Source organism: Cavia porcellus, unplaced genomic scaffold (genome assembly GCF_034190915.1).
Source record: "Cavia porcellus strain 051 isolate PalLab524CR breed Dunkin Hartley unplaced genomic scaffold, mCavPor4.1 scaffold_15, whole genome shotgun sequence".
NCBI classification, from domain to species: domain Eukaryota; kingdom Metazoa; phylum Chordata; class Mammalia; order Rodentia; family Caviidae; genus Cavia; species Cavia porcellus.
Window position 1 is genome coordinate 73,430,139 of NW_026947498.1, and position 143,029 is coordinate 73,573,167.

General features: G+C 47.8%; 2 protein-coding genes and 1 long non-coding RNA gene across 5 annotated transcripts; 1 reads left to right on the top strand and 2 right to left on the bottom strand.

The window, feature by feature from the left end:
* Window positions 1–23,884: 23,884 nt before the first annotated feature.
* On the top strand, window positions 23,885–84,606 carry Lmcd1 (LIM and cysteine rich domains 1). The gene is made up of 6 exons (XM_003464097.5): window positions 23,885–24,050; window positions 54,916–55,004; window positions 59,780–60,035; window positions 66,479–66,814; window positions 82,217–82,432; window positions 83,985–84,606. Exons 1-6 carry the CDS (start codon window positions 24,009–24,011, stop codon window positions 84,141–84,143), a joined length of 1,098 nt encoding a protein of 365 aa, XP_003464145.2. The 5' UTR covers window positions 23,885–24,008; the 3' UTR covers window positions 84,144–84,606.
* LOC134470529 (uncharacterized) lies at window positions 62,564–71,263 on the bottom strand. Of its 2 annotated transcripts, XR_010039474.1 has the most exons (5): window positions 71,112–71,263; window positions 65,396–65,592; window positions 64,821–65,083; window positions 63,296–63,378; window positions 62,564–62,861 (listed from the first exon to the last, which is right to left on the bottom strand). It is a non-coding gene; the product is annotated as an uncharacterized LOC134470529 (long non-coding RNA). The 2 variants fall into 2 exon arrangements; XR_010039473.1 differs by lacking the exon at window positions 64,821–65,083.
* A 36,499-nt stretch (window positions 84,607–121,105) lies between the features above and the next one.
* Window positions 121,106–139,857, bottom strand: Ssuh2 (ssu-2 homolog). 2 transcript variants are annotated; one of them, XM_063225187.1, is made up of 12 exons: window positions 139,757–139,857; window positions 133,493–133,591; window positions 133,061–133,142; window positions 131,601–131,733; window positions 130,223–130,283; window positions 129,031–129,155; window positions 128,110–128,172; window positions 126,706–126,791; window positions 125,462–125,554; window positions 124,892–124,997; window positions 123,941–124,048; window positions 121,106–122,776 (listed from the first exon to the last, which is right to left on the bottom strand). In XM_063225187.1, the coding sequence occupies exons 1-12, from the start codon at window positions 139,782–139,784 to the stop codon at window positions 122,630–122,632; spliced, it is 1,131 nt and encodes a 376-aa protein (XP_063081257.1). In that variant the 5' UTR covers window positions 139,785–139,857; the 3' UTR covers window positions 121,106–122,629. The 2 variants fall into 2 exon arrangements, with proteins under 2 accessions (XP_063081257.1, XP_013001792.1); XM_013146338.3 differs by lacking the exon at window positions 139,757–139,857 and adding an exon at window positions 133,978–134,313.
* Between the last annotated feature and the right edge of the window lie 3,172 nt (window positions 139,858–143,029).

Below are 143,029 nucleotides of genomic sequence, written 5' to 3' on the forward strand. Positions count from 1 at the left end.
GCTTGGAGGGGATATTTAGGTTCAAATCATAGTAGGCACAGAGGGTGACCTTGGAGGCTCTCTCATTTCCCTGGCCCTGTCCTTTCTGGGCTCGTCCTCTGCTCTCTGCTTCCTTGATGCTGCTAGTTGAGGAGCTTCCTCCATCTTTCTGTCACAATATTTCTGCCTTGGAGCTTGCTGACCATCGGCTGAAACTTGAGAAGCTGTCAGCCAAAATAAACCTCTTCTCTTTCTGCACAAAGGTGCCAGTAATTTTGTTCCAGCAATGCAAAAGTGACTAATACACTTAGTTTCAGATTATAAATCATAGCTGTTCATCAGGCAGATGCTCTGACTTAGAATATTTGCAAAAAGTGGATGCAGAAGTGGAAAAAACCAAGCAATGCACACTGAACCTAGGAAATCTTGTCTACCACAAACACATTCATTGCTAGGATTATTTCCAAAAGATGAGAAGTATAAAATAAAAAGTGGCCTTTATTCTGAGAACATGGAGAGAGATGACCGGCAACCCCACCGCTGGCGTCCGGCGATCTCTCCGGCGGACACGTGGGTGGGGGCCTGTAAATAGCCTCGGTTTGGGGTGGAACCTAAGGCGGGCATTAGGGATACACAGGTAGCCCATTGGCCCTAGGTTTGGGGCCATATGTAAATTCCCAGGGGCGGGAAGATGGCGTCACAGGTAACTTCCTAGGGGCAGGGGAGATTGGGGCTTCCTGCTTCCTGGCTACAGTGTCTTATCTGGGCCAAAACCCTTTCATTCATCACTTACGTTTTTGTCTTGGGAGCTCCTACCTCTATTTAAGATTTTCTGGTTTACTGACTTATTTACATGTTTAAATCTCACAATTTCAAACTTTGAATGTAACGCAAGGATAACTCATATTTCCAGTATACAGATAAATTGGTGTAATCGTTTCGGAAAACCACAACCTGCAAAAATGTTCACTGCTATGCTGCTAACTAGACCAGAAATCTGACAACACCTGAGAGCCCACAAAACAGAAGTGAGTGGATAAACTCAGATATTTCCATCATGCAATGTTCTATAGTATACGTGTTCTAACCTAAATGCATAAATAACAGAGCCATAGGATGATATGGATGGATCTCCACAATATATTAAGTGAAAAAACTAAGTTCCTAAGTTACATAGATTGTGATGGCTTTTATTTATATTCAGGAGCAATTAAACCAAATGCTGTATGTTCGTTAATATGAATGTAACAAAATTATATTAAAAAGAAAGGCAAGACAGTAGCTACCTCTAATGGGTTGCAGAAAGGAAACGGGGAAGGGAGCCATGTGGTCAGACGTCAGGCTCTGACAAAGTCTGGCTGCTGTTGTAAACTGGAGGCCGTGAGCATCCTTCCATTATTGAAATGTGCTCTCTGCAGTGAGTGGATAAACCAAAACTCCTCATTAACTAAACTTCATGAAGCTGAGGGAGGACCAATGATTGCAACAGCTCCTTCTTGTCAGGGGTACTGTGAGCCTTACTCAGCTCTATGCACACAGTAGGCCTGCAGTCACAATCAGCTGTGTACATAGTCCAAAAACATTCTCCAGTGCTTTAAAGAAAATAAAATCCTTTTATGCATACACACACACACACACACACACACACACACACATACACACACACACCTGTTTGTGACATCACTGACTTTATGGATGACACAATCCCTCCATTCTCTTGGGGACCCGGCTTTCAGAAACGACAGAGAACAAGATCCAGCCGCCCTGCAGCCCTGGCAGGCACCGAGGTGAACACTGGTTTTTCTCTCCCCCTCAGTGTCTGCTCTAGCCCTAAGCCTTTGTAGGGCTTCGCCTGCTTTATCCTCTGCCTCTCAGTAGCCTGCGGGAAGGAGTCCAGTGAACACGTCTTCCCCCAGGCTGTAAGGAAGCTTTCTTTTTTCCTCCCATGTGACTCAAGGAACAGAGGAGCCATTTAAACCTTATAAATCCTGGCAGGCTCAAAGAGCTAGCCTCCAGCCTTAAAAACATGTCTCTGTTTCCTTTGGCAAATTGGCAGACCCAGTAATATTTCCAGATAAGAAGGTAAACAGAGGGTGGGGACTACCAAGGAGGCCTAGCTCAGGCCAGTGTCTTTGTAGATGGGAAAAGAAATGTTTCTGAGTCTTTACCTTTCAGGGAAAAGGACAGTCACCACGCCCATAGCAGCCTCCAAAGCTGGGGTTTCAGGGGTCAGAGAGGTGCAATATTTTCTCTGAATCTTCAAGAAAAAGAAGAACACAGAGAACATCATGCCAGGCCCACTTGCATGGGATCTAGGGTTAAATTCAAGAAACAGTATTGCTTCTCAGCCTTTTGGCTAAGATCAAGTGTAGGATCTACTGTTGTCAGTAAAATCAAGGAACAAGGTAGGACGAGAGCTCCAGGACACAATGAGCTGCCAGAGACCCAGCAAATCCTTTATCCTTGAAAAACAGGAAATCCATGTCATTTAGACAGGATACTGAGGGACATTCTCAGGATGACAGAGCTTTTGACCTGGGGTGTGAAGCTGGACAGAGGCCAGGGAGACGCACTCTCAGTGGGAGGAGAAACTCCTTGGAGCTCAAATGTAAGCATATCCTCACTTCTGTAACACCCCCAGATGAGTGTGGGACCCTAAGAAAGATAGAAAGTCAACAGTAGAGATTTTTCAAATTCCTTTCTGCCACCATTCTCTGGTCCTGGAATCCTATATGTTTCTGAATTTGATCTGAGATGAATAGATATTTTATAAGACTTAAAGATGTACTCTAACGAAGCTGCCCCCATGAAAGGAATTTTTGTGTCTTGTTCACAGCTCCATCACAAGGTATAGAACAGTGACACCCACTAGGTACTTTGAAAATGTCTGTGGAGTGGCTGACTGTCCCCAGCTGGAGCATGCATTTCTTCATCTCAGTGTGACCCACAGACAAATGATGCCTCATCTGACTGGGGCCAAAGGTGGCTGGATTTTAATGAATACTCATCGTTTGATTTTTATTTGCACTGAGTCAAGATGGGTCCTTAGTAATTCTATTAATAATTATGGCCAGGATCCAAGGCCAGTCCCTGATTATTTAATTGGATGAAGCAACTCTGTAATGTCCCGTAAGTTCCCACAGCAAACAAGCCTTTCCCGGTGTAGAAAGGAAGGTGTTAACTCGAGTCTGGACACCAGATTTATAAAGCCTTCCGCAGTCCCAGACTGCCAACCTTACCTTGTTGTTGATACTGAAGCTGAGTTGTGTTGATGCTGGTTTCCAAGGTAAACAAAGCTTTACAGGGGAAATGTTTGGACCTAGACATTTCTGTTTGGTCCAAGTATGGACTAATGGCCAAAATAATGAGCATTTTCATGCATTTCCTTTTAAAGTGTTTCTGATAGTGCAGTAAAGTGGACACTCCAAACCTCCCCTATTGATCAGTTTTCAAAAAAGTCTCTGGCAGACAAGCAATACTTCCTACTCTCTTGGAACTTCACTTAGAGAAAATGCCAAGGATTGTACGTCCTTGAGGTTCCCCGGGCTCCTGAGAGTGACAGCAAAACAAAAAGTGAAAAAGGAAGAGGCAGAGGAGCCAGTGACGGGTACCGGGGCTATGCTGAACGTCCAGTGTGCATCTGTGCAAAGTTAAGATTTTCAGATACATAATCTCAGCGAATCTTTCCAACAGACCTGAGAGAAAGGCTTTCCTGCTCCCATCTTAAGGGTGACAAAGCTGAGGCTCAAGGGTAGTCCGTGCCCCCAAGCTGCGGTATGACCCAGTCGGGACTGGAGGACAGGGCCTGCCTTCTTAGCCACTAGGTTGCTTTGGCTCTCCACTGTTGTTCTTCTCTGTCTTCATCATGATCTTTCTCTGGAAGACAAGAATGGCTTCTGAACTATCCAGTGTGTCGTTGGGCCTGAAGAGAAGACACTGTGGGAATCAAGGGCCTTGAGGTGGTTCCTTATGAGTAGGCTGTCAAAAGGTAAAGATGGAAATAGATCTTTGTGGATAAGCCGACGACCTTGATCTACTCTGGAGAGCCATGGGAGCCAGGACGAGTTTGACCTGGGAGCAAAGTACAGCCAGGATCCTGTGTTAGAAACAGCAGGCTGACAGGTGTGCCAGCCTTTGTGGGATGCTAAGCACAACAGACACTGCAGAGCCGAGGAGGTTGTCTTACCCATGGCTGGTACTGCTGGCCAGCCTCAGCTTCCCTGTAACCCAGGCTGGGAAGCCAGTCTTTGTTGGGTTTGGCAAGGGGATGATGGTAAGCTCAGCAGCAGGGAATGCAAAGTGTCACTGGTTTTGAGGGGAAAAGAATTGTGTGTTGCTGAGCAAAGACTACAGCTGGGCCGTTACACAAGAGGACTTGGCAATATGTCCATGACTGCCTTTGTTTCCTGACACATGTGGCATCACTGTCAAACTAGAGTCAGGCTCATCTGTGGCACATGAGGCTAGAAGCTCTAGAAAAAATCCCTGGGAATCTCACTACTACACGTGTGGTTGAGGGATCAATAGTACAGACATCACCAGGAGGTCATCAGGAGCTCTTCAGAGACACAGACTCAGCATCCACCCACTTGGCTGCATGAGAATCAGCATGTTATCCAACCCCCTCCCCCCAGCTGATTTAAGTTTGAGAAGCACTGCCCTTGACCGTGTCTGACCTACTGAATAGGAATTTCTCAAGGTACAGTTCTCAGATTTGTATGATTTCTGCTTCCAGTTGAAACAGACATGTGTTGAAGTTTTGTAACCAGCATGGAAACCTGGTTACAGGCATCTTAAGAATGTTGATAGTATAGCACGGAAACTATATTTTCCCATGCTGCCATACTCAAGAATGTTACAAAAATTCCCTTTGAGAGGACATGGTGAATATCATCTGTCTATTTGCAATTTATCTGCTTCTTGTAAAGGATTTACAGCTTACAAGCAGGACAGGTCGTCTGCTGAGGAGCAGACTAGGGTGTGTTCTAAGAAACTTCCTAGTCCCACAACCCACCAGACGCATGTGGGGTAAGACACAGCCTAAAATCTCACCAACACATTCGCATCATTCTTTGTGTTTAAAAAAACTTTTTCCCTGCATAAGAAAACACACTTACCCTTAAACTAAGTCACTGGTGACTTTTCAGAGCCTGTTTCTCTTGGTGGCAATCTCTGCCCGAAGAATATCCTGGACGCTCCATTTCTTGCCCCCTCTATCCACCTCGCATCTGGTCTAGTTGACCTGCAAAACTGCCAGGGTGGTCTCCCGGCTTCTACGCCTGTCCCTCAGGTCTCTGTTCTGCAAAGTACTCAAAGCAGGCCCTGAAATGCATAAATACATCATGCTAAATCTTAATCTAACTCTAATAACTTCTTATATGGTTTTTCCTTTGGCTACCATAGCAAATGGCTACCATCACGATGATCTAAGACAATAGCAATTTACTGTCTCCCTGTTCTGGAGGCTAGAGTCCAAAATTAATGAGGGGCTGAAGCTGGCATGCTCCTTTGGGAGGTTCTGGAGGATAGATGCTTTCTTGCCTCCTCTTGGTTCTAGAAGTTGCCAGCATTTGTTGGCTTGCGGCCGTGTGCCTCCAGACTCCACTTTCAAGGTCATGTGGCCTTCTTTTCTGTCTGGGTCAACTTTCCCTCTACTTCCCTCCTATAGGGATATAATGCGATTGCATTTAGGGCCCACATTTTAGGGTTCTTAATCACAACAGCAAAGTAAGGTTCCGCCACCCGACATTTACAATTTCTAGGGATTCAGATGTAAAATCTTTGGGGAGGTTTACTCAACTTACCATATTACGTTTTCATTGCATTTAATAAGGATCTAAAGTCTACTGTGGCTCATAGGGTTGGTATTAGTCAGCATTTATGACTGAGGCAAAATGCCTGACATAAACAACATAGAGGAGAAAAGGCTTATTTTAGCTCATGGTTTCCAAGGTTTCAGTCCGTAGCTGGCTGGCTCTCCATCGTGGCAGAGAAAAGCTGCTCATCTCATGACAGAAGGGAGGCAGAGCGGGCAAGAAAGAGACAGGAACAAGATACATCCTTTGAAGACACCCCCAGTGACCCGCTTCCTCCAGTGGGCTCCACCTCTGATAACCAGCTCATTCCGCTGTGGACTCAGTGGCAGATCTATCCATTGATGATGCACCCTGACCCAGGCATCTCCTGAAAGCTCCAGTTCTGAACACAGGATATGTCTGAGGCACAAGTGGGTAAGAGTGGGGTCCTACGTAATGCGAGACTTGCCTGCTTCTCAGGCCTCGTCGTGTTCTGCTTCCATCCGCATCCAGCCCACTCTGCTCTGCTTGTGGGTCTTCAATCAAGCGTGTTCCTACCACAGGACTTTTGCTCTAATCCTAACCCTTCTTCTTATAAAATTGCTACTGTAGCTTCACTTGCTGAAAGGACAGATGAATGAATGAATGAACGAACAAAGAGCTCAGGAAACAAGATGGTGGTAACGGTAGAAACAACTTCATGGGAGAAATTAAATTCTGCTTTTCAGCTTTGTCCCGAGAGCCATCTGGTTAAAAATGTTTTCACCCCATCTTTTTTCACTTACTAAATACCCACAAACTATCCCTGGCTCTTAGTTATCCATAAGCTTTCTGAAAAGCAGGCACGTTAGACAACTGTAGCAAAATCATGGGGATTTTTAGGACGAATTCCACATGGAACGATGCCAGGCTATTCTTGGAGAAAAAAGACAATCCAAGAAATAATTTTGATGAGGCTTCTTCTAGTGGCTGATGAATGCCCACTGTTGAATTTGGTGGTGATTTCATAGAGGCCACTGCTAATAGTTGTCATTCTGCTCTGGAAACTGGAGGCCTGCCCACACTTACATGGCCTTTAATTGCCTCCCAGCTCTGACAGCAAAACTATCATTAAATGGAATTTCTAGTATGGTGAAAAAATAAATAGAAGGTCTTCTTTTTCCCTCAAAAAGGATTCTAACTTATGTCTAGATAGACAAATCAATAGTAACCACTATATTGTAAACATTGGGCAATCTGGAGAGATGAATTGAACGCATCCTGATTTGTCCAGGCTCTCTTCGTTAGTACTTTAAATCTCCCCTTAGTCTCAGATAAATTAGGACATCTGGTTTCTCTAGCGGCAGCTAACAGGCCTGTCCTTGCCTCTTAAGGCATCTAAAGCCATATATATATATATATATATATATATATATATATATATAGAGAGAGAGAGAGAGAGAGAGAGAGACGCATATATAGTATATGTTTAAATATGTAAAAGTTATAAATCAACCTAATACACTGCTGAATAAAAACACATTCTATGTTTCTACCGTGACAAATGTTTTCAAAACAATTTGAAGGTCAGGTTTGAATTCTGCATTCTTAGGCTCCTCTTTGGTTCTTGGTTTGTCTCCATTTTCTCTTCCCCCTCCTATCTCTTCTCCTCTCAGTGGGTCTTGCTCAAACTCCATCTGTTCCCATTAAACTGCGAGCTCTTGGTTATTCCTTTGGCCTTGGGGTAGTGTTCTGAGGTCCCGCATTAGAGTGTAATGAACGCCAGACCCAAGCTCTTCTAGAAGTGAAATAAAGACCATCTGAGCAGAGAATTCTGGAATCCATGGTACTTGAAGTCTGGTTTACAAGAAGTAGATGACCACACAGTCCCTAGGATTGGAGCCATTGCCTGTGTCCACTGGTCGTTCTGCTCGTCAGCAGTCACCGGATAATCTGTGAAACTGGAAAGCAGGGAGTTTCCAACTTTGACATACATCATGAGCTCTTCCTCAGCCTGAGATGAGGGTTATTCAACCTGGAGAAGTAAAGTTTGCCACAAAACTTTACAGAGACTCTCAGATTATTCCTAGAAAAAACTCAGGTCTTTACCGGAAGAAATGACGTTACAGTAACCGTCTTAGTTACTTGCTTGTTGCTGGGGCAAACACCTGGTTTATTTTGGCTCACGTTTCAGTCCAGGATCAGCCAGCCGCACAGAAGAAAGTGAATGGCAGAGGGCATAGAAAAGGAAAGCTGCTCCTGGCATGGCAGGCAAGAAGCAGAGAACGAAGGGAGGAGTTAGGAAGGGAGACGTGCCTTTCCAGGCCACACTCACGGTAGCCTGCCTCTTCTGAGCAGACCCCACCTTCCAACAGCGAGGCAGCCTTATAATCACCTTCACAGGTCCCTGCCTTCAAACTCAGAAGGCTTTAGGGTGATATGTAGGTGTAAACCATAACATTCCACCCCTAGCCCTCAAAATACTCGTGTATAGCTCCATACGCAAAGTACATTTAGTTCACCTCTAAAAGTCACTGTAATCTTCACAGTTCCACAGTGACTGCAAAGTCCAAGTTTAAAGTCTCCGTTGAGACTGGAAGCAAACTCTTAGTTTGAAAACCAGAAGAATGTTAGCCACTACCAGTATGCAATGGTGCAGAGGAGATTCCTCGCTCCAAAAGTGTGACGCAGGGGTGGGAAGCGATAGGACCGGAGGATGAGTGAGACCTAGCAGGACAAGCATTAAATCCTTAGTGTCATGTCCAACACCAGGGACAAGTGCGGTGAGATGTGAACTCCGAAGGGCTCGGGCTGCCCTACCATTACAGCATCTCTGGCATTTAATAGCCCTCGTGGCTTCTCTCTTGCATTTGTGTTGCTTACTCCTTTTGGCTTCCTCCGATGTTCCATATCTCTGGCTTCTCCAAATTTCTGAGGTCCCCACTGTACTTCTGGTTTCATAACTTCACATACTGCCCTCTCAGGGGCACACTGCCCAGCTTCCCGGGCTTTCTTCTGAAATCTGGTTGCGATCTGATAACTCTTGTAGTTTGTACGCCTATAAAACCAGCACCACGTGGATAATGTCAAGATCTGCCGCCAACTTGGGCAGTAATTAAGTCCGGTTGAATCACGATTGCACAGGGCTCTGAGTGCCTGGATGACTGGGCACTGTGAACTGAAAACCAATTTCTTAGGCAGCCCTTTTTGAACAGAGGGTCCTGGAGCTGTGTTCTCAAGTAGTCTTTCATGTTTTCCTCCTTCATTAGGTAAAGGAAGAGTCTTGCTGATTCTCGTGATGCCCTTGGTGCATCTTTTCTATTGTTCTATTGTAAAGTTCTTGACTTCTTTGCAGCAAACCACCTTTACTCTGCTCCACTGAACCTTTTTTCTGGTAAAACTGAAAACTTTTTAAATGAGTTTTTGCTCCTGATTCTCAGTATAAACCTGGTAAGAGCAGCAAGCAGTCTCCAGGCTACAGCCTAAATGTTAGGGTCCTTTGATATTTCCTCCAGGAGATTAATTAGTCTATGGCCTTTAGTTTCGGTTTCCTGCACAATCTCAGGACGTGAGCAAAACGGAGACAAATTTTCTTGCAGAGCACAATACACATGCCAATGAAGCTCTTGTTCCCAACTGAAGCCTCTAATTCTGATCTTTTTGTGTGCTTTAAAAAGAATAAAAGCAGTCTTCTGGTCTTCTGAGCACTGACCAGACCCTACCTCCTAATAGCAAGTCAGCTGTAAGTCCCATAATCCAATCATCTTCAAAAGCCCCACCTATGAACACAGAGACTTCGGGGAGATGCTCTGTGTCAGAACTCAGATATAAGCCAGAACAACACCATGGAGAAAATAAGCCATGTTTGTGAAGAGAAAAACCTACTCAGACAAAGTTTTCATATCTAGAGAGCCCCACAAGTACCTACCAGGGTGGAGACCAGGAGCTCGGTGCTCTCACCCTTCTGAGTCCACATAAATAAGTGAGATTTCTGTTTTCCTTAATGGACTTAACTTTGGTGGATGATGAATGGGTGACAAGTAAAAGGTAAAATGTCTACATGCTCAAATATAGAGCCTGCCTTCGCAGCCTTGGCTCTGTGAGTTGGATAGTGATGGCCATTCAATATTAAGGAAATAAACACACAGCTGATACAAGGTCTAAAAAAAAAAGTCAGGAGGATAGGAAGCAATGATGTCAGGGTCAACTGCACAGGACCAGATAAGGTGAGTTTAGATGATACCATTGCAGTTCACTATCAGTGTGATCTTAGGTGGGTTATACTGTTTATTCAAGCCTCAGTCTTTTCCTAAGCAATACTGGGATCCAAATTAGCCCCTATCAAACAGAACTGGTGTGAGGGTTGAAGAAGATACAAAGAAAAGACAAAGAGCTCTAGTGCCTTTGGAAGTGTTTCAAAAAATTGCCTATCAATAGTAACAACATAGTGGTGTTGGTATCTATAGTATTACACTAATGGAGACGTAATATAAAGAGTTGTCAACAAGAGGCAGAATACTATACTATTATGAACTCTGGGGACCTTGAGGCTAACTGATTCTCGGTCTGGGTAAGGAGAGGTAGCTTTTATGATGAGGAGATGTTGGATAAAGAAATTTGCTTGGAGGAGAAGCTAATGTTTGGACTAAGTCTGCAGTAACTAAAGAACAACCAAAGAAAACTTACCAAGAGACACAGATCAGTCACGCCTTCACCAGTATGGTGTCAGTTGTCCCTGTGAGCACAGAATCGTCACACATTATGTGGAAGACACGCAGAGAAGCCTTGAGCCAGCTCTCTACATTACTCACAGGCACACAGACTGCCTGAGTCACACAGCCATTCAGGCTCATCTCAAATGATAGAAGACAGGTCATTCACTGGCAAGCCTGAATCACTGCTGCCTTTAGTAACTTTCCCCAGCCTGAACCAGCTTAGATACTACTCAGTTTGTAGATGAATCACTTCTAAATTAATCATGCAGATTTCCAAATTAGCTCAAAGTGATCTATCACCAGGGACAAAGTACACAGTACACAGTATTGACTTGGAGGAAGGGAACGTAAGGAGTGAGGGGAAAAAATAGAAGCCTATGTCCCTTGAGAAAATAATTCACTTTCTTTTGAAACAGAGGACCTATTTTTGTAAAAATGACTAACTCACTTTATTTTTCACTCATTGAAAAGGAAAGAGAGTACGTGTAATGGATTGTTTTATGACCAAATAAAGATGTCATGTGGACATTTGGCTCTCTGATTTGATTTATATTATTCTAGCTACATCCAAAATGTACATGTGAGCCTAAAATTGATTCATTTCTCCGTGAGATTGCCTAAGGCCTCTCTACAGTTACAAGTAACTTCCCGCAAAGCTTTCTCATGCTTTCTGGGAGAAAGGAGCCACGCGTACCCCACGGTGCTCTTGGACTCAGTTATGCTAAGTTCTTGCCCTTGTACTTACAGGATCTGAGCCTTTCCACAAGGGCGCTTGGCTCTTTAAGAGTAAATTTGGGGATCCAGACAATCCCTATCCTGAGTTTTTGGAGTGTTTGCTGAAAGTTTTCCTGATCCTGGGAATGGGAGAGCAAAGTATTCACGGTCATTATCATGAACTCTGGCATCAGAAATACCAGGGTTCTCCCACCTCTGCCACTTGGCTCTGCGTGACTGGAGACAAGATGCTCGTCTCTCTTAGCACCAGGTTTCTCATCTGCGAAATGGGGATACTTAGAGGCCCTCATTCATAGCATTACGGGGATGATTAAGTATGGCTATCTTTGTAAAGGGCTTGGCTCCAGGCCTGGCCACATGGCATGAATTCCACAAATGCTCTCTCTAATGGAAGAGTATTTTGAGTTATTTATTTAGATGCCCCAGAAGTTAAGCCACTAGAATCTGAAGATTTTGGTAATAGAGAAGTATAAACTCCAGTCAGACTAAACTTCTTTTGCCATAAAGTTTCCTGTCATAATTCTCTGTTCATCATTTTCATTGTAAGTGCTTGTTTAACTTTTGTGCTTCCCAGGAGAGTAGATCCTGTATGTGTGTCTTTATTTCTTAACTTCTGTCTAACATCAAGCAGAAATGAAGAACAGAAAAACCATGCAACACTCATTTGCTGAATGACTAAAAGACTGAATGGCCAGTGGACCAATGAAACAACAAGGAGAATGACTGGGCCACAGGACAAATGACAGACAGAGTGACTGAGTGACCGACCAAGTGTTTCAATGAATGAATTGATGAATGAATGAACTAAATGATTGAAATCAGTCATCTAAATTCAACTGGATAATTCAGAGTCCTATGTAATCATGACAAAACATGAGACTACTATACTAGATCTTTAGCTGGAAACAGGTCTTCCAGCAACACATGATAACTATTTTTAAATATTTGGAGAGTTGAATTCTTTTTTGTTCCCATCAATGATGGGACAGTTGTCAGCATATTACTGGAAAGCATTACTCACTCTTCACTCACATGGCCCTGAACAGCACATCCCTCTTACCTTCCATCAAAATCCAGGATCTATCTGGCAGCTTCTGGCCTCCAAATATCTATTCGTGTCATGTGACATCACTGCCAAGCCATGTGTTTGGGTTGACAATAACTGGGGTATTAAGCAGAATCCCCAGTGCTTTTCTACCTAACTTCTGATAACCAGAAACTTTTCCTGAAATTTCCACCCACACCTTTCTTCTGGATGAGCTCATCCAGTCTTCCCAGCAGGGCTGATCAGTGGCAGCCCTACCGGACTTGGTCAGGGGGATTTGGCATCCTCACACCTCATTCACCTGCCGTGGCCACACTCACCTTCAGAGGCTCTGAAACTCTACCCATGGCTCTCTGGGCACTCAGCTGCCTTTCCACAGGACTCCAACAATGTGCACGGCTAGCCATAGCCAGAAGATCTGAATTAGGTTTTTAAATAGCCTTGTATGCCAATTATACTAGCCTCTAAAATATTTATGATTGTCATGAAACAAGTGGAACAGTTATTCAATGCCACTTTCCTGTCATGAAGAAAGGACCTCTAAATCCTTAAAGGTCACTGAAAGGATTTTCTAAGAAAATCAAACATAAGCCATGCTTGGTGAGGCATGCCGATAATATGACCTATTCAGGAGGATGGCAAGCTCAAGATCACACTGGCAACCTAGTGAGATCCTATCTCAGAAATAAAATTTTAAAAGTTCAGGGATGTAGCTCAGTTTGAAGGCTCTGGGTTCAATCCTAATACTGGAAAAGAAAAAGAAGAAAATCAAACATGATCACAAATGATCACTTATCAAGCAAGATTCACACAGCTTCCACTACCAGACACTTGCCCCATGCCGGGCATTAGTCTGCATGCTTTCTGTACATCTGCTCACATGACTTGTAGGCCAGGGCTACGGGCTTGTCGGCATTGTGCCCATGTCATAGGTAGAAGAACTGTGGTGCACAGTGATGGCTTGCCGGGGATTTGAACCAGACTTGTCTGATTCCAAAGCAGGTGCTCCTGCCCCTCCACAGTTGTACCACACGTGACCACTACAGGAAGGAAACCAATGCCAATGAAATGGAATATGCTGGTGGAATAAAACAGCTGGAACACAACAGCACCTAAAACTGGAAGGAAGTGGGGGGAAGAGACCTGTTGAACGTGTGACTGTAGTTTTCTAATGAGTTAACTGTCATGTGAGAATGTGTGATCATTAATTGCGGTATGTTAACTTGAATAAGAACTGCATAGCAGATTAGGAAAGCTCTGGGTCTATCTGGGGATGAATGATATGTAAGCCACAAACTGAACAGGAAAGACCCACCGTGCGAGTGGGTGGCACCAATGAATAGCCTGGACAGAATAAAGAGGCACTCAGGTATTTGCCATTCTCTTGGAATGTCCTTTCCATTTCCTACAGGATTTGTGTGCAGACCTTTTCCAGTATGGACTCACACTGGACAATTAGTGAGTTCTAGGCCTTCAACTTTCAACTGGATCCTCTGACCATCTAACATGCAGAGAGCAATTCTGTGCTCTTCCACTCCTGATCTGCAGTTGGCCAATGTAAGCCTGTTTAGTAAACACTTTATATAAATCCTTTATGAGTAAATCCTGTTCTTTCTAGTAAATTGTAACTGATATAGATTTTTGCACTAGAGAAATGGGGTCGTTGCTGTGATACTACCTGACCATATGGTTCAGAAACCATCAGAGCTGGTTCATAAGAATAATTTGGAGAGGTTTGGAGATGCTGATTAGAGAAAACAGCCCCACAATGCTGTAAGTTGATGTGCAGTACTGGTCAGAGCTCCGAATACCATAATGGTGATAGAAATGCAGATGGTAAACACCAAGCTCAGGAGCTTTCAGTTGGGAAGAAGCACTCTATTAGCAATTTGGCTAGAGATGATCTATGTCACACTCTGACACAAAATTTATCTACATTTTGCTCGTGTCCTGAGATATGAAAGACGGAGAGTAAGGTGGTAGATCAATTAATCTGGTAAATAAAATTTTAAGGAATCACAAGATTCCATCTGCAACACGGTTACTGCTTGTTGTTTTTAGTGAGTTGTACTATGAGAAACAGTTTGTCCTGAAAGAAAACATCAGGTAAAGCTAGGGCCTACCAAATTGGAGCAGAGGAGGGCATGGTTGCTCAGAAGATCAGAGTTTTAAAAAGTGAAGTACAGCGGAACAAGGAAAATGCCTTGAGGGACTGTGAGGAGTCATCAAGGTCTCCCCCTTCCTGGTTCAGAATTATCAAAGTGAAAAAAGCTTTGCTTTAAGAGAGTTTCAGGGCACACAGTGGTCAGTCACCCAGGTACTCAAAGAGCTCTGCTTTATGGAGGCCTGGCTACTGCTTGAGCTGGGAGCAGACTTTGGTATTGACTACATGGTCTTGGTTTTACAGGCATGAAAAATCCAAGGGTTGTGGAGTCAAGGAAGCATCTTCTCAGATTTCAGAGGAAGCCCTCAAATGCAAAGCAGTGTGCCCCTGAGAAGGTAATGCATGCATCTGGGAAAGTGAGACTAAAAGTCCAGGGAGACCCCAGAAATTTGGGGAAGCCTGGAATATGGTATATCTAAAATATGGAATGTCACAAGGAGTAATCAAAGCCAGCCCATGTGAGAAGCCATGAGGGTTACGAGCACCAAGAATGTGGTAGGTGTAGGGTTGCCCGAGCCCTTTGGAGTTCACACCTCATCGTAGCTTGCACGATCTCAAAATGGAACTACATAATTTAACATTTGCCATTCTAGATTTAGGTCATGCTTTTGTTCCATTCCTTCCTGTCTCCCATTCCTTCTCTTGTAATAGAATATTTACCTGTGCCTTTGTGTGTTGGCAGCATTTAACTTCGTTTTTGACTTTTACAAGGGCTCACAGCTAACGATTTGCCTTAAGTCTCAGCGGAGACTTTGACTTGGACTTTTTAGAAATGTGGAAATTGTTAAGGCTTTGGTGGCTCATATGGAAGGCTTAAATGCACTTTACATAAAGAATTGTGCATAAGTCTTAGAGGACCAGAGGCAGAATGTTGTGCTTTATGTCTGGATGTCTTCAAAAGCCTCACAGGCACATAAGTGAAGCTTTTAAAAGCTGGTGTGTTATGTGGTGGTGTAACTAATTTGCCATTTAAAGTGGGTTTTGGTCAGAAGAGTCAGGTCATTGTGGTTATGACCAAGAGGTTATACCTCCTTTCCTGAATCCTCCCTTGACTTTCTCTGCTTCCTGTCCATACAGTGAGAGCTCTTCTCTCTCATGCTGTCCTACCTTGGTGCCAGCCAACTATGAATTAAAATGTGAGCCAACATAAATCTCTCCTCCTTTCAGGTGTAGGTATCATGTATTTTGGCCCAGCAAACAAGGAAAGTGAACAAGGCAGAAAACAGCCCTACAAATAAGTTCCAAAGGATGAAGAAGCCTAGATGATAAATATCTGTAGCAGGGAGATATTAGTCCGAATATGGTGGTGATCTCCCACCACCAAAAGCCATCTAAATACTACCTAGAACCATCTAGTGAGACAATAATGAACTCTGACACAGAAACATCTGAGTAAGGGTGGCATATCCTTTTGGGGTACTACAGAACTGGGAGATGGATGCCTCTGAAATTATGTTTAGCTCCTGGCTTTGATCAGATGCTCTCTAATTGCCTGAAAATGTTTATCCTCACGTGTTGGACTGTTCCAGGACTGCCATCAGAAGAATCTTTACAGTGCAGTGTGACAATGTCATCTCCCTGAGGAGAAAGGGAGCAACATGAAAGCAATACTCTTAATCTGTTTAAGATAACAAGGGAGAAGCGGGTGACACTAAAAGGGAAGAGAATTTTGAGAGAGTAAAGAAGCTGTAGGTGGTACCAAGTGCCATGCAACAAATGCCTTCCTGTTAGCCGGGTACCTCCTTCTGAGTTTGGGCTCATCATTCTCACTACACAGCTAGAACAGCCTGAGAATTTAACTTGCCCACGGCCACACTGCTAAGAAGCTGTATCTAGCATCTGATACTAGTATGTGTATCTAGGATCTAGGCTCTAGTTTCTAATCCAGGATTCAGACTCTGATGTGTTGGGCTTGAAAACTCTTCCTTAGCAGTGTGATGCTGAGTTCTGTGAGAAGGGGGCTGCTGAGAGCAGAGAGAGAACCGTATGCAAAGCGGGGACATCCTGGCGGACAGGAAAAGAACAAGGCTGCAGCGTGGAGTGAGATACACTGGCAGAAAATCTAACCTGAGCGGAAAGGCAAGAGCAGAGAGGACGGGTCAAGCCAAATATCTGATCCTAACTTAGGCTTTGAATTCAAACTATACAAATGCTTCCAAATCACAAACAATCCCAGTTCACAGATGTTGTCAGACACTGATCTTAACAAAGCCCACGCACATCACTTCTGCACTCACAGGTAAAATACAGAGGTCACTAGCTTTTCTCAACAAAAACAGTGATTTCAATAGCCCACGGGCAGGTGTTACTAGGTACCATAGCTTTAGAAGGCTTTGGAAAATTAAAATGCCTACGTGGCAAATTGGATGGAAAATGTGACAGTGGGAAAAGATATTAGTGGAGGTTTTAACTATACAGATTTTTATCTCCTGACTGTCTCTCACTCTTAACAGGGAATTGGGAGTATTACAATGACTCCTTCATCCTGCACTAATTAGAGATTCCCTCGATTTGCCCCAGGACTGGTGTGTAGAACATTGTTCTAAAATGGAATGTTATTCTAAATAGTCTCCATAATTAGGTTGTTGAGGGTCACATGTAATTAGCTCACAGGTATTAAGGAGTGGAGAGGAGAGAGACAAAGAAATTTTTCTTTCTATGCCAGGGATCCAGCCCTACTGTGTAATATAACTTGACATATAGTCAAAACCCAGAAAATGGTTGCTGGTGTTCTAGGTGGTACTTCGTAGTTTTTAACCAGTATTCACTTTGGAGTCTGACACATGTGAGTTCAAATTCGGGCTCTGTGACCTCAGGAACATTACTTAATGTCCCCTGGGCTGAGGCTACCTGCCTTAGAAAAGTATTGGGAAGATCCAGAGAAATTTTGCACATACAGAGCCTAGTAAAGTTTTGTTGGTGTCATCTCAGAAATGATACTTGGATCTGATTATGTTCAAGTGTCATTTGAAGCTGAGTAGTCCACTCTCTGATAGCCCCCTATAAATCCATGAGGCAGCCCCTTCCAAGCCAGCCTACCCAACCACTACCCTCCCTTCCCCCAAGGATCGAAATGACTTATAGACTAGGAATTTGGAACTGCACTACTGCCCTTTAACCCTATTCTGGACTCTTCTCCCGAGCAAGTCATACCAACGCTTTACTCCTAGTGAGCCATGCAGGACAAGACAAGATTTTGCTACATCTAGGCTGCAAATTCCATGGATGTCAGCAAATTGCAATGATTCAAGCTCAGTTACAGGGTCCACTGCAGAAATTCTCCAGGTTCCCAGTGTCTCTCACTTGAATTTAAGCCCTAAAGAATTAAGACAAAGTTAGTATAAGCCGCCCCCTTCCCTGCTCAGGAATGCTTACATGTGGAAAGTTCCTTACAATTTAAACCATATGCTATGGCTTGAATATGGTTCCTAAAGTATTATGTGTGGAAATTTAATCACTAAATTCTTGGTTGATAGAGGTGGGTCCTTTGGGAGGTCATCAGGATTAGATGAGATAGGAGGGCTCTCCATGTCATTAGTGGCCTTGTAAGAGAAAAAGACCAGAGCTAGCACACCAGATCAATCTCATCATGTGATTCCTCTCACCACAGTACACAGCAAGAAGGACCTCACCAGAGGCTGAGCAGATGCTGACACCAGGTGCTTTGACTTCCCAGTCTCCAACTGCATATCAAATAAACTCTCTTCTTTATGAGATGCCTTGTCTCAGGTATTTTGTTATAACAACAGAAAGAGGAGTTGGATACAAAGCTATCACTTACATCCCCATCCATACTCACTCTTCAAAATAGGCAGTATTTTTTTCTGATGGCCATTTTATTGACAATTATTTTAATAATATTTTTCTTACACCTTCAACCAAGTCATCATTTCCATTAAAGGCATTTCTAATTTAAGAAATCTGAAAACCCAGGATTATATTAGTTTTCAGCTGAAGGAAAAATACAAAAGACAAAGAATCACCTGCAGAAGTGTTTGCCCGCTAGTTGTCTAATCTCTCAAGGCGCTCTGCTGTGGTGCCACATACATGTCCCATGAAAATGCTGAGGGTGATGACTACCTGCGTCTATCAAGGTCTCAGTGTTCCTTAATAAGGAGGTTCTAATTTCTAGGATGGAGATACTGAAGCATAAAGAGACTAATTTCCACAGTCAGTCTCCTTCTGTCCCAAGAGCAACCAGCAGACAAGCCGAGGAGAAAGCTCTCAGTTTCCATCTTGCCTTCCGAGCACCTCTAACTGGTTTTCCTGTTTAACAGATTGCCAGCCTCAAATCTTATTAAGAATAATATTGATGAAGGGGAAAGAGAGATAAAGAAATCCCTAAGTAAGAGGAAAGCATATGGGCCAGCATCAACGGGAAGAAGTCTGAAGAGATCAAGGGACAGAAATGTCACCACACTGGCAGGAACTGTGGTCATTAGCAGGCAAATAGAGCCAGTACAAGACAGTGCCCAGCCTAACAGGAGAGAGTCGGGGAATGAATATGCTACGGCTTCCTCTGTCTGAGGCCAGAGGAAGACAGCCAAGAACCTCATCCACGTTCATGGAGCCTGTGGATCAGCTTCCACAGCAAGGCCATGTGGTCCACTCCCCGCACTGCCAGACAATAGCACAACCCCACTCAGTGCAGGAAACTTTCTGTCCCAGGCGTCCATAAGAATTGAAAGCAGTAGTATTCCATTTTAAAAGAAGTACTGGGACTTGGGGATGTAGCTCAAAGATAGAGTGTCTGGCATGTCCAAAAGCCCTAGGGTAGATCCTCAGCACAGAAGGAAGATTTATTCATCCTAAGAAATAACAGAGAATTAAGTATTTAAAACAGATCCAGCAATAATGGGAATAACACTAAACTGGGTTTCTTTCTTTCTTTTTTTTAAATCTCAGTACTGGAGACTGAACCTAGGGCCTCCACACTGTGTTATATCTACAGCCCTTTCTATAATTTTGAGGCAGGGTTGTGGTAAGATGCTAACTTTCCCACACTAGGCTGGAAACCGCAGCCCTCCTGGCTCAGCCTTGGTCAGGTGCAGCAAGAAAGCTGCTTATTAATTAACTTTTAAGGATCTGACCTCTGTAAAGCCTCTTTTCCTTTGCTCTAAGACACAACATACCTGTGGATGTGACTCCCAACACGTCTGGTGCTCTGGACAAATTTACCATGTTTTAAAGTGTAATAACTTAAGTAGCAGGTAAATTTTAGAGAGGGGTAAAAATGCAAGTTCCAGCTGGTGATCTGTTGCTGTTTGGTAACAGACAGATTCCCCTTGTTTTCTTCCCTGTCCTTGTCAAAGGCTGTAGGGTGGAACCTTGTCTGGGTCCAACAATCATGGGTTTTCTTTTAATACAGAATTTTTTGCCTTATAGGCAAAGCCTTTCTGGATCCTGGAAGCCATATAAAAACCTGGAGGAAATCAGTTATTCTAGAATTAATGTTTCTATTAAAAAGTCAGAAAAGAAACAAAAATTTTGAGTTGTGAACAATTCATACACACACATATGTGTACACACAAGCACTGGTCAGTGATGTCCAAGTTGATACAAAAATGCTACTTTGACATTCATATATATATTTCTATCAGTTAATTAAAATCTACTACCGTGCTCCTCCAAAATAAGACCTAGTGAGAAAACAGTGCCAGCCCCCATCTCTCCTCACCTTATCTGTCACCACATAGCAGCCACGGAACAAGAGAATACATTAGGAGGTATAATCTAACTGACTCTGGCCATTACCATGGTAATGATCAGCTAGAACTGGTTCCGTTCAGGTTGTGCCACTTAGGTTTTATTTCTGGGGAAACACAGTATGTAGCTCATGGATTGCTTAGTGTTAGATGTTTTTAAATGAATACAGTATAAAAATCATAATCAGACAGAAGCCACCAATCATATTGACACACTGAACAACTTAGTCCAAGGTTGCTATACTGTAGAGATAAAAATGTCATTGTGAGTTACGATGATTGGGGGTTTGTGAAAATATTTGGCAAGAAACCAAAAGACTTGAGTTCTTTATCATGCTCTGTCTCTTCCTCTCCCAGGATAGTGTTTGAAACACAGAGTTGACCAATCACGTATTGGTTCCCAGCTCCTTGATTACTCACCATCTAGGATTCTATTAGTACCTCCTGATGTTTTTGCTGCATGTGTTACACAGTGAGTCACATCCTCATTTACATCTCTCCGTAACCACTCGGTCTAGCACAGTAGCCATTAGCCACATGTGACTGTCAAACACTGCAACAGGGAGTCTGAGCCGAGATGTGCTGTGAGTCAAGACACACCCACTTTTCTTTCTTTATTTTCTTTTACATTTTTTCATTCTTTTTCAAAGTTTGAAGATGGAGAATGAAAAAAAGAATTTAAAGCATTTCAATAATTTTTATGAGCTGCAGGAGGAAATGACAACATTCTGGTTATCCTGAGTTACACAGAATACTCTACAAATATTTAATCTGCTTCTTTTTATAAATCTGGCTATAAAAAGGTTTATAATGACACACATGGCTCACTTCATGTTTCAGCTGAGTGACCACCTACCATATCCATTGTACTCAGAAGGTTTAGTTCCTTAACATGGCTTGCAGGCCCTGCCCACCTCTCCCAGGCCTCCTCAGGCATGCTGACCTGACTGCCCATTGGACACACCATGTTGTGCCCACCTTAGGGATTTTCCTCTCTTGATCCATTCTCCTAGAATCTTCTTTTAACGCTGCTGATTCCTTCGCCATCTACAAGGATCTCAGCTGGTGACCGATCCTCCATTATCTCCCACAGGCATGAATTAATACCTGGTCTAGGTATCTGGCCATCTACCTCAACACTAGAACTGACACTGGGGGAGGGCAGGGACCTCTGTAGTCTATTGACCATTGTACCCTCCCCTCAGGTACCCTAACTCACTTTCATTCCCAATTCTAGTTTATTTCATCCATGAATGGAAAAATGGACATTCTTTCAAAAATCCCATTTACAACCAACCCAGTGCCAATGATTACACTGATAATATCATCTTATGCCAAGTGTTCACTCCTTCCCTCAAGATCGATTTTCTATGGTCATTAGGGGAGGCAGTATGGTCTAGTTGAAAGGACATAATCTGGAATTAGAAACCTTGAATTTGAATTTCACCTGCCACTTAGGAGCTACATGATTGGACAAAGCCCTTGATTATTCAGAATTCCTGTTTCCTCTAAAAGAGCAAGTACATTAACAGCTTTCAATCAGAAAGTGCCAGTATCAGTTAGAGGCACAAGGCAATCTCAAAGGGAAAGTTCTTTTTATTAACTAGGGTGCCCCAAGCACAGAGCACAAGGCTTGGCTTAAGACAGAGTCCCCAAAGCTGCTAGATGAATGCTCCTGTGGCACAAAGCAGTGAACCTGAGGAAAATCAGATCTCTGTACTGCTCCAACCTGGAAAAGATCTCCATTTATTCCAAGAAGAAACTAACAGTTAGAGCAAAGCTGAGGAGCACCAATACGTTTCCCCATTTTCCTAAGGGCCCTGACCTGTGAGTTTGTTCAGGTGGCCAGGCAAGCCTGACCTTCAGGGCTTCCAGGACACATGGCTCAAATGTAGGGTCTGGAGGATCCTAATCTGCATCCTCAGCTGTGATGGGAGAAACTTTAGCAGACCAGGGATCCCATTTCCGGTTTTTCCAGAAGAACTAAAATGGGACCCAAGCAGAGGGCCCTGATGCTCACATTCTGAGAAACAACCACAACTTCTCCCTCCTTTCATTGTACCTGGAGTCAAGAATAAAATAAAGACAAGTGGAAGGAATTTTGTGGTTGCAGCCAAATGATGTTAAAGTTAATAAAATTAGCATTATTCCGTGGAACAATAGTTTCTCAAGACAGGACAAGGAGAGCAGCAGGGGAGGGAATGGGAGGTGACTTCACCCAAAATGCTTCTGCCTAGATTGGAAGGGAGAAAGCTTGCTTTGTTATACTCCTGGCTTCCGCTCCATTCAAAGACTCTCCCAGAACATCCCCCTTGAACCCTGTTGTTCCTAGGATTTGCTACTGAAAGCTCTGCTCATGTGGAAATGTTCTCTCCTGGACCAGGCTCCTGTTAGTCACACTTTACTACCTAGTGGTTTAACTCCAGCTCACCCTGGAAGTTTTCACCTGGCCTGCTCACTGCCCATTAAAAGCCAGAACTTGACTTGCATCCATTCAGAAATGTGTCCTGAACCTCTGTTGTCTGTGAGGTGCTGAAGCTGTAGCTGAGAACAAGCAAGAGAAACATTAATTACAGCAGAAATCTAGGAAGGAAGAAATCAGTCGCCCTCATCCTGGAAAAGGTGAGTCACAAATGGAAAGCCCATTCCAGGACTGTGAAAAGGAAATCACAATTTGGATCTCTGGTCAAGGTTTCAGGAGGCTGGAGAGGATGGGTTAGGACCCAAACTGGAGAAGGCTTTAAGAAACAGCCTCCAATAACAGAAGCCTCATGGATGTGACCTCCAGACCCAGACCCCCACCAGGTCCATCCCAAAGGATGTCCTTTGAGCTCACTGTCTCGCTCTCTGCTGAGAGTTTTATTTTAGCCCATGGAACTTGGGTTCCCACATGGAGCACGCCCATGTGAGCGACAAGAAAATATCTGTCAGACAGAAAGAGCAGGCTCTCTCTAGGAGAATGGGCCTTGTTTCATTCTGTGGAACTGCCTCCATCTGCAGATGTGGATCCAGAGGCAAGGGAAGCCTGGCCAGGTTTGTCTGCTAAGAGTGGCTGTAGTGGACCTTGCAGGGGTACCGTCGGGAATCTTGCTTGTCCAGGGCTGATTTATCTAAACATTACCGACTTCCTGGTCTATAGTTCCCAACTCATAACCCTGCGCCCCTTCTCCCTGGAGGAAGGCCTGGGCTCCACCTTAACCAGGACGTACGAGGGGGTCCTGGGGCTGCACCCATCCCTGAGGACGCGTCCCCCTGCAGTGTGAACAGGCTGGTTAACTCTTCACCCCAATTCCCCCCACTCTCATCTCCCTCACGGGGGGGGGGTCAGCACAGGTGACCGCAGCTGCCACCCACCTGTCTCCCGCCACCGTGAGACGCGGCGGCCAGGGCGGGAAGAGGGACACGGCTCAGCATTTATTTTTGGAGCCAGCTCACTAAAAATACCTCGGCCCTCCTGTTTGATCCCTCTACCTCCTGACCTGAATGGACCGCCGGCTGTCGCCCGCCCCCTCGGCGCGCTGTCCTTTAAAGGAGAAGGGCGTGGGGAGCGAGTCGGCGCCGCCCGGGGACAGGAGGGACAGCGGGCAGCCCCGCCAGGCGGGCGGCGCCGCGCTGGGGTCAGGGATCCGCTGGGCCTGGCGGAGACACCGGGAGGGCGGGGCGCTGCCTCGCGCTGCCATTGGCTGGCCCCCCGCGAGTGCCCGCGCCGATTGGCTGGCGCGGTTTTAGAGGGAGCCCGGCTCTCCAATTAAAGCGGCTTGGAGAGCCCTGCTGCACGCAGAGCTCCCCGCCGGGCGCGCGAACCTGGCCATTCACCCTCCGGCAGCCCTGCAGCGTGCCCTTGCGCCTCTGCTGGAAGAGCCCGGCGCCGTGTCTCCTCCGCAGAATAAGATGGCAAAGGTGGCGAAGGACCTCAACCCACGAGTGCAAAAGGTGAGCGGAGCCTGCCTTACTCACACCTTCTTCCTGCTTCTCTTCCCCATTTGTATGCAGATGCTTACCGCACCTAGAGGTGAGGAGCAATTGAATTGCAAGAATTAAAGAAAACCAAGTATTGGGAATACACGTTTGAACTGACAAACACACACCCAAATTCACTCTTGTTTACCACTGTAAGGTAAAGTTATGCGAGAAGTCTCATTTCTTGGGTGATCTTGGGTGATGTTAATTAAAGTTGAATTAAGGCAAAACTTTGTGTCCCTAGGGGAAGAGCCCAACTTTCTGGGTTCCCTGTTCCGACTGGGGTGATTCTGTGAAGATAGGGGCACAGGTAATACCGGGAGTGTCCCCCTTTTGCCATCACCGGAGTACTTTGTGGGTCCCCCCAACTCACAGCACACAGTTTCTTAGCTGGTGCTCTTGGCAGGGACAGCATTTCTAACACGGGCAACTAGTTTCTGTGTCCAAGGCCTGCGGTTTCTCTTTCAAGAAGGGCTGGCTTGGAGCCCAGAAGGTCAAGGGTGGATTACCTCAGGAGGGGCCTACAGTTGTGCCTGTAGTTCCAACACCCGCTATTTGCCTACCTGAGTTCCCTTGGAGAGCTCAGGCTGTAGGAGAACAAGGAGAGAACAAAGACAGCCTGTGCCAGGCCTGGGGAACATATGGCACGCTGGCACAGCAGGCTATCTGTATCATTGAAAGCTCTAAAAGGTCCTCCATCATTGCCTAGGTTGAGTAGATAGAGCACTGGAGGTTCTGGAGGGCCCCAGAGAGCTGGTTTCAGTAGGCAATAGAAGCCTTACGTAGTCCCATGTAAGGCAAGAAAGCCTTATGTAGTCAAGCCCTAGACCTTTTCAGTTACATAGTATTGGCGAGTCACTGTTCTGTACCTCGGTTTCCTTGACTCTAACAAGTAGGCCCCACCTCCTTCACAGCAGCCAGAACAGCAAGGTGGCGCTGTGGATTAATCTCTCAAAGCAGTAATTATTAAGCTCTGATTTCAGAGGGTTTAGTCTTGCAGGGCAGAGTCCTCCTCAGACATCAACCATTACTTGTGAAATAAATGAAGGGGGAAAAATGAGTAGTAGAATCAAAATAAGAATGCAAACCAGCTGCTTAGAGGCACAACATTCAACATCTAACTTAGAGTTGTGCCCTTTACGTGCGACCTGGCCAGAGCCCCACACAGTGCAACAGGCTCTTCTGCATGTGTATACCAAGCCGGAGTTAATCTGGGCATCTCTCTGGATTGCACCATGTCCCACTGCCTTTGCCAGACTATTTGCAGAATCAAGTCATCTTACCTTCTGTGAAATTCCCATAAGCGTTTAGGCTTTTGGAAGATACCTATTAATTTTTACCCAGTTGTGAGTTATACATGTACTGCTTTAATTTTTCTTTATGTTTTTCTGAAGTCCTTGAGGGAAACCGTTCTTGTCCATCTCAGCATTCCATACCACACACAGTAGGAGTCAAAAAACTGTGAAACAATGAAAATCTCTGGGCAGCTAAGACCTTAGTGTGTGTACACTGTGCATGTTATTTACTTTGTATTGTTACGTACCTTGTAGCGCACAATGACTTGTGTTTGAACTGCCTTCCCAAGTTCAGTTGATTAGAAGAATTCAAGGCTAAGAGAACAGGTTTTTGTTGCTGTTTGGAAAGTAAAACAATTTCTGGATGTTTTAACTATAAGCTGGCTGACAGTTACCATGCAAAGTGGGGCAAGGTATATGGAAGCCTCCTCCCCACTAAAGGCAGGGCCGTTGCTTGAAAGAAGCCTTGTTTTTATTTTCCTTTGCACAGGAGAATGTGATTATCCAGATGGGAGGTGGAACATGTTCTCCTTCTTGTCACCCTTTAGTGCCAACTTCATTGGTCTGGAAATGGTTTATTTTCCATTTAGATCTAATTACAGGCTTAACAAAAGAATATGGTAGGTAGAGATGAAAGGGTGGATATTTTTGGCCTCTTAAGATTTTGACAATCACCCCTTTGTGGATTAGCTGATGTCTGCAACCCACAAAGTCAAGGGAAAGAGTTGGAGCCCAGGACAGGCTGTCATGCTGAATGACACAGGAGTGATTTAGCACTGTGTCGTAACAGCATACTGAAAAGATTTTATTGTTTATTTACTTATAAGGCCAGCAACAGTTTTTTTTTTTTTTAAATATTTGGCTTCAGGGTATAAAATCACACTTAGATATTTTGAAACAAATTCATAGACTCTTCGAGCTTCAGGGAACCTATTTACAAAATGAGAAACAATTTTCAGTGGCACGTGCACTGTGTTCACTGCCCTGCCTCCAAAGGATTGGGGGAGCAGGAATTCCCAGCAACTGGAAAATCATGAAAAGGTTGTCTTAGTTACTTTTCTCATTGTTGAGACAAAATTCCTGACACCTAAAATTAAAGGAGGAAATTTGGTTCATGGTTTGTAGAGGTTTAAGTCCAGAATTGGCTGACTCCAAGGCAGAGTGGCACAGCAGATGAGCATCACAGAGGAGAAAGATTTATGACAGGCAGGAAATAGTGAAGCAAAAAAGGTCGACCACAACTCTTTCATACCTTATCCAGGCTACTTAGGACAGGTAACACTCACACCCTCCATCCTGGTGCCCTCAGTCCTAGCACTGCACCGTGACTCGATCCTTAGCATCGTATATTCTACATCCAGCCACATCTGAAAAAGCCTAGGACTGCATGAGGTTTTGGGGGGACATCTAGACACAAACCATAACATTTTTCCCTGGCCCCCCAAAGACTCATCACATTCCTTTATGTAAAAGGCATTTAGTCCATCTCTAAGAGTTGCCAAGAGCTTAACAATTTCAGCATTGCTGAAAAGTCCAAGTCCAAAATCTCCTCTGAAATTTAAGGCAAAGTTTAGCTGTGAGCCCCTGTAAAAATGAAAATAAAGTTAAACACTTCCAACCTTCAATGGTACAATAAACACTACCATGCCAAAGGGTTCCAAATAGGTGGATACAAAGGATGGGGCTAAAAGAAGTCCAAAATCCAGCAGGGCAAAGTTAAACCCCACAACTCTACTTTAAGCATCCCTGGTAATTTGTAACAAATTGTGAACTCTGGAGGTCTTGGGAGGCTCCAAATGGCACCTCTGGTGGTTGTGGCTCCCATGTCTTCTTTGCCTGGCTTTGCTCACCTCTTGCAGCTTTCCTTGGATTATCTGTGTCCCGAGCTTCTCCAGTCTTCTGGAGTCTCCACGGTGCCATTGGCTTCACACTCACGGCTTCATACATTGTTCTATTAGGAACACAATGCCTGACCTCCTAGGGCTTTTTCTGAAATCTGAGTGGAATCTTTTTTAACCCCACCAGTCTTGCATTCTGCACATGCCTAATTTCTTGATGTCAGGAACCATTTGTAGGAATTTGTAAAGAATTAGGAGAAAGAGACCTAAGATCACACTCACTCTCAATTATGCATGCGCCAATGAATGGGCCCTGGTTTTCACTCCTAACAATGCCCAAAGAACATTAAGTAAGGTTCTTCTGTGTGCATTGCCAAGTTCGACTAGGTGTCTCTGCATGCTTGTTCACATCACACTCTTCTTGGCTCTCCTGCTCTCCACTCTTCTGGCTCTCACTTCCACTTCCTGCAGTGTAAAAACCATTGGCTGTCACCTGAGAAAACTTACCAATGTAAACACTGAAGCTCGACAATCATCATTGGTCCCCTGGGTCTTAAAAACATATTAAGCCTTCAGTTACACTGCTTAGTAGGCGAGACATTGGAGGCCTGCCTATAGGTGTATAAACAACTTGGCCCCAAATGGGAAGGGGGCTGGTGGTGGAGATAGTGCCCAATCTATCTTAAAAGATCTCTGAAAACAGATGCTAAAGGCACTTCTCTGTAAGATTTTGTAAGTGGCAGACTGTTGTCCTAGTATGCAAGTGTGTCTTAATGGGTGAGGTCAGAGGCTGCAAGCTGACTTTCACCAATGTGTCCTGCATCTGAGGCAGGGGAATGCAGGAAGAACCTTGGACATAGGTTTTAATGGAAGTTATTGCAGCTCTGAGGCTGGAAGCTAGCCCAGAGCTCTCCAACAGTTCTGCAAGTAGGAAGCTAGAAAGACAACTGTGGGATCCTCTGTGGATCCCACAGTTTGATCTTCACATTAACTGAACAAAGGATAAAAAAAAGGAAGAATCCACAAAGTTGAGAACCAGAAAGGCAAGGAGCACCATGTGGGGTCTTGCAGGTGTCTTTCTCAGTCCTCCTCTGATTGCTTCCAGTGAGGAAATGGTAAGGCGTGAAGACGTGAAGTGGGTCTTCCTGCAACCCACTGGGCTCAGCTGGGCACCAGAAGAGGCATTTGATTTGACTTTGTGAAAGAGAACCATCTTTTCTTTCCAGCTGACATATTCAGAGCAGTTTATATGTAACAAAGTGGAGATTTGCTATAAGTAACAGAACTTGAGAGTTCTTTATCTCCAAATCTTCAGCCAACACCACTGAAATATTTATTTTAAGAGCAGATTTCTGGCAGGGTGGCCAAGTCATAAATGTAACTGTAGGCATTTCTTTGCTATGTGACAGTGTGTGGATCATTTTGCTTGGGCAGAATTTGGGCGGGGTATAGGCTTCCTTCTGCCTCCAAACCACTGGCTTTCTCTTTGTACTGGGCATCTCGTAATGACAAATGATTATGACAAAATAGGTCTAAGATTCCATTCCACTAAAAACAGAATTATGGAACAGCTTGTGAGGATGTACCAGAAGAAGAGACAGCTGCTGCTCTGGAAGTGCCTCCCTTTGGAACCAGCCCTCACTCCTTACATTTGATAACAGGAAAGGATTTGGCTGGCAGCTGCCACGACCTTACCAGGTGCAGGGCCACCCCTACTTTTACGGGAGACCCCCCAAGAACAGAGCATTTTCTTAGCTTTGTGTGGAACATTGGTGGTGTCCTGAACCATCGTGAAGTGACTGGGTCAGCAACATGACTCTGTAGCAACTCTAGAAAATGCTTTGTATGCAGCTTTTACAGAGGGAGTTAAATAGGAAGTTGGGTCTATGAATACCAAAACTCTTTTAGTGACTGAAATGTATGTTCAACTTCTAAGGCTAAATATTTAATGCAAAAATTGTAGTTTTACGGAAACATAAACAATTCAGTTACAAAACTTGGTAAAATTCCCGTTAACTGCTTGCCTCTTATCTGCTCTTTTATGTGAAAAATGAACCCTTTCACATTTTTTATTTTTGTTTTTGTTTGTTTATTATTATTTATTTATTTTTGAGGCAGGGTCTCACGACATGGTTCAAGCTAGTCTTGAAGTCACTATGTAGCCCACACTAACCTCAATCTCACAGTAATCCTCCTGCCTCAGCCTCCTGAGTGCAGGAATTACAGGCATGTGCCACCACACCTGGCTCTGAACACATTTGTTCTTTCATCAACTACTTGGATTCTTGCCTCCCAACAGATTTATGTTAGAAAAGTCAAGTTTCAAGAAAGACAAAAAAAGAAAGCTGTCTCTTGAAGACAGTGAAAACGTTTGACATTTTTTGTATATTATTTTATTTAGCCTTAATGACTACTATGCAAAAATATGATATCCTTTTTACACTTGGGTAAATTAAGATGGTAAACTGATTTGCCTGAGATCACATGATGGCAGGTTAGGAACTCAAACCCAGGTATTTCTGGTTCCAAAGCTTAGATTCACTTATTCACCAGAAACAGAAATCTGGTGCAGAGAGAGGATGATGATTTCTGTGAGCTGCACACATAGAACTGTTTTCACAGCTTGTTGAGTTCATACCTACTCTGAGGGGAACTGTCTGGCATTTACTAATGGTACCTGTACCTCCTGATATCTCTTGATCACTAGCGTGGGTACACTGTCACCCACACCAACTCAAAGCCATTTCTTAGGTGTAGAATGACGACTCTCTAGATTTCTCCTGTTTCTCTAGAAGGCTGGTGGAAGTCTCTAGAATGAGGCTGATAGAGAGACCTTTTACAGAATTGTACAATTGACCCTGATGTAAAAATAAAGTACTAATGATCCTTGATGCATAGATTACAGGAAATCCTAGTGTGGGGATAAACTTGGCTTCAGACTGTGTGTGTTGATATCCTGGTCAGTGTGACTCACGAGCTAGCCAATAATGCGTGAATCAGGACAAGCAAACCACAGCCCAGGCTGTGACCAATACATACTTTGAAAGGAAATATGATTGCCAAAAAGGGAGAAATCAGCGATTCCATTTGGCTAGTCACTCATATGAAGGACAAAGGAATGCCCGTGTCCAGGCCCAGCCAGCTGTTTCAAATCCACTTGATTTGTTTATGGATTATTTTTCTTCTCCTCTTGTTTTAAGACATTGAGTCCTTAATAAAATTTCTCGTGGCTACAAATGCAAGTGAATCATTGTGTAAAAGAGCTGACATGATCTTTACACGTTCAACCTCCCCAGTTTGCAGGGGCATATGGTAAAAAAATAGCGTATCTGAAATTTATAGGCGACACGACAGAGTGCAGCCAGGACTAAGATGCTTCAACTCACTGCTTCTTTTATGAATGAAGGAGAAAAGGCTGTCTTCTGTCTGTCACTTCCAAACCTAGAATGTCCCAATTTTGTGTCAGTTTATATCCTCACCCTTTCGAAGGTTAGGTGAACTCTTTGGCTGTGGACACAGTTCACAGACCACTTGGAGAAGTAAAATGTTCACACAACATTTGCAAGTATGGAAATCTAGATAGAGCTTCCATTGTTGCCATTTGCTGGGGTTTCAGTCTTTATCCAGTTACTTATTAGAGAAACAAAGCTAATTATAGTTTTGCATTTAATTGATAGCTTTGTAAAGTTCCTGAATCATAGTAAGCATTCCATAAATATTTCTTCCTGTTGTTGCTGGTAGCCCCTTCTCATCACCACAAAGCAAAAATCTCATAGGTTGTTAAGGGCTGGAATGTGGAAAGATCAAGTTCAGTATACCTACATCACATGTGGCCTCTAAGATATCAGATCACAAGACCTTCTCTTTGTAGCTAAATTTGATCTAGGCACAAATATACTCAGGCCACATCATATGCAAATCATGAGAATGGCAAGAATTCATCTTAGATGTCTTGCTGCTGTCCATTCAAAGGCAGCCTTTCCTCTGTCCAGTACCAGTTGTTCATCTAAGCTGTGGGATATTACGTAGGCCCTTATCTTCAGATGTTTTGCTACTAAGGTCAGATAGTAGTCACTCATTCCTCCATGTAGCAAGTGTTTATTTAGTGTCTGTGGTAGACCAGCCACTGTGGTGTCATGTGAGATAATGAATAAGAAAGCTTCAGTCCCCGACATGTACACTTGAGTCTGGTGGTAGCCATTTTGCATATGGCAGGAGAAAGCCCAAGTAATGGCGGTCTTCTTTGTCTCTCTGACTTGCCTCCCCTGCCCCATGTGCCACTGCCCCCTTTTCCACTCACTGTCAGATTTCTCAGGACCATACACCTTTCAAGCTACACCCCATTTCCAGCTATCTCTGTCACGTGGCAATGGAGTAAGGACAGTTCCTCTGCAGTTAGCACAATCTAAACCAGCCCTGGGGTGGGAACCACCAGAGTGAGAAGAAGTGTAAAGAAGGGGGACACTGTCTCCCCAGGTGGCTCTCCGGTCCCATCAGTAACCAGTCTTCTTGAGGAGGTGTGGTAGGTCAGCTGTCTGTGCTCTTATTATGTTCTCAGAGGCAGATGAATACCCTAGATTGTGTCTTTCATGCTACTGATGTCAAGGATACCAAAAAGACAGAAGTATGGGGAAAGGGCAAAGTATGCTTTGTACAGAACTGCCCCTAAGAAGAGAGCATCTATTTGAGCTGTATGACTAAGTGCCGTTTCTAGGCACTGATTCACCACCAAGGTGTCCGACCTGGGTAATATGATGACTAAGGAGATGGAGAGAGAGTGGATGCTGGGTTTGCCTTCCTCCGGGAGGAGAGCCATCCCACCTGCCAGAGCCCGCCTGTGCTCCCGCCCCTGCCCTGGATGCCCAGCCAGTCTCCTTGGGAGAGGGATTGACTCTCATGGAGGAAGAGGTCAGCATTTGGGGATTCTTTATTGTAGCGAAAGGACAGGGGGAAGTATTTTTGAAATCTTGTTAGTAGATAAAGGAGAGATTATAAGCCAGGGGTCTGTGGATACAGCTGATGGTGCTGCAGAACTTACATAGAACTTACATAGGAAGAATATTACAGCTTTATACCTCAACTTGTAACTGAATTGAGTGTTCTGCTCTGTCATGAATGATGAAAGATTTTGAAGTTTATCAGTCGCTGTTCCTTTGATACCAGTGGAACTCATACATTTTCATATGCTATTATGCATCTGAAATAGGTCCTCCTCACACTGTTGACATTCACCCCTGTCCCTACCCTGAGATGATAGTGATTAGATCCACTGCTGTCTTGATAATTAGCTTAATTGAGTCTCATATGTTACTGACTCATAAGCTTGTTTTGTATATTATTATTTCAGTAGTATTAGTTTCCTTTGTAATTTTACTTTATATGTTTAAAACAGTGTTCTGAAAACATACTAGCTTTCATACTAGCCAAAAGGGCACAAAGACCATCCCACGAAGATAGTGTTAATAGCGTTATATATAACACACATACAAATACACATATACGTGTGTATATATAAACATACACACTTGTATCTATAGTGGATTGAGAACTGAAGCTCCCGGAGTTGACAAATTGGCTCCACTGCTCATTTTCTACTACTCTGAACAAGTCATATTAATTCTGAGCTTTGATTTATTCAACAATAAAATGGACCACTGTACTCACTACAATAATCTGTTACATTCTTAGAATTTGACAGGTAAGGAATGTTGTGTTAAACAGTTATTTCCATTAAAAGAGCTAATAAGAATAAAGTGGTAAAGAAAATAAAACAGTATTTCAAACCACCTCTGATTTAGCCAACTTTAAGAATATATTCTGTTCAAAAACTATTATATAATTATTGTATGCTGATCTGGGCAATGTAAATACAAAAAGGAACCCCCAAATCTGGTGGGTCGTGATAGATTCACAGTATCTAAAGGCCTTTCGCAGAGGTCGGAAGGTAAGTGCTGGGGAGAAAGGAAACACTGAACTGAATCTTACCTGGGCGGTCAGGAAGGCTTCCCGAGGAGGCGTACATTAGAGCCAAGTATTAAAAGATGAAAATGAGTGGGGATTGGGTAACAGTACAGTTTATGCTGAACCCAATATTCATAGTTTCTGTTACAGTTGACCTCTAACCTAAGGACTGTCATCCCTTTTGGGCTATGGAGAAATACATCCATTCACAGATACACGTCTTATTTTTTTATCTGACAACTTCCTCTTCCTCAGCCTAAACATTTAGTGGTTGAGGGGAGAGTGGAGCTCACACACTGCTGTGCAAAAACCTTCTTAGGGCAGTGGCCTGAGATTCTTCAAGTGACGGAGTTCCAGCAGGTTTACTCTTGGGGAGCCTGAAATTTTGTAGAGAGACCTAGGTTTATGTTCACACCCATGAGAACTGATGATACATGCAGTGCATGGGAAAAGAAAGGAATAAATATACGCGGCCTCTGTGAGGCTCAGCACTCTGTGTGTGTGAGCAGGAGGTGATGATGCTGCCAAGTTCACCGAAGGATGCGTAGTATCATTTAAATGCTGATTAAAGTGTAGTAGGACTCCTTGGTGAACTGTGAGGATGAAAACCAGCTTTCTGAAATACGGGAACACAGCCAACCGCATCCAGAATGCAGTATCAAAACAATTTCTTTCCCACAGCTCTTACTTTAGATTTCTGAGCAGTCCACAAATGTGGGTTCCTTCTTGCCCTCTCTCAGAGCAGGTGATAAATCAAAATAAAACATGTATGTTTGGGTGCTGAAACGCTGCTAGGATGATTCTTCTTGATTTTTGTCAGTTGAGTCTGGTGCATTAAATAGAGAAAGAATCTCAGATGGTTTGCTTCTGACTTATCTAGAAATGAACTTACGGTGTTCACCCAGGTTTGCAGTGACCTGAAGACAGTGCAGAACTGGCTGAAGCAGCTCCTTGTCTGCAGCACTGTCTCCTGCACAGCCAGCAGTCCCGACATTCCAGGGGAAAACACAACCCCGAGCAAGATTCACAACTGGGTAGAGTGATTATCATCACCCACCTGTGTACCTAGGCCCAGCCCAGGTCCAATACCCTCTTGTACTTATGTAAACAATGCTTGTACTGTATATTTCATCAGCTAAAATTAATTTTAAGAGGTAAAAATGGCCCTAAAGAACCTCAACTTTATGTAGAATAAAGAAACAGACCAGCAAAACTAGATGACTTGCTCAAGGTGATAGCTATAGCATTTGGTTCAGGAAAAGCGTTAGAGCTTCCAGGATCTTAGCTGTGAGACAATGTGGGCAGCCAGCGCTGGAGGACGGCCCTGCAGCACTCACGCCTCCTGCAGAGAGTTTTTAAAACACCTGTAACTCTTACAGACTGTCTTATTTTGACCTAAGATCTCTCAGTCTCTCTGTCTGTCTCTCTGTCTGTCTCTGTCTCTGACTCTGTGTCTCTGTTTCCCCCGCCCCCCTGGATTCTCTTTGCTTCTTTAGTAGGTTTAAGGATGCAACGGCCACTATTTTTAACCTAAATTTCCAGTTGTCCTACCAAGTCCTCAGGTCAGGATTGAGGTCAGAGCCCTGTTTCTTCTTTCACTTCTACCTCTAGGAGACCTCGCGTCAGCCTTTAGCTTAGCTCACATCCCTCAGTTCTGTCTGGGGACCAGCTCTGTGATTTGCGCCAGCTCCTCCAGGATGTTTCTCTCTCCTGTCCTTATCCACTTCTGTGCCACCCAACTATCCTGATTTTTGGAACAAGACTGCATGTACAAAAGCACAGCAATGAGAAGAGATCAGACAACTTTAAAGAATTAAGAGGAAAACTCTAAATCCATATTTTAAACACTCAAAAGTCAGAGCTATTTCCAGATGCAAAGCAGCAGATTTTTAAAGAAAAGAAAGGAGTATGCCCATAATATCAGAGAAGGCTAAAAAGGGAGAGGGGGACCCTTAATTAATAGAAGAAATATCCAAGATTTTAGAAAAAACTTGCTGAGATCTCTGGAATCTAAAACAGTAAGAGGGTATTGAGTTTGAATCCTTGTGACAACTTTTTTCTAGAAGAGTACTCACTCAATAAATAAGAAAGGTGGCCATCAAAATGGACTTCCTTTAATTGAAAGACAACACTGAGAAAGTGAAATGCAGTCTATAGAATGCAAATATTCACAGTGTGTATATCTGAAAAGGAGTTGTATCTTGAGTATGTAAAGAACGTCTACAAAGCAATTTTTAAAATCCAGTTTTTGAACAATCAGTGAAGTCTTAAGCAGGCGTGTCACAAATGAAGATGTAGGTATGGCTAATAAATGTAGGAAAAGGTGTTCACCATCATTAACATCAGAGAAATACCAACAAAAAGCATGTTGATGTAGCATCACATACTCAGAAGAATGATAAAATTCATTAATGAGTGCTGGACAAGGTGTGAACAGCTGGGGCTTATATACACTGATTGCCGAGAAGAACATGAAGCTGGGTGCTAAAGCTGTTGGGTGCTTCTGACGATGTTAAGTATGCCTGCCTTATAACAACTTCACCTCTGGGTGTGTGTCGAAGAAAAAGTAATTCAGCTATCCACAGAGCAACAGACAAAAATCATGCACCAGAATGTCTGAAGCAGTTTTATTCATAATAACCCCAAAATGGAAACAATTCATTTCTCCATCAAAGAATGAATAGACAAGTTGTTCCATATTTATAAGTGGTTTTTTAAAATCTAATATATGGAGCAATATAAGTTATTGCTGACCAAAGAAGCTGATACAAAAAGTACATGCCATACAATTTCTTTCTTATAAAAGGTAAAATTTATATATAGGAAAGAGTCGAAACCAATCTGTAGGGGCAGAAGCCAGAGTAGTGACTTCCTTTATAAAAGAAGGTTTTTGACTTGAGGGACTCGGGGGCGATTTATGGAACACAGAAGTGTTGTGTGTTTTTACCGGATTGTTGGTGCCCCGGATCACATAGAAAGTATCCAAGTGAATTCCTGACATCTGTCAACACTTACTGTTTGTAAACTTTACTTCGATGTACTGGTAGGGAAAAACAAAAACAAACCAAAAATATAAGTGATGTTTGGTGATCAGGTGGAAAGAGCTATGTACCCAAGCAGCCAGAGGAGGTGGGAGTAAAGAGGTTGGAGACTGAGTTTTTGCTCCAGCCCAGATGTCTGGAGGAGGACTCTGTCCCCAGAACTGCCATAAGGACACTTCAGTTCTTCCCACTGACTTTTGTCTGGAGTTAGTTTCTAAATAATGGAACGTTTTAAGCCATGTCTTCTGTACAGTGTCCTGCTTCCCCCACACTGGCCCTTCACTCATTCTCTGAAGACACTTTTCTTCTCCACATATGAACTAAGACTCCAGGGCCTGTTTCCATCCGCCCCCTCCCCGAGGCTTTCCTGTGTGATGCCACCAATTCAGCGTGTTCCAGCTCTCTCAGTCCCCAGCACGCACTCGCCTCCTCTGAGCCTTCACACTTCATTTTCCGGATGGCCTGGGAACATCTGAAGTTGTCTTGGCTCTTGCTTGGTTAACTCTACACTACAGTGCCTATTTCTGCTGGAACCGTCCATCTGTAAGCAACCTAGACCAGGCACCATGACTTATTCCTCTGTGCGTGCTTGCATTAAGGGCTTAAAGATGTTAATTGATAGGAAATAGCAAGGAATGGAATCAGGAAACAGAGAGAGACCGGCTAAGAATGAGGACAGCTTTGTTCCCACCCCTGCCCTGCAAGTAGTCGGAGAAGGCAGAGAGAAGAGACTCCTGGGTACAAGGCAGATGTGAATGGAGTCAGGGAGCCCACTGATGTCCTTCAGGGCCCCTCAGAGGGACGCTACACATGCTACCTCCCCTAAACCCCTCTAACTGGTGGGCATGCCCAGAACTGGTGAGGTAGCCGAGGGGCAGGTTAGTGGGATGAGGAGGCTTTGGAAGTATTTAGAGGGAAATTTCAGATCCAAAGGAAACAAAACTGGGAGGACTTTTCATTTTTGATACATAGTCCCAGGTTTGCACCCTCTTCACTGTTGGCCACAGAAGGCTTCGCTGTAGGGTGGTGGGTGAGCCGAGCCTTGATTCATTTCACTTCTGCAAACAACTAACCTGAGGCTTCCTCTGGACCTTGGGACACTCTCTTTCTGGCTAGAAGTCTCCTGAAAACAATGCCAGTGGCTTCATTGTGTCAAGAAGGTACTTGGACTGCATAACCACACAGCAGCAGCGACATCTCAGAGAACCTGGCCCCCTGAGAGACAGGAGCCAGAGGTCGACTGCAAAGTGGCTAAAATTGAGTCCAAACCACTCCTCACTCAACCTGTAGGAAATTTAAGTTTCTAGTCTTTGATGAATATTTATAGCCTAAATAGGGCCAGTGGAAAAGTTCCATTTGCATGGATTTTAAGATTTTTGCCTTTTTGTCAGCCACGTTGACCAAACTCAGGAAAGTGGCAGAATCACTGCCAAGCACATGCGCTTTGAAGTGCAGGAAATTCTGAGAAGGCCCTGAACCATCGTATTTCTTCTCATCCTGAAGACTGGCACTCCCTTTCCAAAACACAACACCCACACCTCTTGGTGCTTTAGAATTTTACGGAGCCCTGAACACTGTGCTGACTGTATGCACACTCATGAAGTGGATAAATCTATTCAGAGTTTTGCTAGGTGACACTGCTTTCTTGATCAGTACTCTAAAATATTTTTAAAATCTAAATGATCTATTAATTACCTTTTTCCCTTCTTTGCTTCCAGAGAAACAACCCCCCAGTTTTCTCCTTAGTTTTTTGTGCATTATCCTCTATTTCTTAGAGCCAAAACACTAACAAGTTTACCACTGTCTGCCCTTAATGTGAGGAGTTAAATAGAAGACTCACAGTTGCACAGGCAGATAAACTATTCTTATCAAGCAGGGACTATGTCCCAGGCCTATCTTTTTTTATACCCATCTCTATAACAATCCCACTTCACAGGCAAGTAAACTAAGATTCAGAGAGGTTAAGTAAACCTACATAGTCACTGATGAACGTGAATTCAGTGTAGAAAGCTTTTCACTCTACGCCTAATGTGTCACCATTTCCAGAAGCTTGTGTCACAAGCTTTGGCGATAGTTGAGGTTAGCCAGTGTAGACAGGCAGCGAGTCACTGTCACTAGAGTCTTTCCCCTCTTGTAGGTCTTTCATCCTCCTGATTCATCAAGGAGAAAGTCTGTATGCTACTAACTTTTCAAACACTCGCTCAGCTTCACTTTAAAAAGCTGGCAGGCAGAATCAGAGCTTTTTAAAGGGCAATTGTAGCTAGCTAGAATTTAATGACGTTTCATTATTTATTTCATACAGCTACTCTCTATTTTTCAATACATTTTAGGGATAAAGTCATTTTTGAAGAAATAAACTTTAGAGCCGGGGATATAGTTCAGCAGCACAGCACCTGTCTGGCAAGTGTGAGGTCATGAGTTCGATCCCCAGTACAAAAGGAAAGAAAGAAAGTTTAAAGAGTGATTCATATGATGAAGAATAGTACGTAAATAATCCCACAAATGGTACATGGAGGACAAACTTCATTAAGAAGGAACACAGGGTTTTGTAAACACTCAGTGTTTGATTCTCCCTTATCTCCACAGCACTTTGTAGTTTGCAAAACATCTTGTGTGTGTCCTCTTATGTGATTCTCAGAGCAATCCTGTGAAGCCAGTAGGGGTTATGCTTCATTTTAAACATATAAAAAATTGAGATCAAGAAAGTAGAAGCTGAATGATGGGGTCACACTGGTTGTGCAAAATAGTAGCCAGGGCTCCAGTTCCATGCCTCAGGCTCCAACATGCGTGGGCCTCCCTGACTTTCAGTCAGCAAATCATTTCAAGGGCAGCAACGGAGAAAGGGATGTTCCACAGCAGTGAGCCAAGGCCAGAAATGCCATGGAAAGTCTGCAAAGCTTAGTGACTCTTCATGGATTGGCCTGATTCTGCAGTTTCCTGGTCCATGTATATATTCTGTTTTATGGGGATGCCTGCTAGAGTTTCTCTAGAGCAGTTAAGTTTTCCCTCTGTAATGAGTCACCTTCTGGCAGGTGAAAAAACCAGCTTTCCTTTTAGGAAGCATGTCTTCCTTTGTGGGTGCAACCATGCAGGGATGACAGGAACTAGAAACGTCCCACTCATAAGGAAATGCAAAGTTCGAAAGAGCGTTTCTTTCCAAGGCCACCAGCCTTGAGTGGGAGTCCACCATCAGGCAGGGTGTGTGGCAGAGGGGATAGCATGCCCACCGAAGGACCAGCATGCAGGTGCTACAGAGAGGAGGACAGTTCCACATATCCGTGCTGGACAAATGGCAGAAGCTAATGATGCCTGCAGAGAAAGGTGAGAGCGAAGCATTCGGGTAGATTGCAGGAGGAGCAGAGCCATCACCAGACCCTCAGGAGCAGAGTGGAGCCTTTGATAAGGGCAGACAAGCGCCTTCCAGAGTGGTTGGAATGGCCAGGGAAGCCAGGACATGTTTTTCCCTGCCAACTCCCCCTGCAGACATCAGCCTTGGAGGATGTGTTAGTTTTTCACCTGCCAAACACAGAAGACAAAAATCAAAGTGTTATCCAAAAAGCTAAAGAACTGTTTATTGAGGAGTTACTATGAGTAAGGCATTTTAGGGGCTGGTAGTGGTGAAATGACCTAGAAAGAGACGTTTCAGTCTAGCAGGAAGCAGTATCCTTAGAGTTAACTGTATTAAATCACCACCATCATGATGGGTAGTACAAAGAAGCACAAGGTTTGGTACAGGTTTTCTATGGCCATATGACAGGTGCACACAAGTGTAAATAAACATTTGTTACGTGACGGTAGAAAGAAATGTCCCAAGCAGAACTGTGCGGGGCAGGCTTGGAGCTATACAGGACTTTGGCATCTCTCCGGAGGTGAACATGTGCTTAAAGGTATCGGGAGCCCAGCCAAGAGTCCTGATTGTCTGTCTTAAGAGTACAACGAGAAAAATAAAAAACAGGCAAGTGTAGTATTCCATCAATGGCTGAAAAGTCAGTGTCTTCGGATCGTTCTCTCCACTCCCAAAGCAGCCACTATGTACTAGCTGTAAATAGTGACAGACGGGGCTAGCAGAGGTCTACAGTGGGCAGAAGAGTGGACTCACGGGCGTGGACGATCACGTGCTAAGAAGCATCTTATCTTGGAGTATAATCCTGTGATGACTCAAGAGGGCCTAGATGATCTTATATTTAGAAGAGTCAATGGGAAGCCTCAGATGATGATACCAATAATCTAAAACCTCCATTTTATCCATAGGGAAGCATGCAAAATTAGCCAAAAAGAATATACTAAATTTACTTCAGACTCCAAAATTAACTTCAACAATTTTCTGGAAAGTAACTTGGCTTTTGTATTTCTGACTTAACATTTGAATAGTATCTGATGAGTTTCAAAAGTGAGACTTGGAAAAATGAATTGTATGCAAAGTGAAGTATCATCCACTAATTTCTAACTTCTATTTTATAGAACTCAGCTTAGAAAAAATTGGTCCCCAAACTCTTTAAGGTTCTTTTAGTTCTAAGAACATATGATTTTTCTTCAACACAGAATCCAACTATCTACAGTATGCACAACTACATCATTGTGCATGGAAAATCAGGAGAAGGGTGAAATATTTGAATTAAAAGTATATTTACTGTTAGTTTTAAAAACATTGTTAGTCAAAAAGAAGAGGAAAGCCGTTTATAAGGAGGATGCCTGTTTAAAACCAGAAAAATATCTTTCTAAATGCATGACATTGAAACACATGCCACCAATGTTGGTTGAAGGAAATGTGTGTGTGTATGTGTGTGTGTGTGTGTGTGTGTGTGTGCACTTCCAATGTAAATAAGCTCACCTATAATTTAGGTCTAGAATTCCTAACAGCAAGCATTTACGTAAGTGAAGACTTCAGACTTTTAGTAACAGTGCTGTACATTTACACAGCACATTTCCTTTTAAGATGATATGATTCAGACAGGCAACATTAAAAATCCTCCTACTTGGTTTGTCCTGTCTCCCTTAATTCCATAATTAACTCCAATTGAAGTGTGTTATCCTTGGAACCATTGATAATGCTGAAAATTTAGGATTCAGACGCATACCCACCAAATCATGTTCTTACAGGATGACATTCTTAAGATACTAGGTGGCTAACATCTGGAGAGTCTTTCACAACTGGCAGGTATAATAAACATGGCCAGCCTCAAGATTAGTTACAGAAAAGGAGTGTATGAAGAGTTAAAATCTAAAGACCACAAAACCAGTGAGATTTTCATTTCCAAGCATGACCTGCAGACATTAAGCCCTGGACCCAACAGCTTGTTCTCGTTTAGGGAATGCCCATGGGGGAAGAGTAAGGAATCCCACAGAGACTTTATTTTCTCTTATCTTGACTTTGCTCAAGCTACTTAGTAAATCACTGGATAAGATTCCAGAAGGGCTCCGTACTGTTGTAGTTCTGGTAGCTTTATTTCATTTCCGCAAAGCTGCCGGGACATCCCCAAGGGAGAAGAAAGAAAGATGATTCAAAGGAAAAGACCATGCTGGAGCCTCTGGAAAGTTTGGCAAGAAATGCCAAGTCAGCTCCTATCCTAGCGAAATCCTTTATGCAGCCAGTTAAAGTAGTGCTGACCCTTTGGGAATGTGAAGGGTCTCAAGCAAAGTCCAGAGGAGGAGGGAGGAGGAGGACCCTCTTCTCATTGATTAATGTGATGAAGCAGTGAACCCCTGTAGTAATAGACTGACTTTTCTAGACCCTTGGGCAACTCTCAAAAAACACCAGAGTGGTTCACCCTCCCAGCTGGTTTCTCAGTCAGCCTCTGTACCATTCACTATTCATGAAATCCTGAGCACGGTCTGAGGCAAGTTCAAAGGCAGCCAGTGTCAAAGGAAAATATGAGTTCAGTCTTAAAATTCCAATCCCATCAGCACAGCGGGGTCTCTTAGACATAAGATTTGTAGACCTGCGTTGGCTACAGCAGCGTGTAAACAGGGGCGGCTATCAGCAGCTGGCAGGCAGCGAGCCTGGTTTCCTTTCAGCCTTGGTCATCATCTTTTGCACGCTGCCAACAGAATGTTAAACAAAGAATCTGTGTCTGGGGCCAGCACTACCAACTTCCTAGATTTTCCATGCACCATCACGGAGATCCAGTTACCCAGCAATGAATCAATTCTTCAAGGGTTTGGAGCTTTTTGTCCTGTACGTACTCCTCTTTTTCAAAGCAGTCTCGGCCTCACTACCTTTGAAAGATACAAGAGATACTTGATGACTGTGTTTAGGTTATGCGCTTCCAGGGACTCTTGCCAATACTGAGAGAAGCAACTTGGTCATGCAAATTACTCAATAGGATCACTGGAGCTGTTCTGTCCCGATGCTCCCCACATATCAAGAGTTTCTGAAATTTTTGAAAAATACTGTGATTTGAGTTTTATCACTTATTTTCCCATTTTTTTTTCATGTAGGAGCTAAATATACAAAAAAGTGAAATTATCAAAAAGACAGAGGGAAAAGGGTGCTGATAACCCCTTTTCTTGGCTAGGCCAGCATCCTCAATGTCTGCTGCATTACATGCCAAATGATAATGTGGGTAGAGACAGACATTACGAGTACAGTTAGTTAGCAGAGACCAGATAACCAAGTGAACTGTGATCACAGTGCAGTTGTCTGCCCTCATCCATGGAGGAAATGTTCCAAGATCCCTTGTGAATGCCTGAAACCACAGAAAATACCAACCCTGCATATACTGTTTTATATATACCAACCCTAGCATACATACCTACGATATAAAGTTTAACTTATAAAATAGGAATAGTAGAGCTAATAACAGTAATATTAAAATGGAACAGTTCCAAGGTCATGAGTTCAATCCCTGGTACCAAAACAAAAAAAAATCACCCAGAACAACGCACTGTAAGATGTTTCCAGCATCATTACTGTTGCACTTTGGATCTGTTATTAAGTACGAATAACCTGAGCACAGCACTGTGATAGTCTATCCATCAAGCAAGACAGCCACTAAATCACAAACAGGCAAGTAGCACATACAGTGTGGATATGCTAGATAAGGATAAATCATATCCCAGTGGACCTGAACAGGATGGTGAGAGATTTCATCATGCTGCCCAGAGCAGTGTGCAATTTAACACTTATGGATCCTTTATTTATGGAACTTTTCACTTAATATTTTTGGACCACAGTGAACCACAGATAACTGAAAGCATGGAAAGCAGAACCAGAGGTAAGGGGGGAAAACTCTAGAGTGTTTTTCATCAGGAAGAGATCTTGAGGATTCAAGAAGTGAGGTCGGTTGTGGTGGTGGAATGTGGCTTAGGAACTTATGCCACCATCAGCCTCCGTCTTAGTTACTGATTACTTGTCGCTGAGACAAGACATCTGATTCCCAAGCTGGGAAGGAAAGGTTTATTTCTTATGGATTTTGGGGGTTTCAGTCCATACTCAGTTGGCTGTAAGGCAGGCTGGCATGGCGGGGCCGCAGTTCATGGCGGCTGCAAACAGCAAGGCAGAAACTGGCAAGAGAGCGAGACACACCTTCTTCCTGCCATTACATTACATCCTGGCTCCACCCCTAGTCCAGTGTAGCATGCACACCCCCAATCCAACCGCCAGACAATGAACCAATCACAAATGCACAATGCAAATGCATGAGGCCTGGGGGCCACCGAAATAAGCTATGACAGCTCCCTGTGGCAGGTACTCATGCACTTAGCTCTTAAATGGCCTTGGCTCTAGGAATCCTTATGTTTTTGTCTGAAACCATGCTCAGGTCAGTGAGACTTGGCTGGCAGAGATGGAGAGGAAAGGGAAGGGCAGGAACTGAAACAAGCCTTCTGTTTAATATTTCCCTTTCTGTGTATGCTCTGTTTTCATAGCCCGTTAAGCCCTTTTTTGTTCACAGCTATGTGAACCTGGTAGGCTTCACGTAACCCCTTCTCTGGAGAAGGCAGAACTGTGCAGATGATTACAAGCACAGAAGTGTTCATAAAGGATCTCGTGATGGTTGGGAGACTGCCATGAGGAGGAGAGAGGATACCTGGTCTAGTGGCATCAGAGACCTTCCTGAGGAAGTGATGTAGTACTTTTTGGGAGCCTGAGAAGCACAAGAGTGGGCATGTGACTTCAGAGATGCCAGAGACATGGGGATGTGGGCTTCTCCTGCCACCCCCAAAACAGACTTGGGATGACGTACATCCCTCTAACACCCCACCTGCTGCACAGTGGCATGTGTGGCTTCTGTGTCCTTCCTGGCCACCCTGACTTTAGCTTAATCTTACCCATCAAATGTGACCTTTTGAAAGAGGGGAAAAGTAAGGAGAACATGGTATAGTTTGCCCTAAATCCAAATTATACTAAAGTTAAATGTGGACATCTTAAGAGATAAAAATCAGTAAATGAATAAAAAGATGTAAATGAAAGTATTTGTTATAAAGAGTAGAAAATCTTCTTTTGTTTAAAATATGTATCTGGGACATTAAAGGCTTCCCACAATATAAGGTACATTCACCTAACTCAACAGAGCTGTTCCATGATATAAATTTGACACACACAGACTACCTAAGAAAAATAACTGACTCCCCTGAAATCCTGCTGAATCAGGAAGGGTTGCCATCAGCTCAGCACCATCAACTGTGACTCTAGTCTGTAACTTTAAATAGGATTGGGTTAAAAACATTTTGCCTCCATAGAATCCTACACAGTAGAACACTAGAGCTAATTTTAATTTGTTTAGTCTATGCATTCTGTCCTCACTGCACAGTTCAGGAGAAGGGTATCTAAACCGAAGGGATTTCTCCACACCCGTGCTTGACCAGACGGAGAAGTCAAAATGCCCAAGGAGTGACCTGGGTAGGACACTAGGTTTGGAAATACAGCTCCCTACAGAGGGTCTGTCACATGACCTCCAGTGCAGACAAAGTCTCTGCTTCAGGCTGCGTGAGCCTCAGTGTGGCTGTAGGCAACACTTTGTCCAAAGGCATTTCCATGTTTGAGTCCCATGAGATTGCAGAAAGGTCAGATCAGATGATGGGGAAAGGTTTTTCAAGAAGGAGAGGCAGAGCTGGGAACGCAGCTCAGTGGTGCAGCGCCTGCCTGGCAAGCTCTAGGTCGTGAGCCGTTGCTGCACACTTTACCTGCTGGCTTCACAGTCTGAGCCCGTCATCTGCGGGCCTCATGGGGCAGAAGGCAGGAGGACCCTCTGGGGTTTGGGCTACGCATCTCGTTCCTTTGTCTCAGATTTGAGAAAACAGAATTCTCTTGGCCACAGCTGAAAGTCCTAGCTTGGGGTCTTCCCAAAGCTTCGGGGAGTGAATAAAGAGCCAGAAATAAGCATAATAATAATTCTGCTTCAAGACTGGGGGATACAACATGTGGAGCGTTTGTTTTATTTCAGAAACATCCTATATTATAGAACAAGATGCAGGTTGCCTGGTGTTTCAGGGCAGAGACTGGCCGTCTGTGCACCTGCACCTGCACCTGCACCTGTACCTGCACCTGCACCTGCACCTGCACCCGTCCCCAGCCTGCACCTGTGGTGCATGCAGGACCTGTCTCTGCAAGGAACCCTACACATGAAAGGGCAGCAGTTGGAGGCAGTGTGTGGGTGGGGCTTTGGTTTCATTTTCATGTTAAGACTTTGTGCTGTTGGGGCAACATGTTTTTACACTGTTGAGCATCAAAAAAGTGGAAAAATCTAGACTCTTGTCAAGACCCTTCGTTGTTTCTTTTCTTTTGTACCAGCAATTGAATCAAGGGCCTTCTTACTGAGTTACAGTCCCAGCCTCATTTTTTATTTGCTATTTTGAGACAGGATCTGGCTAAGTTGCCAAATTGTCCAGACCCAACTTGAACTTGAGATCCTCCTGCCTCAGGCTCCCAGAGTGCTGGGATTATAGGTGTGCGCCCCCCACAAACCTGGGTTCTTAAGTGAAAAACAGAAGAGTCTTCCCAAGCAGACCACTGCCCCCATATCAGGCATTGTTATGGATTAAAAACTGGTGGTCCAATTAACACCAACTGAATTAAATCAGCATGGTGCTGAGCATAGATGTTCCACATGAGGAAAGTTGCCAGCATAAATAGAGACGTGGAGAAGATGAGTGAGGCGTTGTGGGTTTCTCTAAGTGTTACTATTTTGAGCCGCTGGTTCTCCTGGAGGAGCGCATCATGACTAGCTTCCCCAGTGTGAGTTCGCCACTGTCATCAGAGGAGCTCAGGACCTTGTTGGTGAGAGTGGCTGTGGTTCACTTTGGGGGAGCTCTGGTCCTTACATCAAGCATTGCTTCCTGGCTCTGGAGAGGAAGTGTGCTGCTTGGTCTCCAGGATGAACTTGTCAGGCTGGCTTTCTGGCATGTACTCGACTGTGCTTATCGTCGGAGGAGCTCAGGGCTTCCGTGTCGCTGAGGATGGCTGTGGTGCTTTTCAGGGCAGCCCTGGTTCTTATTTTGAGCATGACTTCTAGGCTCCACTGCAAAACCCTCAGCCTACCAGCACAGCTCCTTCACCCCACTGGCATAGACTTTTTAGCTTCCACTGCTGCCACATGTCTTCCAAAGGAAAGGCCACCCATACAAGCATTAAGGTTCAGTCTCCTCCATTTATCTGGCACTGTCCAGCTCTTAGCTCTTCCCCAAAGTCACAATAACCACGAAGGATAAGCATTTTGAGTCAGTTTAGGGCATCATGCCAGCCACAGAAGCATATATTACATCTTGTTACTTACCAGTTGACACGTCTGGGTTTCTTCTGTATCTCAGCTACTATGAATTGCGGTACAGTAGTCATGGGAACATAGTATCTCTTTCAGACATTGATATATATATATATCTCCAGATGTGGGATTGTTGAGTTGTATGTCTGCCCTATTTTTAATTTGGGGAACATTGACTGTTTTCCATAATGGCTGTACCAGTCTATATTCCCAGCAATAGTGTGCCAGGGTTCAGGACAAAGTCATGAAGCCAGAGAGCCTTAAGGTCTTAATTGGAGCAGGTGAATATATACCAGTGTGCCCAAGTGGATCCAAAACTTGTTTATATGTTGGAATCTTTTGTATGAGAAGTTTCCAAAATCTGGATGCCTGTAACCTACCCCCAGAAACTGAGGCTAAATTGGCCTGGAATTCAGCTTGGGCTTTGGAATCCCCAGGGGACTGTAATATGCAGAGAAACTTGGGAACCACTAATGTAGACCCTTGCTGTTCAAAGCATGGGCCCTGGACCAGTAACATTGGCTTCTCCGAGGGGCTTGAAATGAAACTATGAAATGTCAGCTTCACTGTAGGCTTGCTGAGCCAGGATATGCACTTGGACTAGGTCCCAGGTGACTTTTATGCTGACAGAGTGTCTGCCTAACTGAGGAAGTAGTGCCCTCTGTGCGGACCCAGGCCAGGCTAAACTCCCACTAGAGTGCAGCTACAGACATCTTATGTTTCTCCTTCTAGTACTGTCTACATTGTAATCCTACATCCAGATGAGTTGTTTGGGAAAAAAAGCATGAAGTCCCCCAAATATCTGGAAAAGGCATCCTAGCGTGGAAATCTGGCATACTTGGTTAAGTTAAAATGTAGATACCAGAATTTAGGAATACCCTGTTCAAACCAAGCTCCAGCACTTCAATTTGAACTCCCTGGGAAGCTGAATTACAGAGATCAGCTCTATATTGGTTTGGCTTTTGGTTTTACTACTAAAAGACCCACATCCAAGCATTAAGTAGACACAAGCAAATCTAGACCGTCAATTAGCTTTTAATGAACTCAGATGTAAGTTGGGTGTGCCAAAAACATGGCAGTGGGTCTTGAACTTTGGTTTGTATCAAAATCAGCTAGAGGTTTTGAACATCAATGGTGAGGCTCTGGCGCAGTGCTGGATTTCATAGGTCTGGGTTGAGGCCTGAGGTCAGCAGTGCTGACAAACTCCCAGTCCTGCTGCTGCAGACACTGCTGCTGCTGGGGGCTATATCTTAAGAACCATCTGCCTCACAGGATTGAAGCACTTGCACAAACTTGGGGTTAGCACAGTGACAGGAAAACTACAAATTCTAGTATAGCTATCATTTAGTATCCAAGGGGATTGGTTCCAGGAGCACGTGGCACACCTAAGTCTGTAAATGCTTTAGTTCCTTGTATAAGATGGTGTCATATTTGTATATAACAGTGTACTTCCTCCTGTATATTTTAAATCATCTCTAGATTATTTATACCTGAGACAGTGTAAATGCTGCATAAATAGTTGTGATGCTATATTGTTTGAAGCATAATGATAAGAAAAAGTCTGTACACATTCAGTGCAGATACAACTTTTCTTTCTTTCTTTTTTAACATTTTTGATTCAGGTTGTTTGGATCCATGGATATAGAACGTGGGATATGGAGGGCATTATGACAATACTTGTGATAGTTACTATTTCTGTTACGCAAAATATGGGACTTAAGCTGGTCCCTGAAGGGATGCAGGGTTGAAGCACTCTCAGGTTTACATGAGCATGGGCAAAAGTCGAGCCTTGAGCTACCTTACTCCTTTAAAGTGGTCCAGTATAACTTCAAAATTAGAGAATGCTCCTAATTTTACTATGGATCAAATATTAAATGACTTGCTCCTTAGTCATCATGGTTTCTGTTCTTACTTTCTTGAAGTAATAACGGTTTCTAGGAAGCGGTTCCCAGCATGTACCCCTTAGCCACTGTGTCCAGCTACTTGCACAACTTGGGCCCCAATGTGAGCTCTAGCTTCCTGGTTTGGAATGAAGCCTGTGCAACCTGTGGTCTTTTCAGGCTTCCCAGAAGGGGCAAGCTCATTAAAATCCAGGCTGCACTGTTTTTCTCCCACAAACATTCCTGTGGCTCTAACTCACTTCCCCGGACCATTTTCTCGGTCTTTAAGTGAGGTCTCTTTGGTGCCTTGCACATCTACACTTTGGTTTATGGAGAAGAACAAGAGTGGATGCTAGAAACCCCGAGACCAAGGGGAGCGTGTGCAGACCCAGTATTCCTGCTGCCTGCCCCAAACCTCCCAGGACCTCTCATCCCTATAGATCTCTTCTCTTTGAAATCTGGATGCCTAGAGGATCCTAGGAAGCTGCCTGGGGTCTGGAGACTTATGGTGTGGCAGGAAGTCACTGAACATGAAATCCATAAACATAATATGAATCATGTCTTCAGTAGCAAATCATGTCAGTTTTAGGCACTTTGTCTCATGAGCAAACTGCAGTGCGCCTGCTTTCCAAGGTCATTGTGAAAACCAAGTGACATAAAGGATGTTTTATAAACTGTCAAGTGCAGGACCTGGAAAGTGCTAGACAGATAGGATAAGGGCACAGCTTCGCAGTACAACCTGCCCGAGTTCACATCTTCGGTCCAGCCCTTACAAGGTACTAGATCTTTAAAAAGATGCCTAAACTCTGGAGGCCTCAGTGTCCTCATCTGAAAGTGAGGGTTGTGGGAAATGCATCTCTCATAAGATCATCAGACACTTATGTGAAATGTCATGATAATGGGTGAGCCGTGCCTAGTGCAAGAGAAGTACTCTAACTCCTGGCTATTATCAGAAGCGTTGGGAAGGAGAAGACATTCTGGATTAAAGGCTGCTGCAGAGTAAAGGCAGGCTTCAGAGACCCCTTCCTCTGAATGGGCTCCAGTTCCTGCCCTGCTGATGGGCAGGTTCCCATTCCTCTCTCAGCTGTTGACTAGCGATAATGACTGTACCTCAGAAGATGGCCATAACTGTTACATAAGAGACGACAAAGAGGCAAAATCACCTTGGAGACTGCAAAACTCATTATTGGAGTTGTTTATGGTGGTAGGACGTTACAAGATCATGTTTTATGTATAGATCTCCAGGTCGCCTCATAATTTCTCCCCACCCAAGCCACCTCCACTCTCACTGTGCTTTCTCTCTTGGCACCCCTAGGAAAGAGATTGTCTTTAAGTAACAAAACATGTTAGCCAGTAATCTTTAATAACATCTGTGAATACAGAAATTCCTGTCAGAGACAAGTCCCCACTGAACAGAACTCTGTGTCGGTTTGGTAGACCCCACCTTACAAAGCAAACTCCTAGCCAGCTGAGGGCATGTGAGCGTATGAGGATGCGGCTTTCAAAAACATCATGATTCATGAAAGATAAAATAACACTTGTCCAGTATTTTATTCACCCTTTAATGAGAAAGCCTATTCAAAAAGTCTTCTAGGTTACTGCAGGAAACCTTTGGGGAGCTCTGTCTCTATAGGCAATTTAATACTAGGACAAGATTGATATATTCACTATAAAACTCGTTACTGTCAATGGCCTGGGGATTTAGCTCAGCAGCATAAGTGCCTGCTTTGCAAGCAGGCAGTTGTGAGTTCGATCCCCGGTACCGATAAAAAGGAAAAAGACAGGGGAAAAAAAAAAAAAACTCGGTACTGTCCTGCAGGGTAATAAACCATAACCTCAGGGTTATCTTTTTCAAAACGACAGAAGTTTTCGTATCTCTACTGGACTAAGAACTACAAGTTAATGGGGAACTCCCAGTCTGGAAGCAAAGCAAAGCAAAGTGACTTTTTCTAGCTAACCCTTGGTTAGGGGGAACCAGTGTCACTGCCACCAAAGACAGTGAAAGAATGTGCCATCTACCCGGAGAAGTTTGTCAGATGAAGTATTTAACTTTGTTTTAAAAATTATCCTTATGTTTACAGTGTACTTATAGCAGCCATATTCAGACCAAAGCATGGCAGGAATAATCCACTTTTTAGAGACAGAACCTGAGTCACAGGAAGAAGCTGAGCCGGGAGAATCTTTACTTTCTAATCCCTCACTCTGTGCTCATCTGTGAACTCCACGCTGCATTTCCCATTTAACTTTCCTCCTCCTCCCCGTGTGCCTTGCTCTTGGTGACACCCTGCCCCACCTTTTAAGATTCCCCTGGGGTCCACCTGAAGGCAAGAGCTAAGGGAAAAAGGGTCCTTCAGCTGCCCCTGCTCCTTGCATCCCCACGGCCTCCCACACTGCTTTGAGTCCTTTGAAGCCTCTGACAGCGTTCAGCTCTGCGACAGTATCAGATGAACCACATCCTTCCATCCTGAGCCAAAGAAAATTGTCAAAACATGTTTTCTCCTCCTGCCAGGAACAAGGACAGATTAGCTGCTGCATTCCAAGGAAGCTTTTCTAAATGATGGGTCCTCTAAACCGGTTCTGTTCTCAGCCACTGGCAAACAGGGGGAGAAGTGGTGCCATCTGTCAGTAGAGAACCCTGCTACTTATAAAACAGGGTCTTGTTTGGAGCTCCATTTCCGGTGAAGCTTCCCCTCCCCCGTAAACAGACCATCATTTTCTGTGAGTGGAAGGCGAGGGGACTTGTGGCTCTGGGACAAAGGGCACAGGGAGAACAAAAGGCTTTGCTGTGCTAACAGATAGCCAAGAGGGTGGCTGCCAGCGGGACGGATGGACTAATCTATTTCTGCTTTGCAAGGTTGTTTCTGTTTCTCCCCATGGGGCCACTGTGAAAACCATTCCACTAGCAGGATAAAGGCTGGGACCAATGCTTCCTGCCTCTGTGTTTGGTGTGATGTCCTGGACCAACGAGGTCACACCTCCTGCATCATTACTTGCCTGACTGTACTGGGCTTTCATGGTGTTTGGGGGATTTTTCATGTTGGTATTCTTCAATTGTGAGTAGCATACCAGTTAGGAATACGTTTACCTAATGAGTTCCTCAAGGGTAAAGGTTAGGGTTAACTTCCTTACTTATTATAAAATATGGAATATTCACAGGGTTCCCCTCCCCCTCTTTTTTCCTTTGGAGAAAAATCTAATCAGAGAGATAATATGTATACCCAAGAAGCCAAGTGAAGAATAAGAAAGCCTATGGGGTATGCAGGAAAGCAGTTCCTCTGTAGCCCTCTAGAATGCTGAAGTTGGGTTCAGATGTTTTAAGAACTTCTGCTTCAAGGTTTCTCAAACGGTCTTCCACCTGATGTACTGGCAAGTACAATAAACACTCAGTCCATGAGAAATGTGCCAGGTTTGTCGCACATAGCATCCTGTTTAATGCTCATGGTAATTTCAGGAGGCAGGTCGGGTCCCTTTATCCCTATAACACAGGAGGTGAGACTGAGACGCGGCAAGTCCAGTTGCTGGTCCAAGTGCAGCGGAAGAAAGGGGAATTGGGGCTACAATGCATCTGAGGATCGCTCCCCTTGAAACAGTTGCCTGCTCTCCCCTTTCCTGGTGCTCTGTTTTGAAATTTTGCACATCCACTACCCACCATTTTTATTGGGTCGTGTAACCTTGTAATTCTCTTTCCTGCCCACAACCATGAACCACTGTGTGCTATCTCAGAAAAACACATGTCCTGCAGACACAGTTTGGAGAACCCTGGTCCAGGCCAGCGTTCTTATTTTATAAGGGAGACACTTGGGCTGCGTGGAGAATAACTCGCTTCCATTGCACAGCCGTGGCTGCCGGTGCCAGCACCAGGAGGCCCTCCACGGCTGATGCTTTGCACTCTGTTCTGCTTTACATCACGGTGTCTCAACCAGGCCCTGTGCCAGCAGATGAAAGACAGTGCGGCTCTCCAGGCCAAGTGTCAGAACTAATTCCCTGCAGGATGACAGCTAAATCAGCCTCTCATTAGACAAACTATACCGCTCAGGCTTGTCGGGCGCTGTACCGCTTACGAAAAGCTCTATGCGGCTTTCTGCTTCCAGACCTCTGGATGGATCCGAAATACCCCAACAATGAGGCCTTGTTCATAAATTATGTACCTTGCAAAGTAAACTTGGGATCAATCAAATATTAAGTGTGGAAAGAGCACTATATTCCAAGTAGGAGAGTCAGAATGTCAAGAAAGTGTGGACATGAACCGAGTTATATGCCAACAGCCTTAGACAACAGTTTCACCTGTGAGATAAAAATGCCCAAGGGCAGGATGATGAATTAGTGATGGGAACTGCCTTAGTTCTCAGTTTAACCTTTAGTTCAAAGCAGCCACAAATATAAGTGTGATTTCTTCCAAATAGAGGCAACACAACCCGTGCTCCCTAGAGCTGCGAGTGTGTAAAGCAGAAGAGTAGAGAGTGTAAGATGTGGTGTAAAAGCAGATACAAGCAGAGGTGTGGAGCCGGGCATTATTATGGCAAGATCTGGGGTGCAGGAGAGAGCTACTGTGAAGAATGGTTTCGCCCTTCACCCCTCTTGAATACTAACGCTGGCAATGGAGATGGCCTTACAAGTTTCTCTACTTAATTTCCCCTTATTAGCAAATGGAGTAAGCTAGTGACGTCCCAAAGAGCCTGCACTGATCAGCACGTCCCACCCACCCACCACGTCTTCCCTGCCCTGTTCTTACCCATTGCCTTACCTCGGCTAAGCTTGCATTCTCCCCGTGACTGTCTGTTCATCCTGCACAGCCCCAGCGCAAGGTCCCCTCCTCTCAAATCTCCCCACACTTCCCATTGGGTTTACTTTAACACCTTCCTCTGGGCTTCTGAAGTCTACCGAAATAATAGTTATTTGGTAGTAAACAATAGCTATTTTTCATGCTTAATATAGTCTGGTAGTTTACATATATTACCCTATGCCCAATGGATGGTTAGAAAAACTGAAGCTCAGTGTGTACAAGGCCATGTAACCTATTGGTTACTGCATGCAGCCAGAAAGCTGGATTTGCAGCCCACGTATGCTGGCCTATGTTGTCTATGCCTGTGTCTTACACAGTGAGCAGTTTCCCTTTCCTTACCCACTGCCACAGCCAGTGATTAGTATGTGTTGCCCACTCTCTGCCCACTGGTCTCACCTGAGTTCATCTAAGGTCCACCTGACTTTATGTTCCTGTGCCCGGTATGTAGCAGATGCTAACTAAACAGTAAGTGATTCAGTGCACTTGTTGAATGAAGAGCTTATTCATTTACATTACTAGTTGACTGTGCCCTGCTTCTGACAAAAGCATGATAGATGTTCTGTGTCTTCTCTGCCCCCACCTGCATTGGGGAGTTAAGTGTTTCTCAGCCCACAGATGGGCACACTGCCCAATGCTGTCTTTAGTTTGACTGTAATATGCTTCTCTTAGGAATCCTGTTGACATCAATTGTGCCTCCAAAGGGCTGGAGGGTCTGCATTTTGACAGTGCTGGGAGGCACATTTGAAGACTCTTGTTTGCGAGATTTTTGGGTTTAAACATGGCAGCAGTAACCAAATACATTTTTGTTACCTTTGGGTGATAACAAATAGTCAAATCAGGCAAGTCTCCTTCCAAAGGAGACTGAGGAATGCTCATGAGAATTTGAGTGTGTTAACCAAATATTTTTTCCTTGATCCATGAACATTTGGCAGCATGTACACTGGTGTGTGTCTGTAATTTTGGTTTAATTACACACTGTCAATAAATCAGAACTGAAGGAGGAAGAGGAGCCACTCACTGGAGGTCACATTGTCTGACAAGTGAGATGGGGGGAGGGGAAGAGCCTCCCCAGCCTGCCTCAGTGTCCTGAGACTGCCCTGGAGGCTGGGCCGGCCCCGTCGGATGTGTGTTAGGAAGGACCCCACTCCTCTACAGTGTATGTCCTGGCCCCATTTCCAGCAGTCCTCTGTTCCTGGTGAACAGTGAGCCACGCCTTATTAACCTCCAGTCCTTTGTCCCACACACAGTCCCTTTCTGTTATGCCAAGTCTTTTAGAGATCAAGTGTCTCTGGTCCAAGACTTTAAGAGGAAAACACCCTCTTTTCTGTCTTGTTTTCCAGATGTCCCTGGGCCAGCAGCAGTCCGCCAGAGCTGTGGCTTGCTTGAGGTGCAAGGGGATGTGTTCAGGTTTCGAGCCACATTCGTGGAGGTAAGGGATGTCGTGTGTGTGTGTGTGTGTGTGTGTGTGTGTGTGTGTGTGTGGGAGGATGGGTGGGTGGGGGTGCTCTGCCTGCCTGCCTTTTGTGGCTGTCCTTTCCGGGAACCCTGTATACTCCTGTGCTGGGGATGCTCAGGATGCATGCATCACTGGACATGGCAGCAGTGGAGGGAGAGCCCTCCTGCTGGGCCCTATTCAGAAAAATTGTTGGAGCACAGATCTGAAGATGGTACTTAGTGCTTCCTAAGCCACTTCAAGGTGGAAGCCGCCAAGCCCGGCCCAGCAAGGTTTGCTGAGGGAAGGCATGGCTAGGCAGGACTGTCTTTGGGATAGGACCATCCCCCAAGGGTTTAGTGGCCAGGCTTGATCTCACCCCACTGCACTATCATCCCTGTGGGTAAGTCCTGACCTAAGAGTAGCCCCTGGGGTAGAAGGAAAGGTCATTCTGTCACAGTCCTTCAAGTCCAGGATGGTATTTGCACAGGAGGCCAGAGGATCTTTTCTGTTTTTTAACCCAGGTCTCTGGCAGTAAGGCTGAGGCTGCCACACTGCACAACACCCTGTGCGTTTGGTGTCCCAGAGAGCAACTCTCCCCGCCACGCTGGCAAAGGGAGCACAAGCTCTGTGGAGCACTGAAGCAAACTAAGCTTATTTTGTCAGTGCCATGGTGTCCCTTGGGCACTCGGTAGGGGCTCAAAGTTCAGAGCTAGTTTCTAGAAGATTCTGACTTCTGTTGTGAAATGGAAAATACGGAGATGGCACATGAGCTGAGTGACGTCTTTTGCACTGAAATAACCCTAAGCAGTATGGTCATCGATATCTCTGTTATATAGATCAAGATACTGAGAGTAGGTAACAGATTGTTACTAAGTGGCAGGATTTGAACTCAATCTGCCGGAAGCACAGTCCTGGATTCCTCACTGTTCTGGAATATGGTGGGCTGTAAGCTTGTAGAGGAGGAGACTGCTTTTTTTTACTCCATTCCTTAAAAGTCTTTGATCTCAGAGGAGTTCATGTGGCGATAGCAGGGACCCTGAGACTTGTCTAACCCATCTAAGTGCAAAATTTCCTTCTACATCTGAAACACACCCAGGGAGAGAACTCCTATGCTTCTGTTTTCACCATTTTTGAGCTTTCTGACTTTAAAGTTGATCCACTTATCTATCATTTAAACCCTGTTAGTCCGACATCTTTTTGTCAGGACTTCAGACACTGTTGATTCCTCGAACTCTCTGAAGGCAGATAGGGGACCCCTTTGTAAATTTCATGGGAAAGGAGGATGTTTCCTCAATGCACCCACCAAGGTAGTTGAGTGCTTTCCCTTTTGTCAAGGACTACGGTCTGAGTTGCTCATTTGCCAACATCTGAAAATGGTTACTTAATAGACTTTGTCTGGTTTTCTAGTTGTTTATGAGGGTGAACAACTTTTGACCCTGTTCTTCATGACTAGGAGCAGAAGTCTCTTAGCAAGATTTGAATCTCTGTATTAGCATGTCATCCTACAAATGATTTGAACATCAAATGAATTTCTCTTTGAGAAATATAGACTGTCTTTGGTTGCAACAGTGCAGGCGGGAACTTAATTCAACCTTTGGTGAAGCAGGGACATCACAGAACCTTAGAGGGAAGCCCTGTCAAAGATCTCCATGGTCAAGTTTTTATACCACCCGTTGTTTGAAAGGTATTTAAAAGGCCAACATACTGATCGAGGAGAAATATAACTCCCACACTGTTTGATGTCAGATGTGCTGAGCTCCTGAAATTGGAGGATGAATTTCAAGAACAATGGAGGTTAAGAGTAGAAAAGGTTTATTGAGAGAGAGCTCCTGAGAGAGAGAGAGCTCCCGAGAGAGAGGAGGAGTCCCAAGTGGGTTGCCACTAAGGCCCTTTTCTGTAATAAATCATACAGCAAAGTCACAATGTGGATACAGCATAGGTCACAGGGAATCAGGCTGCAGGATTACAAGTATTATAGCTGCTTGTCTAGTGTTGGTGCAGTAACAAAGCGGGCCTCATAGCAAGGGTACATGGAGGCATTTTGGGGGAAGGATGGGTCTAGATCCTCTGATCACCCATCTGGGTGACATGCCGGTCTGGACCTCCTGGATCATGTAGCGCTAATTACAGAATAATTCTAAGTAACTATTTATGACGTAGTAGGCATGTAGGTCTGGCCTCTGCATTTCTATCTTGAGGCCTGACCTTCAGATGCACCTCGGGCTACAATTCTGATATCTTTATTTTCTATTGCCTTCTTTGAGAGCTCAATCCCTCTCTGACCGTATATTATTTCTGTCTAATTCAACTACCTGTAACAGTGCCAGCCTGCCTGGTTTAACAGGAATGTCCCTCTGGGAACCATCAGAGCACAGAATCTAATTCCAGGCTATGAATGAAAATTGAAGCCATGGTCCGTTCATACTACTGAGGTTTTTTTGAAAAGTGTTTGGATCCAGCAATCTGGATCTGTGGAAAAAGAGAGGGTGGAGTGGGAGGGATGGCTTTCTCATTTATAAAGTCCTAGCGATGTGTCTGGAGACACGAAGAATATGAATAAGAAATAATGTGGATGCAACCTCAAAGAACATCTCATATTTGCTAACATTTTCCATTTCAAAATATTTTGCATTCCCAGTGTCTCTAACAGCATTCTGAGATTCTACACTAACCACAGAACACAGGGCAGTTTCCTCATCCAGTTCCATATATGGAAGATTTGGGGAAGACAGAAGGACAGACGGCACATGGAGAGACTGGGCCAGGGCTGCTCTGTGTCCTCCTACCCTGGGCTTTCCTCCCTCCTTCCTTGCTCTTCCCTCTCCTGCCACCTCTGGCTTCTGCTTTTGCACCCTCTGGTACTGTCTTTGCCTTCCTTGACAGAAGGGAACAGCATGGATCATGAGTAAAAAGCCCTAGTTTTTAAACAGGCAACCCCTTCCTAGGAGGCTGAAAAGACAGCTTTTCACTGTTGTCCACAGTACCCCCCTTAGGGTCCTTCCTCTTTTGTTCTTTGAATCCTTGTGATGTGGGCTTTAATGTTCCTCACATTGCTGCTCACTGGATGTGAACTTAGATGGTGAGCATCTCGAGGTACATTAGAGACACCGCAGTGCACATCAGTGTACCAAAGACAAGGAGTAGCCTCACGCTGAAGGAAGATTTTGGCTTTGCTTAGCCGCTGCCTTCCCAGCTCATGTCTCGTGAGTGCTGAGCCCTCGTCTGTGTGTCACCTGCTAACATCCCGCGGGGCTGCTTGGGCCAGAGCCACCCCAGACCACAGGTCCCCTTCTGTCATGGCCAGACCTTAACCTGCTTTCTGTGACAGTTTTTCTCTTCTTCTATACTGCTGCTTTTCTCTTCTTCTGTCCCGAGGAAGCTTGGAGGTTGCAGTAGGTTCCTTCCCTTCCAAGTAGGTGAGAGTGTCCCAACCCTGGCACTGTTGACATTTAGGGCATGGAAACTCTCTGTGACGGTAGGCTGTGCTGGGCACTACTGGATGTTCAGCAGCATACCAGGCTCCTGCCCACTAGATGATACCAGAAGCACCCTCCATCCTCCCCGAGATAATGGCCAGTATTTCCAGATATTGCTACTTCCATCCTAGGGGATGGACGCGTTCTGGGTAGAGGAATCACTGATACAGACCATCAGGCAGCCTCTGTAGCTCCACAGTTGGTACACAGTACCACAGTTGATTGAACTGATTACTCCTAAGTGTGGACGAGAAAGGGATGGCTCTCTGGGACCTGCCGTCTGTGCTGCCTTCTGAGCACCCCCCCCCACTTGCCTGGCATTCCTCTGCCTGCAGTTGGTCTTGACCCCCCTCACTTTACCTAAGAAGCCCTTCAGTCGCACGCCCTGGATGCCCAGGAGCATCTGAGATGCTGTGCAGCTCACCTACCGTGACAGGCCAGGAAGGGCAGGGAGCAGATTTCCTCTCCTGTGGTGGAACTCTCTGGTTTCTAAACCTTCACAGCCTGATACAAAGCAGCCAAACACATTATGCTTTTAATTGTCAGAGAGATGAGTCAGGCTTCCAAGTGAACCTGAACTTTCCCCAAGATGTGTTTCTTTCTCTGGCCTCCTGATGAAGCTTTCCTGGTGGACATCCATCTCTCCAGCTGGAAGGCGTCTATCAACTTGCTCCCTTCTCTCTGATCCCTTTCCACCAGTTTCTCAGAGAAAATTACCACTGGGTTGTCACTTCTGTGTGCATTTTAAAGCACGTTGAGTTTGCTGGATTTTGGAGGCTTATGAATCTCGGGAGACAATGTTAATGATCACTTAGGGTAGGGATCAGCAAATTTCTAAAGTTAAAGTCCAGACAGTTTAAGCTTTGTGGGCCAGATGGTTAATTATTATTTCTGTCATTTTAGTGCCAAAGCAATCATAGACAGTATGTAAATGAATGAGTATGACTGGGTTCCAATAAAACTTTATTTACAAAATGTAGGATGTGGGCCAGATTCAAGCTCCAAGCTACAGAGGCTCCAGCTTTAGAGAATCAGTAAGGAATGAATTAGCCTTTGCTACGGCAATGCAAGCTTCTCAATGTTTATGCCTGAGTTCCCTACAGATAGACTGATAGACAGGAATGCTGGTCATGAAAGCCTTTTGTCTCAGCCTTCTTTACCCTCTGTCTGCTGCATGCCTTTCTGAGTTAGCAAAGGTAATCTGTGAGCTTGCTTTGTAGGGACACCAGCTCCCCTGGCATGGCTCACTTCTGGAGGTCAAGCTCAGTTGTTCTTGTTCACCCAACCCCACAGGAAAATATGCAAGTCGTGCAAGTGCAGCCAGGAAGACCACTGCCTGACTTCTGACCTTGAAGACGATCGGAAAATTGGCCGCCTGCTGATGGACTCCAAGTACTCTACCCTCACTGCCCGAGTGAAAGGCGGGGATGGCATCCGCATTTACAAGAGGAACCGGATGATCATGACCAACCCCATTGCCACTGGGAAAGACCCCACCTTTGACACCATCACCTACGAGTGGGCTCCCCCTGGAGTCACCCAGAAACTGGTAAGAGCCTCCTCCAGGCTAGCAATTGGTTTCGTGTTTTTGTTAAGAGTTCCTAAATTTCAAAGATGGGATAGCAAGAGGGGAGAGTTACAGAAATAGGAGTGGCTTTGGTTTCAGCTCCGCTCCTGCATCTTACAACACTGAAGCAAAAGCTCTCTGGGTCTCAGTCATCCAGCTGTGGTACCGGGACATGCAGTGTTCCCCTGGCCAGGGGATACTTAATCATTCAAACTTGTCTCTATCTGTGAGATGTTCTTTTCACCCCCAAGTGGCCTAAGATACGTCCTCCACCAGCATTTAAAGGAAAGCAGAGAAACAGTCTTTCCTCCTTCCTAGAAGTGGAAGCCTCTGGGTCCTAGAAGGGAAAACCAAGTTTATTTTTCTAACCAAATCTAGAGCTCTGATGAAGAATCCAGAGCACCAAAGGGGAGCATTTTAAATGATGCCCCAGGTGACTCTTCCTGCAGCTGCCTTTATGAGCCAAGACACCCCCACCCACAGACTTTACATGAAGATCACCTGGGGAGCTCACTCAAGTGCATGCAGTAGGCTTAGGGTCCTCCTAAACCTGCATGCCTGACAGAAGGCCAGGTGATTGTGTGGCTGGCTGCAGACCACATTTGAAATAGTAAGCAGCTGAGTGACTTCTATAGAGTAATGATATTTGAAAACAAAAATAGAAAGGTTCCACTGTGCTAGAGATGGAAACCTAGGATTTCATGAAGTCTCTCCTGGAAGAGAGGACCACACTGTGGAGTCCTGCATGGCCCTCTCCCTCGGGCTCCTCCACAGGCCCTGTGACTTCTCTGTTACTCAACACCCGCATGACACGCCTACTTTCTCCGTCCATCCCACGCACGCCAGGTTTTGTCCTCCTCAGAGGCTCTGCACTTGCTGAGTCCTCTGCTTGCCCTGTTCTTGCCTGCTCTCTGGTGGCTAGGTCCTGTGATAGGTAAGTGTCCAGCTGGCCTTCCCTGATGGCCCAGTCTACAATAGATACTATACATCCCTCCACCACATTGTCTCTCTTTCCATTTCTGTCTTTTGGGGGGCAGCCATGGGGATTGAACCCAAGATTGCTCTCCCACTGAGCTCCATCCTCTGGCTTTTTAAATTTTGATTCAGAGTCTCACTAAGTTGCCAAGCCAGGACTTGAACTTGCAATCCTCCTGCCTCCGGCTCCCTCAGTGCTGGGATTACAGGCATGCACTGTCATGCTCAGATTTTTTTCCATTTCTTTGGAACGCCCATGGGGTAGGAGTTATCTTATACATAAGCAAACAAAGGAAGTTCACTGGCCCTCCACTACTCAGGCAGGCTGATCCTGAACCACAGAGGACTGAGGCAGAGTGGGGACATCCCAGGTGGCTTGGAACATGGCCCTGCCTCCAGCACCCAGCCTGGGTAAGCTCTCAAGTGAGTCTCCACAAAAGCAAGGGAAACTAAGCAAGCAGCTCATAAATGAGCTGGCTGTAGACATCTGGGACGGGCTGGAGAACAGGCCGAGCTGCGGCCCCAGTCTAATCAGGTAGGCATTACCGGGCAGTGATTGCTGCTGGTTTATAAAACCTCACGACTGTCAAGAGCCCCCACATCTGCCCTACAGCTGCTCTGCCTGGGAGAGCCGTGGTTCTGAGATCTGCCAGCGCTCCCTTCCCACTTACTTTCCCACAAGTTTTTAATTGCTAAGTGATCAGTACTGATTGTATTTTGGAAATGGTGCAGAATTTTGCTGTCTGTCATCCTTCCTAACCAGAATGAAACCTAGGGAAATTCTTAAGTCTTTAAACTAGTAATAATAATGCTGATCACTTCCTGTATACCAGCCCCTATGCTACAAGCTTTCCACGCACCCCGCAATCTAATTTCCCAGCACTGGCAGAGATGCACAGTTATCCCACTCATCTGCACGTCGGAAAGGGGCTCAGAGAGGGGATGCCACGTAGCTGATTTAAGTGGCGGGGTCAGGCCTTGCACTTGGGCCTCCCTGCCTGTGAGCTTGGGTTCTGCCCCACCTAGCCGCCAGAACTAGCAGGTGGGAAGGGAGGCAACAAGTAACAAGTGTTAGTAGTGGGCTGGTGTTTCTCGGACAGGGATGCAGGAAGAGAGAGAAACTCGAGCCGGTCTTTAGAGCTAGCCAGGATTTGGGGGCAGGCAAGACAGAAGACAAAAGGTATTACTGTCCTGTGGGCTTCTGTGTTTGCATCTGAACTCCTCGCCACTTCCTCTGTGCCAAGTGTGTCATGGCCACGTTTTACAGCATAGTGAGAGGAGGCTTGTGAGGAGCCTGTGCAGGCTGGCACTCACCACACCTCATCCTTGGCCCATACCCGTGGCAGACACTACTGATTGGTCAGGGCTAGTTTCCTGGGTGTCCACTGTGGGCACTGCTGGCTGAGGGTGACCCGTGAGAAAAGTCCGTTTATCTCCTCCTTGGCTAAGAGCAGGAGGAGAATCAGGAAGCGAAGGCTCCAGCCTGGGTGTGCTGAGCCCCAAGCCCAGGAAACACAGCCCTGGGCCTGCCACTTCGCTCCCTGAATATTTCATTTCTCTCCTGATACAGAGGATCTGCAAATCGTCCATTCCAGACATCCCACATAACACCAAACAACTCAGAAAGGTCCTTAGGACAAACTTAAACCCTACGCAGTCTTCCCAGCTGGTCACAGACGCCTTGTGCCAAAGCTTGGGGAGCACAACTGTGGTCAGCTTGTGGGGAGAGTCCTGGAGATTCTCCTCAGCGTCAGAGAAGCCACAGGCAGCTGCCGGGACCAACCCTCCGTCCCTGTCCTCTCCCTCCCAGGTCCATGCTGTGACAGTGATGGCCTGTGGAGCAATGTGGAGGACATCTTGAGATGTGAGTGTGAGTCTCGAGGGAAGCCAGGAATCCCAGGCCAGCCAGGCATCACTGCGCGCACAGTGCTCCTAACAGTGGTGACTCAGAACACCAGTGCTTAGCGGGGACTTTGAGCTGCAACAGGGAAATCTCTGTCTTTCTGTGAGCCCTGCCGGGCACCTATCTACACAGATGCCCAGGGCAAACTACAGCTACAAACTGAAGATCACTGAGTGGTGGGCTGGCTGGGCTGCTGCCCCAGGGGCTCTAACTCAGTGTTTGGAGGGTGGGTTGGGGAAAGTTCTCAGAGGCCAGAGAAACAGGTGTATCCAGGGAAGTGGGAATCTTGACAGCTGGTAACACAGCCGAGAAGGGCTTGAAACCCAAGATCCGGGGTTCGAAGCTGGCTCTGGTACATACTCACTGTGCGACCTTGGCGAGGCTGCTTAACCTCTCTGTGCTCCAGTTTGTGCTAGTTTCTCAAGAGGTAGCATTAGTATCTTCCTCCTAGTGGGAAGTAAATGGATTAATTTAATTAAAGCATAGCAAGTACTCTCTGAGTTTTAGCCATTCCTATCATTCTGTAGGCCACTGAACCAAGGAAGTGAGGTGTTTTGCAGGAAAAGGATTGCTCTTCCATGCCCTGAACTAGCCTGTGACTGGGCCTGTGACTGTGACTGGGAGTCAGGGAGATGCTGGCCAGCTTTGTGTCCACTTAGATTCTTGTGTATACTTCAAACTCCTTCCTGGGCCACTAAGCCTGGCATCAACCAGGAAGGGGATGAAGAGGGTGCAGAACCTCTGCTCCCCGGGAGGGTGCACTCCCCCAGTGACCAAACTTCCTCCTGCCATGCCCTGCCTTTTAAAGGCCACCACCTACCATCAGTGCCATTCTGGGGACCAAGCCTTGGACCTCTGGGTTGCACTGAAGTCCAAAGCAGCATCCTACTGCCTACAACCACACGGCAGCTGGGCTTGCTTATTAAGATTTTGAGCGTGAATTTCCATGTTGAATCCCATAATTCCAAAGTAAGCCCAGTCCCAAGGGATGAGATGTGCGGCCAGCGGGTTCACAAAGCGTCAACAAAGCAGTGGCCGCTCAAAACAAGAGAGGGTCCTACAACCTGGTGGTGGGGCCAGGGTTGGGAGTAGGCACAGAAATGGGCATCAACCATCCAGACTAAATAATCTGCCTCTCAGCTGCTGACACTGAGATGTAGGCTGGGTCTGCTTCTCCCTTAATGTCCCCCAACCAAGGGATGACCCAGACAGATCTCTGTTCACTTTTTAAAAGAGCCAAATGAAACAATTGTCTGTGCATCTGTGAATATTCAAACAATTACCAGTCATGTTGATGTGGAAGTTGCACTTCAGGCCTTGTCCTAGGAGGTGCCTTTGAAAGTTTGGAAATTAATAAACCGTGAGCTCTCTTATGCCCATAATGATCTACACTTTTAAACTATGTTGACTTTTTAAAAATTAGAAGTATTCCCCATGAGGTAAATGAAGCAAAAATGTTGCTCTTAAGGAGACTGGACCCATGTGGCCAAGCCAGAAAATCTGTAATGCACACCTCCCTAAACTGAGCTGTTCTTGTCAAGAACGTGAATGCATGGCTACAGTTTTGGGCAGAGTGAACACTTGTTTATGACCTTCTCATGTGTTCCCAAAATTCACCAAATTTTCTCCTGGAACGTGCTTGAGTTTTGCAGAATCCTGAAGCCACTAGTGGCTCAGCACTAGCCTTGCCTCCAGTCTTTGCCTGGGTCCACAGCTGGTTTATTTCACACATTTCTTGTCCCCAAAGACTTAAAAGCAGTGGGTCAGCCTGATCACAGATGGGGACTACAAAATGTTTGCATAAGGCAGGAGTGAGGCTCATAGACCAGCTTTCTGGTTCAAAGCCTCAGGCTCTTCTTCAACCTACAGTTCCTTGGCGCCCACCTTACCTGCTGTGCTGAGATCCTGACTGGAGGCTGGGGCTTGAGAATCTGCATTCACAGCCACTGTGGTGGTTACACACTCTGTCACTGGAGAAGGACTGCTTTGAAATATTCATCTGGTGTTTGTGGCTACAGTCAGAGATTTGAAAGAGTAGAAAATCCCACAGTGGAGCAAGGTGGAGGGAAAAATCAGTAACCTTCATGGTTTAGCTTAGAGACCTATTACGGAGTCCTGCAAACCACTTCGGGTTTTATGCTCCTCATTTGACCTGTGCACAAAAAGGATGTGAAGTGGCTTTAGTCACGCATCCCAGAGCCAGGATTTGAGTTCACAGCAGGCCAAGTCCAGAGCCTTCACTCTGCTAGGAGAGTAGAAAAAACATTCCTGACCTCTGGAGGTGGATGGTCCCACTAAGAGGGTGAGCTCCAGTATACTAGAAACAGATAAGGAACAGGACTGGCCTAGACTCAGAGTGCTGCTTGTGAGAACAGAAAAGATAAGAGAAAGCTTTTCCCCAGGGAGCACTGAGTGGAAGAGAAATCCAACACAGTAGCTGTGGAACCAGTGAGAAGACAGTCACCTTGCATCACTGTGGCCATTGCATGAGCATTTTCTCAGCTGGCTGCCTTCCCTCTTCCCCAGAGAAGATGTGCAGAAGTCGCGCCTTTCAGCAGGGTTGGAAGCACTCGCCCTTAGTCTCAGCACTTGGAAGGCTAAGGCCAGAGGACCGGGAGTTTGAGGCCAGCTTGGACTACACAGCAAGACACTGTCTCAAAACTGAAAGAAAGAAACAAAACAAAACCTGAAAAGTGGCAACTTTTCATTGTTGATAGAGACAAACTTATAATCATTACAATACTTGTAAGTCAGAGGACAAAGCAAAATGATCTCTTTTTCACATTCTGATAGAAATATAATATCCTTTCTCTCCTCAATGCCATCCAAAGCAGTAGTATAATACTAGTGCTTCTTGGCCAGAGATAGAGCCAGCTAATCCCAGTTAATCGAGCTGTGGGAGGCAGGACACTTGCCTAGCATGTGAGGCCCAGCACCTCCAGAGAAGTTTTCTGTCTCTCCAACATGAACATGGGCTCCAGCACCATCAGAAAATGGAATCCAGAAATGGAGGACTCATTTTAAATCATGTACACACACATGCACGCACACATACATGCACCTACCCACACACACAGAAAACAACATCCAAATAATTTTTAAAAAATACACATAGGAAACATTCTGGGTGATTAAACGAGTATCGAGCCATCGCCATGGCCAGTGAGTCAGAAGTCTTTAAATGCCTCTTACAGTCAGGTACAGCGCACACACAGTGAAGAGCACACATGCTGTGCATAACTAACTCCTAGACAGACTTACATGGCACGGGCAGTGTCACCAAGATGAAGATTCACAGCCTGTCTTGTATATACAGCTAGAGAGTGACTGTCTTCCTTTGTGTGCTTTCTTTTCATCTGTGTTTTCTTATTTGTGATAAGGGACAGGTGTTGCTTTTGAAATTTGAAAACAAGCTATATTCAGTTTCAAAACTGATGACAGTAGGTGCGGTTGCTAATAACCCTCAAAGGCGCTGCCGGCATGGTGTGCTTTGGATGGGTGCTTGGGAGCCCATCCATGTGACTCCGTTCTCCGCCTCTGCCCCCAGGGCCTGCAGTACATGGAGCTCATCCCCAAGGAGCGGCAGCCAGTGACGGGCACTGAGGGGGCCTATTACCGCCGCCGCCAGCTCATGCACCAGCTCCCCATCTACGACCAGGACCCCTCGCGCTGTCGTGGACTTTCGGAGAATGAGCTGAAAGTGATGGAAGAGTTCGTCAAGCAATATAAGAGCGAGGCCCTTGGAGTAGGCGAAGTGGCCCTGCCAGGCCAAGGAGGGTTGCCCAAGGAGGAGGGGAAGAACCAGGAGAAGCCAGAGGGTGCAGAGACCGCTGCGCCCACCACCAATGGCAGCCTTGGTGACCTGGCCAAGGATGTGGAATATGTGAGTGTCCCCTGTCTCTGGCATGGCTGAAATGGTCTGGGCCCAGGGTTGCATGTGTTGTCAAGGCCCTGTCACATTCAGCAGGTATTTGTTCACACTCTGTGCCGTGTGCTGTGCCTAGAAGATAAGGTCCTTCCCCTGAAGGCTTCTTGTCCAAGTAGAGGGCACAGACAAGCACTCCGTGACTGCTCAGAGAAAGGGCATCTAACCACATTTGGGAGCAAGTGCAGGATTCAAGAAGGTAGTGAGGGGCCTGCTGGGGCAAGAAGAATCTGCACCTGCAAGGTTTGAGGGGATGATGGGCTCCCTGCTAAAGAGGTACACACGTACAAAAGTGACCTAAGTTTATGAGAGCATGGTACAAGCAGAGAAGTCAGAACTGTTCTGTGGGAGTGACAGCATGGTGTGGGGAGTAGGACTCAAGACCAGAGAGGCCAGCAGGGGAGTTTCCTGGAAAGCCAGGCTCTCTGTCCATTCGTCACTCAAGGGCTGGTCAGTTTGCTTTACCAGCTGAGCCCCAGGAAGTCAAACAAGCAGAGAACACTGTTCTCATGTCGGAGAAAGCTGTGGACGTGGGACTTGACTCTTAAGAGTCAAGCAGGCATGGCCTGAGAGGTGACACATGATCCAGGTATGCTCTTGAGAGTCCTCTAGTGACAGCATGGAAGATGCACTGATGGGGGTGTGTTAGTCAACTTTCCTGTCCCTGAGACAAAATACCTGGCACCCACAGTTTAAAGGACAGAGAAATATATTTGGCTCACAGCCTCAGAGGCTTCAGGAGATGTCATCTGGCTCCAGAGCAGAAGCATCATGGGGAAAGGCCTGAGGGATGAAAGCTGCTGCATCACACAGCCAGACAGCAGAGTCAGAGCACCAGAAAGACACAGTCCCCAAAGACATGTCCTCGGGTCCCACCTCCTAACAGCACATATGGCCTTGGACACTGTGGATTAGTCCTCTGATGAGTATAGCACCCCAAGGTCTCATTGTCTGTCCAGGACTAACCCAGTCACCCTGGAAATTAAGTCACCTATCACAGCAGGGAGCCATGGGGCCCAATTTGAGAAAACACAGGGAAGCTACCGTTGAGAGGTAAGAACCGCTCAGACTGCTACGTCTTACGCTGCTCCCAGGGCCAGCTGTGCCTGGTACGTGTGTGCTCCTGCTCACGTGTTTGGAGCTCCCGGGTACTTCCTCCTTCCGTTCTCCCCACCCATCAGCCAGATGACCTCACTGGCTGCTCTTTGACATTTGGAAATAAAAGACCTAGTGCACAGGTCTTCCAGTAAATCACTTGCCTCACCAGTAAGCTCGAAGACCCAGTGGGGTGTCAGCCTAAGGACCGATGCTACCACGGGAGGAGGCTGGCGGGGCTGCCATGTGTCTTCTGACCACAGCTGTGATCTTTCCAGCAGCCTGGGACTACTGTCCCGGAACTAGGGCCTCACACAGCTAGCTGCAGATTCTCAGGTCAAACAAGACATTTGTGTTCTCCTGGTTTGGTGGTGATATTTAAAAGACTCATTTCTTAGGATAAGTACGTTTCATGAGGACTTAGAAGGAGATCTGATCTAGTTACCATATTTCATAAACTCAGCTCCCCTCCCTCTCCCCAGTCCTGCCCTCTGACCTCAGATAGCTGTCTCTTCTTAAATCAGAAACTTTGGAGAATTCCAATTTCTGGGAGAAAATCACATGATGTAATTGTGACTTTCCAGACTTCCATTCCCAAGAGAGAGATACCGGTCAGAGAACATGGGGCAAAGGTGGCCTGAGACCTGGGTCCTTGCTCACATGAACTTCAGGAAGTCCTTGTCACGTTCCAGAGGTATTTAAAAAGCAATACTCAACAGTGAAGGGCAGAGCCCCCAGGCTGTTGCCTGGTGAGGTGAATTTTACCAAACCCACCTACAGATGAAGATCTGGGATTCAAAGACAATAGGTGACTTTCCCAGGCTCCCACTGTCTCCAGGCCTACGAGTCACTGAGTCGGAACAGCTAACTCAGCCTAACTGGGACCTTCACGTAAGCCCTTGCTGATCTCCTAGAAGCAGGAAGGCAGATCCTGATGCAGGCGCCTAGATAGCCAAACAGGCCTTAAACTGTGTGACCCCAGCAGCCGCTGTCAGGTGTGGGAGTGGGCTTGGCCCGGATCCTCTCTCTGCCTCACCTCGTGTGCTGCCACACAGTGTGGCCATGTGTGCTGGCTGTCCTGAGCTTGCGCTCCTCCCGTTCCTCATAGAAAGGCAGTAGAGCCAGGTAGCAGGCAGGAAGCCTGACTGAAGGAGTAAACTTTGCAAAAAGTAGTCAGGGCATTTAACTCGAGAATGCAGGGACATGGAAGAAATTGTTGCATTTGGCCTGGTATCTCCAGATCAAAGAGATTTATGATGGTGGGGTTGGGGAGGGGAGACTGAGGGCATAAAGAACACATGTGCAGCACGCCTGAACTGCACTGCTAACACCTGGCGAAAGCTTGTCATCACAATGATCAATTCGATTATGGCTGGCGCCACCACTTGGTGGGTGTTGCTCTGAATGCCAGACTTAGCACAGATACGAAGCTCACAGCTAGTCAACTATGTGATGAGGTTGTGTCTGCCCAGGCTGCTGAGTCTCAGAACTGGGGTTCATGCCAAGGTCTTCCAAAGCCCAAGCCTGCATTCTTTCCCATTCCCCAAAGCTTGTTCCTGGGAGACCTAACTGCCCTCATGCCACCAAAGGGTCATGTGGCCGCGTAGAACTGGAAGACAGTCAGCAGGATGAGGAATTTCTCTGCACCAGGGCCCTCAGAGCCTTTGTGAGGCTCCTCGGTGCTACCTAAAATCCCCTGAGGGAAGGGTGGCTACCACCCAGCTTCCCCCAAAGCAGAGGGCAGGTACTGTGATCTAGGTAGCGTGTACCCGACCTAGACCACACTTTGAGGTCCCCTGCTAAGGAGTGTTAAAAATCACATGTAAGTTCAGCAAAAATATCACCAATTTAGTAAAGTGGGAATGTGCAGGGGAGCACTGTGGATATTTTCTAAATATATTTGGCCTCTTGCCTCTGGCTGGCCCTCCCTCCCTCTCTCCCTCTCTCCCTCCCTCCCCCTCTCCCTCTCTCCCTCTCTCCCTCCCTCCCCCTCTCCCTCTCCCCCTCTCCCCCTCCCCCTCTCCCCCTCCCCCTCTCTCCCTCTCTCCCCCTCCCTCTCTCCCTCTCGCTCTGAAGTCACCTCACAGGTGCCCATGTGAGAATGCTGTGCAGCACTCTTGCTGTCCCTTGCCTTGTCCATGGGGAGCTATAAAGATACAAGCTCAGCATCCACACGGCCTGTATCCTGTCCTACCAGTCCTGCCCTTACAGGCCTTCAATCTCAGCCATCAGCAACCAGTGAACCTTCCTGTTCTCCATGCAGTGGGCTCTGTCCACTGACTTGCCAGCCTCTAAGGGTGATGTCCGTCCTCTGGAACCTCAGCAGGGGCTCAGAGTCCAGCAATGGCAGAGGCAGGCTAGTGAGTCCTCCCTGAGACTCCTCCAGAGTGTCACTGTGGGAAGAATTATCTCAGCCAGAGGGGCATCACTGCTGAAGGCTTTTCAGAATTGCCCACATGGAGTTCCCACCGAGAGGCTGTATTTGGAGAGGGCCCGGGTCATGTCAGGCCAGCTAGACTCGATAGCTGGACTGTCCAGTGTTGGAGGTCTGAACACGGTGGGCAGAGCTAAATTCTGCACCCACCGTCAGCTTCCAACCCCCAGGTCTGGAGACAGGACAGCACAGCTGACTTTAGGCAGGACACATCTGTCTAGCAGACCAATGAACCCAAGAATTGTGGCTTCCACACCTACCCCAGAGCCGTCCTCTGAAGGTGCCATGCTTTAGGACAGAGGGACCATGGGAAGTGTCCCTGGCCAGTGTGCATGCGGAATAATCCCTCTGCGAGAGGAAATGCCAGGGTACAAACTCCTGTCTGATGCCAGCCCTTCAGCTGTGTGCCACAGAAGTCTGCCTTTAAGTCCATGAGCCCAGTTAAAAACCCAAGAATGTTTAGCCCCACTCTGTCCACTTGTCCCACTGGACTCTGTGTGGAGAGGAGACAAGGGGCAACTGCTCTGTCTCTTGAGATCTTTGTGAAAACCGTAAGAGGGCTGCCATCCCCGCTGCACTGACGAGGAGCACAAGGCAGAGCCGGTGAGCCCGCTGCTGCTGAGCAGTGAGCTCAGACCCCGTCGCAGCTCTCTGCCTTGTGGTGAGGGCGAGCAGTCCTGGGAGGAGGCCAGACAATTGGTCCCACCACAAGGGTTCCCGCCCTACCTGGGTTCTAACCTCTCCTGGGTCTTGGAGCATCAGAGGTGTCCACGGAGCCCCCAGCTGCAGCACTGTAGACCATTTGAGAGCCTGGTCAGAGCCCCACCGCCAGCAATGCCCAAGCCCTCAGCAGCCGCCTCTCCCACCTGGATGGGATCTGTGGGCGCCTGTGCTGTGTGGGCAGCATTCTGCGTGTTCTGATTGTTAACAGTTCCACCAGGCCATTTCCTGTATTCAGAGGCCAAACTGGATGTTTTCTTGGAAATTAAATATACAGATTTCCTGGGCATGGTATTTTGCCCAAGAATTTCCGCCCTTTCCAAACTTGTAACTGAAGAAAGAGGAGAAAGCCAAAACATCGCATTTAATGCACTCTGTTCTTTCCTGCTCACCATTCTTGCCAGGAACCTTCCTTCTGCCTTATCCTGGCCACCACCACCCTTCTTAGGCCATGGGATTGTCCCGAAGAGTAGCCAGCCCGGGAGACACACTGTGGGAAGGGATGTTGTCTTTGTAGTCACGAGGATGCGTCCTTAGGACACCTGGTTGTACACCAGGATACGGGCCTAGCAGCCTGGTTCCTGTTGCTCCATCTTCCCACAGAAATGCAAAGGAAGCCCTCGTCTCCACCCTTCCCCACAGGCTGCCTCTCGGATGGAAAGTTACACAGCTGGAAGCTCAGCCCAGCTCCAGCCCCAAGAGGGACATATTTGTGGGCAAGGGACTTCCAAGTCTTTGTCCAAGCAGATGTCTGGCTTGTGGGCTGTGCAGGAGGGTAGCCAGCTCTTCTGCCAGTCCTACTTGTGAATTTGAGGTCACCCCATCCCTTTTGTGAGCCACTTCTTTCAGAACGGAGGCAGGAGGGTAAGAGGCATAGGAACAAACCTGTGGACAGACCACGGACCCTTAACCAGAGGCATCCCTGGTCCTCTCACCCCCATCTCAGGTATCTATTGGCAGTGGCCTAGAGCAGCTTGCAAGATTACCATGGTTACCAGACTGCCCAGCATCCACCACCATTTTGGAGGCATTTTATGACATCTAAAGGTCTTTTTCCCTAAGAAAATTCCCTTTATCCCACTATTCACACTGTAAATACTTTTGCATGTTGCCATGTGACCCTCACGTGCACTTTTCTTTCATTTGAGCTGCATCCTACCCCACTGACTAAAATAGAGACTGGCACACTTTTCTGAAAAGGAGAAGCTGTGAGTGTTTAAGACCTTACAGGCTCTGTGGTCTGTGTGGCTTTACTCAGCTCACCCACCCCCGAAGCACTAAAGTTGCTGCCAGCCATGTCTAAACAGGTGACTGTAGCCCTGCCCCAACAAGAATTTACTTACAAAACAGGTGGTGGGCTGGGATTGGCCCAAGGGTGGACACAGTTTGTTGATTCTTAAACTAGAAGAATCATTTAAATAGTGTTAGCTTTTCATTAATGAGTTTGATTTGATCTCATTTTATGTTATCAAGTTTAATCGGTGATGGTGATGTTGTTGTTATGGTTTAGGTCAAGAATGAACCCCAGTGCTCAAGGTGGTGTTGTGGGATGTGATTGGGTCAGGAGGTGCCACAGCTAACCATGATGTTGCGGGGTAGGGCACGGTCTGAATACGCAGTCACTGGACCACGACCTGGAAGGATGTGTCTCCCTCCCTGGCTCCTCTGTTCCTCTCTGTTTACTGGCCATCATGGTGTGAGCAGCTTTTCATCCACTAGGCCTCTCTGCCATTGCTGTTTCCTCCTTCCTCCTGGGAGCCAGCTGACCATGGAGAGCCTCTCCTCCTATAAGGTGTGGTGTCAAGTTATTTGTTCCAGTGAATAAGAAAGTAACTAAGGTAGATATGGCAATGGTGTTGACGCTGATCCTGGTATGATACTGGTGATGCTGATGTTTAGTGATGATGTCATCTGCCATTTATTGCTGACAAGGTTGTGTCAACCCAGTGCTAGAATTTTTGCTTGACATTTTACTTAAAACTTAGGAATTAGCATATTATCTCCCTTTTTACAGACAAGAAAATAGGAAAGCAAGAAGATACTCTAAACAAAGTTAAACTGTTTTCAAATTTTGGGTTACAACCCATTAGTGCATAGTACTCCACTTCAGTGGATTATAATCAGATTCCTTTTTAGAAAATTGAAAGAAAAAAGGTATTCCAGATGTAGTATGGGAAATGTTTGTTGTAGAGGGGAGTGTGTGTGTGTGTGTGTGTGTGTGTGTGCACGCTAGATTAAGATGTAAAATGAATTTCCTACTGTGGGGCACAGAAGCAAAACTTTCAAAAAACAAAATTGGTCACCTGGCTAGGTGGGTGGTGAAGCCAGAACTTAAGCTAAGCCTCGTGCCTCCCCAGACCCCACACAGACTCCAGATAACAGAAGTTTCTGTCCACAGAGCACCTTTATAGCTCTAGACTTGTGAGAGGCCACTGCCCGTTGCAGACTCTTTCTTGCTTAGCTATGAACCAAGCAGAACGCTTTCCAAAAGAACCATTCCAGGTCCCACTGCTTATCAAAGCCGTATCTGAGAATAAACCTAGACTGATGTTGACTTCACAGGCACAGCACTTATGAAGCCTCTCCAGTTCTGTCTCCCACTTCATAACAAGCAAGGGAGATTTGGCTAGAAATGCCTGGTTAGCCCACTTGGTTCTAAACTGATGGCCTGCTGAGAAGCAGCATAGGTGATGGGGTTAGTTAACAGTGCTGGCCACCACTGTACCCCGTGGGAGGCATTTCCTGTGGTGAGAGCCTCCACTGCTGCAGATGAGAAAAAAGGCTCTCCTTGGGTGATACCTCCAAAATCCTCAACAGACGAGTCATTGTGGCTTTGCTCTAAAACATCCCTCCCAGTGCTGTGCTCAGAGGTGGGGCTTTCAGAAGGTGAACAAGTCACGGGAGCTCTGACTTCATCATGTATTCATGAGCTCACAATCTGATGACCTTAGGAGGTGATGTGAATTTAGACGGTGGGACCTAGCTGGGAGGAGCAGATCACGACGACACAACGTTGGGGCTGTATCTGGTTCCCAGCTGTTTTTTCTCTGACTCTTCCCTCCATCTTTGCTTTCTGAGCATCATGAGGTGAGCAGTGTCTCCCGTGTCCGTCCATCATGCTGTGTCTGCCTCACTACAGACACAGTCAGGGAAGCCAAGCAACCATAGATCACAGCCTCCGAAACCATGAGCCAAAGTCAGTCTTTCCTCAACTGGATTGATTTTATCTGTTGTTTCTAACACAGTGACACAAAGCTGACTGTCACACAGGGCTGTGTTACTTACTGGCCACATTCCAGAGACCAGGCCCTGGCCCTGGTCATGGCACCCAGCTCACTGCTGCACCATCAGGGGCCTCAGGAAGACTGCCGAGTGGGAGCAGAGCTACCAGAGCTAAGGACACACGAATGATACTTTACCAGAACAGAAAGGCCAGGGAGTAAACTCTTTTGGACACATGAAGTTGCAAAGCAAAGATGGTGAATGATCACCATAAGAGGAGATGGAGAGATGCTGTTTATCAATAAATTGTTGAGTATTTGTGTTGGAAAGAACCCAGTGCCTGAATTCAAGGCCTTTGTGTTAATATTTACTGCATTGTACTAGGGAGCTATTCACAAGCCACTCTGGGTTTAGACTGGTAGGCCTTTGGATAAGAGGCTACCAGAACAAAAACAACATGATAGAGATGGAATTTCTGGCAGGCCCGAGGCAGAGATTACTGTGGTGTAGAGGGCTTTCTGTATCTGTAGATCCCTGTCTGCCGGCCAGCAGGAGACTTAGTCCTGAGGCAGCTCGGGAGCCCCGGCTTTGGCCGCTCTCCTGACCCTGTTGTTGCCTGAAGCACTCTATGTTTTGGTTACTCCAGTACAGAAGCCTTAATAATTCTCTGTGTTCACATTTAATGTCCCTGTTCCCTGAGGTTACATAGTAGCTTCAGTCAACAACATCTGTTTTGTTCGTAAGTCAGCAATTTGGGCAGGGCTCAGGGGAAAAGCTGATCTTTCCATTAAACCTCACCTGGAGCAGCTCATGGGGGAGCTGGGATAGTGTGAAGTCTTCCCACTTGTGAGGTTTGCCTGGATGCCAGGAAGGTGAACGTGCTTAGTGGATGGGAGCCACTGGGTCTCTTGGACTCTCTTCAGTCTCCCTGTGGCTGCTCCATGTGATCGCTCTGGCATGAAGCATCAGGGTAGTAGGACTTCTTCTCTGTCTGCTCCAGGTTCCCCAAGGTTGTGGACTGAAAGAGAGAGCCCAAGGGAAAGGTGTTATGTTTGATATATGGTGTGAACTTAAGAAGTTTAGAAGTTTAACTGAGAGACTCAGCAGGGAGCCAGAGTTCTTACTTTATAAATATCCTCATCCTGTGCAGAGGAGGGCAAGGAGATTTTGTGAGTGCTCCACCCACCCAGAAGTGGGGTGGGGAGGAGGTGGCCTGCATACAGTATGAGGAGGAAAAGAGGCTTGCTTCCTATCCCCTTTTGCTCTGGCTGCTGTCTTGAAGCATTGCCCCAGTGCCATGACAGTCTGACTAGGAGCCAGCTGTTATGGACTGAAACCTCCACAAACAGTGAGCTAAATAGACCCTTCCTTCCTTCATTTTGGGTGTTAGGTATTTTGTCCCAGCAATGAGAGAAAAGTAACCAAGACAAAAGGTGATCCAATGGTCCCTGACTTATAGTGGCTCTTCTTAAGATTTTTCATCTCTACCATGTGCAAAAAATGCTATGCATTCCAGGAGAAACTGAGTTTTGAATGGGGGTGTCTTCCTGGGCCAGCCATGCGCACAGTTTTCTTTCATGAGCAGGGTAGTAGCCAGCAACCACAGCTCCTAGTCAGTCCCTAAGAGTAGACAGCCAGTGCTCCTCAGTGCATCACAGTGCTGACTAGGGGACTCCACAGGTGAGCAATATCCAAGGTTTCTCAGGACCTAACCCTGTTGTAAATTGAGAAACATCTTAGTGGCTTTATGACCACTCAGGACTCACAGCATCACTCCTGCAGTGTGCTACCCTATAGAATCAAGTCCGTAAGATGAGACCATACTCAAGGGAAAGTAACTAAGCTCTGTGTTGGTGAGAAAAGCCCTCAAGGATTTGCCAACATGATTTGAAAGCATCACAACTGTGGGAACCCCATGTCCCTGATGGAGCTTAGCTCTGGAGGCAGATGGATGTGATCTGTCCCACAGCTGGCTCAAAGCAGTTTTTTACTTGTCACGAAGGCTCCAGGCACAGAAAATTCATAATCTTTCATTCCAGGTCTTTTAATAAGAGTTATGGGACCGCCTCCAAACCATCACTGGTGTGGGGAGGGGCTTCCTATTTCTCCTCCCTCCCAAAGGTGGTCTGCACTCCCTTCCCCGGCGGGGAAGTGTGTGAACATAGTTAACACAGCAAATGTGAGAGATTCTCTTACGAGAATTCAATTTGAGAGACTTGGACAAGAGTTGGCAGCTCTGTAAGGATGAATTACCCTTTTCTGTGCCTCTCTGGATGCCTCCTCCTTAGAGGAAGGATTATGAGAATAGTCACACTGAGCTTTCTCAAAGTCAGCTTAGATCTAAACATTCCAGGAATCAAAGGGGGCATTGTGGTAACTGAGTCAAGCAGGTGGTATCATTTTTGCTGAGCCTTTAGCCTCTGTTTATTTTTAGCAATCCATAGCCACAGCCTCAGCTCTTGGGCCCCAACCTCCCCAGTCTCCCAGTTCCTTCTCTGGGAACTTCCAACCCCTCCAGGTGCCCCAGGAGGAGGAGTTGGGTGTATGGGAGGAGTTCTGCAAGGCTGTAGCCCCTCCCCATCCTAGAGGGTGCAGGTCAGAGGGCAAGAGCAGGCGCTCTAACCCAAGGGTGGGTGTCCTGGGTCCAGGGCAATGCGGGCAGGGAGCCCACTTGTGTGGAAGCCCCTGACCTGGCATGGAGAGAGAGAGAGCATGAATAAAAGCTCAAGGATGGGCAGGCTGAGCTCTGCCAGGCCATGTGTGCTGCCAGGGAAGAAACCCGGCCTCATCTCAGGACTGTGATTGAACCTCTCTGAGCCTTCAGTTGCTAGACTATGAGGATGACCATGCTAAGGATAACAGGTGATTTTGCTAATCATTATCATGCTCTTCAAAAGTCCAGTAATTCTACCATCTCATCTAATCCATGCCAGCAACCTGGTGCTGTTTCCATCCTTGGTATCCCTGTTTGATGGTGAAAAGCCTGAGGCACACTGAGGTTGGGTAACTAGCTCGAAGTCCCATAGCCTTAGGCCCAAGCAGCCTGGTGCAGGCGCTCCACTCAGTAGCTCATTGGGATTTAGAAACCATGACCTGGGTGCCAGGCTCGTGGTAGGATATGAGTTAAGTTAGGCTGAGCATTCGGACTCTGGGTTGCCAGCTTGTGCCTAGTGGCTTAGAGGTCAATCGTCTGACAGAACCAGCCCAACCCCAGGTTCTTAGTCCTTTCCTATGACAAGAGAGCGGACACAGAAAAAGCTCAGAGGCAAGAAGAGAATATTGGTTGCTGAGATGTGACCACAGGGCTCGTTACCAGCCATGGGACACAGGGCCAAGACGCAGGGAAGAAGATACATTCATCAGGGAGGACTTGACTGAGCGTCTTCAGACTAAGGGGAAGGCTGGGACCAAGCTCCACGAAGCAAACCGTTCTCCCTCTACACAGCCACCAGTTAACTCCCTGCAGCTCCAAACAGAGCGCCACACTCCTCACCTCAGCACTCCACAGTGGCTCTCTGCTGCCAGAGTGAAGCTCTGACTCCCACTGTGGACTCACCCTTCTGCCGTCCCTGAAGCTGCCTTTGTGACCTCATTCCCCCCTCCCTCTATCCACGGGTGGGTGCCAGCCCTGGTCCCCAGACTTGTCAAGGTACATTTTCATCCCTCTGTTTCTTCTACTTCCAAACTGGGCAGCATCTGACAGTGTAGAGTGGGCTGCACCAACCCATCCTGGTGCAACCAGGAGGGTGTAGTCCACGGAGCGACAGCAAGTGGCTTCTGTGTGCGTGGAAAGGGGCTGGAAGTCTGATTCTATGAGCCTCAGAGCCAGACAGACAGAACACTCACTCGTACCCAAGCAGGCTTTGGCTAATGGCTCCCAGTTCCCAGCTCTGCTGATGGATGGATGCTGAGCCATCACTTACTGTTGGTTTAGACCCAGTGGGTTCTAGGCACAGTCTGTAGGTGAGAGATGGTGCCATCCATCTTCAGTGGCAGTGGCAAAGCCCCAAACCTAGCCTGTTCTCAGGGCTCCTGGCAGGTAGTGGGGAGCTAGCTCAGGGTCCTTCCCCACTGAGCAGATTCATCTGTGCCCCAGATGCCACCAGGCAGCACCTAGGAATTCTTTGTCGTTCAGGGATTTTCCCCCCTAATTTATAGCATTTTAATTGTTTCCTCTTTGGTATATGAAAGTATTTTAAGTAATAAGTATATTAAGGGCATGTTAAAGCATGTAAGTTAAAAGTACTGTTTCAGTCTATATCAGCTCTTGTTTACTGTGGCAAATACCCAAGATAACTATAAAGAAAGAAGCTTCATTTGGCTTGCAGCTTTAAAGGCTGCAGTCAGTCCATGGTCACTGTCCCCATTGCTCTGGGCCTGTGGTGGCCCAGGACAGCACAGCTGAAGCAGCCGTGTGGCAGAGCCGCTGTAACAGCCAAAAGCACAGCAGGTGGAAGGGACCAGCTCCCCACAATGCCTCAGCTTCCCCCAGGGCCATCTCTTACAGGTCCCAGGCCTCCCAGCGGCACATGGACTGGAGGCCAAGCCTCAACACATGGGTCTCTGGGGGAGCTGCAGATGTCACCCTCCCTGTCTTCACATGGTAGAACAATCACTTTCTATTTTGGTGCTTAGAAGGCTAAAATTACCATCTGCAGGCCAAGGTCAGCAAATATATCTGCAGAGGCTCAGGTGGTAAATGCTTCAGGCCTGGTGAGCCAAGAGCCAAAACAGATGATCTCATATAGGCATTTTGTGTAAAAGAAAACAAAGCCAGATGTGGTGGTGCACACCTGTAATCCTAGCACTCAGAAGGCAGAGGCAGGAGGATTACAGGCAAGTTTGATCCTGGCCTGGGCAACCAAGTGAATTGGCAAGACCCTGTCTCAAAGCAAAAACAAAACAAAACAAAAAAACCCATTAAATTAAAAAGACAGGCTGATGATGTAATTCAGTAGGCCTGGGTTCAACCTCCAGTACTACTGGGGCGGGGAGAGGGGAGGCGCGGGACCAGTTTCCATGAGATTTTTATTTGTAAAACTCAAAATATTTCATTTTAAGTATTTCTTTTTAAAACCCTCCAAGTCTGCTAATGAGAAATATTGCATTCTTTGAGGGAGAAAACATGTCACTCCATGGGAGGCCTCGCTTTCTGAAATAGACTGCTGTGGGGTCAGGCTCCAATCCTGGCTTTGCCCCTGTCTGCTGTGTTTTATTGAGTAAATTGTAGAGCTTTCCGAGCCTCAGTTTTAATGATTTTAGGAAGGAAAGTAATGGTTTCTGTAATATAAAAATAACCCTACAAGGAGAAGTAACTTGAATTTGGTAAGAGGTATTAGCAGTGAGTATGCGGTTCCAAGCTCAGTGCTGCACACAGATGAGCCTGAAAGGCACAAGAGCCTCCTCCTTGCTGGGGCTTTGGGGAAAGAGAAGGACTCCTGTGGCTCGACAGATTTCACGGAGTAGCACTGTCAGGATTCTGTCCCTCGGCCAATGAAAACAGGCAAGTCATCAAGGTGCGCTGGGTGAATGAAGGTGTGAGTGATGGGGCGTCCCAGAGTTCTCGCTGCTGCTGGGGAATGAGGACAGAGAGACCCTGCCCTGCCACTCTCCAGTCCCCCAGGCGCACTCTGCTTCCCCACACAGTCATCACCAAAACTCAGGCTAAGGCACAGCCCGAGGGCGCTTCCCCTGTGTCATGGTAGCTGAGCCAGCCAGGGGGATTATTCCTGCAGACAAAGCCCGGATGGGGAGGACGAGTGAGCAGAGGCCTTGGGGGAGCACACCCGTTCACACTGACAGCAAACGAATATGGCACGCAAGACTGCTGAGTCCCGGAGAGTAGGTCATCGGTCATTCCCAAAGCCCTGGGAGATCTGTGGCTCAGAATCATGAAAAGACCCTGAACAGTTCATGCAGATACCCTGAGTAACTTCCTGCCAAAGAGGACAGTACGGGGAGCAGGGAAGGGAGGCCTGATGAGCCCTGCTCAGCCGCCAGCCCCCCACCCCGAGGATCTGGTCAGTACTAATGGTGATGAGTCCTGGGGAGAGCAAGGACCATGATAGCATGTGCTCCATGAACAGCTTCTTGTTCTGGAATTCTCCTCCCAGTGGAAGCATAGTAACACCACAAAGGTTCCAGCTGAGGAAGGTTACACAGAATACCAGATGATGGCTCCCAGAACCAGCAGGGGTGCCCAAAACAGCAGGGAAGGTGTGAAGAGCTGTCCCCTCTATGAGGAGCCGAGGAGACAGATGACTGTGTGGGACACGGAATGCCGGAGAGACGTGGGACTAGGAAAGGGGCAGGAGGTAAAATCTAAGAATACACAAAGCTCAGAGGTTAACAGTCTGTCAATGTGGGTAATGAAATGTCAAAAATGCCATGTTAATATAATACATTTGGAACAGAAAAAACAGTGGTATATGTGAACATTCTTGGGACTTTGATAATTTTTCTATAAGTCTAAAACCTTTCAAAAATTAAAAGCTGATTAAAAAAATAATCGTGCATGAGCAAAAGATTCATTCAAAGGACAAGGTGACAAAGTGTTTTATTATAACCAATCTGGAAAGATTCATTACTTATTATTAATGATTTTAGATTCCACATTGCCACTATCTTTGGAAAAGCTACCACTTTTGAAACATTCACAGTAATCTCAGAAGACTATTCAAATACTCCACTCTTCTTGTCCAGCTATGTATCAGTGTGAAGCCAGATATCAGTGTATTTCCACCAATGGCATAAAGCAAATGACAGCATGCAGAAGGGGTTATGGAAACCCACTGTCGGGGCTGTGATATAAGCACCTGCCTGGCAAGCATGGGGTCATGAATTTAATCCCTGGTACCAAAAAAAGAAAAAAGAAAGCCATGTCTTAAGCAAGTCACCGGAAAGACTTATAAAACAATAAAGTAATTTTTAAATTTTTTATTTTGTTTTTTGCCTGCTAGGATTTTTATGGAAATGTTGGATCTATAAATCAGCTTGGGAGCAGTTGCTATCATGATAGGACTGAATCTTCTAATCCATGTACCTGGCATCATCTGCATTACTTAGTAGTTTTGTTTTTAAAAATTTTCAGTTTTAAAAAAATATAGTGTTAGGGCCAGTGGCATAGCACCTGCCTGGGAAGTACAAGATCCTGAGTTCAATTCTTGGTACTGGAAAAAAAAAAATTTTAAAGTTGGGTGGGCGTGGTGGCACATGCCCGTAATCCCAGCACTTGGGAGGCTGAGGCAGAAGGATCACAGCAAATCAGAGGCCAGCCTGGGCTACAAAGTGAGTTCAAGGCCAGTCTGAACAGCATAATGAGACCCTGTCTTGAAAAGGCAAAAAACAACAACAATAAAAATAGTGGTTTTGGTTTCTCACTTATTTATTTAGGTATTGCTGGGGGTTGAATCCAGGCCTGATGTGTGCCAGGCATGTGCTCCCCCATAGAACTACCCTCATTCCCGTTATTTTTCATAGTAAAATATCTGTTAGCACGTTATATGTTTGTTGTTATTATTAAGTGAATTAATCAAGATTTAAATTGTTCTGAAGTGTAACTTCTCTAATAGTAAATAGCATCACAGTTACCGACATGAATACAATCTTTGTGGAGTGTTCGAGACTACTTGGGAATCATGAGATCTGAGAAGCAGTGGCATAAACTGAAAACTTCCCTGAGATCTCACAAACCACCGATTAGGGAGACAACCCATTATCCTCCCTTGTAGGCGACAACACTGAGGGCCACTCTCTGGTCCTCTGTGCGTCCACTTGCACAAAGGCATGCAGGAAGCAGTGCTGGGGAGCTGGGGCTGAACCCCTGCTATCAGGGTCCCCTCAAGGCACCCTGCAAACTGGCACCCGTGTGCTCCTCCCCCACCGTGCAGGTCTGCGAGCTCTGCAAGGGCGCGACTCCCAGTGACAGCCCCGTGGTCTACGCGGACAGGGCTGGCTACAGCAAGCAGTGGCACCCAGCCTGCTTCGTGTGTGTGCGCTGCTCCGAGCCGCTGGTGGACCTCATCTACTTCTGGAAGGACGGTGCGCCCTGGTGTGGCCGCCACTACTGCGAGAGCCTGCGGCCCCGATGCTCCGGCTGCGATGAGGTGGGCAGGTCGGAGGGCAAGGCTGGGGAGTAGGAGCCTTCATGATGCTCCACAGGGTAGGAAACTGAGGCACTCTTCCCTGGATGCCCTCATTCTCTGTCTTCCCATCTGCATAATGGGGCTGATGCTGGTGTCCTAGCACGGGCCCTGCAGTGGGTCAGACAAGTCTGCCTTGGCACAGTGCCTGGCACTTAACAAGTGCTCAGAAGTTCCCTGGGGGTGCACCAGGCTCACCCCTGCAGTCGTGTCTGTGGCCCCGTGGTTACCAATGCTTGTGCCTTGGTGCCACTGCTTCTGTAGTTGGAATGAGACCACCCAGCCTAAGGAAGACCCGGTGGGGTAAGTGAGAGCCTGTGTGGATAAATAAGTGTGACCCTGGCCTGCCCAAGTGACCAACAGATGGCAGCTACAGCGGGTCTTGCCACGGTGCAGCATGATACATCCTCTGTACTGTGTAGTCATGGAATGCAGCCTAGTGGTTGCTGTGAAGGGGCTCCAAGGCCTCATATGGGAATGCGTGAAAAGCAGCTCTCAGTAGATTGGGCCTGCATAGTGCTAGGCTGTGCTGTCGTGTGTCTGGAGCCAGAAGCATGTGCGGAGGTTAGAGATGTCTGCTCCACACTGACCCAAGTTCACCGTCGGCCACCTTCTGCACGATGCTCCCATAATCCTCTTACCTAGTGACTGTGTGATCCAGTGATAACCTCAGGGTTGAGGGGACCACAGTGTAGGTGCTGTCAGGATTCTCCATCATTTATTAAGGTCATTAATGAGCTCCAAGCTTTGGGTGTATGTCATGCATGTCTCACAGTGCTCCTTTTAAGACATGATAACATAATGTCCCATTCACATTTGAGAAAAACCCACGGTAACTACATGGGGCTGTCTTTGGGTCAGACACGGTTCCAAGCATTTCATGTGCAATAGCTCATCCCGTACTCTTAAAACCTTATGGGTGGCAAGTATTTGTGTTCCCCGTTTTACAGATGTGGCAGTTGAGGCACAGAAAGATTAAATTTGCCCAGTCTTAAAGCTGACAAATATCTAGTGAAAACTCATAGCCAATTCCTCTTGTCTCCAAATCAGCCCGGTTTGCTATTCCGTTCTTCCTAAGCCCCTTGGAATATTCTGTGTAAATATTCCTAAGTGGCACTTTATTCCAAGCCCAAGGACCCTCTATGTTTTTGCTCTTAAAGATTGGCCATCAACAGCCTACCTGTTACTAAGCTGTCTTCAATGGATTGTGTCCTTCCATCTCAAGACACAACTGGCCTTTGGATTTTTCAAAAAAAAAAAAAAGCTATCTCAGATGCTAGATAAATAAAACTTGCCTACACCAGAGAATTTTTTTTTGACCCGAGAACGTAAGGTGCAACCATGACCCTCACCAAATACTCTACTGACCACCCTACAGTATGTCAGGTTTTTCCATTAAGACTTCTAAAGACCAAAGTAAGATCAGGGTAGGATGAGCCCCCATCACAAGACTTGTATCTTTACCTGTGGCAGAAATGGAGTCACTCGTGTTTTCTACCCCCCCCCCCACCCCCAGATCATATTCTCAGAGGACTACCAGCGTGTGGAAGACCTGGCCTGGCACCGGAAGCACTTTGTCTGCGAGGGCTGTGAGCAGCTGCTGAGCGGCCGGGCATATATTGTCACCAAGGGTCAGCTCCTGTGCCCGACTTGCAGCAAGTCCAAGCGCTCCTGAACGACTTCCCACCTGCACAGTCATCAGATGCCACCAAGAAGTTGCGGCCATGCCGAGAGGCTAATGCCACCACGGCAAGCAGCATCGCCAGTGTTTTTTCCCAGCAGGCGCTTATGTATTCTAGGTCGAGTGATGGTAGATCTTCGAGGGTCAGTAGTTGTAAAACCAGAAATATTTTAAGAAGTCTTAGAATGGATTTCCTTTTCCTGTTGTTTTTTTCCCCAACTACAACCAACTAAAGACACAAGCAGCATCCTGCAAGGGAGCACTGGAGAACGCCGCAGAAGGCCGTGCGCCCCGAGTCACCAGCCTCCTGGGCGGCCTGAGCGCTGTCAGACACGGAGCCTTTCTGGGGACAGGCTCAGACCCCAACTGCCATTTGTTGCCTTTTTCTCAAGTGGAAATTGATTTTAAATAAACAACATTTTGGCATGATGAAATAATAAAATTTTTCTGAGTTCCACATGCACCTGTGTTTAATGACTTACACCACAGATGGCACTTCTGCAGCACCCACTTTCCCACGGTCCTGCAGGGGCGTGGGCTGTCAGGAAGCATCCCTTTGCCAGTGTCCCAGGATTTCCGCCAGGCACCCAGTTCTGGGGACACATCCCTCCCCGGGTTCCCACTGCAGATACTCCCAGGTCTCTGGTGGAAACGTATGTTCCTCTTCCATGGAGCCTCCAAGAGCAGACTCCCAGAACCGAGGAGCTCAGCCACCCTCCAGGCCCCATGAGTGACCCGCTGGCGTGGGACAGGCAGTATTGGAGCTGCCAGGCAGAGCCACTCAGGCTCAACCAATAGCCACTGCCAGGACACCAGGGCCAGCATGCCCAGATCTGTATAATTAAGGCTGTTTAGGAGCCCTCTCCCAGCCCTTAACTGTTGCCAGCAGACCACGGAGCGAGCCAGGTAGAATGTGACACTGGGACAGGTTTTCTCTCCGTCTTCTGATCTCCCTGGATATTTCCATCCCTCAAATTAATCTCCTTCCCATATGTCTAAGAAAACAAAGGTGTCATTTTTTTTAAGTGCTGTAAGTCTGAGAACCACAGAGGTCCTAAGACAGGGCTGGCGAACCCATGGCAGGCGTGCTCCTGCCACCTCTCACCATGAAAGTTCAGAAGGTTCATCCTCACCATCCGAGGAGTTCACACTCAGTCACCAGCAGTCTCGACTCTCAAACGGCTCCATCGGTGGCCAAGTGTCTTTAATTTTGCCATCTAGAGTTGCTTTCATCATGCCTTAGATTCCCATGCGTGTGTTTCTCAAGTTGGATGGAATGTTCCCAGCGCCTCCCACAGTGGCCGTTTCCTGCCTCAGCTGCCCACTCCATCCGGCCTCAGTCTCACAGGAATTCTGTCCTCTCAGAGTCACGTGTGAGGCCCTCGTCACCTTACCCGAGCTCCATGGCCATCTACTATCTGTGAAGAACCAAGTGTTCACGTGGATGCTTGAATCCTTCCAAAGTTGATTATGTTTCTGATTTCTTGGAACCCTTTTATCTCTCTAGATATCTGTCTCCCTGGACAGTAGAGGCTTCTTCTGATCAGTCCCCAGCCCCTACCCCAGACTTCTGCTCAGTCTGGGCTGGTTTTTAGCTCTATCTTGTCTAATTCTATGCATTCTGTAAAATACTTCTCAAGTATAACTTGCTTTTCGGGCCCTTTTCTGAAGCACCTGTGGATTAGTGGTCCATCCATCCATCCATTCATCTATTCATCCCACAAATGCTCGTCGCTGAGTGCTGCAGAGTTCCAGTTCTCCTGCTGAATGCAGGGAACACAACATGCCTGAAAAACCAACAGTCATTGCCCTGTGGACTTTATAACCTGGGAGGAGATAGGCCTCAGACAAAACTCCCCAAAGTCACTGTAAAATTATAGCTACTGTGGATGCCGTTAAATGGAGGTTAGCGATATTATGGAGCATTAGAAGAGAGATTGGACCTAGCTAGGAATTTCAAGAGCTGTGTCCCAGGAAGGGAACATTTGAATTAGAATCTAAAGGATGAATCAATGCTGAGCCAGTGAAGAAGGCGAGAAGAGAGCAGCGGTTAAGGATGCGTACATGAGTGGCATGTGCAAAGGCCCAGTGGTAGAAGCTGATAAAAAGGTTCATTCAGCACCTGTTTGCTGTGCTGGAGACAGGGAGGCACGTGATCACAGACAGGCAGGGCTGAAAGGAGCTCTGTGTGGCAGAAGGCTGGAGGGTGATGGAGGCGACTGAGGAGGGATGACAGCGGACACAGCCAGCCTGCTCCAACTTTATGGGTGATGAAAAAGATGGGTCTCTGTCCTAGTAGCAATGAAGAGCCTTCAAACATGCAGGAAGGAGTGACCACCCAGCACAGACCCACTGAGCGCCACTAGAGCCTTCCTCCCTTCTCCTGACTCTTGTCCTTGCGGGGGGAGCCCTAAGCCTCTCTGAGAGCCTCTTTACGGCCTTTCTTTCCTGCAGCCCCAGGTCGTGTCCCACCTTCCGCATTTCCTGCCCAAGGCTGGTGACAGTCCCTTAGTAAGTCCCCTTGCTGACATCTGGTCCTGCCTACACAGCACTGATGGCTGAACTGCTGCAAGTCTCCTTCCAAGAGCAGTCCCAAAGCCGGGCTCGTGCCTGTGACTGCAGCACTCAGGAGGCTGAGGCAGGAGGACTGTGAGCTCCAGGCCGACCTGAGCTGCATAGTGAGCACCTCACCTAGGACGAGCGGCTACCATCCCCACCACGCCCCGCCTCTGGAAGCTTCCCTGGCCTTGCGCTGCTCTGGGCTTTTCAGGCACCCTCACCATGGCATTCACGGTGCCCCAGGCTGCCTGGAGTCCTGCACTGTTTTAACCATGTTGTACTTATTTGCTTGTGAAAAGCTTCCCCTATGAAGTTTTATTATGTATTTGTTTATTTTTGATGATATACACTAAGTTGCACCTCAGCCCTTTTTAAAGTATTTTTATTTTGAGACAGTATCCCCATAAGTCACTCATTTGCCCAGGCTGGGCTCAAACTTGTGATCCTACTGCCCCAGACTTCTAAAATATAATAAATGCACATATGGGATAAAATGTGATGGGTTTATTTTTAAGCTTCCTTTTCTCACTGGATCTCACTGTGGCGTTTTTATCCACGCATATAACAAACCTTACCTATCCATCCCTTGCAGTGTGATGTTTTGGTCACGTTTACAATGTAGAACGAGCCGTGAACTTTTCTGAATAGTCTTGTCTTGTTTCTGTAAAGGAAAGGAACAAGCAAGCTAGGGCCTTTGGCTGATTCAATTTGCCAGCACACGATGGTCTCAATGGTCCAGATCGAGCACAGAGACTTCAGAGGTGGGCAGACACCACTGGCTTCCCACACGCCGCCAGCCGCCACCTTCTTCCTTTCTCTAAAGATTTGCTTCCTGGGATGTGAACTCAGTTTCCCAGCCCGCTTTGCATCAAGAGAGCTTGCAGGGAGCTTATCCATAGAGCTGGGTCTTGGAAAACCTTTCTTCTTTAATGAAAACAGATGATCTGGAGGAAATAATGCTTTTCTTTTCTTTTTCTTTTGGTAGAATTTCAAACTTTCCCAAAAAGTTACAGGACAAAAACAAAGCCACTTGAAGGTATTATTGACACAGGGCCTCGTCTTCCTGTAGTATTTTAATACGCGATCCCAAAACAAGGACCTTCTCCTCTGTGACTGCAGTACGACCATCAGAGAATGAACCAACATGATTTCAGCACTTCGCCCTCAGATGCAGCTCCCTGTCGCCAACAATCCCGTACGGGAGACCCGGTCCAGGATCACAAAGGCGCCTAACGGTCCTTGTCTCTCTGGTCTCCTGCAATTAGGTGCTCCTTGATCTTTCCTTAAGGTTCAGCCTGATTCCTTAAAAGATTAAAGACTAGTTATCGAGTAGCATGCTCATCAAATTGGATTGGACCTGATACTTCCTCATAATTAGACCCAAGACATACGTTTTTGGAAGGAAAAGCACAGAGACAGTACTGTTGGCTTCTCAACGTATCAAAAGAGACAGCATGATTTTCAGTGTGTTCTATTACTATTGCTATTACTTTTGAACACTTGATTAAGCTAGTGTTGGCCAGGTTTTTCCATTATACAGGTACTTTTGTTTCCTTTGCTTTTTTGTCTTTTTTCTTTTATTTTAAAGAGGGAAAAATAACAAAACAAAATTAAATACAAGTAAAACAAGAAACAAAAGAGACACAACAATGACAAAATACTCAAAGCAATAATAATATAGGTTTTCAAAACAAGATGGTAGGAACTTAACAAAGGTTGTTATTTTGCATAGTTACCTTCAAAAGAGTCAGATTACCAGATATGGACAGGCAAATTGACCTAATCCTATAAGTGTTAACTGTCGTGTTACAAGAACTAACAGAATCAGTAGTGCCGTCATCTTCGCTCTCTGAAGTGCACATTTACACATTTATGTGGGGTTTCCCCCTCCTTTCCTCCTCTCCCCACCCCAGTTACTGTTCTCCTTTGAGCAGTTTCTTACCCTTAGACAGTATTTATTGTAGATTTTGGATTGTATTTGCTCTTTCAGGTTTTTACACGAGGGAGATAATATAGTATTTATACGTGTGAGTGTGATTTATTTCACTGATGAGCATGGTCTCAAGTCTCATCCTTTGACTTATAAAAGCCTCCATAAGTCTTTCTTTATAGCCAAGTAGGACTCCATTGTACAAAATATCACACCCTTTTATCCCTTCCTCTATTAATGGGCATTTGGGTTGTTTGTAAGATCTGGCTATTACAATTTGTGCTGTTTTAAATATGGTGCACCTATATCACCGTGGTATGATGGTCTCAATTCTGGGAAGATGCCTAGGAGTGGGATAACTGGATCAAATGGAACCTCTAATCCCAGCTTTTTGAGGAACCTCCAGACTGACCTCCACAATGATTGCACCAGTCTACACTCCCACCAACAGTGCAGGAGAGTTCCTTTTTCCCCACAGCCTCTCCAGCATTTGTTGTTGGTAGTTTTCTTGATCCTGGCCATTCTTTGTGGAGTGAGATGGAATCTCAGTGTGGTTTTAAGTTGCATTTCTTGAATGACCAATGATGCTGATTTTTTCACATATTTATTTGCCATTTGTATGTCTTTATCTGGGAAGTCTGTATGCATCTCAGATGCCCATTTTTGGATTGGTCATTGAATTTTGGGAGCCTGATTATTTTTAATTCTTTATATGGATAGAAGTCCTTTGTCTGAGGGACAGTTGACTAAAATTTTGTCCCAATTAATGGGCTTTCTTTTCCTTCTGTTGGAGATTTCTTTTGGTATGCAAAAACATTTTAATAAGGTAAGATCCAAGTTGTTGATTCTGGGAAGTATTTCCCATGCAGTTTGATTTTTGTTCATGGACTGTCTGCCTACCCCTGTATCAGCAAGATTTCTGCCTACTTTGTCTCCCAGCAGATTTTGTGTTTCTGTTTTAATATTTAGATCTTTGACTCGTTCTGACTGTAGTTTAGGGCGTGGTGACAGGCATGGGTCTAGTTTTAGTTTTTGGCATGCGGAGAGCCAGTTTTCTCAGCACCACTTATTAAGCAGGCTATCTTTCTTCCACTGAACCCATTTGTTGCAGATGGGTGGCTGAGTGTGTGTGTAGCTGTAGTTGTGTCTTCTAATCTAATCCATTGATCTTTAGGTCTGTTTTTATTCCAGGACCATGCTGGTTTTATTACAGTAGCTTTCTAGTATAATTTCAAGTTAGGGATTGTGATGCCTCCTGCCTTGCCTTTGCTGCTTAGAATTCCCTTGCTCTTCTAGGTCTCTTCTGGTTCCAGATGGACTTTAGGAATGATTTCTCTCGATTTGTGAGGTATACAAGTGGTATTCTGAATGGAATTGCACTAAATCTGTATAACAATTTTGGGAGAATGGCCATTTTCACAATGTTTGTTCTTCCTATTCATAAACAAGGAGTGTCCTTCCATTTTCTGAAATCTCCTTTGATTTCTTTTTTCCATGTACTGTAATCTCCTTTGCCTTTAGTAAATATTTTGCAGCGAGGTTCTCTGAGACAGTGTGTATATCCAGTTTCTCATCAAAACCCACCCACTGGCTTCAGTATCCATTGATGGAGAGTTCATTATTACTGTGATTGTGGCCAAATGTTTTTGCTCTAGTTAAATAACTCATTTAACATTTATTAATTAGAATTTTATTATAAAACAAAACCCTACCTTCTCTCCATTTGATTATTTATATCACCAGGACAATGGACTAACCTCTGGGCTTCTTGTTACATGGGATAATTCCTGAATATGTTTATAGAATGAGACATTTTCTCATTGTGAAATACATTTCTTCTTCAGATAGTTTCTCATTAGTGGTACTTTTTTCACTGTAGCCAGAAATAATGTGAATCTACCCAAGATAATTTATCCTGTAGCTTGGACTAATCACATATTTCTGAAGATTTTATATTTTGCTAGTTCATTTGGACTCTTTTAGTTGAAAGATAAGCATTTTATATACTTACAGTTTTGATACAGTCATACATCCCTTAACCACAGGGATGCATTATGATAAATGAAACTGCTGTTCAATAAATGTGTGACCATCTCAGCACTCGGGTACACAAACTATGACAGTCAGTAGTGGATGTGGCCTCGTGACGTGGTCAGTGGACATGGTAAATATGAGCTGTGGGAACCTGTGGATGGCATAACATGGCTAATATTTTACAGTAAGTTTTTTTATAGGTAAAAGAAGTACATGCTAAAATAACAATAAAAAGTATAGAGTAGTAAATATACAAACCAGTGATACTGTAGTTGTTTATTTTGTTAGTGGCTACTGTCAAGTGTCAATGATAGTACTTAAGTCTGTGTGCTGTGTGTCCTAAGACTGACAATGTAGCCAGCCATGTAAAAATATGGCACATATGGTTATGCACAACACACAATACAGCACTTGATAATGAAAAACATGTTTGGAAGAAAAAGACTGGCCGCATAGTAGGTTTGCTTCTACACTCATCCCCGTGAGTGCGAGCGTAGTGTTGTGCCATGACATTATGAGAAAAGCAGTGTCACTAAGAGATGAGACGGCTTCCAGTCATCATCATCTTATGGGATCATCATGCATACAAATGGTCTGTTTTTCCTCAGGACATTGCTGTGTGGGTGATTAGGCATCCACACATTCTCAAACAGCCAAAACAAGTCAATCACCTCATCTAGTGCCTCACATACTTACCATTTTTGAGAGTGAGAATGTTTACGTTTATTGTCTTAGCCATTTTCAACCCAATCTGTCTCATGAGCACATAAGCAATAGTGACAGGACTGCTTGAGTCACGGGGTTATCACCCTCTGGCTCCAAAACCTTGGCTTGCAATGTGAGAAAGCTTCACAAAAGATGAGACCGTACAATGACTTGTGGGTTGGGCATCCAAGTCTTTCTCTGCCTTGGACCAGCCAAGACTGACAGTGATGCTATTGAAGTATCTTGTTTTTTCTTTTCTTTTCTTTTTCTTTCTCTTCTCAGTCAATACTTGCATTTGGTTTGAAGCAAAATGATACTGTGGTCTCCATTCCTTGATTCTTTAATAATAGGAACTGCAGTACCAGCATAAAATGTTTCCTTTTTGACTTTGAGACAACATTGTTTCTTGAAAGACAGAAAAGATTTGGACTATGCAGACAGCAGAAAGGCCATCCAGACCTCTCTTATTGCAAGCAAAGAAAAGCCAGTTCAAATCACTGTAGACCACCGGAGAGGAGGACAGGGAATGAGCATTCCAGAATCTCCTCCTGGTCAGAGTTAAGAGAGAAGCCAGCTTTGGAAACAACTGAATGCATTAGTTCAAATTATGAGTTAAGACGTTGCTATTTTTCCTGATCTTTCCACCCCTGCTTTCTCCGCCGTAGCCCACCTGGCAGGCAGGCTCTCCCAGCTGTAGCAAAGATGGCCATCAGGACTTACCGTGCCTTCCCAGAGCCCAGCAGAGAAGGCAAGTCTCCTCCAGGGCTTTCAGAGGACCGCAGCAGGCTCACCTTGGGCAGCGGGGCTCGTCCTCAACCAAGCTCTGTAACTGTGACCCAGAAGGTAATAGAATTGGTTTGGCTCTTGGGTTTTGGGTTTTGGGTTTTGGACTTGGGTTCTGGTGGTGGGGATTATACCTGGAGCCTTCATATGGAGCTACTTCCGCAACTGTTTTTTATCCTGAAATTCAATCTTTGCTTGTGACCGTCCTGCTTCAGCATCCCGGAGTGCAGGGATCACAGGTGTTTGCCACCATGCTCAGGTAACAGTACTTTTTTCTTTCAGAAATAAGCTACCTCTCCAGCTACTTCATGCTGAGAGCTACCTTGCCACCCCCTTCTATCCTCAGCTCAGATGAGGGGACAGAGAAGTAACTTCTGCTAGTCATAATCATTCTGCTGAAAGAAATGTAGGTCAGCCTCCAGGCTCATTTCTTTTTTTGGTTGTTGTTGTTTGTTTTTATTTAAGAGAAAAAAAGACACAGAAAAGAAAAACAAAAAGCAAAAGAGACAAACAAACAACAACAAACCTAAAACAATAGAAGCTTTCAAAACAAGATGATGGGAATTTAACAATGGTTTTAATACTGTTACCTTCAAAAGGGTTGCTTAGATTACCAGATATAGACATGCAAAAATGACCTAATCATGAGTATTAACTATTCTTTTCCAAGAACTAATTGAACTAGTGGTATAGTCATCTTAGCCATCTTACATATATATATTATATATACACACAAATTTATGTATTTTTCCTTTTCTCTTTCCTCTTTCCTCCTTTCCCCTATCTCCCCAGGGAGATAACATGGTATTTGCACATGTGAGTTTGATTTATTTCACTTGTGGTTTCAAGTTGTGTTCATTTACTTATAAAAGCCTTCATGCAATCTTTCTTTATAGCTGAGTAGTACTCCATTGCATAAAAATACCACAGCTTTTATATACAGTCCTTGGTTAATGAGCACTTGGGTTGTTTCCAAGATTTGGTGATTACGAATTGTGCTGTTATAAAATGGGTGCACATATGTGGTATGATGTTTTCATTTCTTCTGGGAAAATGCCCAGAAGCAGGATAGCTGGTCAAATGGAACCTCTCCACTGGGCTCCAGGAAGGAGCTGTGCAGTCCTGATGGCTAGAGTGTGGTATCTGGCTGGGGGGAGTTCAGAGTCTCCAGTACCTGCAGGACTAGCTAGTATGAACCCCTGAATATGGCACTGGGGCCTTGTGCTGTGACGGGTGGAGCTCGAAATCTCCAAGACCTTTTGCCTGGCTGGTCGCTCCTTGATGGTAGCTCTGGGGCTCTGGGCTAGGCAGGGCTTGGTACCTCTGTGACCTGTGAGGCTGGCCGTGCATTCTTCCAGGGGTTTGTGCTGGAACAGTGGGCTGGGCAGAGCTCGGATCCTCCAGGCAGCTAACACGGATGTACTCCTGGGGTGTGGCTCCAGGGCCTTGCCCTCCAGGCTCATTTCTATGAGGGAAATAAGCAGCCAGAAAGGACGGGATAATGCAGCATGGACATTGCCATGTGTATTGTCCTACTGTTTTTCATCCCATCTCTTTCCTATAATGAAAGCCCTCATGAGCTCCAACAAGATGGAGGGGACCGAGACCAAAAAAGAGATGGGGATAGGAGAGTTAAGGCTCCTCCTTTGTAAATGTCTTTGAATGAACCTGTTTCTTTTTCCACCAAAGACTGTCTCATTTAACAAGTTCTTGTAAATGAGGGGTGTGATGTGGGTGGCCAGTGACATGCCTGTGGACCTGGGCTACGTCCACTGGCAATGCCTTGACCAGGGCTAACCAGCCAGCCACTAGGGAGACAGAAGGGTTAAAGATACAGCCACAGCAATCAGGAAACCAAGCCTGGCAGTGCACACCTGTCATCCCAGCACTCTGGGAGGCCGAGGCAAGAAGACCAAAAGATCATCCCGGGAAACTTAGCAAGACTCTATCAAAAAGTGCTGAGCATATAGCTCATTGTAAAGCCCTTGGTTTTCATCTCTAGTAATACAAACACACATGTGCGCACACACACACACACACACCCTGTCTCAGAGACAGTGTTAGAAAAGTCTTCCCAGCCAAGCATAAGTTGGGTCTCCCAAGGCTGGAGGGCATTCCAGGTGAGGAGTGGGGACAATACCAACTCCAGAACCTGAGGGGCAACTTCTGTGTCCAGTGATGGGGAGGAGGCCAACAGGAGCCTGAGGAAGCCCCAGCCCAGAGCCAGGATGGAAGCCAAGTCACAGAGCTCATCTCGAGGTCATTACAATGTCACTAGCAATCTCATTTGTCTTGATAATTTTTCTAATCACTAGCAAGATAAAACAAATGTTTTTAAAGGGCTTAAATAAAATGGTATTCCCTGAAGAATATGTGGGAGGGGTTGTATAGTGACTCTTTTTTTTTTCACTGTGTGAAACGTGATGGAGACTTACTAAACTGTTTTATGGGAAAAGTTTCATAAATGTGAAGGATATACTTCAGGAGTTCAAATTTGGAAAGTTTTAAAATAGAAGAGTGTCTGACTCAAGCAGCTAATGATCCCAGTCTGCTAGATTATGCAGCCTGCTGGCACAGGGTCTGCTTTTTAATCAAATATATAAATTATGAAATATTGTTACAGGGAATCACAAGCCTTTGCCCTACAAGGGAATGGTTTGTGCTTCACTTGAAGGGCTCCATGGAGCTCTTCTTCAGCGGATCAGGGGGTAGGGAGAGGAGCACAGGGACAGGCAGCCTCGGACCATGCGGGACCAAAGCACGATGGAAGAACGCAGCCCAGCCTGAGCCCCCAGGCCAAGTAGAAACACCCCAAACACCTCCCTTCCTGGCCTCTGCTTCCAAGACTCAGCACAAGGCTCCTCTTCCCAGAAGCACGTGGTGGTTTATTCAGCCATTCTCCTAGGGCTTCTCAGGCTCTGCCAACCCAACCGTGTGATTTATTTGGCCCCAGGCAAGACTATATGAGTATGTTAACAGGGTTGCACTCCATTAGGGGTGAGCACCAATATCAGCCAGCCATGTACTCCGGGTCTCGAGGCCAGCAGCATTCCAGGCTATGTTTCATCAGGGGCCCCACTGCCTCCTAGCAAAGGGACACTGCCGGCCTGTCCTTCCCCACTCATTTACCAATCCTGTGCGGCATGGCGGCCTATGCACCACGGTCCTCCCCAGCATGGCCCTGGATCTATACCACCTCCATGCCGACCCTAACCCTTGTGTCACTTCATTAAGTCAGTTCACTTTCTTTCCAGGTTTTTCTGTTATTAAGTGAAAACACAACAGCATTATATTATGGAGTGATTCTAGAAATGAGATGAGCTGGTGTCCTTTCAAACATTTGGAATGGCTTCTAACACACACTAAGTGCTCAGTGCGCACCAGCGATCGTCTGCATGGCTGTTTGTATCACCCAGCAGTGAACCCTGGAAGATGAGTCAACCAAATATCTCCATTCTTGGAAGCAGTCTTTTTATTAACTGCAGTAGGGATGGAACCAAGGGGCTTTGTTCTTGCTAAGCAAGCACTGCCACTGAGCTATATCCCCAGCCCAGAAACAGCATTTTTTAAAACAAGTTCTATGTAAATTTCTTAAAGTCAATCAGCAAAATTGTTCAACAATATTCATATTTCTGATCTCCATGATCTCCATGTTCTTCTAGCAAATGCTCAAGTATTATCTCCTCACTAAAAGAGACCTTCAGAAGAGAGAGAAAGACAGTGGAAGAGAGAGAGAGAGAGAGAGAGAGAGAGAGAGAGAGAGAGAGAGGAGGAGGAAGAGGAGAAGGAGAAGAAGAAGAAGAAGAAGAAGAAGAAGAAGAAGAAGAAGAAGAAGAAGAAGAAGAAGAAGAAGAAGAAAAGAAAAAGGAGGAGGAGCAGAAAAGAACTCAAAGCCAAGCACTGCCTGCCCTGCACTTGGGGTGTGTGTTAAGAATAGCAAGGGGCTCTACCGATGGTCAGATTTTGCAAGGTTTCACTAAGAGATCTCTGTGAGAAGGCTGGAGAAACGCGGTAGTAATTGGACCATGTCTCACCAAATCCAACATAGAATTAAAATTCAGAAGCTGAAATCCCCAGTGGCCTCAGATTTAGAGAGTAAAGGCCATCATATGCCACTAATACCTCTCCAGGATGGTGACTTTCTAGAGAAGTTGCTTCTCATACCAATTGCTCATGAGAGGCTCCTAGGGAGCCTGGTAAAACGTGGGCTCTGGTTCAGTGGGTCCAAGCAGGCCTGAGACTCTGAATCTGTGTCACTCTGGGTGGCACTGATGCCACTAGATGGAGGATCAGCAAGGCCTAAGCATGTGAGCTTAGAAGGGCTAATAGGAAATCACATCTCCTGACTACTCGCCCAAAAAGTGGGGACACTGTGGGCTGGGGGCATCAGTAGTTTTATGAGTATCACAAAGCATAGCTCAAGGCAGAGTACAGGTCCCATCCTCACATCCCTGCCAATGCCATATCTGCTCCTGCTATGCCACGTCTGGAACCCCTGTGCCAAGAGCCAGGTAGCTGGGTGAGCACCGGAAGCTGGTACCAAGCTACCCATGTACTATGAGTTTGCTTTTGAGCCTGGTGCCTGCCTCTGCAGCCCATGACCTTAGAGCTGGGGTCAGCAAGCTTTCCCATACAAGGCAAGGAGGGTACACATTCTAGACTTCGTAGACCACCCAATTTCTGTCCCAGCAATTTGGCTGTGCTGTGGCAGTGTGGAAACAGACATAAACAGACCTCAGCAACTGAGCATGGCTGGGTGCTACTAAAACTATTTACAGAATCATGAGAAGGGCTGGCTTCGGCCAAAGGATGAAGGTTAGTAACCCTTGCCTGGCAGATTACACTGACTCTGAGTGAGGAAATGGTCTGTGTCTGTACACTGCATTATAAATGTGACTTGGGCTCTTTAAGGTTAGTAGACTGTTGACTTCTGTGAGTTTGGAAGGGGAGGACAGGCATTAACTATCTTGGGTCCTCAGCTCCAAAGAATATGGAATGGATAAGTGGAGTCCCATCCTGGCATCACGGGTTTCCTTTAACCCCGAGGGAGCTTTTCTAGTCTCCTTCAAACTGCCCTGAAGCAGGTGGACGCACAGTGAGGGGAAATCTGAGGTGACATCAGATCAGTTGGAAACAGCTTGTGCAAAGAAGAGGCGGCCTGGTGGAGGGAGCCACTGCAGCTGGAAATTGACCACATGTGCAAGGCTGGAGCACAGCCCCCCAAGAATAAAGAGCTGCTTGTGTTTGGTCTTGCATTTATTTTTCTGTATCTAAGTCACAAATTCCTTCCACTTAGGTATACAGATTTGTTTGTGTTCTGCTTTGGTTAGGCTGCAGCCAGCCAGGGACAGACCATCCTCGGAATCCCAGCACAGGGGAGCACGAGGGTCTTTTCTGCAGAGGATTCAGTGTGGCTTTATTGAAGATCATCTTCCTAGGGAGAGTGACTTGGGTCCCGATTTCCCTTAGGGAAACTTCTTTCCATTCCAAAGTGTGAAAGCAAACTCAGGTCCAGACACAGGTTTAAAACCCAAGGAACACTCCTTCTCATGAGGAAACTTTCCAAAGGGAAAAAAATAAACATAAAGATGGGGCTCGTCTTGCCCTTGTCTACTGTTTATAAGGCAGAATTGGAGCAAACTCCCCCAATGCTGGCGTTTTCAAAAAGCCCAAGCCATCTGCAGACAGCTGGGAAGCTGCCTGAGACTCGGGTTCACATCAATCTTTCTTTCCAGGAGGGACAGCAAGGGGCTTGGCCCCACTCAGAGCAGAGCTGCAGAGCTGCCCCCCGTCAAGAGTCTTGGAGTCCGGTTGGTGTTTCAGCTGGACAGCGGTGGAAGGGACTGTGCCAGACCCGGCACATCTGCTGTGTTCTCTCCCAGAGGAGCTGCGCTGGCTGGCAGGCAGGCGGCTGAGATGCGCCAGCCCCTAGAAGGCTCTCCTGGCCTCTTGCTAAGGTGCTTGGCTGGATTCTTCTGGTAGGAGAGCATTTTTAAAGACAGGCACGATAGAGAGCCCAAAAGCCTCACTTGGGGGAGGAGGGTTGTGAAGCTGACCTGGAGCAGATAAGCTCTTCATGTGTCCCAGTTTGCAAGGGCCTGTTTCTCTGCCTGGCTGTTCTCTACAAGGTCATCACCGAGGACCTGAACTCAGGCGCTGTCACCGTGTGGTGTGTGCTGGGCACTTGGAAGACACCTAACACTGTTCACGAGGCTGACTTCAGTTACCCCAGATGGCCTCTGCCCTTCAATCTGGTGGCCCGTTCCCTCCGAGCCGACATTTGACAGGCACCAGCTCAAGCTCTTCCCCACTTCCAACTCTGTGACAGCTCCCGCAGGATAAACCGTGTCTCTGTATCATGAGCTGTGGGGCCGGCACCTGAAAACCTGATCAGCTGCACTCCCCTCGTCCAGTACACTCTAGACAAAGGGCCTTCTAGTGCCCGAGACATAATAGGCAAAACCTGCTTCAGCCTCCGGCCCTTCGCACCTGCCGTCTTCTGTGCCTAAGGCTCTTTGTAGCATATATCACCACAGGCGCGTGCAATCGGCTCCTGACTTAGGAGCGTTTGAGTTGCAAACTTTCACGGTTCGAATGGGCTTCCCATTAGGAACATGAGTAGATGTGAACAAACCACAGAAGTAGCTCACATGTCTGCCAGACACTGCCACAGTTCTGCTGCGGGGCCTTCACCGCACACAAAAGTAAAAATAGTTTACTTACAGTATTCGTGTGTGCCTGTTTGGAGTTTTATGTTTTACATTATATCTTTGTGTCGAAGTGGACGGCGCTTGCTCTGTCAGACTGATGAACAAATCTGACCTGTGAGCGTTCTCCCAGAATGGAACTCGTTCATAAGCTGGAGACTGCCATCTCCTCACTAGAAGGTAAGTGTTATGGAGAAGAAATCTATCTGTGCTTTGTTTCTCAGGCCCTTGAACAGTGCCTGGCACAAAGCAAGCAGTCAGTGAATGACTGTTTGATAAAGGACTTAATGGAAGAGGAAACAGTTTTTAAGTTTGCTACTATTTATTACACCAGGACTGTCCTCTCAAACTAGTGAGGACCTTTGCTGTGGCAGAACCCAGTCTAGTGCAAGCCATCAAATGCATCTCTGCATGAGCTGTATTTACTTGTGTTCCTAGCAAGAAAATACCTGGTATCTGGGACCATGCTGATGGGAGGTGCTGGCCCACCCTAAAGCAGCTGGCCCATGGGTGTGCCCTGCAGCACACCAGCCAACCGGGAGTCTACACGCCCAAGGACTCCACTATGGAGCTGTCCCCTGGAACGCTATCTCCCTGCCCTGAGCACTCTAGTGCCAGGAATCAAGAAACAGGAGTCTTTTCCTACTGCCTGGAGGCCACCAAATATTGAAACTCTCCAGTTCTGAATGTTGATACCTTGCTCTCCCACCTCCCCCATCCCTTCCTGGCAGAACAACCACCTCAGTCCCTCTGTTCAGCTCCTCCCCGGGTGGACCTCAAGGCCCAGCACACCGCCTGCTTGCAATAGGGGTGACAAACAACTTTTCAATGGCAACTTTTCCTGATCCATTGGCCTCTTTCTCCAAACCTAAAATAATGAAACGTGCATTTCAATACCACTCCTCCACAAATGCAGAGTCTTCATGAGGTCCTGGGCAAAGGTAGAACAAGGCAGGAGCCTTTCTCTCTGGTCACCACACTAGCAGAGCCCAGCACGCTGCTGGACACACCAAGCCGCACAATCCACTCCAGCTGCATACTGCGAGGGCCACTGCGAAAGCCTGGGGAGTGTGAGGAACTTTCACCCTTGAGGGTGGAGCAGAGCGAGTGCACCACTGTGAAAGCCTAGGTGTAAATCCTGGACCTCGGACTTCCTTGGTCTGCAGCCTCCGGCCAGTTATTTAGCTTTTGTGGGCCACACTTTCCACGTATGAGAAAGGAAAGCACCATCGAGTCCTTAGAGAGCTGCTGGGATTTTAACTGTTTTTCTTTAGGCAAAGTGCATAGAGTCTGAGTGGTGAGAGTTACTTTCTTGTGTCTGTGCGTGCCAGCTGCATGAAGCAGGAAGCACGATTCCCAGTCTGCGAAGCAGGGGATGTGGAGCCCAAAACATGGAGATGTGGTCCAGCAACGCCCTCAGGCCAGGAATCTGTAAAGCTGGGTCTCGGGCCTTCCTCAAGCAATAGAACCCAGGGTTCCCCCAAACACAGGGGAGAAAGGGGCTTGCCTTCCTCCCTGGGAGCTCGTCTTCTGTGTGCTGTATTCGGGGCTGAACACAGAAACCATTCAGAACAATGATCTGTGCTCCAGGCGTGTGACTAAATTACACTTCACACCTCTGAAACCCTGACCCTGTTATGCTTGGCAGAGAAGCAGCCAGCTTCACAAAGCTGTCTAGTAAGGCTCAGGCTGCTGCTCTCCCCATAAGAGACTTGCAACATTTTATTAGTTGCCAGCAATGAAAACATACAAGAACCTGTACAGAGCATCTAACTGTTTATACTCTGCTGAAAAATCCAAACACCCATTCATGGCAGCCTTTGGGATCCTACCCCCTGCAGCCAGGGAGAAGCAGCCTCGATGGCAGGCACCCGCCCACTCCTGTAGACCTTCTGCACCCTACCTCCCCCCCAGAGGGGCCTGAGGAATTCTCCAGCACCCTTGAACCTGGGGTCTTGTCATGGGAGGCCAGTGTTACCAGGTCGCACTCTGGCTCTGAACTTGTGATTCTTTGGCTCTCTAGGACTAGGGCATTCCAATCCTTCACAGTCTGGCCCCTGGCTACTTTCCCAGTACCATTTTATATACTGCAAAGCCTTCTAAGATACACCATACTGTAACGAATAAGACTCATGAAGAAACAAAGAAATGAATGAATCAAATTGTAGAAGAGTTAAGGAATTTAACAGGGCAGGACATAACTCTGGGTCATCTGGAGACAGTGACTTGGAGGAGGCTTCTCAGAGGTGGTGGCCTTTGAGCTGAGATCTGGGTAGACACTCAGAATTCTCTAATGGGTAGGCCCTAAGATTCATCCAGGTTGCATCAGGTGGTAGATCCCCAAATAGGTTCATGTCACCCTATAACTATTACCCACGTGGTGTGGGTTTGCTGCCTGTCCCACTAAACGATGGACTCTATTACTGAGGGACATGCTCTGTCCAACACAATGCAAAGACTTTTCTTTCCTCTACTGAACTGCTTGGCAGTATTTTTGAAAACCAATTGACCGTATCTAAGTAAGTCTATTTGAAACTGTTCTGTTCCACTGGTCACCAATGCACTCCTCTGCCGTAGTCTCGTGTTAAGTCTTGAGGCAGAGTGTAAATCCTTCAAATTTGTTCTTTTTAAAATTGGTTTTGATTGGGTCTAGGTAATTTATACTATCATGGAAGCTATTAAGGAGTCTGCTAGAGCTTTGACTGGACTGTGCAGAACTAATAGATCAAGAAGTGAACCTCTCAACGACACTGTATTTTCAAATCTATGAACATGGTATATCACTCTGGTTATATAGATCTTCCACTGTTGTAGATGTCTTTTGTTGTAGAGGCCTTGGATGCCTTTGTTGAATTTGTTCCTAAATTGATGATTTTAGAAATTTCGTATCCAATTATTTCATATCCAATGTATAAGTTCTATTTTACCTCTACAGGAAGCTGCTTTCTCGTGCTCCCTATGTGAATTTGTTCAGCAGAGACATTTGAGAGCTCCTGGAAGGCAGCTCTTTCTACCTGAGGCCTCTGCCTTTCTCTGCAGGCCCACAGAAGCTAGCTTTCCCAGGTCAGAAAGAGGCTGGGTGTCTACGGAGGAGTTTGCTACCTTCTGTTCCCCACAGTGGCATCCTGACTTTAGGCAAGAGCCGTGAAGGCTAGAACTTGGGCTCTGCCCACCCCTTCATTGGAGCTCCCACATTCTCCACAGTCTGCCTGCTTTGCATGTTTTTCGGAGTCCTTTGGTATCAGTATTTGCCTTTACTCAGTAAATAGTTATTCTCCGAGGGGAGAGTATCTGGCGAGGAGCTACTCTATCATTCCAGAAGTGGCCCTCTTCAGTTTTTATTTCAACATGTCTGGCTGGATAAATGCTAATAACAAGCATTAGACAGAGACGGAGACAGAACAATCATGCCACAGTGATGTGGAGAACTGGGCTGCTTTCCCCAGGAGAAGCGTCTGTGGGAGCGGTGTGGAGAGTGGAAGCAGTCAGGCAGTTCCTCAGAAAGTCAGAGGTGCACGTGGTGTAGCAGAGTGAATATTCACGGGAATGAAAAGCAGATACTCTGGAAAGTGCATGTACAGCATTACCCGTAGTGCCATTATTGGTGACCAGCACCAGATGGAAACAACCCTGGGATATTACTAAGCCTGAAAAGGGATTGAAATTCAGATACATACTGTTTTCCATGGCTATCATAATGGAATTCCACACACTGGGTGTTATTAACAGCAGAAACTGATTTTATGGTAATCAGGAAGTCTGAGGTCAGCGTGTGGGTAGGGATGGCTCCTTCTAGAGCCTGGGGCAGGGCCTGCCCAGGCCTCTCTTGGTGAACAGTTGGCTCTTCTGCCTGTGTCTTCACACCAGATCCTCCCTGTACGCGTACATCCAAATTTCCCCTTTTCAGAAGGATGCCAGTTCTACTGGAGAAGGGCCCATTCTAATGACTTCATTTTGAATTAATTATCATTATGAAGACCTCATCTCCAAATACGGTCATGTTCTGAGATTCTGGGATTCAGGATTTCAACACATGAATTTTGGGACGAATAGGACACCATCCAGCCTATAACATGGCCAAGACCTAAAATATTAACCTAAGTAATTCAGACGCAAAAAGAAAAATGTATGATTCTACTTATACAGGTTACCAGAGTTAAAAACACTTCAGAGAGATAGAAAGCAGAAGTGAACAGGGGAGGGGAGAAAAGGAAATGGAATGATTATGGACAAATACAAGGCTCCTGTTCAGTGTGAAGAAAATATTCGCATTGTGGATAGGGGAACAGAAGTGTGATTTGTGAACAGACACAGGGTCACTCAACTACATGCTTAAAAATGCGTGAAGTGGTAAATTTTATGTTGTATATGTTTCATCACGATAAAATAATACTCAAGAAAAAACTATAAAAAGAAATTATTTCCTGTAGTTTCTTTTCTTTCACATGTAAAAATTGGTGTCAGAGCAGATGGTGTTGCTATTTGTTTTGTTTGCTGAGAAATAGATTTCAGTTGTCCCTTGCTCTTTTGTTCCCTGTGAAGTACACATCTCTGGAAAGCAACAAACTATTACTTGAAGATGAGACAGGTAGTTGAAGGCAAAATGGGAACCAGAAAACAACTTTTGAACAAATCTTTAAAAAAACTGGATGAAAGTAAGTGTTTCAGTTTGAAGAATGAGTTATCTGTAAACCGGTATTTGACAAATAATTTTCCAAGAATTTCTAAGCTGGTTACTAGGGTATCCTTTTGTACCCAATAAAACATCATCCTGTGGGCATCCTGATGGCTGCTTCATCCCTGCAGACTCAGAGTAGAGCATGTCTGAGTCTAACAGGTGAAAACAAGCACTTCTCTTGGTTCCCTCTATCTACAAATGGATATCCATCACTATCCATGTTCTTCATCTAACTAAACATCTCAGCAAAGCCTCAAAAGACAGGCTCTTCCCCCAGATCACAAGAGGGGAAACTGAGACTCTGAAGTATTAAGCAACTTCTCTGATAACCACTTTAATCCAGACTCAAAGTTCTGACTTTTAGACAAAGCTGTGTTGACCCAGTTCCAGTACAAGCTCCTGACTGTCAAACCCAAGCCGCAGCATTCTCATCTAGAACTTGGGAAGAACCAGTTTCTGCTTCCTCCACATCCTTTCTGTACAGCAGCTGAGCCTGCGGCTGCACAGACACTTTGTCAAGAGGTTGGGAGTGTAGCTCAGTGGTAGAGCTTGTGCCTAGTATGCGTGAAGCCCAGGTTTTAACCCTTAGCACGGACACATGCACACACGTGCGTGTACACACACCCACACACATACCCCACCTGATTCAAGTGTAAATTCATGGAGGCCCTGTATTCAAGATTCCTTGGAGAGAAGGCCTCATATCTGTTTTGTTCCCAGTCCCTGGCTCTTTGACTTAGATACAGTAAGAGTCCAATTAAAAGTAATTGGAAGAACTGGGCAAATTAATTGTGACTGCTTCTTCTGAGTGGCTCTTCTCAAAGTAAATGTTTCCCAAAAAATCTCTGAAGTCTTGATGATTCTGTGATCCTGGAACAAGCTGAGGAGATAATTGCAACCTTGCCCAAGGACATCTGCAATTCCAAAGAATGAAAACAGCTTCTGGGTTCCTGGACGGATTCATGCTCCTTACCTGGGCAGCTGCCAGCAAGGAATGAGTTTGGGATCTTGGCGAAGTGGCCGCCACCACCTGTGTACAAGGCCCTCTCTCTGGGATGCATACATCCACCAAGCGTTTCACGAATGGAGTTTACCCAGGAAAACAACTGCTGGTATCACTTATGACCATAACCTGATGGCTTCACACTCAGCCAGGCTGGCAAAGCCTGCACCAAGGTAACAAAGCCAAGAGCTCTGCGTCCCTCACCGTCTGCCCCGTAGACAGCCCAGGATATGTCCTCCTTTGCTTAGTGGAGACTGAGTACACAATGGAGAGCAAGATGCCCCAATGCCTCACAGCTGGAGAATCTTCTAGAGACAGTAACCTGCTTGCAGATGAAGATTCAAAAGAAATGAGTTCAGAGCTTTTCTTGGTTTTTTTAAAATTTTATTTTGAAAGTGGTAAAATACAACAGAACAAAACAGAATAAAGCCAACTAAGATCGCACGGTGAAATTGGTACATAATTTCACAGCAAGTTACCAGGATAACAGTAATAGGTATCACAGTATATTTTGTTATCTTTACAATAGTTGTTCTATGAGGTGAAATACAGAACATTATAGAACTTATCAAAACAGAATATTGAATAGAGCAGTACCATTAATCAGAATAGAGCAAAACAGTAATAAAAATATTTACCTTCAAAGAGATAGTAGAAGGAAATCCCCCTTATTTGCTATGCTCATCCTCCCAGGAGATGCTCAGATTTCTGGTTCCCATTTGCTAATGGGGAGGAAAGGAGAAGAGGGGTTGGGGAAGTGGGATGTTTGACTCTAGGCCATGCATCAGTAGGTTTACTATTGCTTAGCAGGGAGGCAGGCTGGTTGTTTGGCTTCCCAGTGTCCTAAGTTCCAACATGACGGGGATCTCAGGAGCTGCTGGTGGTTCTCCCCCTGGAAGGGCCGCAGTCTGCCACACCGCCACCACTTACCAGGGAGGGGAGGTCTGTTTTTGTTTTTGTTTTTTGTCTTTTTTGGTACCAGGGATCAAACTCACGACTGCACACTTGCAAGGCAGGCACTTACACCGCTGAGCTAAATCCCCAGCCCCCAAGCTCTTCTTCCTAATTCAGGTTCATTTTGGAATTCCCTAGTAGCAGACACCCAAAGGAATATGCGTGCAATGTCACCTGCCAGGGCAGCTAGACCAGGAGAGAAGGGAGCTGGCGGTGACTGGAAGTGTGAGCTTCCCTTCCAGGGCTTGGCAGGGTGGCGGGGGCAAGGCCTCCTCTCCTCCTCTGCATGGAGAAGGTCACTCACACAGCAACACGGTTCAGCCACCTCTTCTGCCCGCTCCTGCACATTCACCCTGTTCCAGAGGACGGGTCTCTTTCAGCCTGTTCACTCATCCATAAATAAATGGACATTGTATTGCTGGAATATATGACAGTCATTCTGAAGATTCAATGTTATGACTTAGGTAAGTGCTTTCTAAAAGCACATTATCAAAGGCCTGGTCCCCAGATTGGTGTTACTGGAAAAGGATGGTCTGGTTAAGAGGTGGAACCCATAAAAGGTTTTCAGTCCCTGAGCAGGCACCTTCAAAGGAAACTGTGGGATCCACCCTCTTTCTCCTCTTCTCGTTCCCATTCAGCCGCTGGGTGACGTGCTCCCTCCGTGATGTCCTGCACCACCAGAGGTCCAAATGCAACAGGGCTCAAACCTCTAAAAGTGCAAGCCTCTGAAAGCGTATCCACCTGTCCTCCTTACAAGCTGATAACTTCAGGTTTTGGTACATTAATGGAAACCTGACTACCACACACTGAATAGCAGAATGGCTTCGTCACTGAGGAACTGCTTGCAAGAGGCTTGGCTTTCATAACTACATTCTGTTCCGTCTTTCCCACCTTCCCCATCCCTCCTCCAAAGAGCCAAGGACTTCTTTTAGGGCGAGGTCCGTATTTTGTCCAGTGGTGAAACACAGTTCGACATGGACAGACTTGCAGGGAGGCACACTCTGGCTATCCTCTACCTCCAACACATTCTGAGTGTGTCAAGGGCTTTAACCTGCTCTCTCTGCCTGAAGATGAATGCATACCATTTTTCTTCCAGGGTTTGTGTGAAAATTAAATGCAACAATAAATTGACAGCAACTGGGCCTTAGTGGGTATTCAAACAGATATTTAGTCCCTTTTTTTTTTTGTCTTCTCCAATGAGTTCTTATAACCTCATGATTAGGAGGATGGGCCTCTGTACGTAGTATGTACTAAATCAACGTTTTGTATATAAACATTGGTGGTAAATAAATTCTTGCTATAAGCTAGCTGACTAAATTATCACACACTAGTAGTGCAAAAGAGTCATTCTCTACAAAGCACTTTGGTCCTAAGTCAATACTCTCTTTGTGGGAAATGCAGAGTAACTAAGAGATGTCCACTCAGCTATTAAAAGCAACAAGCTAGACCTCAAGGACCTAGCATGGAAATCATAGCATTGCTTTTCTAACAAGAAACCCACAGCAAAAGCTGTCCTGATACCTCCAAAAATGTCTAATCATTTATTACTCATAACAACCTTCTGAATGTGAGTGCTATAATTAACCCCATTTTCTTCGTGAATACACTGAGGCACAAAAAGACTTGGAGTGGCTCACCAAGTCCATGAAGGTGGAATTCATGAGCACCAGGATCAGAATTCCCTGTTATAGAGTGTGTATTTCCACACATGTGCACACAAAGCAAATCACACAGTGCAATGGGTTTAGGCTAACCTACAAAGTTAGAGGGTACCATCCCCAAGATCAATTTCTCTTCTGACATGAACTGTCTAGTCATGGGGTTCTCACAGCCCTCAGGGCAATCATTTTCTGTAAGGATCCAGAAGTCACTGAAATAGTTCATTACATAGAACAGATATGGAGTGAATTCAGCAAGAAAGGATGATCATAAGACAGAGGCCAAACGTAGAGGTCTCAACAGGGCCTCACGGACTGTCTGTCCCCTGCATTCCTGTGTGGCACTGCACACAGAGCTCTGCCACGCAGCTCAAAGCCCTGAGCCTGCTCTTCCGCCTGTTTATCGGAGTTTTGTCGCATAGCCACACATGGCTGAGCTGGCTCCCAGGTAGCTCAGACTGCATGACCCGAAGTCCTCACCTTAAGTCACACTGTCAGTGTTTGAGTGGTCAGCCCTACCGCAAAGGACGCTGTAACTATCTGACTAGACCAATGTTCTAGGCAAACAAAGCTCCCATCAGGAACCGAGGTCAAATGTTAGACTTCCCTTTGGAGTAAGGTGACTCTTACTGCACACACAAATGCATACTTGCATTGGTCTTTTAGGTTGATTGTACAAACTGTATATAAATGCATACAAAAGAGACACAGCAATGAGACCTGCCAAATTATTAGCAATCAGAACTGAATACAGTGGAGCCTAAGCACTTTGCACACATTCTTCCTGTATTTCTTGATTTTTAAAGTCTTTGCCCATGGGATTGCTTGTGTATATTGCTTGTAAGAATAACTATCTTTAAAGAAAAAAGAATAAAGAGCTGCCAGGTTGATGGCTGTGGCACAGGTCTTCGGGGCCACATGCGTCTATAAATAGGATGCGGTCTGTGACTTGCCTTGCTGTGGAATGGCACAGCTTGGCCACATCACCGGAATCTAGAGTTGGGAAATCCTAATGAAATGGCACAATGCTGGGGCTGAGGGAGACCTGTCCAGGAGAGGATTGATCATCAGACACAGATCATAATGACCTGCAGGGTGCTGACAGTAAGGGTGGCCTGGGTCCTGCCGGGAGATAAAGTGGGGACAACGATCAGGATGGAGAACGGGAAACTCTAGTCTCGGCCTGGACAGTGGGGAGGGGAGTTAATGTCAGGGAAGCAGAAGGAATGCGCCCCACTTTGGGCCTCTTCGACCCCAAACTCTGCCCAAAGCCACGTGTTCCTCCTGCAGCCCATCCGGTGGCGCTGCTCCATCCTTTGAGCTGGCCATGCAGCCGCACTTACAGCTCAGCTGTTCTGAAGCTTGGGAATGCCGTGATTTATGCCTTTACACCTGCCTCGTGGCTAAGAGTGAGGTGGGGTCACCCGGCTGTCCCTCTCCCATAGGACAGACCCTAGATACACCTGCCTTGGGGACCCAGCAGCTCCAAAGCAAGACAAGGCCTGGAGAGTCTCACTTAAGACGTAGCTGCATGTCCCCCCAAAACAACTTTCTAATAAAACCTGACAACAAACAAAGGCAAACTTCTCAGTGCTACCCATGTGAGAAACACAGCTTAGTAACCTTCCTGAAGCTGTGACTACAGGCCCTCTTCCCTCATTATCCATGTGCATGTGCATCTCCACCACTTCCTCTCTTCTCTGGAAGAGCTGTGGGGCGGTGAGTACTACACACCATAGATCCAAGGACCAACTGCCCTGGCTCCACGAATCTCCACAATGATGCAGGGGTGGGAGACTGAGGTGCTGGAAGGCTACAAAGCATGAGGTCACAAGCCACCGCAGGAAGAGTCAATCCAAACTCATCTGACATCAGGAGGAACTGAGACCTCCAGGCTGCCCTTGCCTGCTTGTCCACAGTCCCCTCTAACACACGACCTGCAGGGGTGGGTCCCTGACAGGATTTGTCCCTAAATTCAACAGCATCCTGAATCTCAAAATACCTGGACTGACTTTCAGGTCAGCTATCATGGGAACACTTTCTAAACTGAAAAACAAACTCAGGGTCCAACAGAGGGATTTTCTTTTCTTTCATGTGTGACAGTGAATATGAGAAGGTGTCATTCAGCTGCCAGCGTGGGCATTTCAGGGACAGCTGAGTGGCAGTGACACCATAGGGCAGCCACTGGACACTGGGATGAGCCAGCATCTCCGGGCTACCTGGGTGCTTCCCATGTGCCATGAACTCACCCTTACCGCTGCAGGTTGGTGATTCACATGCCTCACCCAGTGGCTTGTGACTTGCATAACAGGACAGGGTCTTACACTTATACCAGTGGCACCTAAGGCAACGGAGATACAGCAAGTCAGGGAAAAATAACTGCCCCAGGAGAAAAGGACCGGAAGGGATGGAAGGCAGGGGAGTGGCAGGAGGGGGAAAGTACAGCCCAGAAATGAACATCAGCTCTCTAGTCAAAAAACCACCGAATTCCACCTCTGAGAAAGCACTCACATGTGAGCTGACCTGCATGACTCTGTCAGCCAGGACTCAGGCTTTCTGGTGATGCCAACGGGGAGACCAGAGACTTCACCAGGAGCTGAGCCTTCCCTGGGACCTAACCTAGAAGCCACTGCTGGCCCAGCCTTGCTTCCTCCGTCCTAAGGTAGCCTGGAGATTTGCTGACCCATTAGAAAGACTGTGAGGTCACTAGGTGGCAGCAGTATAGCCCACCCCAGGGTGAGGATGATCCCCAAGGCACTGTGGTCGGTGGTGTGGTATAGACATACATACCGCGTCTGGATTGTACCCAGGCTTCCCCGAATCCCCATACAGCCTGGAACCAAGACTACGGGTCCAGCATGGTGGCACCACAGTGGGGACAGAGATTACCTGGGCTCTGAAACACATCTGCCCAATCCCTGAGTGGATGGCAGGCCTCCTGGGGGCCTGAGTGAGGACAGTGTGTGGAGTCTGTCTGCTGAGCAGCACCGTGAGAGCAGACGTGAAGGGCAGGATAGAGCCAGGGTGGTGTGCCTGTCTCCTCAGAGGGAGCCCAGGGGATGCTGTGTCAGGGGTAACGACAAGGACAGGGAGGGCTGCTGAAGCCATGAGCAGTGTGCCACAGCAGGAAGGGAGCTGGGGGACAAGAGAGGTGCTTTGGAATACCTGAAGCACTGTCTCGGGGACAGGAATTTAAGTTTGTCCACTCTGGTGCCTCAGGGTGAAGCCAGAGCCACAAAAGTGACATCAAAGCAGATGTGGGCTGCTGTGTGGCATCGGGCTGGCACTGACTAACGGGCCAGTTTGAAATGATGATGATGATATAGGCTGTCTCCAGGGACCGAGCTCCCCACCAAGATGTAACCAAGCACAGCCCAAAGACCACCTGTAAAGAGTCCCGGGAGAGGCACCGGCTGGCCAGGAGGACTCTGGTGGGGTCTTCATCTCTAAGAGCTGAGCCTTGTCCTGAAGCCTCAGAGACACCTGCCAAAGAGCAAGGTGTCCCCACTCTTCTGGTCTCCGGGGCTCTGGCTGAGGACAGAAGTCAAGCACTTCCAGCAGCTGCCACCACACGGATTTCTTTTCCTAAATTGGCCTGTGTGGGGCCTCACGGCACTGGAGCCCAGGAATAAGAGCTACAAAGTCCAGACGGTAATTGAGTTCATGATGTCAGCAGGCTGCTGGCCCAAAGAACACCGAAGCCCTGACACAGAGGCCAAGCTGCCTCAGGTTACCACTTTCACAGCAGAGCTGGGCTTTGTCCCCGAGGGCCGTTCACGCCAGATGGTGACTGAAATAGAGCTGAGTGCCAGGACCCAAGCTGTCACCCAGGAAGAGGGCAAGCAGTCAAGGACACAGGGCAGTGACCTCCAGCACCCTTCCACCCCTTCCTTCCTGGAGCCCAGAAAAGTCAGGGTTGAGTGAGCCCAGCCCAGGCAGGAAGCAGGAAACACGGAAGGGCGTGGGCCCAGGGACCTACCCGGGGACAGCAGGACTTCCAGAGAGGCCTGCCCTGCCACCCAGTCCCTGGAGTCTCACATGGGTCAGAGGTAGTGAGGGAGGAGGGCACCTGAACCTGCAGAGGCTGATGTGGCCAGGGTGACAGTGCAACGGCAAAGCTGAAGGCCAAACACCCTCTCCTGGCATTTTTAGATGTATACCGGGATCTTTATCCTGCAGGCAATCGCAACTTGCTAAAATAAAACTTCCTAAAGAGGAGGAATGCAGGATCTCTGAGAGCAGGAAGTGGGGACTGGGAACCCCTAGCATGGACAGCACACGGGGTTCAGGAGTCCCAGGGACACACTGATCTGCTTCATAAAGATCTCCTCTCCTCTTGGTTGATATAAACAGAGGGGACGGGGACATGAGAAGAGAGACAGAGCCATGTGGAGAGAGTCGAGAAGGGCAAGCCACTGTCCAGGCGAACAGGTCACGTGGGTTCTTTACTCAAACAGGGGACTCGGGAAACGTAGCTGTCTATGGCTAAGAAAGCAAGTCTCAGCCTCGTCGGTGTGGAAGCACTTGCTGACAACACCATTCTGGGATTTCCTCCAAAATAATTCGTTCAGCACCGAGGTGATAAGAGTGGAATCAACTTGAGTTTATATTCCCTGAAACCGGGGTCGGGAAGTATATTACACTACACTTTGTACTCTGGTGGAAGCATGAAATTTTCTGTAACTAAAGATTGAAAATATTTTGAACATCACCATTAATGTCACAGTCTAGAAAGAATTTGAAAAGGATGTGACTATTAAGCAAAGATCAACTTTGGTGCCCATAAGTGTGTTAGTGTCCATCAGTCTTGCTGGGAGTCATGGGAATGAGCAGCTACAGAGGAGGTCCAAGAAATACACACTCACTGAAAACACAACCCAATAGTCCCAGCACTCTGGGCAGCTGAGGCAGAAGGATGGCCAAATCTAAGGCCAGCCTGGGCAAGTTAGTCAGTTGGTAAGACTCTGCCTTAAAATTAAACCTTTTAAAAAGGGGTTAGGGAATGTAGCTCAGTGCAGAGGCCCTGGGTTCAGTCCCCAGGAACACACACATACACACACACACACACACACACACACACACACACACACAGAGTGAAAATGGAAAATATAGTACACATTTTCACTTCTCTTTTGCAGGATACCAACTTATTAGTTTTAGCCTTCAGGAGGAGGGGTATCCTTTGCAGAAGCTCCTAGAGTTGAAAGGCTTCCTCTCCCCAAGACTGTTCCACGGCGATCTCTGAGCTGGGCTGTGGTGTCCCAGCTCCATGGATCCCCCAGAAAGTCAGCCTCAAAGGTCTGCCCAAGCCTTTGTAGAAACTGGCCCATCCCACCACCAGCTGCTCAGATGCCTTCTCGAAGGAGGAGCCAGTCTGCTGGACTCTGGGCCTCCCACTGCCTGCCAGGGAAGCCAGGCTGAGAGGCCAAGCCGATGAGTTGTGAGCTAATTTCTACCTGGCCCACCTGTTGGCGTCAGTTTCCACAGGTCCCGATTAGCAGTCTCAGGCACATGGTGGGACAGCCTGTCTTTGGGACAGGTGGTCCACGAGGTAGTGTAACCGTCATTGGCCATTTGGGACACGGCTTCAAGGGGTCAGATACCTAGCATCAGATAAGCTTAGTAGATGCCAGCCTCAGTTCTCCTGCAGCAAGGAAAGGCTCACGTGGTACCAGCGTGTCTGTAACACCTTCCTCATACCAGCTAATCCACTCTAACAAGAGAGCCACGCTCAGGTTCAGTGTCCGCCGCGACAGCATTTGGCCCACGTCAGATAACTCGGTTTGTTCTTCATCCTTTTAAGTCCTGAGCCCATTTTCTGTTTATGGAGAGATGTTGGTTTCCCCTGGGCAGTCATAAGACACCATAAAGAAACCTTAAGTAAACACGTTCTGTGGACATTCTGTGAAGTGAAGAAACGGACAGATACAACGCGGAGATGATGAAGTTGGCCGGCCCTTCCAAAACTGCCCCAGCAGCACTCAGAGCAAGAGACGGCAGGCAGGGAGGGAGCCAGGGCGGGCAGGGGGGGAACCACCCCACTGCAGCTGCCAGACCTGCTTCTCCTGGGTCTTCAGAGCACCCACGTATGCTTGGCGTGGCTTCAAAGGCCCTTCTGTCACCTGGCTGGCCTAGAGTCTTTGGACTTTGGTTCGGTGACCCAGCTGAGGCTTTCTGTATTTCTTTCCTGGGCTTCCGAGCTACCTACACAGTCTGCCTGCCTCTTATCTCCCTCTCTACCACGGGAACTAAGCCTTGGCATCTGAGGCAGAGAAAGTCTCCGTAACACTCAGACATGTCCCCAGATCCTCCTGCCTAAGATCTTTTAGAGACTCCCCCACCCAGAGAGCAGAAGTGGAGTGCTACTTTGCCATAAAGATAAACTCGAGCTGTTTATAGGAAAAAGGGATGCACCTTGAAATTACAATGTTAAGTGAAATAAATCAGACACACAACTTAAAGATGGCTTCTTACATGAGAAAACCGAAGTATAAATAAAGAGCAAAATAAGAAACAGTTAATAGAAAATAAGAAAACATTAAAAGGGAAGGAGATCAAGAGATGGGGGGAGAAGGGAAGGAGGGGAAAGGGATAAAAAAGGAATTAAGATGTGTTTTCTGCACACGTACCAGCTCTCCATAGGGAATGGCAGCATTACGTACAGCAAACACAGCCTAACAAAAATAAAAATGGAAAAAATAAAACACATGCCTAGCGCTTACTGGTATTCCTTGCAACAGAAACAGCTGCGCAAATGAAAAAAGGAGGAAAGGCAGGGTTCAAAGCCACTGACAGCATGAGCAAGGCTGCACCCCAAACCAGGAGGTCCGCACTGGAGTGGGCGTGGCCACTCGCAGCAGGGTCTCTTACACAGGAACAGCCTCTCTCAGCCAGCGGCTGTGGTCCCACCACTCAAAGCTACAGCGCAGGCCATCCCTGAACGAAAGCTGAAGACCTGGTGAATCCAAAGGCCAGCTGTGCAGGCCAGCCTTCTCCGGCACGCATACTGATTTATGAGAAAGCGAGCTGGACCCAGGCATAGGAAATGTACGGGCCCTGGCAGTCACAGGGAGAAGGTCTTGTTCAACACAGAGCCAGGGAGGGTTTCACCAGCTAAATCCGAACTTGCTGAAGCGCATTCCAAGCATCAGTATCAGTAGTAGGAAGTTGGGAGCTCAAGTAGATGAGAATTGGGATCCGTTTACACCTAGCAAGTAGATAATGAACTAGACACAAACGTGGGACACCTTTGTGATTGTTGTACAGTGGGAGTGCGCACTGCCTATGCTCAGAGAGAAAGGCCTAGAAAACTTGCCCAGAAATAACCCATGCAAAGGTGGGTACTGAGGGCTGGTGAAGCTGAGGGTCCACTGTCTACCCTGCCACCAACTGCATGAGTGGCCCCTGCAAGAGTCCAGCCCTGGACTTCTACATCTGGTTCGAGTCCCCCTTCTGTCCACACCGCAGGCCGGGGCCTCATCTCGGACCCACTCTCTCCTGTGAGGGGAACCTGGCTGCTGAGCAGGAGGAGGTTGCGAGCCCTCAGAGCCCCCAGGCAGGCTGCCCTGTAGGATCCGCACCCACACACCAGCCGGCCAGAGCTCTCTGTGCTTTGGGCTCAAGCCCAAGGTCCTCGAACTGCTTTTCCAGAGAGAGACAAAAGGGCACCAGAGGAGAGAAACGTGGAAAGCAGGAAACAGACACAGATTACTCTTGGGGCCAGAGATGCTCCTTGGTGCACGCTCACAAACCAACACTGGGGTCCCTTTACCACCAAGGGAGAGACCACAGGGAGGGTCTGGAGGAGAAGCCCGAGGAGCTCCCTGCAGAGCCCTGACTCCACTGTCACAACACTAGGGTTTCCCAGGCCCTGTCACCTCTGTATCAGGGTGAGGATTCCATACGAAAGTGCAGGCAGGGCCCACTCAGTGCACACACACCCCCCCCCCCAGCGACCAGACCTAAAAGAAGTGGCACCCTGCCCAAAACTGGAAGACATCCCAGGCAGGGAGAGGGCCAGGAGGATGGCTATGGGGCCCCAGACCAGCATGGAGAAGCATGAGAGTGGATCCGGGGAGGCAAAAGGAACATATTCAGCCCACCAAGCATTCAGCAAGATCCCACCCTTCCTCATCCTCTTCTTCCTCCTGCTTTTTTCTTTTTGGTGGTCCTGAAGATTGAGTCTGGAGCCTTCACACCATGTTATAATCTAGCTAGCTAGCTGGCTAGGTATCATCTTCATCTTCACCATCATCTATCACCTCTCATCTGTCATCTGTTTATTGCGTGGGTCTCACTAAGCAGCTAAGCTGCCCAGGCTGGGCTAGAACTCATGATCCTCCTGCCTCAGCCTCCCAGAGTGCTGGGGCTATAGGTTACTCTGTTTCTCCTCTCCCCTGTCTCCATTTCTCCTACACATGGCGCCTCCCTTTCATGACCCAACCTGTCCTGCCTCCCACCACACTGGGGGCTGGACAAGACTCATTCAACCCAGAACAGGCAGTTAGAGGCTACTGCACTTCAGGGGCTGCATCCTTACTAACAGAAAGCCCGTCTGCAGGAGCTTTCAACGCCTTATCCCCACAGCAATCCCTGCTTAGCAGCAGGGAGGACATGGCATTTCCAGTCCGGCCATCCTGAATTTCCGTCATCGCTTGTGGACTCACTGAACACACTAAGAAGCCTGGACACGGTGTTCTGCTTCTTTGGGGGATTCAGTTTCAACACTTTGGATGCAAACAGGGATTCTAGCTTTTCTTCAAATGTGAGGCAAAGATCAAATGAGGGAGAAAGGACTTTTAAAAATAGAACAACGACAATGCAAGCAGACTACCCATCAGCAAACCCCTGCTCTCCACCAGGGTCATCTCAGCCAGCACTCCAGCACCAGGGTGACTCTCCAAGTCAAAGTACCAGTGACAATGACACTGTGCCCGATGGGCCGATGGTTGCAATTACTGAGTGCTGAGAATATGTGAGGCTGCAGAGTCTGAGTTGCTCTCCACAGCAAGATTCCGACGTACAGCTAGCCCCAGATGAGCAAGTGGAGGGCACAGCGGTCACTGAGCCAGTCTGAGGACCAGGAAGAGGCAAAGCGAGGATGCATTGGAAGATCAACACTGTTTTATCACTTACCACACCCAGGAGATGCGGTCAAAAAAGTGGTGAATGTGTAAAATAAAAATATTTGTTACAACAAAAATCCATTACTATTAATTTTTCTCAAAATGTTCTTTGTTTGGAGCATGCTTGTCCCGTCATTCTCGCCACTTTCTGAGCAGCTCCAGAGTCCTCTCTCCGGTCTACCGCAGCTGCCTTGAGGTCCTGAATAGATTCCCAGCATTTACGTTTCACAATCATCTTGACTTTGAACCAAAACCACACAGTGGCAGATCCGGTGCCCAAGGTGGATGAGGACACACCGCAGTGCCTATGAGTCCACCTTCCGTCGGGTGACCCTCGACAGACGCCTTCATTGTGCCTTTGATCACAACTCACAGAGCCAGGAAAGAGCCCCTCTGGCGCGGCTTTAGAGGTGCAGTGTTTGGTGGGATAAATGTGGTCAAAGCAAAGGGAAGCATTCTGAGGGAGCTTAATGGTAATGCAGATCTTACAGTTTTTAAATGACATTTTTAAAATGACACATTTTGATCACATTCCTGTGCCATGTGTGCCCTGTGTCACATCAAATACCATGCATCAGGCCAGGCCCATGACTGATTGGCAGCAAGGAGACCTGCACGGGGCTCAGTCGCCCCCTCTTCGCAAGGACTTAAATAGAGAGTCATGCGTGGAATCCTTCCCTTAGGTGTGGCTGAAGAGCTTACCTGGCCCAGTCCACCATGCCAAGAGCCAAGCCAGCCCTGACCACAAAGTAAAGTGGTCCCCAAGAGATCAAGCCACTTGCCCACTGTGCCTGCCAGCTGGGGCCTCCTGACGGTGCCACTGCTTCTGCCATGGGGACCAAAGCAGCCCCAATTTCATTCGATGGCTGTGAAGATTTAGGGTCTGACACTAGTAAAACCACTGGATACAGCTCCACAAATGTTTCCCATCTTCCTCAGTTTATGGGGTTAAGAAAATGGGCAAAGGAATGGGGAGAATGGTGTTACCCCTCAGGGCTGGGCTGCATGAGTCATGAGGGTTTTGTAGTGTGACCCCATATCCCTGCTAGGCCTGCCTCTCCACAACTCTCTGTAGGAAGGTGATCCCAGCAAGCCACAGATGAGCAGCAGGACAGTGCAGAAGTGAGTGGGTGGGGTGCAGGCCTTCCCTTTCCAGGTCTCCTCCTCCTGGCCACGTGCAGCTCCCAGGGCCGCTCTGCTGGCTCCCAGCAGACACCAGCTGCAGGAAGCATCCTAGTGCACCTGCCCTGCGTGACCTGTGCCCAACGCCCAGCTCTCTATGTTTCTTGCTGCTTAGCTGACATGGGGTCCACTCCCTGCTGGGCCAAAGCGTATGTGGGCTTTGGAGCCCAGCAGTCCACATCCAGAGGCTAGCTTCTGCCCTACACAGTGACCTTGATGTAATTTCTCCAGCCTCCACTCACTCCATCAGTTCCCAAGCCACAAGGCTCTGGTCAAGGGCACTCTCAAAACAGCTATGGCAGCATCTGCCACCGCCCTCCCACAGAAATGCTTGCTTCCCATGATGCTTTGCCTGAAGACCAATTACCTTCGAGACAAGATCAGCACCTGTGTCCCTGGAGCCCACCCGGGGAGTGCCCACTCCAAGATGGGCCAGGTTCAGGTCTAAAGACCTGAAAGGAATAAAAGGATGGATTGGATTCAAGAGCAAATGCATATACTCTGGGATGCTGAGGCAGGAGGATCACAAGTTCAAACATAATTTGGGTGTCTTAGCTATATAGCAAGGCCCTATCTTAAAAAAAAAAAAAAAGACTGGAGATGTAGCTCAGTGCAAACGTCCTGGCTTAATCCCCAGCACCAGGGGAAAAACAAGAGTTAATATATGAACCTAGACAGGAAACTTTTAGTTTGGTGTCTCAAGCCTAAATTCCTGAAAGGTACTATGGTGTCCTCTGAAGTCCTTCCTTTGGAAGATAAAATACTTTAACTGGAGCCCCCTGATAAGAGGACACACTAAACCAGTTTTGAAGAAGCTTTCTGGAGCTGCCTCAATTTCCCTGAGGCTTTGAGATCTGCCAGCATTGCATCTCCGGATCTCCTGTAGCTGGGCAAAGGTTAGGTGTGGACCTTGAGGTCCTCTGAGCCAAGCAGCCTGGGTTGCCATTGTGTGCATCTGTTGCCCTCTGGCGGACGGAGTCAGCACCCACAGGGAGGCTTGGAACGTGAGTTCCTCTTTCCCATCCCCAAAGCAAAAAGTTGGTTTGGAAATACTGGTTTGGTTTGCAAAGCACTTTCTCATTCGATGTCTTGTGGTCATGTGTCAGCCTTAAAACTACCACGCCAGACAGCAAGGACGCTCTCTCTCTCCTTCTCTCTCTCTCTTTCTGGGCCGAAATGTGTCTGTGAAATCTCCACCGAGGGCCACACACTGCAAGCTTGGTCTGCGGAATGGACATGCTGTGAGACCACAGCGTCTCTCGGGAGACTCTCAGATTAAGGGGCACAGGTCCAGGGAGGGAGCTGGGGGCCGTGGTGTCTGTCTCCTGCTCAGTTGGAGGCCACTGCTACAGTTCTACCCTCACCAGCAATGAGATCGGTGGGACCCCTCTTCTCGCCTTGGTCTCGGATCCTCCAAACTGTGTGGAAGCCTCTGTTTTATTCAAGTCAGCAGCCTTGGGTACATGGCAGCAGTACATAAAGCTAACTCCTGCAGGCTGGGGTTTCTGCTCCTGAAGTCCAAGGAATTAGGCTCTAATCTCCAATTCAGATGCTGCACGCCAGTCCTCAATGCTGGCTCACACTGGCTCACTCTTAATCCCAGCCACTGTTGCTCCAAATATCTATGCATGAGGCTGAAGGATATATCTTGGAAGACTTTGTAGATGAGGCTGGTGAGCACAGGGCCCAAATACTTGAACTGGCTGTCAGAAGCATCTGCCTGTGCCACAGACCTCAGAGTCGGCCTGAACACCCTACCTGACTCCTAGAGGCTGATGCTCTGACCTCTCTGTCCCCCCAGCATTTGACTCCCTGTACACCTCACACAGTGAGTCACTGCAGACATCTCCCGGGGACATATGTCCACTAACACCGTGCACACCAGGGCGGGCTCCTGACCACCATCTGGATAGTCGTGGGGACATCCAAGGACAGGCAGCAGCAGCGTTGCGCACACCCATGTGGTGACACAGCGAGCCACTTCATGCGCTGAGGCTGTGATATAGAGGCTGCATTAAGAACCGTGCCACACTGCACTGTCTCCCACAAGGAGGTCTCCATCCCACATGCCAGCTCCTTGAAATCTCTGACTTCCAGATCCCAGGGTGGGCTGTTTATCACAGAAAGCACAATGACTAATTCTAGTCTGAAAGATTAGCACCCTGCACCCTCCCACCACAGTCCCATCTTCCTTGTAGCTGGGAATTTTAATTCTGTCAGCTGATGGCAGGGAAAAAGCAAAATGTCCCAAGCTTGAAGACATAGACACAAACAGTAACACACATCTTGGGGACCATGATGGAGGGGAACCCCAAATCTAGATGTCCTACAGCCCCTGTGCTCCAGACAAAACACAGAAAAACTGTCAGCTGCCCAGAGTATCCCTGGGCCAAACTTTAACATTTCTCAAACATCCGGCGAGCATACTGTATCATCCTCATGTCACAGATGAGGAAACGGAGGCTCAGTGAGATTACCGCACTGCCTAAAGTTACAGAACTGATTGTGGGCAGGGCCAGTAATTTGCACCTGAGTGTATCTGATTCTAAAATGCATGCTCTTTCCGTGACTGCAGAGTATCAGAGGCAAAAAAACAAGGAAGATACTGAAAAACGAGTTCCCTGCTGAGAAACAGCTCCACCTGAGCCATTCACCCTGACTGAAAATGCATCACCCGTCATCTGAAGGGCCCCTGAGCACAGGAAGCTGAAGTCCAGGTTGATCCCATATATTAGGAATTATGGAGGACGGGACAGGGAGGGAAGAGAAGGGCGGAACACCAGGGAAAGAAGGCCCTCTTGCTTTCTAAGCAGTAATGTTTTCTCCTAGCAAACGTGTAAGGTGCACACGCATGCACACACACACACACACACACACACACACACTTCCATTCCAGGCCCCCAGGCCTCCCTTGAGCTCTGCAGGAAACCCAAGGTCACCCAGATTCTTAACCACTGTGTAGACCTACAGTGGCCTGTAACCCCAAGACCTCAGGAAGGGAAGTGCAGGCCTCTGTGGGGAAAGGGCCCTGCGTGGTCTCCTCTTTGGCATGAAATGCCATTGGAGACGATGCACAGATAGTCCCAGGACACCACCTGAGCGACTGAAGGCCTTCTGTCTGCCCCTCCCAGGACAGGGGCCGCTACTCATCCAGTTTCCAGGTCTCACGCTGACCTGGCCAAGGCTGCAGCTCAGTGTAATGCTCTTTGCAAACAAAACAGAACCAGGCCAAGCCAAAGCCCCTGGTGGCTGGTCTTGTTAGGGATGTCCTGTGATCCAGAGCAGCAAAGGTCACCAAAACTGGATCCTACAAGGGAGGCCACTCAACAGCTGTCGAACAGCAAGGAGCGCAGTATCCACCTAGGATTTGGCCAAAGCCTTCTGAGCCAGGGACCCTCAGCGGGGCCTCCCGGCACTTTCTGCTCACTGCTCACCAGGCAGGGCTCCCTTCCGACCCACTTCCTGCCAGCCAGCATCTTCCTGCTGGATCACAAGCCACCGAGTACATGGGCCATTGGAGTGCACCTGATACGCAGAGGCTGCCTTTACGTCCTAAGATAAATGCCTGTGCAGATTACTGGTATAATTTTTTAGAAAGTAGCACTAAATTGAAATATAAGTCAGACATTAGAAGAGAGTGATTTTTAGAAAACACTTGTATTTCAGTGAGGAATCTCACTAGCTCGTCCATCCATGGACACTGCATAAATCTAAATTAAGAACAATCAGAAGTCATTGCAAATAAGACATACAGGGGAAAATCAAAGAACAAGTTGAATACTAAATAAAAATTAGCAAATAGTCATTGATGAGCCTTTTGTATGTAACTAAGTAGGTAATATCCTTACATGAACGCCAGAGGAATGTTTACATGTCGTGTCCCACAGGCAAATAACTTCGCTGCATGAGTGTCTCCAAGCACCGCTTGACAATCACTTTTCTGGGCCCCAGCCACCAACTGCCGGGAGTGTCACCTCCAATCCCTTCATTTGTACGATGCCCTAAGAAATGCAGCTAGATGCAGCAGGCGGCTCTGCCTAGGAAGCCTGTCTCCTCCCATCCCCTTCTGTCCCCCTGTCCCCCGACCTCAGTGTGTGTCTCCTGGGGCCCTTGGGCTCCTCCACGTGCTGATCAGGCCACTTGTCTCCCAGTCCTGTTTCCCTTGGGTTCTGTGATGCCCAAAGGAGCCTAGAGGCCTCATCCCAGACACCACTGCTCCTGATAACAAGCCCACTGCAGGCACTTAGTCCAGACCGACCCACGAGGCTCGGCCAGAATGTGGGAAGCAGCAGCAGCCATGGAACCCGGGACCTAGGATCACCGGCAGCCAGGAGGATGCAAGGCTGTTTGCACATCTCTTATCATCCATGCTCTGGGTGTGGCCCGCCTCCCCAGCCTTCTGGGTTTCTGTCTTTAGGGTGGGGTGGGGGCAGAGACCGAAGGTCCAGTTGGAGCTTGGACACCTCTCCTGTCCGCTCTCAGAGGCCTCAGTAACATCCCCTTCTGGGCCAGCAGCAGGTGCCCCTGGTTCTGGTGGCCTCCTGGTCTATACCACCTCTTCATGCTGGCCCTGCATTCGGTCAGTAGGGATCCTCTCCCCAAGCCCAGCCACAGGGTGCACAGTGACTCGTGGCAGAGCCTGATAAACATGGTCAGTTCCTGCAATGTAGCTTCTGGGAACAGACTTCAGTTTCCCTGAAGGGGACAGGCACAGAGCCTCTTGAGGGGACTCCCATCAACCACCAGATGTCTGGGTGAATCTGCCTATAGCCTTCAGGTCTTCTGGACTGGCCCCAAACCCACAAGGCACAAAGCAACCGCCAAGCTAGAGCTACAGCTAAACTCTGGGTCAGGCCTCTTGCCAAGGACAGCTGGCTTGGGGCTGTCTTTTCTATCTGCTCCATACTCAGCTCAGGCTGAGGCCGGCTCTAGAAGCCACACCCAGATTAACAGAAGGCACTTTGACATGAAACCATCCCACCATCAACTGGAGTATCAGCTTGGAGAGCAAGGCAAAGCCCTTGTTTAAATGGTTTAAACCCTCTCCTGGGACATGCAGGGTTTGTGTATGGCTGTCCAGCATGACCAGCCATGCACAAGCTCAGGCCTCGCCACGCCCCGACCCCAACAGGTGAAGATGGGGCCCCGGGACAGATGTGTGGTCAGATGATGGTGCAGCCACAGCAGTACCGCTGCGGGTAGTCCACCGCGTACACCTGGTGGTCAGTGCCGTAGACGTAGTAAACAGAAGTCTTCCCTTGGTACCGGTAACGAACTTCTGTGAGGGGGACCAGCTCGATGGTCTGGCGCTGCGGAGACAAATGAGGAACAACAAACTCGAGTGTTTCATTTGTCACTTGCCTGCTCCAGAATCTTCAGTAGCTCCCTGCTGCTGTGAGATAAAGTTCATGCTCTGGAGTTGGTGTGGACTCCAGAATTTGCTGCAGAGTCCGATCTGTCTGTCTAGATTTATGTTCTGCTCTGCTCCTTCCCATAGCCTGCACCCTGGGAAAAACTGAATTTCATCCTCAGCCACCATCAGAATCCGTGTTTTACCAAGTAGGGTGGAAGGCTCCCCAGGGAAAGCCACCAGCCAAACCAGATGACATCCAGGGCACTAATTTTAAGATGAGGAGTGGGGGGAGCTGGAGGATAAAGTCATATTAAACGTTTTTATATTGAAACACCCTCAGAGGGACTAGGGCGTGGTTTGTAAATTCTGGGTTAAAGTTTAGGATAAAACATTGCTACCAGAGAAACTTCAGAGCTTTCTGGGCTGTCAGGCTCCATTCCCAGACCTCTCTGGCCCCTCCAGCTTCACGCTCTTCCTGACTTGGGCAAAATCTTTCTCAAGTGCGCCCTTCTGTTACAGTTTCTGTCTCAACGTCCGCTTATCAGGACGCAGGGGACCCAGACTCCGGTCCTCATCTGCGAGACTCAGGCCTAGCCACCAAGTCCCTGTCACAGAGCTCTGCTACAGGGCCAACCTCCCACAGTCCCCAGCCAGCAGCAGTGACAAGAGGGGCAGCACAGAGGTACCTGGGGACTTGGGAAGGGTGGGCAGCATTGCCATCTAGTGCCCATCAGAATAAACTGCCCAAACAGGGCGGCTGGGAGCAGGCTGGGATCCAGGGTCCAGCCTCTCTCCTGAATCTCTTAACACTCTCCTTCCTTAACTGGACAACAGGGAGTCAGAATCCAAGCCACACCCTGCCTGGTGTATGCAGCCTTGTGTCCTCTGCCCCCTGGTCACACAGTGCAGCCCTGGTACTGCTGCCTCCTCCGCGTGACCCTGTCCTGACCCTTCCCTTCCTCAGCCCCAGGCTCAGGAGCCTCTAGGCAGAGAGTGAGGCTGAGTTTCCCCTTCTGATGACCAAGCAACAGCACCTCTGCCTGGCCCCAGAGCCTCAGTTGACAGTCCCAGACCTAAGCCCCCGAGGTCAGGGCCCCCCACACCAGCCCCTCCACCTCACCTGCTGCAGGATGCGGCCCCGAGAGGCCAGGGCAGCACTGTGCTCCTCGATGCCCCTGCGAGAGGCCAGAGAGATCTCCTGCAGGGGGAAGTCCACAATGGGGTACACCTGGGGGAGACACAGACAGAGACCACCTGGCTTTCTCACACCCACAGCGTCAGCACTCAGAGCCTTTGGCTTTGGGGTGTGGCTGTATGACTGGCAGAGAACTCAGATCCACTCCTCCCTTCCATACTGAAACTACCTACTGTGTGCCTACTGCAGACATGCGGTGCACCCCAGTAAACCCTAGAGCTCACAGTCATCCTACGTAAAGTCCAAGGACAAGGGCGACTGCTCCCCAGACCCTGTGTCCCTGGGCCGCACTGGGAACCTCCTACATCAAGGCCAGGCCTGTCCTCTGGGCCTCTTTGTGTCCTTGAAACTTCTGAACCGTAGCCCTGTCCCTCCACCCTCTAAAAGCATTACTCAGTGTCCACCTGTACCTAGTGCTACTGTGGACGCTGCGGGCAGGGAGGTGATTTCCAGTGTCCCTGCCCACCAGAGCACACTCTCTGTAGGCCCATCCAGAATCCTCAGCCCTGTGGATGAGCCCTGTGATGGGATGAGCCCCGGGGGGAGCCTAGCAGGCGTGAACCCCCTCTCCCAGCAGGAGACCTTGGGGCAGAGCCCAGAAGGAGTCTGTTTTTCCTCAACTTTGCCTCAGGAGCAAAAAGGCAGCCATAGACAGCAAATAACCCAGCAGGTCCAGCTGGGATCCAAGAAAATCCTACTTATCAAAGCAGGCATGGGCCAGGCTTCCAGACCCGAGGACATCCAAGCTCCAGGACAGCAGGGCTCACCGACCTCCTTCCTGCCAGGGCAGCCACGTCCCCACCAGGCCGCCCACCAATGACTGTGGCCCCCACAGCTGCAGAAGAGCCGGTCCTCTGCCCTGCCAGCCCTCCTTACTGCCAAGTTCTCGTCCCTGAAGAGGCTTTCTCCTCTGGCTTTCCCCAGGAGCTCCCTGGGGCAGTCGAGGTGGGGCTCAGACACGAACTCAAACACGCTGTTCCTCCTGGGAGAGAGAGCAGAGGGCCAGGTGGTCCGCACAGGAGCTTGTGCGGCAGGGCAGGGACAGGGTCACGGGGTGCAGCGCAGGAGAGGGGCAGCCCCAGGACCTTTGGCATCTGTAAACGTCAGTAACCCCCATGCACCTTGGGGAGTGAGAACGGAAGCTGAGCGTTCATGTCTGGGACTTCCCTGCACTTTTGTCCGGGCACAGGAGGACAAACCCTCTCTGCAGAGTCATGGTGGATGGGATGCCCCAAGGTCCCCAGCGTGAGCGCTCAGGAGTCATCGGGAGCTCAGGCACCAGAGCACAGGCACAGCAGCGCTCCAGCTCAGGGCCTTGGGCCACCCCGCGACGTGCCCCCTCCCAGCCTCTTCTGCCCTGGCAGCTCCCTGCACCCCGAAAGGCCTCCTGCGTGGTTTCTCGGTCGTGTCGCCTTCCCCGCCTGGCACCAGGGCGCCGCCACCTACCACGTGGTGACCAGCTGGACAGAGTGCACCAGCTTCCGCTCCCCCCGGCAGGTGGCGCACGTCTTGCGCCCTCTTCCAGAGCACGCGCTGCACCTGCGGGCCACAGTGGGCGCTGCTGGCTGGCTCGCAGGCTCCAGAGAAAGCCAGAGCGGCGCCCTCCTCGGGGTGGGTGCCCACGCCCTCACCCGCCCTCCGTCCTCGAGGCTGCCCCTCCCGCCCAGCCCGCGGGGGCCTGAGCTTTGCTCCCCCCGCCCTGCGCCTGGCCTTCTCGGCACCCCCTCTCCCTGGCACGACAGGCACAGCACCCAGGCCAAGGCCACCCCACGGCCTGACTGGAGCTTCCTTTCTTCTCTCCCGGGGTGACTGAGCCGGCCACGGCGGCCCCTCCACCGCTCCAGCTGCATCCAAAGAGCCCTGGGGCCCTGCGGGAATTGTATTGCTGGAGCTCACGGGCACTTGAGCCTGTAAACGTGTTTTTGCTAATGCCAGTTTATACTGAGTTTTTTCTCCTGGCAGAGAAAGGAGCCTGAGTATCCTTCCAAACGGAAGCTCTTCCCTCCTCCTGGTAGAAAGCCCACCACGCCTTGCCTGCCGCTGCCAGGGGGAAGATCTGAGGCATGATGAGCCAGGGGTACCAGTGACCAAGCCAGCCTTGAAATATTCACACTCCTCTTGATTTTGTTTCTCTTTAAAGACTTGTAAGTGCGTTAAAGGATGTGATTTACAAAATGCAAGGAGCAAAGAAGGAACAGTGTCCATTGTTTAGTCAGTCAACCAACTTGCCTTGGCCCGTTCAGGCCCTGCCACAGATTTATAAACAGAGGTTTGCCAGTACCTGCTCCTCAGAGGCAATTCTTACCTCTGTAGGTAGTTTTGGATAATCACAAAGAAACTCCCTACTCCCCATCCTGCTCACTTGTTTGGGGTTTGGTTTCATTTTGTTCTGTTTTGTTTTCTGCTCTGCCATTCAGGCTGGCCTTGAACTCACTCTGTAGCCCAAGCTGGCCTCAAACTCACACCGGTCCTCCTGCCTCAGCCTCCTGAGTGTTGGAATTACAGGGGTGCTCCCCACAACTGGCACATACTTGCTGAGTGCCACGTTGCCTGGGAATGCCAGGCCTGGAGAGGAGCTCAGCCCTCCGTACCGAGGCCTGGCAACACCTCTGGACACAGACAGTGGAAACCAGGGCACCAGAGAGCCAGGACACTTCCCCTGAAGGAAGGGAATCCCCACCTGCCCCTACCTGCGCCTGCCAGAGCCTGAGCACAGGGGACACCTCCGAGGTGGCCGGGCTCTGCGCTTGGTTCCGCTGCATGCTGGGCACCTCACCTGCAGACAACCACAGCCTCAGCCCGTGGGCTGCTGGGAAGCAGGGCACCAGCCACGTCCTCTGAGCACAGCACGTTGGATGTGGAGTCCCAGACGCTTCGTTACTGGATCCCTGGTGCTTTTGAGACCGAAGCCCCTCTCCCTTCAGCTTCCAAGCCCTCGGAGTCCTCTCACCCAGTGCCAAGGGGGACAGGAGGGCAGGGGCTGCAGGGGTTCAGCGTCAGGGGACAGGAGTGGCGAGGATGCACACAGGGACCACTTTTGGAAATGGCCTGGGTGCTGCTCACAGGAGACGGGAGGCACCCAGAAATGAGGAGAAACAGAAAGGCCAGAGGGAGAGGGGCCCAGGCAAGCCACCAGGAGCGAACTTCAGGAGTGAGGAGACAGGAGAGGAGAGAGAAGCCAGGCACAGGGACCCACAGCAGCCTGTGAGCCACAGGACAGGAGCTCTGGGCAAGAGAAGGCAGCCCACCAGAGGGCAGTGTAAGAAATGGCCGAGGCTGGCCAGTGGTCAGCGTGTGACCCATGAGGAGGTTCCGGCGAGGCGGAGCCCAAACACTCAGAGGACGGGGACTTTTTCTAGGAACACCTGAGGGCGAGGAGGCTTAGGCTGGTGCCCAGAGGCCTGGAGGTCTGCTCCAGGCCCGTGTCGACCTGAACTCAAATTCAGCCAGGTTCAAGTTCGCATCAGCATGGGACCTTATTTGGAAATAGTCTTTACAGAAGTCATCAGTTAAGATGAAGTTGCAGGATGTCCACAGACTTGGCTGGGCCCAGAGAAGATTTATAATTCCCAGCTCTCGTGCCTCTCAAAGCCTCCCCGGTGCTGGCCCAGATCAGCCTCAGTTCCCTTAGGGACCTGGCACTAAGCAGGTGACCCGTGAGTGCGAGAGATGGATGCAAGGGAGAAAAGGTAAAGTGGAGGGTCTGGGTGCCCGAATCATTAACTGTACCCATCTGAGGTGCCCCCCTTTTTTGCAGCACAAGGAATTAAAACTCAGTTTTTTGCACTAAGCTGTATCCTTGGCCCTTTTTATTTTTTATTTTGAGACAGGTCTTGCTAAGTTGCCTAAACTGAACTTGAGCTGTAATCCTCCTGCCTCAACCTCCCAGAGTGTGGTAGGATGACAAGTGTGCGTCACTACATGCAGATGAAACCCTCCCATTTTACAGAAGGGAAAATGAAGGCCCAGAAAGGGAGAATAATGCTTGAGGTAGTACTATTCATTCAAGGAGACGCAAGCCCCAGCCCAGTCCTAGCTTCCTGTCTTCTCCTCACTGTGGGGTCATCTCCTCCTGCGGTGCACAGGTGACTCACCGTGCCAGATCCGTGGCAGCCACTGCACTTGTACCGCCCGTGGCCACGGCACTTGTGACAGTCCTGAAAGCACAGTGTTTACCTTAGATCCAGTTTGCAAGCACCCCACCCCACCCAGATGCCACCACCTCACACAGAAGTGCAGGTTCAGAGCAGGACAGAAAGATGGCCTGGGGAACCCGTGGCCCTTCTATGACTCGGAAGTACCCTGGGAGTCCCTGACAGCACACCCCTACTTCCTCCAGGCTGGCCCTGTCTGTCCTGCATGCCAGCGAGGGGACTCTTAGAGCCTGACGGGGGGGCCCTGTATGATAGCAATGAACTTGCCACTAGAATTTAAAAATTACTCAATAAAAACAGCTTTGGAATACTTTGGTTCCCTCTCTGAATCTTTTTCGTCTTATAACTCTGTGAAAACACACAGAGAAAAAAGTCCCTTTCTTAAATCAAACTAATGCAAAAACAGGCAGGAATTAGAGGAGAAGAGAATAAGTGGGGTGAAAGGCCAGGCTCCCCCTCCTCTGCCCGGGCTTTATCGCTCTCACCAGAAGGAAGCAAAATGCTGCTTCCTGCTGACTCCCTGGGGAAGTACCAGTAGCGTTTCCACACACATTGGTTGTGTCGGTTTCACTGGGTCAGTTACACACCGTCAGGATACGTACTCGGTCACAATGTGACTAAGTTTGCTCACCGTCTAAAGCTGGGGACAGGTGTGTGCATAGGATGAGCTTTCTGCCTTGAGAATGCCCATTCCCTAATTCAAATGGAATTATGAGTCCAAGGTGCGTCCAGGGTTTGGGATTAGGCTTATTTGTACCTTGTAAAGAACAATCGGGCCGGGTAGAGGATTCTTTTTGAGAGGATAAGAAGCCAGCAGAACCTGGAAAATCAGCTCCAAGAAGAGCAAGTACCATCACACACCTTGACCAGGGAGGTGTGAGGCACCTGGGACTTCCTAGTGTCCTCCTGGAACATCGCGGGGACCTGGACCTGGATGTCCCAGAGCTTGGGCAAGGTGCCTCTCTGTGGCCCGTTGACTGAGTGGTCTGACACAGAAAATAGGTCCTTGTAAGAGCAGCAAAAGGCGATGGGGAGAAGATTTTATTTATTCACCGAGCAGGCATTAGGCCAGATCCCAAGTTGCATAAATGGTGTACAAGCCAGCCCATGCCATAATCCCAGCACTCTGGGAAGGAGGAGGATCCTAACTCTGAACCCAGCCGCCTTGACAACTTAGCAGTCTAGTGAGATACTGTCTAAGGATAAAAGTTAGAAAAGGCACTTAGTTCAGTCTTCATTAATTAAAAAAAAAGAGAAAGAAATAAGTGTATAAGGGTCTCCTCTGATGCTGGCTAGGCACTCAAGCTTTCAAACAGAGCATACCTGGGTGCAATTCTAGGCTAGCTACTCAGCCTCCCTAAGCCTCAACTTTCCCATCCGTAAAATGGGGATAATGGTGGAATCTACCATACAGGATGGTGACAAAACTGAACAGAATAATGTATACAACATGCAAGGATAGGACTGAGATGTGCCAAGGGCTCAGTAAACAAGAACTACCATCTATCGCCACCATCCCATCTCTTCCCTCTGTTGCAGGAGGCAAATGCAGATATGTCACTGTTCACTGGGACAAGATATGGCAAGCGCTCTGCGTAAGACCTTTGTAAAATGCTCCAAAAACTCAGAGGCCCAGGCAGTCCTGCTGGGGAGGGACAGCAGTGCCAAAGTCTTCATAAAAGGCAACACATTGGCCGAGTCTTGCAGAATGGACTGAGTGGCACAGCAGAGAAAGTAGACAGGACCAGGGCTTCCCAGAGAGGGAAGCACAGACCTGGGGGGCCTAGAGGTCTAGAAACCTTAGGGCCCCAGGGTTGGGTGGGAGGCAGGCAGCGCCCAAGAACTATCCGTAGCCGGTGGGGAGGAAGCATCTCCAAAGCAGCACTGGGGAGCCTCAGAGATGAAGTCAGCCCTGCGTTTCACGGGGACGGGGAGGCCGCGGCTCCAAGCAGACGAGCATCTCAGTCTTCGTGAGTAGCTGGCGCAGGCCCGGGATGTCCCACCCGCTCCTCCTCCTCCTCTGCCCCCAGCTGAGCTCAGACAGCTCACTTACTAGTGAAGGGTTGAAATGTCCACTCGCTTATCCTGGACTCGCTGAAGGTCTCCAGTCGGTACTACCAAGAGGAAACGCAGCAGAGCTGTTAGCTGGGTGTGGTGGGTGGTGCACGCCTGCAATCCCAGCACTCTGGGAGGCCGAGACAGGAAGGTACACCTGAGCTCAGCCTCAGCAGTTTAATGACTTAGTGAAACCCTGATGCAAAAATAAAGCAGTTTTTCAAAGGGTTGGGGATGTAGCTCCGTGCAGAGATATGAGTTCAATCCCTAGTACTAAAAAAAGAAAGAAAGAAAGAAGGGAAGGGAGGAGGGAAAATCAGCGTGCACACACGGACCCTTTATAAAGCTGGAGGCAGATGCCACCTGCTAGACTCGATGGGGAGACCCAGGGCTGCTCCCACAAAACACCCTGTGCTGTTCGGTTTACTGGCAACAGCAGTTCTATTCTAGAGGGCCTGAGCCACGTGCAGCAAGCTCAGCCAGCCCTGCAGCTCACGCAGGAGCAGTCTCAGATCCTCACAAACTGCTGGAGAAATGTCTGGGAAAGGTCTTGAAGCGACATCCGGCCTTCGATGCACAGAGGCCACACGGTCCACTGCTCTGCTTCCCTGGGAAGGAAGTGGCACGCCTAGCGTCCAGATCCTCCTTCTCAGTCCTTAGATGAGATGAAGGCAGGATCAGGCCACGGCTTGGATCTTCCTCATTCAGTGAAGAAGCAGAGGCTCAGAGAGATTGCTCGGTTGACTTGTCCAAGGTCACACAGTTCCTAGGTGGCCCCTTCCTCCAGGTCTCCTGGAGAGCCACTGCCGGTGTCCAATTTCTGTGTGACTGCATGCTCACTAGAGGACAGCCATGTCATGACACTAGAGAGAGTGAACTCTGTGCAGGAGCAGACAGGACTGCCCATGTCGGGGCAGATTTCCTGCAGTGACAAATGAATGGCTCCTTGGCACGGGACACCAGAAAACCCCAGAGGGGGCTGGCTCAGTGTGCAGTGGGTCGGGCCTTGGGGCTGGCAGTCCAGCTTTGGAGCCCAGCTCCACCACCTCTGAGCACATGATCCTGGGCCAGTGCTTTGCCTCTCCAGGCTTCCATCACTTCTCTGTAGACAGGCGGAATCTGCCCCTACATAACAAGATGTGAATGCCACATGCTTTGCACGAGTCTAGCACATTAGTGCATCTGAACTTGTCCGTGAAGATCTGTGATGTTTATTGCTTTTATTACTACTCATGGCTGCTGAACACAGAAACTGCAGAGGGGACTCGGCATCACCAAGTCCACGACGCGCCACCCTCACCCTGACTTCTGTTCCCTGACTCACACCACACAGCCCCACCCGTCCCAACACCCCAGTGTCCTGTCCAGAGCCTTACCCTGCAGAGGGTCTGCTGCCTCAGCTCCTGGATGACGAAGTCCCTGGCGGCTGCAGTGCCATAGCAGCATTTGGAGTTCACAAAGCTGAGGAGGGCCTCCCGGGCCACCGCCTCGGTCACAACAGGGACTCTGCTGCAAGGAACAGAGAGGTGCGGTCTGTCTGGGAAGGGCCTGTGGGCTTACGCAGGCCAGGCCCGGCGTGGGCAGGGCTACTGCACCCTGGAGAGGAGAAGAACTCCAAGAGCAGTGGCCACAGTAGAGCCCAGCAGAGTCCAACTGTAGGGGGTGCATTGGGCAGAGGGAATGAAGGCCAGATGCCAGGATGAGAAGGGAAAGTTTGCTCTAGAGGGTGCAAAAGCACAGTAGATGAAGGGTACAGCTTAGGAGCTGACAGATTATAGAACTCAAAAACCAAAACCAAACCAAAGAGGGTGTCCTGGGGTAGGAGGAGGCAGGTCAGGCAGAAGGAGCCTCCTGCCCTCAGGGAACGCAACTTGACCAGGGAAGCTAGCGGCAGCACACAGGGAATGAGCCCAGCCTGTGGGCCATGTGGGAAGGAGATGAGTGCCCTCTCTGCACCCATCCCTCCTCCCAGGAAAGCCCTCTGCCCTGAGAACGCAGCCCCTGCTGAAGCCTTCCCACCGCAGGCCCCGAGTGGAAGAACCCCTGCCTCGCGTTGCCCTCAGGCTCCAGAGCTGCAGCGTCTCTTTGGCAGCCCCGAGGGCCATTCAGTCCTGCTCTGCACACCTGGGTCTCCATACCCACCTGGCAGGGGAACAGACAGCAGGGCAGGGCACACTGTGCGGGGCAGGGGTAGAGATGCGTCCCCAGGGGAGGGGGGCTTTTTGCCTGGCACTGGGGAGGGGGGGCAGGAGCTGGGGACAGGGAGGTACCCTGTTTCTGGATGCAGAGGAGGGGGCACCCAGGTAAACCCCTTGGGGTTGGGGTGGACCCCTGAGGGGCCAGCTCCCCTTCCCTTTGCACCAAGCTAGCTGGGCAGCCTGGGCTTCATGCTGGCTTTCCAGGCATCCAGACCATGGCTTAGTAAACTCCACAATAGTGGGCCAGCTGGTAAATAGTTCAGCTTTCATGGGCTGCAGCCTCTGTCTCAGCTAGCGAACCCTGCTATTGTAGTGCAAAAGCTGCCATAGATGAAACACAAACTGTGTGTTTCTGTATCCCAGTGTGACTATATCCCAGAAAAATTTTGCTTACAGGGATAGCCTAAATTTGGCCACAGGCTTATAAACCTCTGGTGTCAGCTGTCTTTCAACTCTGGCTTTACATCCAACCAGCCGGAAGGACTCGGTGAATGCAGGCTCTCGACCAGAATCTGATTTGCCAGGTCAAGGATGGGAGGCATCCCCAAGGGATCCTGAGGCACTTCGAGGGCTAAGAATTCCCAGAGGGTGCTCTGCTAGGGTGGCAGTGAGGCGGGAGTGTGCGACCTGCTTCTCACCTGTGTTCCAGGATGGAGGGCCAAGACGGTGGCTCCAGCAGCCTCCCCAGGGCCTCTGAAGGTGGAAATGACACCTGCTGACCTGGGAGAGAGGGGAGGAAATGAACAAGCAGAGCCCCAGCAGCCACCCAGAAGAGCAGGTGAGAGCCGGGTGCAAGGAGAAAAGGCTGGCTGTGAGAAGGCAGGAGTGAGGAGGCACTTCTGAGACCGTCCATGCGGGGTGGGTATGGCAGATTCTAAAACCAGAGTACCGGGCTCTGAGACAGGCTTAGTCACTGTCAGGGGCTGGCTCTCATTCCCCACCCAGCATGAACCGGAGCTTCTCTGAGCCCGAGGGGAGAGGGAGCTGCCTCAGTACCTGTGTGTTAAGAGGTGTCCTCTCACCCAGCATGAGCCCCTGGCCAAGCTTGCGGGAGACCCACATGGACTTACTGTCCCTCTGAAGAAGATGGTCATAGCTGGGCAGTCTCTCCAGGAGTTCAGTGGAGGGTGCTGGAGAGTCCTCGGACTCGAAACTGAGGTCACTCACACCTGCAGGATGACACAGTGCTAAGCCATGGGGAAGATCAAGGGAAGCTGAGAAGCGGGATGGCTGCTCCAGAAAGCCAGATTAATAAGCCAGCCTCGTGGGGCTGGGGATTTAGCTCAGCGGCATAAGCACCTGCCTTCAAGCAGGCGGTCGTGAGTTCGATCCCCAGTACCAGCAAAATAAATAAGCAAATAAATAACAATAAGCCAGCCTCGTGCTGGGACACAGAACACATCTTCAGAGTAGAAGGTTAGCAGATTAACACATTGATAAGGTCAAAGCTGAGTGGCCCCTTTTGAGGTGGAGCCAGGTCAGGACAATGGTAACTCTGTTCTCCTGTGCATACTGCTGACTTGAAGATCACCCATGGAGTGACACAGACACTCACCAGGGGAAAGGCAGAGGGCCATTAGGAAGATGAGGGTCAGCACGGAGACTCTCTGGGTTGTGGGCCCCTGTGTGTCCACGGTACACGCCATCACAGTCAGAAGCCAGAGGAGAGATGCTCAGGAAAGTGGATCTGACCTGTGACTCAGCCCGGGCACCATCAGTAGACAGGACATGTGCAGACCCACCTCCTTCGGCTGTGAGTGAGCACTTCCCTTGGTGGCTGTATGATGGGACAGGATGTGTGCAGTGTCCTGTCCGTGAATGGCACATGTAAACTCTCAGAGAGAGCCGGGGCCTGAGGACGGTGGGTTTCCCTTTGCCCTGTGCTCCCATAAACCAGAGGACAACGTGAACATCACGTGTAGGAAGGGCATCGAGCACAGCCCTCTCCCCTGGCGTGGCCTGGCTCCCCTGAAAACCAAACAAAGGATCAGAAAGAGAGAGAAGAATGAGAGGAGGAAACGTCAGAGCTCCATCCATCATCTGGGGCCCACCCTGACCTCTGGGCAGCAGTCACATTTCTTTAGAGCTAAATTAATCTCGCCATTATGCTACGTACAAAAATAAAGATCCGGAGGCTGAGCTGCTGGAGGATGCATCATTTCCTGTGCAGACCTCAGCCAGCACAACAGGAATGTCACTGGGCATTGTGACAGGGCCCGCTCTGCTCCTGTTTCTGTGGTGAGACTTTCGGAGCAGTTGGGGCCACCACACCCTAATACATATGTCACATATGGCTCACAAGGAAGGTGCAGCACACCCCTTCCATGCATCATCGCCACCAGCTATCCCAGTGCACAGTAGAACGGAAAGCTCAGAGGTGTGATTGGGGCCACCAGTTCACACCCCCAGGGGAAGAGAGCTCAGAGAAGATCCTCTCTCCAAGCCCAGGGACGTGGGCTACTTAGCTCAAGTCCCGGTCTCCCCCCAGCAGCACGCAAACATCAAACAGCTATTGAGAAAAGTTTGAAAAGACAGTCATTTTGTTCAAAAAGAAGTTTTCCTTATGGAAAAAGGGGCCATTAATAGATGACCCCTTCAGCTTCCCCTTTTGAAAATGCCATTCTTTCTAATTCAGATGATAAAAGCAATTTAGGACAGTTGCCCCTGGTTCCAGATGAGTCAGCCTAAAAGCACAGAAAAGCGTGTCCCTGCGGCCCCCGGTGCCACAGGACTGTGGCGTTTTGCTGTGTAATCTGTTGGTATGGACGGGTGTGCAGCCCCTTTGAACAGTGCCCCTCTTCCGCCTGTCACCTTGACAAAGAGCGACATGCAGTGGGCACATCAGAGCACCAAGTGGGTGCACGTGGATTCCTTGTGGACTGAATGACACTTGAGATGTGCAGGTGACAGAGACAGGAGGTAGGGTGACGGCTGCCGGGGGCCCTGAGGAGGATGACACGGGAACTTTGTCAGTGCGGAGAGCTCCCGTTTTGCAAGATGAACAGGGTTCCGGAAACGGAGCGTGGTGGTGGCTGTGAGATCCTGTGCGCAGCCCGAGTTGTGCATTTACAAGGTGTGACCTGAATAGAGGGTGAAGGCTTAGTACATGGGCACTCGTTCCCTGCTCTGAACACATTCTCCCGTTGCTCCTGCCGCTTTCCGAGGCAGCTCAGGAGTCTTCTTTCCTGTCTTTATGAGGCGTGATAAAAACTATGGTGAATACTTCTGCCGAAGGCAGGCTCCTGAGAATGTTACGGTGAGTCCTCACCCACCTGACACACTGGATCTAGCGCGGTGTGACTGCTAGCTCTTCCTCAGAGCAAACATGATCATGGAGGTAAACGTTTTGAACCCAGGCAGTCACGACAGCGACACTCAGTGAGCAAGACTCCCAGAGCTGCTTCAGAAAGCAGCAGGAACCATGGGAGAGAGGCTGAGGTGAGGGGAGGGATTTCAGGGACTCACAGGCAACGGGACCTCTGGGGTCTAGCAATGTTAACACTTTTTTAAAATGCTTTTTAACATTCACTTTACTTTTTGATCAGACCCCACTAAAAATGACAACGATGGCAAAGCTTATGTGTGTTTTCCCACAAATAAAAATAACTTTAAAGAGCAAGAGATGCAGATGATCACAAGAGAAAGGACGGGAAGAAGTTCTGCTTTGCTAAGAACAAACCAAACAATGTTGGCCTCACAATTTAAAGGCATTTTTAGCAAGACTGAAAACCTATCACTCTCTCTCACCGAGAGCTGCTGTGTCCACTGCTGCCCACGGTCACCTTTATTTTATTTTGAGACAGGATTTTGCTAAGTACCTAAGTTACTCAGGTAACTTGAGGCTGCCCTATGGGATTTCATCTGCACATGGGCCAGGGAAAAGCCTTTCTGTGTTTTCCAGACAAGGATGAGAGTGGAAAACAGTCAGACGGGAGTATAAAGCCAGAGGCCTGCAGGAGGGAAGTGTGAGCACTTGGGAGCCTCGGCTGCCATGGGGTGACACCAGCATCCGGAGAAATGGGAAGCTGAACTCTGTAGTACACACCTGCATCCCAACACTCAGGGAGGCCGAGGCAGGAGGATCACGAGTTTGAGCCCAAGCTGAGGAACTTAGGTGCTTAGCAAAATCCTGTCTCAAAATGAAATAAAAAGGACTGGGGGTATAGCTCAGGGTGAAGGCTCTGGATCCAACACTTGTAACACAAGTGGGGAGAGGGGAGAAGGGGAAGGAGGGCGGGGAAGGGGTGACGGCCTGGGAGAAGGCCTTGCTGAGAGAGCTCTGCCGGCCCTCCCAGCCCCTTCTGCCCCCAAAGAGAACAGCAACCACTGTATTATTTTCAATTATTTGGGACTCTGATTTGCAACTGACTTGAATCATTGGAGATGATGATTTACAGCTGTTTTTCAATTATTTAGGGTATGAAACTCGTGAGTTGGAGAAAGCTCCATCATGCCAAGACCAGGTCACGTGGGTGCTGGGCCATCTAAGCCCTGCTCCTGCTGTTCAGCGGTAATTTCTGACTTCATGGCGTTTACACACACGCGGGCGCACACACGTCACTTTCTTGGCCTAGCTTTGTACCCTGTCAGCCTGCCCAGACCTGCTACCTTCATCTCCCCTTCCCCACACCCTGTTCCCTGGGGTCACGGCCCCCACTAATACAGCACCCTATAGGTAGGTGGAGGTTTTAGTCACCCTGGCCCTCAGCTGGGAGCTCAGCACAAAATCCCAGCACAGAGGTAGGTGGCAGGGAACTCACATGTTTTAGGGCATCATTTTCCATTCCCTAAAACCAGGGCTTGGGAGTCCAGCAGTGGAGAGGGAGAAATGGGTTGTGGATCAGAGGGGGCTCTGGAGCTGGACTCAGGAGAGCCCTGGGCTCTCCCTGAGCTTGGCCGGATTTCATAGAGCTGATACGTCTTATACCTCCCCAGAGGCAGAAGCCACCTCTTCCTGTTGGGGTTACAGGACCCACCACTCCCTGTAGGAATGCAGCAGCCTACAAGAAGCACCAGGGGCCCAGGAGCCAGGGCTGCCCAGTGGGCAAGACCTGGACATCAGCACAGCATCTGCACCCTGAGGGTGTGTGAGAGCCCAAGGGCAGGACGGGAGGAAACACACACCTTCCCACCACCATACCAAGAGAACCTCCATGGCTGTGTCAGGTCTTCAGCAAGAGGTCAGGGGAGGAGAGGACAGTTAGGTAAACCTTTTGGGACAGAGCAGACCCAAGTGCCAAACAAGGATCCCCTATGCCCAGCCATTCAGGGAGATGGCAGTATGGCCTCGGATCAGGATTCTCACCCATGAGCTCAGCTCTGCCCTAATTCCATGGGTCAGGCCCCTGACCTGAGATGCCCCCTCCAAAGCTTATAGGGGCTGGAGTTACAGTCCATCTTACTTCAAGATCCTCTTGCTTATCCTGTCTGGGAAGCTTTCAGTCTACAGTAAAAGAAGTATATTACAAAAGATGAGGTGTACAGAAAAACAGAAATGCTCCCTTCTGCTCTGTGCTGGAACATCACACTCTAGGCTCAGAGTGGCCTGCCCACCCATAGCCAGGGCTGCTGAGGAGCAGATCTGCTTAGTCTAAAAAGACTCTTAGGGCTGTTAAGCAAGGAGTGGTCTTGGTACCTAGAACTGAGGCCAAACACGCTCTAGGTAAGGATTTGTTCCCTTGATTTAACACGGTGTTGCCATCTGTCACTAGAAAGGTGATGACCATGCTGGGAGAAGCTCCTGGTCACTCGCCACATGCCACCTGCCACCTGCCACAGTGCCCACTGGCCTTTGTGGTGATCTCTACTGAGTGCCAGGTCCAGCACATTCCTATCCAGGCTGACTTCAGAGCAAGTTTTTCTCTTTGAAACCACTGGCTCAGTACATAATGCACAAGTTCTGCAGTGGGCTCCCTTCCTCACACCCGGAGGACAGGTGTCCTGCCTCTGGTCCACCCCCTGGGTTTTCACCCCTTTTATAAGTGACCCCCCCTTCAGGGTGTTTTTCCTGCTGAGCCTGCCTCATAACCAGGGCTTTCAGAATCGTGAGGTATTAAAGCATTCATCCTGCTCTCAGCTAGCTTATGAAAAGTCACCTGACAACCCAGAAACCTCAGGGGTGATCACATTTTCCATGAATAGCTGTCTACTTTTTTTTGTTTTTTGTTTTTGATTGTTTGTTTGTTTGTTTTTGAGGCAAGATCTGACTTTGTAATTTAGGCTGGCCTGGAGCTCAAAGCACTCTTCCTACATCAGCCTCCCAGGTGCTGGAATTACAGGTGTGCACCCCATGCTTGACTTGGTTACATTTTTAAGGGTTTGGGGGCCTAATCTGATCACATGAAGCTCTCAAATACTTAGTAAGATTGCTCCACACTGTCTCCTACTTTAATGTGAAAAAGATCATAACAGAATTTAGATTGGGCTAGTTCTAAGATTAGTATAGGGTAGCTGTGTATTCTGTTTCAGTTCTAATCCCTAAAGCTTTACAATACCAATGTTAAAGGTAGCACAGTCAGGCAGAGGACCCTCCCGCTCACCGTGCCTGGTGATGCTGAGGCTGCATCCGTGTCACGAGCCTTCAGGATTCAGAGGAAGCTGTAGGCGCCACACACAGCTCCCCAGAGCCCAGGCATGGCGCTTTGCCCACATCCTCACTGGCTTCAAGCTAAGAACCCCTAATCTAAGGTCTATTGATAGATGAGGAAATTGAGACCCATGGAAGTTGAGTGACTTGCCCAAGATGGAACCGTCACCTCGGAGCAGACCAGGACTCCAAGCCTAAGGTCTTGATTCCTGGTCTGAGCTCTTTCCTCCCACCGCATAGCCCCATCCAAATTCAGGATCCAAAGTTTCTTCTTTTCAAACACAGCATAGTTCTTCCTAAAACACCATTTCTTTCCTTATGCTTTTAAGCAGTCCTCAGATTCCATTGTATTTCTGTCCTCAGGACAGGAGGCTCACCTGGCTGTCTCACTGGCATTAACAAACAGGCAGGTTTGTTGCTAAAGCCAAAAAGAGACTGAAGCAAGAAGTTTGCACTTACACTGGGGGAAAAGGGGACTGTCAGCTAGAGCAGGGATGGGGACAGTGCCACCCCAGCTGGTGCCACAGCGGTCAGGGAGCAAGGGCACATCCCAGCTTTGCCCGGGCTTCTCACTGGTGACGGAAGAGGAGGCTGCAGGGTGCGAGTCAATTTTACCTGAGAGAGGAAGGCAGGGAGGACTGCAGGTGCCTCAGGGACTGAGCCCCCTGGGCCCTGCGGGGGGAAGGCTAGCTCTCTCCCAATGGGGTACAGAGGTGGGGACCATGCTGCCCTGAGGTGCACTACTTACAGTCATTATCCCTCAGGTCCCTGTCCATGGTCCAGAGGTCCAGCAAGGAAGTGCTGCGTGCCTGAGAGCTGGCTGCAGGGATCTGAGGACCACACTCAGCCCTCCCGTGAGGCCCATTGTTACTGGATCTGCATTCAACAGAAACACCCCACCGCACCCATCCCACCCAGTCCCCATCACAGGGAGCTGGAGCTCCTCCTCTCAGGAACCTCCCCCTGACCAAGGGTTGTGGTCAGGAGTTGTAAGGAGAACAATTAGAATCAGGACATGGAGTTTATAATATTTTTTTATGATTGTCACCCAGAGTTAACACAAGAAAATGAAGGAAATCTATTCACAACACCAATGACATAGAATATTTAGCCAAGGGCCTGAATCCCACAGCAATGTCCCACATGAGTCCAGATGAAGATCCAGAGCTTGTGACAATGCCTCCCAGGAGTCCAACTGGAGGTCCAGAGCCCACAAGAAGGATTCATGCCAGTCTCTTTTATGGATTCATGCTGGGAAGGCCCAAAGGTCAGTGGTGGAAGCCAGAAAGTCCATGCCAACGGGGTGAAGGAGCTGTGCTAGTGGGATGAGGGTTATACACTGGAGCCAAGAAGTCACACTCAGAACAAAGACCAGGGCTGTCCTGAAAGGCACCACAGCCATCCTCAGTGACACAGAGGCCCTGAGCCCCTCCAACAACAAGCACAGTCGAGTACATGCCAGGAAGCCAGTGTGACGAGTTCATCCTGGAGACCAAGCAAGATCTTCCCCTCCAGAGCCAGGAAGCAATGCTTGATATGAGGACCAAAGCTTCTCCAGGAGAACCAACAGCTCAAGCAGCAACATGTAGGAGAACCCACGATGCCTCAGTGCCTCAATGCTCAAACACCTTCTCCTTCTCCAAATCTCTGTTTATGCTGGCAACTTTCCTCAGGTGAAACATCTATGTTCAGCAGCTTGGTGATTCAATTCTGCTGGCATTAAGTTGACCCCAGTTTTTAATCCCTAATACCAAGTTCTGTGGATGCTGCTGGTTGCCTGGGTCCTTGCTGCAGTTCTGTGGGGGACCACATATCTTGTCTGTTTTCTGGAGCTGGGCTTCACACCCTTGTCCTCTGTCCAAATTGAAAAGTAAGCGGCACTTCAGTGAGAGATGGGCTTTGTATCACAATGGAGCACCCAGAGCAAGCTCACAGCTACAGAGAGCTGACTCCCTCAGTGGGAGGGATGGTGTGGGCACTCAGACTGAACTCTTTGGTTTCAACCTCTTTGTCATCTCAGAATCTGGGACAGGGAGGAGGTGCTTCAAGCCACACAGCCCGAAGTGACCAAATCCAGTCCTCAAGGCAGAATGCATGAACCAACCACTATGGTGGCCACGCTGACCAGTCCCTGTGAAGTGACTGAGTTTGTAGGAGATGCTAAGGATGGAGCCCAAGAATGCTCTACACTGAACTGAACCCCAGCCCTGCCTATGGGGGCTGCAAAAATTTTCTCTCAGTCCTTTGAACCTCAACTCCAGAGACCATCCGTCACCTCTGGAGGAGTCTCCCAAACAGTGACCGCCCAAGGCTGTGCCCTGGAAGTGAAGAGCTTGGTCCCAAGGGCACTGCAGGCCTCACCCCTGCACTCTTCCTCCACAGCATGGTGGGGGCTCCTCCAGGGCAGCACTGCCACAGGGAAAGAGACTGCTCTGGGCCGGCCTCAGTGTGCCCAGCAGTGTCTCTGGGAATATGCCAGGGGCCCCTCCTGAGGACTGCGGTCACCTTCACTGGGGGAAGGCAGAGACTTGTTTCTTTGTGACTGGAGCGCAGCAGGTTTCTGACAGCCACGCTGAACCTGGGGGTGGCTCCCTGCTGTTCTGCGGTGGCTCGCAGTCTCTTTCTCTGTGTACATTTATGCATATGAATGTCTGCTGTGCATAAGGATCGCACTCACTTGGAGCTGGTGCTGGTGCATAAACCACCTTAATTCTTTCCTCTTCCCTTGTTCTTCTCTCCTTCTCTCCCTCCATCTCTAGTTCCCTTTCCTATCTGCAAAAGATGTATCTATCTACTTCAGATGATCCGTTATTATGCTCTTCAATTATTTATACTTTGATTTTCTCAGAAATTCCATTCAACCCAGCTGTTCTACTCCATGTATCTTCCCCAAGGAGTTAAAGACATCTTATTGCAATGGCATATGCACACCCATGTGTATCACCACACAGCTCACAAGAGCTGAATCTTGCAAGCAGCTTGTATGTCCCTCAGCAGATACATGATAAATACACACATGTATATATCCACAATGGAGTACTACTCTGCCATAAGAAAGATAAATTTGCATTCTTGGTACGAAAATGGATAGATACACTTTGAGACCATAATATTAAGCAAAATAAGTCAGATACACAAGCACAAGAATGGCATGGTTTCTCTTTTTTGAGAAAACCACGAGGCACCTCTTTTCTCTTCATGGCTTCTGCAGTCGCCCTCACTGCCCACTCTCAACAGGCTGCTCGGAAAGCAGGAGCAGTTGTTTTTTAGATGCTTCTTAACACATCGCTGTGGCTTAACTAAAACACCATACTGTTATTATATCTTGAGTCCTTTCAAAGCAGCAATGTGTACTACATAATCCCCACCCCAAAAGAAACCACAGGAAATCATTTAAGTGGCAAACAGAAGAACTGGAATGTTAAATATAGCTGGTTAAAAGGTTCAGAAACTTCAAGGCTGAAACAATGCATGGCTTTGAGCAGCCAGGAGCTGATCTTAGGAAGCAGGGAGAGCTGATCTGCAGGCACGCCAGGCTTTCCACACTCTAGGTGGAATGGAAGTTAATAAACAGCTTTTGAGATGCACAGGAGATAAATGAGCTAGACTGTTAGACCGTTCTGATCCTGCTTAAGCACTGGGGCAGGAGCACTGCACGTGATGTTATATTTGAATGACAAAGAACAAGTAATGGACCCATCACCACCTTGCATGCATGGTACCAGGACGGTCCTTGTGAAGGACACCATTCACAAGAGCCACACTGGGCCCTTCTGCCCCTGCACAGGTAAGTGCTCCTGAAACAAGTGCTGAGCTAACACAGTATGTAAAGGGACATGGGGAGGAGGCGGTAGAAAGCATCTCATCCTGCCGATAGCTGGTGTAGGCAGGGGCACTGTGAACATAACACAGAGAGGTGCCCAGGAGCAGGTCCCTGCCATCGGAAGGTGAGTCAGAGAGGATGGGCTAGGGCAGACCGAAGAGGGCTCTGACATCAGACCGGATAACCGGGGCTCCATGC

What these genes read in the sequence shown, in the direction of transcription:
- Lmcd1 (XM_003464097.5), top strand. Translation starts at nt 24,009, where the DNA reads ATGGCAAAGGTGGCGAAGGACCTCAACCCACGAGTGCAAAAG. An exon ending in CTGGAGTCACCCAGAAACTG is followed by an intron (nt 60,036 to 66,478) that starts GTAAGAGCCTCC and finishes CTCTGCCCCCAG; the next exon opens with GGCCTGCAGTACATGGAGCT. An exon ending in TGGCCAAGGATGTGGAATAT is followed by an intron (nt 66,815 to 82,216) that starts GTGAGTGTCCCC and finishes CCCACCGTGCAG; the next exon opens with GTCTGCGAGCTCTGCAAGGG.
- Ssuh2 (XM_013146338.3), bottom strand. Translation starts at nt 134,068, where the DNA reads ATGGCGTGTACCGTGGACACACAGGGGCCCACAACCCAGAGAGTCTCC. An exon ending in GGCCCTCTGCCTTTCCCCTG is followed by an intron (nt 133,592 to 133,977) that starts GTGAGTGTCTGT and finishes GTCATCCTGCAG; the next exon opens with GTGTGAGTGACCTCAGTTTC. An exon ending in CCCTCCATCCTGGAACACAG is followed by an intron (nt 131,734 to 133,060) that starts GTGAGAAGCAGG and finishes TGTTCCTTGCAG; the next exon opens with CAGAGTCCCTGTTGTGACCG.